Source organism: Bos indicus, chromosome 3, assembly GCF_029378745.1.
Source record: "Bos indicus isolate NIAB-ARS_2022 breed Sahiwal x Tharparkar chromosome 3, NIAB-ARS_B.indTharparkar_mat_pri_1.0, whole genome shotgun sequence".
Classification (NCBI taxonomy): domain Eukaryota; kingdom Metazoa; phylum Chordata; class Mammalia; order Artiodactyla; family Bovidae; genus Bos; species Bos indicus.
This window is the reverse complement of record NC_091762.1, coordinates 12,901,600-13,045,778: the sequence shown is the minus strand read 5'-3', so window position 1 is coordinate 13,045,778 and position 144,179 is coordinate 12,901,600. Positions and strand designations below refer to the sequence as shown.

The following is a 144,179-nucleotide window of genomic DNA, read 5'->3' as shown; positions in this document are numbered from 1 at the left end:
TTCTGATGTGGAAAAATGCAATAAGAAGGAATATCACTGAGGGGCCCATGCACAGATTAGCCCACCCTGGGGGGCACAATAATAAAACAGTGGTTTAAAAAATCACCTGGGCCATACATAAAGGAAATCCATTTACTAACTGTTGAACATCTGCCAAAAGGGAAAATGGAATTTTCTCCAGGGTTGGAGGCATGAGAGAGTACTATTATTGTTCTTCCCCTTGATAGCACGGGCGGGAATATGTCTAGACACTCTAGCTGGCCTGCCAAGGTCACCCCAGCACATCCAGGCACTTGACCCCAACCAACTACAGCTTCCCCTAAGTTGGCCCAGAACCATACACCTTGGTTTCCCCAACCTGTGCCTGCCCCAGCATCACCCATCCTTACAAAGTAGCCCCAATGTGGTGTGCCCCAGGACCACCCTTCCCCTCAGGCCTGCACTTACTCCAACTCTGGTGATGCTAGTGATAAGAACTCAGCTGCCAATACAGGTGACGTAAGAGATGCAGGTTCAAACCCTGGGTCAGGAAGATCCCCTGGAAAAGGGAACGGCAACCCACTCCAGTATTCTTGCCTGGAGAATCCTATGGACAGAGGGGCCTGGTGGGCTACAGTCCATGGGGTCACAAAGAGTTGGACATGAATGAGGCAACTCAGCATGCATGCATGTAGCAGCTCCACTGGAATGGCCCCAGCTCAGTGCATGCTGAGAACCCTGGCCTGTGCTTACCCCTGTTACAGCCCTCCTGCTCTGGTATATTCTGGGACCCCACCCCTCAATCCATGTCTGCTCCAACTCCAGCCATCCTGGAGAGCAATCCTGGCATGGCGCATTACAGGAACCACCTACCCTGTGCCCCCTCCAGCCCCGGCCATCCTGCGAAGACAGCCCCAGTATGGTGCAACCCAGGATATTCCACGCTGGCATCTACTTCAGCTCCAGACAACCTGCCAAAGCTTCTTAGCACAGTCTACAAATGGGACATACCTCCAAGACCAGGAGAGGTAGTGGTTTACCCTAATTCATAGACACAAACACAGAAAGTCAAACTAAATGAAGAGACAGAGATACATGTTTCATGTAGTAGTAAATAAAAGAACAAGATAAAATTCCAGCAATAAAAACCCTAATAAAATGGAGATAAGTGATTTACCTGATGAAGACTTCAAAATAATGGTCATAAGGAGACTAACTGAACTTGGTAGAAGAATGTAGGAACACAGTAAGAAGTTCACAAAGATTTAGGAAAAGTAAGAAAGAACCAGTCAGAGCTAAAGAATGCAACAACTGAAATTAAAATACACTAGAGGGAATCAATTGTAGATTAAATGATACAGAAATGGATGAGTGATCTGGAAGATAATCAAGCAGCAAAAACAAAAAAAATAATTTTTAAAAATGAAGATAGTTTGGCATCTGGGAAAATATCAAGTGTACCAACATTTGTATTACAGGGTTTCAGAAGGAAAAAAGAGACAGAGAAAGGGGTAAAAAAAAATATTTAAAGAAATAATGACTAAAAACTTCCCTAACCTGGGGAAGGAGACACATATCCAGGTCTAGGAATGACAGAGAGTTTCAAACAAGATGAACTGAAAGAGGTTCATAACAAGACATGATTATAATTAAAATGACAAATGTGAAAGATAAAGAGAGAATTTTAAAGGCTGCAAGAGAAAAATGACTAGTCACATAAAGAGGACCCCCACAAGACTATCAGATGATTTTCAGCAAAAATTCGGTAGGCCAGAGGGGAGTGGAATGATGTATTTAAAGTGCTGAATTAAAAAAAAAAAAAAAAAGATGACTTACAACCAGAATACTTTACTTGACAAGGTTATCAACCAGGATTGAAGGAGAGGACTTCCCTGGTGACTCAGTGGATAAGAATCCATCTGCCAGTGCGGGGGACATGGGTTCAATCCCTGGACTGGGGAGTTTCCACATTCCACGGAGCAACAAAGCCCATATACCACAACTACTGAGCCCACATGCTGCGCCTGCGGAAGCCCACACACCTAGAGCCTGTGCTCCACAACAAAAGATGCCACCACAATGAGAAGTCCACACACCGCAGCAAAGAGTGGCCCCCACTCACCACACCTGGACAAAGCCTGTGCACTGCAAGACCCAGAACAGCCAATAAATAAATAAAAATTATTTTAAAAAGAATTGAAGGAGAGAGAGAGTTTCTTAGGCAAGCAAAACTAAACAAGCTGACTCAATAAATTGGCTTTAAAGAAATGTTAAAGGGTCTTCTTTAAGCAGAAAAGAAAAGGCCACAACTAGAAATGAGAAAGAAGAATCTCACCAGTAAAGGCAAATATGTAGTTAAGGCAATGGATCAGCCACTTGAAAGCTAGAATGAAAGTTAAAAGACAAAAGTAGTAAAATTAACTGTAACTTCAATAAATATTTAATAAATACACTCAAAGTTAAAAGATGTAAAGTATTCCATCAAAGACATTAAATTTGGAGGAAGAGAAGAAAAAATGTAGTACTTTTAGAATGCACCTGGACTTTAAGTGACTGTCAGCTTAACAATTATGTACATCATTGTAACAACAAACAATGTGTACAGTAGATATAAAAAAAAAAAAAAGGAATCCAAACATAACACACACACCAAAAAAATCATCAAACTAGAAGGGAAAAGCCAAGGGAAGAAGAAAGGAACAGAAAACCAAATAAACAACCAGACAACAAAATGGCAATAATTACATATTTATCAATAATCATTTTGAATGTAAATAGACTAAATGTACCAATCAAAATACATAGGGTGGTTGAATGAATTTTTTTTAAAAAAGATCCATCTATACACGTGTTCCCCATCGTGTATAGATGGATCTTTTTTTTTAAAAATTCATTCAACCACCCTATGTCTTTTGATTGGTACATTTAGTCTATTTACATTCTGGCAGAGTCATGTTGATACATGGCAAAACCAATACAATATTGTAAAGTTAAAAAAAAAAAAAAGATCCATCTATATGCTGCCTACAAGAGACAAATGAAAATGAAAGCTTGGTTAGCAATACTTGTATCAGACAAAATAGACTGTTTAAAAAAGATCGTAATAAAAGACAAAGGAGAACATTCCTCTGAGATTAGAATCAAGACAAGGATACTCAATCTAGCCACTTTTATTCAACATAGTATTTGGAGTACTAGCCACAGCCATTGGATAAAGAAATTAAAAAATTGAAACCAGAAGGAAATAAAATGTCATTACTTGTAGATGACATGATACTATATATAGGAAATCATAAAGACTCCACCAAAAAATATTAGAACTAATAAATGAGTTCAGTAAAGTTCCAGGATAAAAAAATTTATATACAAGACATTTATTGCATTTCTACACACTACTAACAAACTATCAGAGAGAAAATAGAAATCAATTTTATTTAAAAATACATCAAAAAGAATAAAATACCTGAGAATAAATTTAACCAAGGAAGGAAAAGACCTATACACTGAAAACTATAGGACACTGATGAAATAAATTGATGATAAACAAATAAGTGGAAATAAAATTTTGTTTTCATGGATTTGAAGAAACAATATTGTTAAAATGTCCATACTACTCAAAACAATCTATAGATTTGTTGCAATCTCAACTGAAATTCCAGTGGTAATTTTCAAAGAAATAATCTAAAATTTGTATGGAATCACAAAAGAAAGAAAAAATATGCAAAGCAGTTTTGAGAAAGAAGAACAAAGCTGGAAACATCACACTCCTTGATTTCAAACTATACTAAAATGCTAAAATAATGAAAATAATATGGTACTGGCACAAAAATAGACATATAGATTAACAGAACAGAATAGAGAACCCAGAAATAAACTCATAATCATAAGATCAATTAGTCTACAACATAAGAGGCAAGAAAATACAATGGGGAAAGACAGTGTCTTCAATAAATGATTCTGAAAATAACTTAACAGCTGCATGCAAAAGAATGAAACTAAACCATTTCCTTTTACTATATACAAAAATAAACTCAGTATAGACTAAATCTAAGACCTGAAACCATAAAATTCCTGGAAGAAAACATAGGTAGTATGCTCTTTATCATGATTCTTAGCAATATTTTTTTGTATCTGTCTCCTCAGGTGATGGTAGCAGGAACAACCAAAACAAATGGCACCATTAATATGTTAAACTAAACAGCTTCTGCACAGTGAAGAAAACTGTCAACAAAATGAAAAGGCAACCTCCTGAATGAGAAAAGATATTTGCAAATGATACATTTGATAAGAGATTAATATCCAAAATTTATAAAAGAACTTGTATATGTTAATATCAAATGAAAAACTTAAACAGTGCAATTTAAAAATGGGCAGGACTTGAAATTTTTCTGAAGAAAACACAGAGATGGCCAACAGACACATGGCAAATGCTCAAATCACTAATCTTTGTTGTCATTTAGTTACTAAGTCATGTCTGACTCTTGGAGACCCCATGGACTGCAGCTCTCAAGGCTTCTCTGTCCAAGGCATTCTCCAGGCAAGAATACTAAAGTGGGTTGCCATTTGCTTCTCCAGGGGATGTTTCTGACCCAGGGATGGAACCTTTGTCTCCTGCATTGGCAGGCATTGGCAGGCAGATTCTTTACCACCGAGCAACCAGGGAAGCTCCCACTAATCATTAGGGAAGTCCAAATCAAAATCAAAATGAGATATTGCCTCACACCTGTCAGAAAGACAATTATCAGAAGACGAGAAATAGCAAGTACTGGCAAGTATGAGGAAAAAGGGAGCACTTTGGCACTGTTGGTGGAAATGTAAACTGGCACAGCCACTATGCAGAACAGAACGGAGTTTCATCAAAAACATAACAGTAGAACTGCCATAGGATCCAGCAATTCCATTTCTCTGCATTTATCTGAAGAATATGAAAACATTAATTTGAAAAGATACATGCACTATTTTACAGCATTATTTACAATAGCCAAGATAACAAAGCAACCTGAATGTCCACAGATAAATAAATGGATAAAGAAAATGTAGCTTATGCGTATAATGGAATATTACTCGGCATAGAAAAATAAAATCTTGGCATTTGCAATGAGATGAATGGGCCTAGAAGATATCATTTTAAGCTAAATAAATCAAAAAAATAAAGACAAATATGTCCTGATTTCCCTTATATGTAGCATCTAAAAAGCAAAACAAATGAAAAAACATAACTAAACAGATACAGACTCATGGATACCGAGAACAAATTGGTGGTTGCCAGAGGCAGGACTGGTGAGGCAATGGATGAAATAGGCAAAGGGAATTAAAAGATACAAAGTAATAGTTATAAATAATTAAGTCATAGGGATGTAATTATACACCATAGGGAATATAGTGAATAATATTGCAGTAACATTGCATGGTGACAGATGGTAACTAGAGTTATTGTGGTGATCAAACATATAAAATTTACTATAATGTAATGTATTAAATCACTATGCTGTATACCTGCAACAAATATGATATTGTAAGTCAATTATACTTAAATTAAAAAGAGAAAAGCAAACACTCTGAGATGTAGGGAAATGGAAGAAAACCTGCCAAAACATGGGATGCAGCGAGGCAGTAGCCAGAGGGTAATTTATGACAGTAAATGCATATATTTAAAAAGAAGAAAGATCTCAGGTTAATGATCTAACTTTACACCTTAAAGATGTAAATGAAGGGACTTTCTTGGTTGTCCAGTGGTTGAGAACCCACCTGCCAATGTAGATCAGTTGATCCCTGGCAACTGTAGATTTCCAGGCAATGTAGATCAGTTGCCAGGCAATGTAGATCAGTTGATCCCTGGCAACTGAGCCTATGAGCTGCAATCACTGAGCCCATGTGCAACAAATACTGAAGCCTGTGTACCCTAAAGCCTGTGCTCCACAACTGTAGATTGCCAGGCAATGTAGATTGCCAGGCAATGTAGATCAGTTGATCCCTTGCAACTACAATTGATCCCTGGCAACTACAGGGATCAGTTGATCCCTGGCAACTACAATTGCCTGGCAACTGTAGATTGCCAGGCAATGTAGATCAGATTGCCAGGCAATGTAGATCAGTTGATCCCTGGCAACTGAGCCCATGAGCTGCAATCACTGAGCCCATGTGCAACAAATACTGAAGCCTGTGTACCCTAAAGCCTGTGCTCCACAACGAGAGAAGCCACTGTAAGGAGAAGCCTGCGTGCTGCAACTAGAGAGTAGCCGCCATTCACCATAATTAGAGAAAGCCCAAGAACAGCAACAAAGAGCCCATGTGCTGCATCAAAAACCCAGCATAGACAAATATAAATAATAAAAAAAAAACTAAAAAGAAGTGTAACAAAACCCAAAATTAACAGATAGAAGGAAACAATACAGATTAGAGCTGAGATAAATGAAATATTCAATAGATAATAGAAAAACAATGAAAAGGATCAACATAACCAAAATTGTTTTTTTTTTTTAAAACTCAACAAAATTGGCAAACCATTAGTGAGACTGACAAAGGAAAATTAAATAGAAGACAAAAATCACTAATCATAGAAATGAAATTGAACATTCAAACACCAGCAAGCTATATAATGTAGATGAAATGGACAAATTTTTAGAAATACAAATGAGCAAAACTGACTCAAGAAGAAATAGAAAACCACAACAAACCTATAGCAAATAAAAGGATTGAGGGAGTAGCCAAAAGAACATTCCAACAAAGAGAAGTGCAGGACTAGGTCATTACACTGATGATTTTTACTCAAACGGTTAAAGAAGAATTAGCACCAATTCTTCTAAAATTAGAATTAACAGCAGATAGAGTATTTTCTAACTTGTTCTTGAGCATAATATTACACTGATACCAAAAGCAGATAAGGAAACCACAAGAAAATTATAGACCAATATATCTTACAAATGCAGACACAAAAATGATCAGCAAAATATCAGCAAACTGAACCTAATAACATTTAAAAGATTATAAATAACTGAAGAGAATCAAACATTAAAATTATTCTATACCTGTGGCAGATTCATTTTGATATATGGCAAAACCAATACAATATTATAAAATTAAATAAAATTAAATAAAAAAAATAAAAAATAAAATTATTCTAATGTTTAAATAAAAAATTCTTAGTATAACAGTGGGCAGTAGCCATAAGTGCCTCATTTAATCTAGGCTCCAGAAACATCCTTTTTTCCAAAAGGGGAAATGGAGCAGTTGGTCTGACTGAGGAACAATATTTTAGGCTCCAATGTTACCTTCCTAAGAGATTTTCACAGGTAATTCTGGCCAAAGCAATGTTTGTGTCATTCCCCACAATCATTAGCAAGAGAGTTCACCACCTGTGATCCACAAGAAAGTAGCTAAATTTTCTGCTAAACCAAGAGGAACTGAGAAACCTTGGGGAGAATTATTAGTTAGCTGCTTCTAAGTTCCTTGGTAGCTCAGATGGTAAAGCATCTGTCTAGAATGTGGGAGACCCGGGTTTGATCCCTGGGTTGGGAAGATCCCCTGGAGAAGGCAATGGCAACCCACTCCAGTACTCTTGCCTGGAAAATCCCATAGACCGAGGAGCCTGGTAGGCTACAGTCCATGGGGTCACAAAGAGTCGGATACGACTGAGCGACTTCACTTCACTTCTAAGGGGCCCAGCCTGTAGCATATTTTCTTGAGGGTGGTTTGTAGACCAAGTTTTCACACAGTGTGGGGTGGAGGTGATGTCCTTCAGCAGGTCGTCTGAGGACACTGGGTCCCGAGATCCCTCTCAGGAGCAGAGGCAGAGAAAATAGAGGGCCAGGCTGAATTCCCAAGGGGATGCTTAAAGAGGAGCACCCCTCTCTCCTTGAAAGCTGAGAAGTGACCACAGGATGGTCAGGGGTCTTCTCTTTGAAGGTGCTTCCCTAAACAGGTTCACCAGTTGTCAGTCCCTGTCAGGATACAAGAATAGAACAGGACAGGGTGAAGAGACAGAGCAGAGGCCTTGAAGTCCCCACAGAAGAGCCGGGTTGGGGAGAGGTGGCTAAATCCCAGGACATGACATGTCCTAAATCCCAGGACATGACAACTCTGAGGGGTCTTAGAGGGGACATTCCCAGCCCCCTCCTGTCACAGAGCAAGAGATGCCCCAGGGGGTGAACCTGTCCTGGGTCACACAGGGCAGAGCCACACCTGGCACCAGGGCTGCGGGCTCCCAGCCCAGAGCTTCTCCCCTGCAGGAGCTCCCACCAGCTCCCCACCCTGTTTCTGACCTCCCCAGGGGCTTCTCTTCCAGCACTGCTGTCTCATCACCAGGATCTGAGAAGCTCCTGGAGGCTCATCCTCCAACTTGCCTATCCTGGGAAAAGGGAAGGAAAGAACTTAGAGGGGTTTAGCAGAACAGGGGCTTCTGGCCAGCTGAGGGTTAAACAACAGTCCAGCCAGACTCCCCACTTGCTGAAAAGGAGGGAACCAGGGAGAGAGGCGGCTCGGTCCTCAGGCTTCAGGGAGACCCACCCAGGTGCTGACAGTGAGCACCAGCTGCGGTGAAGTTTAAAGAAGACTTAGAGAAGAAAGGCAAAGCGCTCAGATCTACAAAGATGCTAATCTTTAAAGAGGAAGAAAAAAAAGGTACTAGAGGAAGGTGTGGTAGTAAACAAGATTGAGTTTAACATGTATTTAAATAATATAAAACTAGAATCGTTCATATGTGTTAACACAAAATTTTATTGACTGTTCTTACCCTAATACCACATTGTGCAACCCACAGGAACCTCTGAACTCATGCATCAGATCCGGCCTCCATTTCTTTGTGTGTGGAGCCCATAAGGCAAACGGCTTTCTTACCTCCCTCCTTGCCAACAGACACAGAGACACTCCAGATTCTAGTGACTTCTCTGCTAATGCAACAAAATAGCTTCAACTACCTGGTAAATGGTACTCTCATTGCAGCCTTGTCACCACCATAAGGCCATTTTGCTTTTTCTGTTCATCCCAGAGCTCTAAACAAAATGCACATTCACAAATTACAAGACAGTGCTTTTTTCTCCTTTTGTATACCAAAGACATCAGAATCCAAGGAGCGCTCCTAGAAGTCAGCCATTCCTCTCCCTGGCTCTACACAATTCCCTCCCTTCCCAGGAGGCCAGGCCACTCACTAAGGAGGAGGCTGTTATATCCCAGGGTCAAAGAGGCCCAGTAGAGATGGGGGTCCCCTGAGCAGGGCCTCAGTGCAGGCTGCCTATGTTGGGGATTTTCTCCCCGGGACTTGGAAGCGACGAACCTGAAAGAAGGACACTCGGACAGTCTCTTGCAAGGACTGACAAGTTTATTTCTGCAGTCAAGCCTTTTTATAGAAGTAGGAACAAAGAGCTTAGAGTATACAGCCAGCAGAGCGCTGTATACTCTAATCAGTAAAAATATTTCAAGGACAGCGCACTCTAAGTGACCCATGAGCTTATCCCATAACCTGTTTTCTCAAGTAACATCCTTAATATTTGTTATTAAATCTTGGCGCCGGGCATAATCAAAGGCAGGAGATGTTTTTCTGCCTGGGTACATCAAGCCAGGGTATTTCTGGCCCTTCGCCATTTTCCCAAGGACTTCCTCCAACCGGCTATTTTGTACTGGGCTTCCCAACAGCCTGCCACCTGTGCAGCTACCGAGAAATCATCAGAATGGACAGAGGCAAGAGAAAAGTAAAAGCTCGAGCTCTAGGGGCATTTTACATGATTCTTCCAGGGTGGAGCTAGCAAATCAGTTCTTATTTGACCTCTGGCCAACAAATTTATTCCAAGGAGACAGCCTCACCACTGAAGAGAAAAGCCTTTCATCTCATCTCCAGTACCTACAGTGTGAACTCAGTAAATAATTATAGAATAAATGTGGAAATAGCCACCGTCTATGATTTGTCTGGTATTATGTTAGATACGCCTCATTCCCTGCAGTTATGACTACCTTGGTGTTTCCATACATCCCACCCTTATATCCACCTACTTACTATGCTTCGCTGTTTTCTTAGGTTAACAGCTCTGCCTCAGGCAGACCTGACCACCAGTGTCAACCTGTGGTCAGGCACTGAAGTCAAGCTTTACAGAAAGCCTGAACTAGGCTTGGGTTCTCTCTCAGCCGCAATCAATGAGCCAGTTTCCTTTCTGACCTTTCATAAACTTCAACTTGTTGATTGCTTACATAAGACGGTATGAGCAAAGCAATTTCTTATTCAGAGTGTGATCTCTTCACATCCCCAGTGCAAATATTGGCATTTAACTTTTTCTGGGAATCAGTATTATGACCCTATAGCCTCCAGGTTTGGCAATATTTACTAATATTATATGGCTTTACATGCATCATTTCAATTAATCTGTAATACATTGACTTGAACCCTCAGAATAACTGTATTATCTAAGAATTACACATAGTTTATGAATAAGCATCCCAGATGTCCAGAGGATTAAATAACTTGTCCACCTTACACGTTCATGCTGCTAAGTCACTTCAGTCATGTCCAACTCTTTTCAACCCCGTGGACTATAGCCTGCCAGGCTCCCCTGTCCATGGGATTCTCCAGGCAAGAATTCTGGAGGGGTTGCCATGCCCTTCTCCAGGGGCATCTTCCTGACCCAGGGATTGAACTTGCATATCTTTTGTCTCCTGCATTGGCAAGTGGGTTCTTTACCACTAGTGCTACCTGGGAAGCCCTGGCAAGATGTTCACAAGCTGTCAGCACCAGCTTAAACATGGACATGCCCAGGAAGGGAAGGAGAGTGTTGATTCTGAGAAACTCAAGTCAGGACTGTGAGAAGCCTGAGAAGAAAGAAGATATGGGGAGGATACTGCAACCCGGAAGGATAAGGGATAGGATAAGGGGAAGACGGAGTACATGCTCTGAGCATGTACTCTTTTTCATGACCACTGCGCCCAAGATAACCACACTGGGCTAGGTTATAGGGAGGAAAAAGCAGCTCTAGGAGCAGGCTCACAGGAGGATGATCTTTGAATATCTGTTTCTCTTTCCCTCATCCTTTAGACCTATTTACTATTAAAAATATTTTTAATTAAAAAGAACGAAATTTCATAAAATAATACCAGGATAACAGGTGGTTTCAATGGATCATTAAAGGGGGAGTATATAAACACTGAACAACTTTAGCTTTAAGAAGAGAAAAGAATATAATTCAACACACATGTTAAAGTGTAAAGTATAGAAAATGGTGGGGGTAAAAGCCTTCAAAATTCTCTTTTCCATAAAAGCACTGAGAAAACCTGTTATTTTTATTTGTTGGTATTTATATTTTTTAGTATGTAAGGTAAGGAACCTCTGGGATTACAATCAGATAAGAAAAAACAAAAGCATCTCATGAAAGAGATATAATTACAGCTGATACAAAAATAAGAAATGTAGCTCTTGATACAGACAAATTATTGTATTAAAAACACAAATTGCAGTTCTAGGGGTGGAGATAGGGAAGACATTTAATAGCTTCTTTTCAGTGTACCATGAGGATGAATTTTGAAAAGACAAAAGTGATTTATGAATCTATGGAAATATCACTAGGGAAGAAAAACTAGCAATAAATTTTGTAAGTTTAACTGGAAAATATCTAACTTGGAAAAAAATCTTGGTTTCAAATAAGGAAACCCTGTTAACATTAGAGTACTTTTCAGAACTCTGAAAATTAACCAATGGCTTGCAGCACCCCAAGGGGAATATATTAAAGAAAAACAGCTTAGTCTCAGTAAGAACAGAGAGCTTTGTGGTGTTTTAACTTGCCTCAGTCCCACCCTTTACTCTGTACCTCCCTTGTAGTTTTGAAAAATAACAGCTTGAATTCATGGTAAAACTAGCAGTCTAGCAGCCACTTGAAAGAGCAGAACAGGGCTGGAGCTCTTTTTAAAGGTTCTTGTGCAAAGAACTGTCATTATTGGCCTCTTTGGTGGCTCCCTGGAGGAGCCCATTTCCACCGATGTCCGTATTTCACCTAATTCAGTGCTCTCCTTTTACCTGGAGGTGGGTATTTATTGAAAGTGATACTGAGCAGGGCCCCATGCAGCTTCTGGGCACAAAGCCCTTCTGTGTCTCCTTTTCTTTGATTACAAGAAACAGCCTTCATTCAGCTTCCATGACCTTCCTGAGATTCCAGCAGTTGTTTATTAGAGAAAGAAAAGGATGTGAGACCAGGAGGAAACAAAACAGTAAGATAAACAATAGTGTAGCCTTGGGACAAGGTCCTAGTTCCCCATCTACAGATACACACAAAAATATTGTCTGACATTTTACAAATTTATTTTTAATTGAGAGATAATTGCTTTACACTGTTGTATTGGTTTTTGCCATACAACAATGTGAATCAGTCATAAGTACACATATGTCCCCTCCCTCCTAAACCTGCCTCCCACTTCCACCCCATCCCACTCCTCTCGGTTGTCACAAAGCACCCAATTGAGCTCCCTGTGTTATACAGCAAATTCCCACTATCTATTTTACATAATATTTTTTAGCTGTTTTGCAGATACTGAAACCCCCTCCAGATGGGAAAATTTAATGATTAATGACGTTATGCTGCCCACAAGCATGTAGACCCCAGTTGGAACCTGAAGGTTGATAATGGAGACTCCTACTTACCTCACCACCAATTCGTCTGAAGAAAGTCCAAGAGCTGATCACATGCTCTTTGAACCATTACTATAAAATTTCTCGCTGTCCTGTCCAAGTTGGGACACATAGTTTTTAGAGGCAAGAGTATGCTATATACCCCTTTTCCTGGCAAAGAAATAAAGCTATCCTCTTCCATTAAAAGAAGTCCCTTGCATGTACAGGCCTAAGCTCTCGTTTCTTCCTGATGTTGAGAATCTGCACAAGCACGCTTTCCTGGTTGACATGCTGTGTGTATTGTTACACATTGATGCTGGAAACAGTAATGCTATCCTGACTCCATGATGAGATGCTATGTTTTTCTGAACTTTGCCCTCTGTATTTTTCCCTAATTTTAATCTGTATTTTTCCTTGTAATAAACTGTAATCTTGGGGCTTCCTTGGTGGCTCAGATGGTAAAGAATCTGCCTGCAATGCAGGAGACCTGGGTTTGATCCCTGGGTTGAGAAGATCCCCTGGAGAAGGGAATGGCTTCTCACTCCAGTATTTTTGCCTGGAAAATTCCATGGACAGAGGAGGCTGGTGAGCTATAGTCTATGGGGTTGCAAAGAGCCAGACACAACTGAGCAACTAACCCAACACTTGAATATAATAGACTTCAGTGAGTCTGTGAGTCCTGAGTCCTGCTGATGAAAAAAAATCAGTCTAAGAAAGAAATAGATTTTTTTTTTATTTCATAGAAGTATAGTTGATTCACAATGATATGCCAATTTCTGCTGTATAGAAATGTATATATTCTTTTTCATATTCTTTTCCATTATGGTTTATCACAGGATATTGAATACAGTTCCCTGTGTAGAAAATTTTATTCAAGCCAAATTGAGAGTTATAACCTGGGAACAGTTTCTCATAAAGCTCCAAGAACTGTACTGCCCATTAGACATCAAAACACAGTTACACGGGCTTCTGAGACAGAGGGCTGTGCATTAAATGATATCAATTGATATCATTGCAGATACCAATCTTCAAAATCCAGATCTTTAAGTACAAAGTGATGGGTCATTGGGACCATTTATAGATCAAGAAGCAATGTTTCTTTTAAGGAGTTTTCTTGTTGGCACTAAGAGAATGTTGTTCTTTAAGATTGAAAAGGTATTTCTGCCCATGGGAAGGTTTCGCCAATGCACAATGCAAATACACAATACATGGAAGAGGAGACATGGCCAAAGGGTAGAGAACATTTTTTAAGTTTACATTTTTTGTCTTGCCATAAAATATGAAATTTTCACAGTCCTTGTAACAAAGGAGTTCTGTGACCACCACAACTAAAAATGTTTTTTAGAAAGGGAAAAAAGGAGTTCATGAGTCGTTCTAACAAAGCTATCAAAACTTGAGGGTGGCTGGACTTGCAGTTAGTGCCAGATGTGTAAGTGTTCTTGTGTGGACAGTGCCTCCTAACCTAACAGTGAGCCTGCCTCTCACAGTTGGTGCCGGAAGAGGGACTCCATGCAACAGTTTTGCTCACTGGAAAGACTGAGAAAACTAAGAATGGTTTGAGAAAACTAAGAATGAGAGGCCAAGGACGAGAAATCTTTGATTCCTATATGTCCTCAATGTCACCAGTAGTATGGAATTACAGCTGTGCTGCAATCCAGTTATTAGAGGTTGAAGTTGTCAATTAAATTTAGAAATGATGGATCCAACTCCTGAAGAGCTGGTTTATTGAATGCATGAGAAAATTCAAAGTAGCAAGAAAAAGGCTAGATATTCAATCCATTGGTAATTGTTATCTGTAATAGCTAAAATAAAAATTATAGAAAGATGGCGGAGGAGTAGGACGGGGAGAACACTTTCTCCCCCACAAATTCATCAAAAGAGCATTTAAACGTCGAGTAAATTCCACAAAACAACTTCTGAATGCCGGCAGAGGACATCAGGCACCCAGAAAAGCAACCCAACTCTTCGAAAGGAGGTAGGAGAAAATATTAAAAACAAAAAAAAAGAGACAAAAGAGGGAGGGACGGAGTTCCGTCCTGGGAAGGGAATCTTAAAAAGAGAGAAGTTTCCAAACATCAGGAAACCTTCTCACTGCCGAATCTGTGCCGAGCTTTGGAAGCACAGAGGGCAACATAACAGGGAGAAAAAATAAATAAACAATTTAAAACTCGCAGATTGCGAGCCCTACAGTAACTCCCCCAGCAGAGAAGCAGCGCAGACGCCTGCATCCGCCATTAGCAAACCGGGGCTGGGCAGGGAGGCGCGGCGTGGGCTGCATCGCTGAGAGTAAGAATCTGGCCTGAATACCCTGAGCGCTATCTGAGCGAAATAATTTGGGCTAGCAAACCAGACTGTGGGATACCTACCACGCGAAAAGCCAGCCCTAACCTAAGACCGCCAGGCCCGCGCACTGAACAAAGGACTGAACAGAGATAGCCGGCTGCAGACCTTCCCCCTCCGGTGACAGGCAGCCAGAGCCGGAAGGGGGCAATCGCAGCCCCAGAGAGACATTATCTATAAAATTGTAAGCAGGCTTCTTTGCTAACTAAAACTTCTTGGGGGTCTGGATGGTCAACATCTGCCTGAGAAGGTGCGCCGGTTTTACATCCAGATAACCGAGTGGCGGGGAGGCGATAAGTCGCAGCATTGGCGCTCGCCTGGGAAGAGCAAATTGGCACTCGGACCTGGGAAGAGCACAAAACGCAGGCCCAACTGAGTCTGCGCCTCTGAGGACTACCCGAGTGCCTGAACCTGAGCGGCTTGGACCTGGGAGGTGCATGCAGCCCAGGGCCAGCCTCGGATTGTTCCCGGCGGAACAACCTAGAGTCCGAGCAGTGTGGACAGGGAGGCTACACGCGCCGTGAGCAGGGGCAGACCCAGGGTGGCTGAGGCACTGCGAGCCCACGCCAGTGTTATTTGTTTGCAGCATCCCTCCCTCCCTCCCCACAGCACGACTGAACAAGTAAGCCTAAAAAAAAAAAAAAAAAAAAAAAGTGTCCTCCACCGTGCCCTTTGAGTCAGGGCGGAAACCAGATACTGAAGAGACTAGCAAACAGAAGAAGATATAACAGAGGGAAACGCCTTGGAAGCTACAGGCAATAGATCAAAACCCTGTGGTTACTACGGACTACATAGGAAGGGGCCTATAGATCTTGAGAAATATAAATCTGACCAAGGAACTAGCCAAAAATGAACTGAACCCACAACACCCAAAAAAAAAAAAAGAAACAAAAAACAAAAAAGTCCTAGATATATTTTTATTATTTTTACGATCATTCTTTCTTTTTTTTTTTTAATTAAAAAAAAAAATTTTAAGTCCTCTATTGTTCCTTTAATTTTCACTTTTATAACCTATTACTTTGCAAAAAAAAAAAAAAAAAGACCCTATTTTTTTTCTTCTTCAGCAAACTTCATATATATATATTTTATAATTTTTTGACCTTGTTTTTTTTGTTTGTTTGTTTTTGTTTTTTTCTTCTTTTCTTTAACATTGTATTTTTGAAATCCCAAACTCTACTCTAGATTTTTAATTTTCGCTTTTTGGTATATGTTATCAATTTTGTACCTATAGTTTTTTTTTATATAATTTCTGTGACTTTTTTTTTTTTTCTTTTTTCTTCTTCTCTGTTTCTTTCTCTTCTTCTTTTATATAACATTGTATATCTGAAATTCCAAACTTTACTCTAGATTTTTAATTTATGCTTTTTGGTATTTGATATCAATTTGGTACCTGTATTTTCTTTATAATTTTTGTGACATTGTTCGTATTTGTTTGTTTGTTTTCTCTCTTTATTTTTCTTCTTCTTCTTTTTTTTTTTTTAACATTGTATTTTTGAAATTCCAAACTCTACTCTAGATTTTTAATTTTTGCTTTCTGGTATTAGTTATCAATTTTGTACCTGTACTTTCTTTATAATTTTCGCGACCTTGTTTGTTTTTGTTTGTTCGTTTTTTCTCTCTTTCTTTTCCTTCTTCTTTTCTTTAACATCGTATTTTTGAAATTCCAAACTCTACTCTAGATTTTTAATTTTCGCTTTCTGGTATTAGTTATCAATTTTGTACCTGTACTTTCTTTATAATTTTCGCGACCTTGTTTGTTTTCGTTTGTTCGTTCTTTCTCTCTTTCTTTTCCTTCTTCTTTTCTTTAACATCGTATTTTTGAAATTCCAAACTCTACTCTAGATTTTTAATTTTTGCTTTTATGTATTTGTTACCAATTTTGTACCTTTAAGGACCCAATCTTCAGGACCCATTTTTCACTAGGGAGTGAGATTACTGGCTTGACTGCTCTCTCTCCCTTTGGACCCTCCTTTTTCTCCACCAGGTCGCCTGTGTCTCCTCCCTAACCCCTCTCTACTCTACCCAACTCTGTGAATTTCTGTGTGTTCCAGACGGTGGAGAACACTTAGGGAACTGATTACTGGCTGGATCTGTCTCCCTCCTTTTCATTCCCCCCTTTTATCCTTCTGGCCACCTCTGTTACCTTCCTCCTTCTTCTCTTCTCTGTATAACCCCGTGAACATCTCTGAGTGGTCCAGTTGTGGAGTGCACATAAGGAAGTGACTACTGGCTAGCCCACTCTCTCCACTATTGATTCCACCTCATCTCATTTGGGTCACCTCTAACTCCCTCCTCCCTCTTCTCTTCTCCATGTAACACTGTGAACCTCTCTGAGTGACCCTCACTGTAGAGAAACTTATCATCTTTAATGTAGATGTTTTATCAATGGTGCTGTATAGAAGGAGAAGTTTTGAAACTACTGTAAAAATAAGACCGATAATCGGAAGCAGGAGACTTAAGTCCAAACCCTGACTCCAGGGAACTCCTGACTCCAAGGAACATTCATTCACAGGAGCTCATCAAATGCCTCCATACCGACACTGAAACCAAGCACCACACAAGGGCCAATAAGTTCCAGGGCAAGACATACCAAGCAAATTCTCCAGCAACAAAGGAACACAGCCCTGAGCTTCAAGATACAGGCTGCCCAAAGTCACCCCAAAACTATAGACATCTCATAACTCATTACTGGACATTTCATTGCACTCCAGAGAGAAGAAATACAGCTCCACCCACCAGAACACCGACACAAGCTTCCCTAACCAGGAAACCTTGACAAGCCACCTGTACAAACCCACACACAGCGAGGAAACACCACAATAAAGAGAACTCCACAAACTGCCAGAATACAGAAAGGACACCCCAAACTCAGCAATTTAAACAAGATGAAGAGACAGAGGAATACTCAGCAGATAAAGGAACAGGATAAATGCCCACCAAACCAAACAAAAGAGGAAGAGATAGGGAATCTACCTGATAAAGAATTCCGAATAATGATAGTGAAATTGATCCAAAATCTTGAAACTAAAATGGAATCACAGATAAATAGCCTGGAGACAAGGATTGAGAAGATGCAAGAAAGGTTTAACAAGGACCTAGAAGAAATAAAAAAGAGTCAATATATAATGAATAATGCAATAAGTGAAATTAAAAACACTCTGGAGGCAACAAATAGTAGAATAACAGAGGCAGAAGACAGGATTAGTGAATTAGAAGATAGAATGGTAGAAATAAATGAATCAGAGAGGAAAAAAGAAAAACGAATTAAAAGAAATGAGGACAATCTCAGAGACCTCCAGGACAATATTAAACGCTACAACATTCGAATCATAGGGGTTCCAGAAGAAGAAGACAAAAAGAAAGACCATGAGAAAATACTTGAGGAGATAATAGTGGAAAACTTCCCTAAAATGGGGAAGGAAATAATCACCCAAGTCCAAGAAACCCAGAGACTACCAAACAGGATAAACCCAAGGCGAAACACCCCAAGACACATATTAATCAAATTAACAAAGATCAAACACAAAGAACAAATATTAAAAGCAGCAAGGGAAAAACAACAAATAACACACAAGGGAATTCCCATAAGGATAACAGCTGATCTTTCAATAGAAACTCTTCAAGCCAGGAGGGAATGGCAAGACATACTTAAAATGATGAAAGAAAATAACCTACAGCCCAGATTATTGTACCCAGCAAGGATCTCATTTAAGTATGAAGGAGAAATCAAAAGCTTTTCAGACAAGCAAAAGCTGAGAGAATTCTGCACCACCAAACCAGCTCTCCAACAAATACTAAAGGATATTCTCTAGACAGGAAACACAAAAACGGTGTATAAACCCGAACCCAAAACAATAAAGTAAATGGCAACGGGAACATACTTATCAGTAATTACCTTAAACGTAAATGGGTTGAATGCCCCAACCAAAAGACAAAGACTGGCTGAATGGATACAAAAACAAGACCCCTACATATGTTGTCTACAAGAGACCCACCTCAAAACAGGGGACACATACAGACTGAAAGTGAAGGGCTGGAAAAAGATTTTCCATGCAAATAGGGACCAAAAGAAAGCAGGAGTAGCAATACTCATATCAGATAAAATAGACTTTAAAACAAAGGCTGTGAAAAGAGACAAAGAAGGTCACTACATAATGATTAAAGGATCAATCCAAGAAGAAGATATAACAATTATAAATATATATGCACCCAACACGGGAGCACCACAGTACGTAAGACAACTGCTAACAAGTATGAAAGGAGAAATTAACAATAACACAATAATAGTGGGAGACCTTAATACCCCACTTACACCTATGGATAGATCAACTAAACAGAAAATTAACAAGGAAACACAAACTTTAAACGATACAATAGACCAGTTAGACCTAATTGATATCTATAGGACATTTCATCCCAAAACAATGAATTTCACCTTTTTCTCAAGCGCACATGGAACCTTCTCCAGAATAGATCACATCCTGGGCCATAAAGCTAGCCTTGGTAAATTCAAAAAGATAGAAATCATTCCAAGCATTTTTTCTGACCACAATGCAGTAAGATTAGATCTCAATTACAGGAGAAAAACTATTAAAAATTCCAACATATGGAGGCTGAACAACACGCTGCTGAATAACCAACAAATCACAGAAGAAATCAAAAAAGAAATCAAAATTTGCATAGAAACGAATGAAAATGAAAACACAACAACCCAAAACCTGTGGGACACGATAAAAGCAGTCCTAAGGGGAAAGTTCATAGCAATACAGGCACACCTCAAGAAACAAGAAAAAAGTCAAATAAATAACCTAACTCTACACCTAAAGCAACTAGAAAAGGAAGAAATGAAGAACCCCAGGGTTAGTAGAAGGAAAGAAATCTTAAAAATTAGAGCATAAATAAATGCAAAAGAAACAAAAGAGACCATAGCAAAAATCAACAAAACCAAAGCTGGTTCTTTGAAAGGATAAATAAAATTGACAAACCATTAGCCAGACTCATCAAGAAACAAAGGGAGAAAAATCAAATCAACAAAATTAGAAATGAAAATGGAGAGATCACAACAGACAACACAGAAATACAAAGGATCATAAGAGACTACTATCAGCAATTATATGCCAATAAAATGGACAACGTGGAAGAAATGGACAAATTCTTAGAAAAGTACAACTTTCCAAAACTGGACCAGGAAGAAATAGAAAATCTTAACAGACCCATCACAAGCATGGAAATTGAAACTGTAATCAAAAATCTTCCAGCAAACAAAAGCCCCGGTCCAGACGGCTTCACAGCTGAATTCTACCAAAAATTTAGAGAAGAGCTAACACCTATCCTGCTCAAACTCTTCCAGAAAATTGCAGAGGAAGGTAAACTTCCAAACTCATTCTATGAGGCCACCATCACCCTAATACCAAAACCTGACAAAGATCCCACAAAAAAAGAAAACTACAGGCCAATATCACTGATGAACATAGATGCAAAAATCCTTAACAAAATTCTAGCAATCAGAATCCAACAACACATTAAAAAGATCATACACCATGATCAAGTGGGCTTTATCCCAGGGATGCAAGGATTCTTCAATATCCGCAAATCAGTCAATGTAATACACCACATTAACAAATTGAAAAATAAAAACCATATGATTATCTCAATAGATGCAGAGAAAGCCTTTGACAAAATTCAACATCCATTTATGATAAAAACTCTCCAGAAAGCAGGAATAGAAGGAACATACCTCAACATAATAAAAGCTATATATGACAAACCCACTGCAAACATTATCCTCAATGGTGAAAAATTGAAAGCATTTCCTCTAAAGTCAGGAACAAGACAAGGGTGCCCACTTTCACCATTACTATTCAACATAGTTTTGGAAGTTTTGGCCACAGCAATCAGAGCAGAAAAAGAAATCAAAGGAATCCAAATTGGAAAAGAAGAAGTAAAACTCTCACTATTTGCAGATGACATGATCCTCTACATAGAAAACCCTAAAGAGTCCACCAGAAAATTACTAGAAATAATCAATGACTACAGTAAAGTTGCAGGATATAAAATCAACACACAGAAATCCCTTGCATTCCTATACACTAATAATGAGAAAACAGAAAGAGAAATTAAGGAAACAATTCCATTCACCATTGCAACGGAAAGAATAAAATACTTAGGAATATATCTACCTAAAGAAACTAAAGACCTATATATAGAAAACTATAAAACACTGGTGAAAGAAATCAAAGAGGACACTAATAGATGGAGAAATATACCATGTTCATGGATTGGAAGAATCAATATAGTGAAAATGAGTATACTACCCAAAGCAATTTATAGATTCAACGCAATCCCTATCAAGCTACCAACAGTATTCTTCACAGAGCTAGAACAAATAATTTCACAATTTGTATGGAAATACAAAAAACCTCGAATAGCCAAAGCGATCTTGAGAAAGAAGAATGGAACTGGAGGAATCAACCTACCTGACTTCAGGCTCTACTACAAAGCCACAGTTATCAAGACAGTATGGTACTGGCACAAAGACAGAAATATTGATCAATGGAATAAAATAGAAAGCCCAGAGATAAATCCACGCACATATGGACACCTTATCTTTGACAAAGGAGGCAAGAATATACAATGGATTAAAGACAATCTCTTTAACAAGTGGTGCTGGGAAATCTGGTCAACCACTTGTAAAAGAATGAAACTGGACCACTTTCTAACACCATACACAAAAATAAACTCAAAATGGATTAAAGATCTCAACGTAAGACCAGAAACTATAAAACTCCTAGAGGAGAACATAGGCAAAACACTCTCCGACATACATCACAGCAGGATCCTCTATGACCCACCTCACAGAATATTGGAAATAAAAACAAAAATAAACAAATGGGACCTAATTAACCTTAAAAGCTTCTGCACATCAAAGGAAACTATTAGCAAGGTGAAAAGACAGCCTTCAGAATGGGAGAAAATAATAGCAAATGAAGCAACCGACAAACAACTAATCTCAAAAATATACAAGCAACTCCTACAGCTCAACTCCAGAAAAATAAATGACCCAATCAAAAAATGGGCCAAAGAACTAAATAGACATTTCTCCAAAAAAGACATACAGATGGCTAACAAACACATGAAAAGATGCTCAACATCACTCATTATCAGAGAAATGCAAATCAAAACCACTATGAGGTACCATTTCACACCAGTCAGAATGGCTGCGATCCAAAAGTCTACAAATAATAAATGCTGGAGAGGGTGTGGAGAAAAGGGAACCCTCTTACACTGTTGGTGGGAATGCAAACTAGTACAGCCACTATGGAGAACAGTGTGGAGATTCCTTAAAAAACTGGAAATAGAACTGCCTTATGATCCAGCAACCCCACTGCTGGGCATACACACTGAGGAAACCAGAAGGGAAAGAGACACGTGTACCCCAATGTTCATCGCAGCACTGTTTATAATAGCCAAGACATGGAAGCAACCTAGATGTCCATCAGCAGATGAATGGATAAGAAAGCTGTGGTACATATACACAATGGAGTATTACTCAGCCATTAAAAAGAATACATTTGAATCAGTTCTAATGAGGTGGATGAAACTGGAGCCTATTATACAGAGTGAAGTAAGCCAGAAGGAAAAACATAAATACAGTATTCTAACGCATATATATGGAATTTAGAAAGATGGTAACAATAACCCTGTGTACGAGACAGCAAAAGAGACACTGATGTATAGAACAGTCTTATGGACTCTGTGGGAGAGGGAGAGGGTGGGAAGATTTGGGAGAATGACATTGTAACATGTAAAATATCATGTAAGAAACGAGTTGCCAGTCCAGGTTCGATCCACGATACTGGATGCTTGGGGCTAGTGCACTGGGACGATCCAGAGGGATGGTATGGGGAGGGAGGAGGGAGGAGGGTTCAGGATGGGGAACACATGTATACCTGTGGTGGATTCATTTTGATATTTGTCAAAACTAATACAATTATGTAAAGTTTAAAAATAAAATAAAATTAAAAAAAAAAATTATAGAGAATGCTAGGGTGTATCCTGGTGCTGGGCCAACGTTGAATTCCAAACACTTCAAGCCACAACTGCTAGCCTCAGGATTGCGATCCAAAAGAGAAATTATGCTGAAACAACAGATAATGAACAGAATTAGAGTAATTTACAAGTGAATGTGAAACTGAATGAGAAGAGTCAAGGGAACATCCTAGGAGGGTGGGAAATCTTTAAATGGTTTTTAAGAAGTGAGATGAATAAAGCAGATTTTAATAGTGTAAAAAATGTCAATGCAGCTCTCTTGGAAGTTAGATGGACTAATGGGAACCCCTGCTGGTCCCACAACAGTTAAGGAGCTCCAAAAATCTGCTTTATTCACTCTAGTTTTGAGAAATTTAAAAATCTAGAAAACAAAGTTGAGAATGAGAAATTTGACCTCAAAGCACCTGGGGCAATGATCCTACTGTCTATTCAAGAGAAGAACTGACCAAAGGAGACCCAGGGGCATATGGTTGGTAACATGGTCAGGGAGTAGAGAAATGCTATTTCTGAAACTCTGACTGGGATTCCCATTAACTGTCATTCCAAAACCGATTGACAAAATCCTAATAGGGGCTACAGTTCAATTGGGGGATATAGTAATATAACAGGTGATGAGATTATGGTGACAGTTTGGATGAAAATTAGAATGTTTGAATATATACAATGAAAAAATGTTTTGACTCTTTTGCTTTGATATATTATGGGGGTGAATATCATGTCTAAGTTGGAAATGATTCCCCTATGAATACTGTAAAATAGATGAGATATGTACATATACCATTCAGTCAATATTGATAGAACATGCTAAGTGAGAAACAATAAGATTGCCTGGGTCCACAAATCATTCATTTGAAATGGCATAGACTATCTGGTGGGCTAAAAGAGATTAGTACTTTAATACTCAATTGGTATCTAGCTGGTGACACCTTAAAAAAATGTACAAAGTGAAAGTTGTGAGTTGGGTTTTATTTGGGGCCAAATGAGGACTATAGCCAGGGAGATAGTATCTCACATAGGTTTGAGAAACTGCTCCAAAGATGGGGGTAGGGAGACGGGTGGGGAAGGGAGAAATCAGTATATATGTGATTTTGGTGAAGGGGTAGTACATGCAATCAAACACATATTTCTTTGTAAAAGGTCTCTGCTATCATTAGGAGCAATCATCACCTTAAAGGAATTTAGTGCTTTACTAGATATGAGGAAATACAAGAATTAGGCTCATAAAATCAGCTCCTGAAAATATCTAACTATATGAAGATTTGTTCTGCCAGTTTTTCCCAGAGCACAGAGTGCCTCATTTTTACTCTTCACTCTGAAATACCTTCAGTAGATGTTGAAAGTCATCAGCTACAGCAGCACATGATTTAATTCTTATAGAGGTAGATGGCAAATGCAAATTTGTAGCTGACACTGTAGTGATAACACAAACAAATTTTCTGTACAGTAGCCCCATGTTGAGGAAAGAGTAGGGGCTTAAGGAAATAGTCAGTGAATAATACATAAAAGTCACTGCTGGCTGGTAGGATTTTGGACCAGAAATTTGAGAGGCAACTATTTGGGAGACAACAAGCTTGCTATTGGATGCTAGTTAAAATTGCTCTTATGACTGAAAACTGTAAAATTATACTGAAATACTCAAAATGTCTTGAGCAATATCAGAAATATTCTAACAGAGAGGACAATGCCAAGAAGAGTTCCAAAATAAAATGGAAATGATTTATAGATGAATATGCTACTAGAGGAGAGAATGGAGAATTCATAAGTAGGTGTAGTCTTTCCCCCACGGCCTAACTTTGGAAACACCTGGGAATTGCTAAATCCTATGGCCACTTGGGCCACTTGACAAGTGGCTTATGAGCAACTATTGACCAACAAAAATCTGCTTGCTTTATGAATGGCAGTTCCACGATGAATAGCTGACATCTTGCTTGGAAAGACAACAGCTTGATTGAAGGAAATAAAAATAAAATGGTTCAAGTTTGACTTTTTATTGATTCAAGGGAAGTGGCTAGTGGTCTAGCCATTTAATCAAGTAGAAGTATAACGGAAAACTGTTCTAATATGATATCTGTATGGAATGTGGCCCCACAGGAATGACTATGGGAATATAAGGAACGAATTTTGAAGCACATCAAAAGAACCCCTTTCCAGTAAGAGTGACTGAAACTGACAAGTATATTTCTTGGTTCACTCACCTGAGGTAGCCACCTGGGTCCACGGAATTAGTGAATATGGGGGGAATTGAAGCAATGCAGAAATGACCTGAAACTAGGCATATTCTCTCATACCGTCCGGGGTACAAAATGCCAACAAGAACTTTTCCATCTACAAACAAGAAGGATATTCCTCAGGGAGCAGGCTCTTATTTTTCAGTTTGTACCTACCACTATATAGAGGTATGCTGTAACACAGGTGTATTAGTCTGCTAAGGCTACCATAACAAGATACTGCAGAATGTCATTTAAACAATAGGAATTTTGTCACAGTATTAGAAGCTGAAAGTCCAAGATCAAAGTGTTGGCAGGTTTGGCTTTTCCTGAGACCTCTATTCTTAGTTTTCAGAAGGCCACCTTCTTTCAATGTCTTCACGTGGTCTTTCTCCTGCACATGCACACATCATTACTGTCCCTGCCTGTTCTTATAAGGATGCCAATCATATTGTATCAGGACCCCACTTTTATGACCTCATTTAACCTTAAATTTGGAGAAGGCAATGGCACCCCACTCCAGTACTGTTGCCTGGAAAATCCCATGGATGGAGGAGCCTGGTAGGCTGCAGTCCATGGGGTCGATAAGAGTTGGACACAACTGAATGACTTCACTCTCATTTTCCACTTTCACGCATTGGAGAAGGAAATGGCAACCCACTCCAGTGTTCTTGCCTAGAGAATCCCAGGGACAGGAGAGCCTGGTGGGCTGCCATCTATGGGGTCACACAGAGTCGAACACGACTGAAGCGACTTAGAAGCAGCAGTGGCAGTAGCAGTAACCTTAAATTACCTCTTTAAAGGCTGTGTCTCCAAAGACAATCACACTGGGGTGGCTTCAACATATGAATTTTGGGAAGACATAGTTCAGTCCATAACAACTGGCATTGTAATATTATAATATTGATATTGATGGTGAAATATATTGACAATTTGAGTTAAAGCTTTCTCAGGATAATTCAGATGGAAAGTCATGAGGAAGAATTGTATTTATCTAAGTATTAGCTAATTTCCATGCTAAAACATTCTGCACAAATTTATCATAGGACATAAATAGTGATAGATCAAGGGAGAAATGAGCAAATAAATTGGAATAAAAATGTGTTCTCACCTACTTGGCAATCCTAGATTGATCCAACTCACCTCCACCTCTGTACTCAAGTTGCCTGGAAGAATCATCAACCTTCCTTGACAAAGTCATTATGAATTAACACTATCGACTGACCCAACTTAGCAGCAGCAGCAGCAGCCTCAACCAATCTTTAACACCACTCAGCACTCAGCTATGTGCTTAGTAGCTATTTAAAGATAATGTGCATTAGTAACAGCTAACATTAAAGCTCAACATTCAGAAAACGAAGATCATGGCATCCAGTCCCATTACTTCATGGGAAATAGATGGGGAAACAGTGGAAACAGTGTCAGATTTTATTTTGGGGGGCTCCAAAATCACTGCAGATGGTGACTGCAGCCATGAAATTAAAAGATGCTTACTCCTTGGGAGGAAAGTTATGACCAATGTAGATAGCATATTCAAAAGCAGAGACATTACTTTGCCAGCAAAGGTCCGTCTAGTCAAGGCTATGGTTTTTCCTGTGGTCATGTATGGATGTGAGAGTTGGACTATAAAGAAAGCTGAGTGCCGAAGAATTGATGCTTTTGAACTGTGGTGTTGGAGAAAACTCTTGAGAGTCCCTCAGACTGCAAGGAGATCCAACCAGTCAATTCTGAAGGAGATCAGCCCTGGGTGTTCTTTGGAAGGAATGATGCTAAAGCTGAAACTCCAGTACTTTGGCCATCTCATGCGAAGAGTTGATTCATTGGAAAAGACTCTGATGCTGGGAGGGATTGGGGGCAGGAGGAGAAGGGGATGCCAGAGGATGAAATGGCTGGATGGCCTCACTGACTCGATGGATATGAGTCTGAGTGAACTCCGGGAGTTGGTGATGGACAGGGAGGCCTGGCGTGCTGCGATTCATGGGGTTGCAAAGAGTCGGACACGACTGAGCGACTGAACTGAACTTAACTGAACCGAACATTTATTGAGTGCTTGCCATGTGCCATGTATTGTCCTAATTAGTCTACATGCTTTAGATTCATTGAATCCTCAAAAACACACTGTGAGATAGCTATCATTATCCTCATTTCACAGATTAGTAAAAGGAGACATAGAAAGACTAAATCATATAATCAAGTCCACACAGCTGGGAAGTATCAGAACCAAGATTCAAATCCAAGTAATTGAGTTCCACAGCTCATCTTTATTTTTTAACACACTACTAACTTTTTTTCATTATACTACTAACTTTTTTTCATATCCTTCCAATCCTCCATTCTACCTTGCCACTCTTGGGTAATGAAAGAGCCTCCTGTTTATCAGGAAACACAGATAGAAGTCAGAAAGTGATGCCTTGCACTTCTGAGGTTGTCCAGTGGTTAAGAGTCCACCTACTAATGCAGGGGACATGGGTTCAACCCCTGGTCAGGGAAGATCCCATATGCCTTGGGGTAACTAATCCCAGGTGCCACAACTACTGAGCCCACACTCTAAAGCCCACGAGCAGCAACTACTGAAGCCCATGTGCCCTAGAGCCCACGCTCTGCAATAAGAGACACTACGACAAGGAGAAGCCCCCTTACAGCAAGCAGAGAGAAGCCCCTGCTCACCACAACTAGAGAAAGCCCATTCGGAGCAACAAAGACAGTCCAGACAAAAATGAACAAAAGCATTTAAAAAGTGAGGCCTTCTGCAACCATGTGTTTGAAACAACAAAGGATGAAACTGTTCTGTTGGCTTAGAATTTGAAAGAGCTATGATTGATCTCTCTGGTGAGTGATAGAAGGACCAGATGAGGCGCTACTTCTCAAAACTTCAACCCAGAAGTTTCGGTTACCATGTTTTATACTCTTATAAATAACTTTCCCCCCAAATTTTAAACACAATAAAATACTTTCTTTGGGAAAAAGAAAAAGTGATGCCTTCAAATCCCTATCACTTAAATTTTAACTGACCCACATTTATTTACACCTGTTCTCTTCTGCCCCCACAAATGACACTGAGCTCCTAGAATCTAAAGTTGATACTTTCACCTGTGTTTTAAGCCCCTTCTTCTTGCCCCTTTTCAGGAACTTTACTGTCTAATGTACTTCCTCTTTCTATGGCATGCTTCACTGATGCCTCTAACTCCTTTCCAGTAGTCCTTAAACATTCTCTGCTACTGCTGCTAAGTCGCTTCAGTCGTGTCCAACTCTTTGCGACCCCATAGACGGCAGCCCACCAGGCTCCCCCGTCCCTGGGATTCTCCAGGCAAGGACACTGGAGTGGGCTGCCATTTCCTTCTCCAATGCATGAAAGTGAAAAGTTAAAGTGAAGTCGCTCAGTCGTGTCCGACCCTTCAAAACCCCATGGACTGCAGCCTACCAGGCTCCTCTATCGATGGGATTTTCCAGGCAAGAGCACTGGAGTGGGGTGCCTTTGCCTTGTCTGTACTCAGTACACTATTAAACACTCCCTTGAATTTGCACCTCTAACTATTGTCCTGTTTCTCCCTCTCCCACATGATAGCAACTTCTACAGTTCCTCCAAGGGACTCACTCCTCAGCATCCCTTCACCCTGACTCCTTTGAGCATCACGAGATAACCAGCAACTGTTCCAACATTTGACACTGTTGACTCTTCTTTCCTAATAGAAGTCAGAAAGTCTTTCCTAAAGTCTCTTTTCCTTTGGTTTCCTTGATATCATACACCCTAGGCCTCCTCATACCCCTCTACCATCCCCCTTAGGCTCCTTTGTTGGCTGCTCTTCCTCTATCTCAATGCTTTCTACAATATCAGTGCTCCCAGTGTTTTTGTCACAGTTCAGTTCAGTCACTCAGTCGTGTCCGACTCTTTGTGACCCCATAAATCGCAGCACGCCAGGCCTCCCTGTCAATCACCAGCCCCTGGAGTTCACTCAGACTCACGACCACCGAGTCAGTGATGCCATCCAACCATCTCATCCTCTATTGTCCCCTTCTCCTCCTGCCCCCAATCCCTCCCAGCATCAGAGTCTTCCAATGAGTCAACTCTTCGCATGAGGTGGCCAAACTACTGGAGTTTCAGCTTTAGCATCATTCCTTCCAAAGAAACCCCAGGGCTGATCTCCTTCAGAATGGACTAGTTGGATCTCCTTGCAGTCCAAGGGACTCTCAAGAGTTTTCTCCAACACCACAGTTCAAAAGCACCAATTCTTTGGTGCTCAGCTTGCTTCACAATCCAATTCTCACATCCATACATGACCACTGGAAAAACCATAGCCTTGACTAGACAGACCAGACCTTTGTTGGCAAAGTAGTGTCTCTGCTTTTCAATATGCTATCTAGGTTGGTCATAACTTTCCTTCCAAGGAGTAAGTGTCTTTTAATTTCATGGCTGAAGTCACCATCTGCAGTAATTTTGAAGCCCCCCAAAAATAAAGTCTGACACTGTTTCCCCATCTATTTCCCATGAGGTGATGGGACCAGATGCCATGATCTTTGTTTTCTGAGTTTTGAGCTTTAAGCCAATTTTTTCACTCTCCTCTTTCACTCTCATCAAGAGGCCTTATAGTTCTTCTTCACTTTCTGCCATAAGGGTAGTGTCATCTGCATATCTGAGGTTATTGATATTTCTCCCGGCAGTTTTGATTCCAGCTCATGCTTCTTGCAGCCCAGTGTTTCTCATGATGTACTCTGCATAGAAGTTAAACAAGCAGGGTGACAATACACAGCCTTGACGCACTCCTTTTCCTATTTGGAACCAGTCTGTTGTTCCATGTCCAGTTCTAACTGTTGCTTCCTGACCTGCATATAGGTTTCTCAAGAGGCAGGTCAGATGGTCTAGTATTCCCATCTCTTGAAGAATTTTCCACAGTTTCTTGTGATCCACACAGTCAAAGGCTTTGGCATAGTCAATAAAGCAAAAATAAATGTTTTTCTGGAACTCTCTTGCTTTTTCGATGATCCAGCAGATGTTGGCAATTTGATCTCTGGGTCCTCTGAGATTAAATGTTCCTCTGAGATCAATCCTCTGAGTTCCTTTTCTAAAACCAGCTTGAATATCTGGAAGTTCATGGTTCACATATTGCTGAAGCCTGGCTTGAAGAATTTTGAGCATTACTTTACTAGCATGTGAGATGAGTGCAATTGTGTGGTAGTTTGAGCATTCTTTGGCATTGCCTTTCTTTGGGATTGGAGTGAAAACTGATCTTTTCCAGTCCTGTGGCCACTGCTGAGTTTTCCAAATTTGCTGGCATATTGAGTGCAGCACTTTCACAGCATCATCTTTCAGGATTTGGAATAGCTCAACTGGAATTCCATCACCTCCATTAGCTTTGTTCGTAGTGATGCTTTCTAAGGCCCACTTGACTTCACATTCCAGGATGTCTGGCTCTAGGTGAGTGATCATACTATTGTGATTATCTTGGTCAATTGTTTTTGTCAGAGACTCCCTTTAATGCATTTTCACTCTCTCTAGGATAGCTACTCTATGGGCTCCAAATAGCATTCACATGCTGCTACTGTCCAAGTTTATATCTCCACCCTACACCCTCTGCTTAGCATCAGACCCTGCATCCAACTCTCTGCTAGGCATCTCCACTAGGGGTCATTTACAACATGGTCAATGCCCCATTCATTGTCTTCAATCTCCAAACCAATGTTAGGTTCCTACTCTCAGTCAATGACCTATTCCAGAAACCTGGGCCTTTGCCTTGACTTTTTCCTCTCCTACTCCCTAGGGTAGTTGACCCAGTGCTTATAAGATGTCAATTCCTATGCTAAGCACCTCACATTGCAGTAATTTCATTTTATTGTCATAACCTTCAGAGGTAAGAAAACAATAATTAAATATTCACTGTTTCTAATCCTTATTGTTAAGGAAACTGAAGAAGCGTTCTCCAAGTCATCATACTTTTTTCTCAGCTTCTTACCACACCCCCACCTTATTTTGATTGTCTGGAACAGTGCCCCATCCTCATGCCTCTCTCTGGCTTCACACCAGAGGACATGCTCCTTGTATATCCTCTAGAGCTCTCTTGCCACTCTATTAATATATTGCAACGTATCAAGTTCCTTTTTTTACAACATACAGCTTGATGGGAAAGGGATGAATCATTTTTTCCCATAGGAAATGAAAGCAGAAGCTATTACTACATCTGTAATCTGGCAATAAATGTGTTTTGTTTCATGGGAAAGACTGGAGTAATTTTGTCTAGTTTACCTGGGCCCATGGATAATATTGCAAGGTTATCTGTTATTGTACGATATTTTCTCTCTCCTTTTTTTCTGTTACCATCATTATCCCCATATAAACAAAGCAGCCTCCTATTTGCCTAAATTACTAATTCAAAAAGAACAAAAGTGTATCTCAGATCTCACTCACTTTAAATTTCCCCAGCTTGGCCAGAAAGCTCAACCTATAGCAGTTAGACTTCCAGAGATTAGAGGAAACTAACTTTACTAAAACCTTAGCCTCTGAAAAGAAACATACACACATGCATGCACATACACACACCCACACATACATACACCCGCACATACACACACCTGCACATACACACACCCACACATACACACACCCACACATACACACAAACACGTGTACAGCCCTGCCAGTGTGTGAGTTATAACTAAGTCTACTCCAACAATATGCAGATTGTAGTTCAAAGGAGGATTCTAAGGATCTGAGAACATTTTCTTCCAGATGAGTAGGAGAGCAGGGTTGTCTCTCTGAACTGTGCAGTTACTGATCTGAGCTAGTCTCCTTTCCCTATAGGGTAATGTAACATTGGTTCCTCCCTGTGTCTTCCCCCCTAATAGCCTTTGAATTTGAACTACAGCAACAGATCTCTGGTTCTCCAGCCTGGATCATTTACCCTGAAGTTTAGACTTACCAGCCTTTATAATAATGTAAGCCAATTCCTTAACATAAATCTTTCTATATACAGTCTTTTGATTCTATTTCTCTGGAGTATCCTGACTAATATACACAACATCTTTTTCTGTCTTTCTACTTTTCCCTTATCTATATCAAGCCAGGCAGAGAACTGTGATTACAGAGTGACCAGAGCACTTCAGTCCTGCGTCCATTTGCCTGTTCCTAAATTTAGCTGAGATGTCCTTTGACCGTGCTCTGCCGTCTTCCTGTTCCTCCTCTACCCTGTGTCTATGTTGAAAAGCTTCATGCACTTTTTAATCACCCTATTATCCATACAAGGACTTTGGTTTTTCCTGACTGACAATTTTCCTGAGATCCTCTCTTACAACTATCTTTTCTTTCTATCTTTTCTCTCATTCTCACTCTCTCAGTGAATATTATGTTTTTCTTGTTGTCACAGGGATCCACTTACTTCAGTCATTCTGCTCCAGTGGAACTCTGGCCAGTGTATGAAAATAAAAGTTCCAGAACTGGACCCAACAGGGTGGAGCAATGTGGGGAAGGAACCATGGAGTGATGATTGGACAGAGTGCCTTATCCCTCCAGCCCCTACTGAGGTTCTTGGGACAACAATAATGGTAACAAAAATATTAATGCTGCTCATCAGAGCTTATTTTCCTTTTATAATGTTTTTAAAATGCTATTTTAAAAAGTAAAATGAGTAGGGGTAGTAGTGAAAGCAGAAAAAGATCAACAAATATGGACAAGTATCTACCCAAAAGTCATGGTCCATAAATAGAAAGACTGTTCATTTGCCACACAGCCAAAAGCAGATGGGAAAGGCTTACAAACACTAGAGGTGCAAACTCTCTGAAAAGGCATTGAACATGTGGTCTGGAAGGGAAACTGAATGGTTCCATGATACAGAAGAGAAGATCTGATCTGGGTGGATGAGACCTGATGAGTTCCATAAATCTGTCTATTGATGGCATTCTCATCTACCACATACCCATCCAGGGTGAAATGGGGAGACCCAGGTGCCTCTGCCACCTCAACTCCCTCTGCCTCTCACAATGTTCCCTTCAGCTTCCACATTCACTGTCTTCCGAGGTACAGACCAGAGTCTGGGTCCTGGATGGCTCTCCTACAGAACTCATCAGTCTGTAAAACACCTGCTTTCCTTATTTCTTTTCTAAAAAGTGAACAGATTAAGCTTGTATGAAGGACCTTCTCTCTTCTTTTAACTTCCCTTTCATACCTGATCCTGTCCATAAATGCTAGTTGCGCCTACCAGCATCCTTAGTTTCAGCATTATTGCTCCCTCAATAGACTACAGGCAATTTGAGGGCAGAGGTGTTTGCTCTCTGTTCCATCACCTATATAACTAAGTCAAGAGTTGTTTCCTCACAGCTGTTCATTAATTTTTGTTGGAAGATATAAAACATTTGCTCAAAATAATTTGTTCCTTCCCTGATCTCTGGGCTGCTTTTGGAGCCCACTCAAGCACACAGATCCCTTAAAGTTGAATGTTATTGTCCCTGCAGATGATCTGCTCAGAGCTGCCCACTGAGTTCTGCTGAAGAAAAGCTTCCTGGGTGTCCTATGAATGGACTTGCTCAGTTTGCATCCAGCCACAGGAATTAAGTTGTTTTGCATCTAAGCTGTTCTGCTGATCATATCTCATTTTATCTGCCATTGTGCTCATCTACCATAGGTATTCCATCCTGCTGTTGTAGTGAGAAGGAAGTAGAAGTTACCTTAGATGCCTTCATACAACAGAAAACAAAAGAAAAATAGATTATAAATCTCATAAAAATTGATGATTCTGACAAAGTTTCCAGGAGTTTAATCATTCAGGGAATATCCATATATCCCCTCAAAGTTAAAAGCAATTTTGTCTTACCTTATGCCCTGTCATAAGGAAAGAGACACCACGATTTCTAAGTCTTTTTGTATTTGTAGGTAAATGCATCATAACTGGGTATAATATGTTTTAACATTTGTTGAACTTGGGACAAGATGCATACAGCATATATCTATGTATGATTAAATTTTAAATAAGATACATTTGATTCTCCCACATTGAAATATTGTCTTGTGAGCATAATTGAGTGAATAAATTCTAACAAATTACTCCTGAATCTGTAATCTGGAAGTTAGTGTTCATCCAATAGAACCACAATTCCTTAGAAACTGGAAACTTTCCTGGAAGGGAAAGGAGGCCTGTGACCAACACTGGGCTGACATGGGCTTCCTACCTGTTTCATCTAATGAAAAAGAGTTTCCTGAAGCTGATTTTTCAACTAAGGGAACAACCATCAGGTAGGCTGTTAACAGAAATAAGAAACATTAGCAAAAAATGTAGTGCCTGTGACTGAAGGCATTCCACAGTATGGCTTTGGAGACATAGAATTGACAGAGATTAAAGAAAGTCTGTAGTACCTAGCATTATAGACCATACCTGGGTTTAAAGCTGCAAATGCCTCTTTCTCTGTGAAGTCAATGTCTGAAAGGATTTTCACAGATGTTTGGTAATGTTGACAGTCAGAAAGACTTGCCTATTAGGTTTCTGACCACATATCGCTCAAGAGGAAGAAGAGGCCTCTACACGTGTGTTGAGATTAGAGAGATTTACTTAGTAAGATGATGAAAGTGATGAGGGCATTGCTCACTAGACCATGGCATAGCAGGAGAATTTATAATAAGATCTTACAGACCAGACGAGGCCTGGACTTCACCAGATGGACCACCAGATTATTGTTCTTGATGGAGCAATTTGAGGAGGAAGAAGAGATGGTAGCAATATTATAAAATATTGGGTTGGATGGGAGGCGGACGATATCAATTCAGCTGGAGACCAATGGAAGTATGTTGAACCTCTAAAGCTAGATTTCTACAAAGCAACCTTCCATGTAGTGGAAGAAAGAGCTCCCACCTCTAACCACAGAAGAGGCCTCAGACCAAATTTGTAAGAAGCATTGACATATACAGTATCCACTAATTAATTTTTGTGTTTGTGGGATGAAGGAGAGAAGTTGTCATAGGAATGACACCTGCCCTTAGTACCTAGAAGCCCTAATATATATGGTGTAGATTTGTGTAACCAAAGTACTGCCTGGATCCTGGGAGGCAAAAAAATCCTACTGACTTGTTTCACCTAAATCAGGAGAGGGTATTGTGCTTCAGACTGCACCAGAAGCAAACTCCACCTTGGGAGTCCAGAGATTAAGATAAAGAAATGAGGGGAGTCGGAGTGATGAGTAGTTTTAGATCTACAGTTAAGACACCTTGTAGGCAAACTACTCTGCTCTTCTTGTAAGAGAAAGCACACCCACCAAAGAACCACTCTCTTCTAGTGAGCAGGAGCATGATACCAGGCTGGTTCCTGACTCTGAACAGGCAGGATGAGTGGCATAAGATCTTCTCTAAACCTGAATGCTGCCAGATTCGATCAAACAACAGTTGCATATTTCCCAGTTTGAACCAAGCATTCTACTGATGCAGTGGGACTTGTACCTGGGTTGGATAGGGAAAGCCATATTTGATTAATTCATGTACTCAAGAAAAGGGCCAGAGACATAAAAGACCAAAAAGTTACAGAATTATTGAAAGTGTTCCCACAGAAGAGTTCTTCTCTAACCATTATAAAAAGCAGAGAGTGTGATATTACACAGGACAGAGGAGCCCAGTTCCACAAGTAAATACTGTGATTTGTTTTTTCTTTCTCAACTTGTAGGAGAAAATTTGCAAGGGGCTACAAATATTTTTCTAAGAAGTTGTAATTAGATGGAGAAAATCTTATTCACCAAAATTTCAAGGATTGAGAAAGGCATCTTGAAGACATGAGACAGGCAATCGGAGTGAAAAGACTGGTCACCTCACTTTAAGGGAAGAGTCACTTGTCAGGAGAACTTGACTTTGAAAGGAAATAGACAGCGAGGGGAGTGTCAACAAAATGGTAGAGGCTATGCAGTGTAATTCCTTGTATGACAACCTCCGGAAGTTCAGTGAAGTTATTAGTCCAATAAGATGGTTGGTTCAACTGGATCATTTCAGTGGAATGCAAATAGGGAGGATCTGAAATATCTGGAGGGATTTAGCAATGGAGAAAGCCCCAGGAAGGGACTATGAGGATGTAGAGGTCAAATATAGGTCAAATATATGAGGATATAGAGGTCAAATGAAGACCAAGCAGGGCTTTTGACCATTCTAGGATATACAAGTGAGTTTCAGAGCATGTTTAATAAGTTGTCAAATGAGTTATGCAAGCGTGAATTCCAAGAGGTGCCTGAACAGACAAATTTTTTATCTTTGAGTTATTCAGTGACAAGTGACGGGGTGTCATTAATTGGTAGAACATGTGGGGTTTTTATGTTGGGTAGAAAATCAAAAAAAAAAAAAAAAAGTATCTTTCTATTCAGGCTGGATGAGTCTGTAATACCATAAGTCAACCAAGCCTTTGGCAGGAACTGAGCTGATTTCTTCCTCTTCTCAGACATTTCTACTGCTATCAGGAGTAACTCCAGATAAAGACCCTCATTGTGAGCCAAGTATGGGAATTGAATCAACAACTTCCCAGAACATCCTAAACAATCACTTTTCTGTCTCTCTCTTCACCCAGATCTTATGACTCTGATTAACAAGCGTCTCCCTTGGCCTTTTCTTCCTCATTAGAATTTCACATGGTCCAGAATAAAACTCAATTTCCCTTTCAGACGCTATGTCATAGAACTTATCTTTATAGGCTCAATCAACTTTCTACACATCTCTAGCTCTGAATACTCTTTACAAACCTAGTCTTGGTTTGGTAGTTTGGATGAGGGGGTGAAGGGTGACTTAGTTGAAAGAGTATTTTGCCTAGACAAACCCCAATTTGTAAAAGTCAATAAGTTAACTTGTAAAAAGAAGCTCAAATTCACCAGTTATCAGGGAAATGAAAAGTGAAAAAGATACCGATTTTCATATATCAAATTGATAATCAAGCTAATAATGGCCAATATTGGCAAGGCTATGGAAAAATGGGAACTCTCATACACTGCTTGTGGGAATGTAAACATGCACAGTGTTTTGGGGAAGCACATTTTGATTTTGAAATTCTACTTCTAGGGAACTATCTTAACAGGAGTAAAGCCATATAAATGCTCAAAGAATCATGTTTAAGGGTGTTATGGCTGAAACTCCTAGTTGCCTACCTACTCTCTATCCTTTCTATCTATATATTTGGTGGTAGTGACGTGCTTAACTAAAAATGGACATTTCTCAGAACTCTTAATAATACAGGGCAAGGCAATGAGATACAAGCAGAAGTCATTGGGTGGGACTTGAGAAAAAGCCTCTTACCCATCCCTTCTTCTCTTTTTTGCAATGTCCAGAACTTGTACATGATGGTTAGGGCTCCAGCAGCCATCCTGTGACCTCAGGAATGGAAGTGAGTGAAGTGAAGTCATTCAGTCATGTCCGACTTTTTGCGACCCCATGGACTGTAGCTATCAGGCTCCTCCATCCGTGGGATTTTCCAGGCAAGAGTGCTGGAGTGGATTGCCATTTCCTTCTCCAGGGGATCCTCCCCACCCAGGAATCGAACCCAGGTCTCCTGCATTGCAGACGGATGCTTTACCATCTGAGCCACCAGGGAAGCCCCCAAGAATGGAAACCACACATCAATGAACAGAAAAATATAAGGACTCTGGGAACTTGGTGCTTCATAGAATTACCATGGCTTGGTTTGCATTGATTCTTATAGAGTTTATCTGAAAACAAGAGAAAAACAAGATTGCAATTTATTTAGGCCATCATGATTATATCTCTTACTAGCAGCTGAATGTATTTCTGACAGACCAAAGTTTGCTGTAACACTGCTTTAAAATAGGGGGAATGATGTAAACAGTAGAAATGGCTCTGGCTCCCACTTTCCTGAGATTTTCTAGATTAAATTCCAGTCTTAGTACATGAAATCCTGACATTGAACCCCCTTTTTTTCTTAAAACAACTTGATCTTGGCCCCGCTTCAGCACATTACTCTTAAACTGCTAGAGAAGCAAACTTGTAATGTAAATATTTTTAAATTTTTGGAAAACAGAAGACACAAAATAAACAAGATTCAGTAACTATATAAACTGTATGTGTGCTGTACTTACTAAGTCATTTTAGTCGTGTCCGGCTCTTTGAAACCCTATGGACTGTAGCCTGCCAGGCTCCTCTGTCCATGGGATTCTCCAGGCAAGAATACTGGAATGGGTTCCATACTGTCCTCCAAGGGATCTTCTCAACCCAGGGATCAAACCCACGTCTGTTATGTCTCCTGCATTGGCAGGCGGGTTCTTTACTACTAGTGCCATGTGGGAAACCCATATAAACTGTATATAAAACCTCAAATTATATCAACCAAAACTGAGAATTGGCAGAAAGAGAGGAAACATAGTCAGTTTTCATTGAATATGGGAAAGGAAATAGCATTCTATGCATAGCATTTATGATAAGAGGAAAAACAGGTTCAAATTCATTTTTATTTATTTATAGAAAACTACTAGCAAAACTGAAAATAGGATGGTTATCATCAAAACCATTAAAAGGTAGAGAAGGCAAAGAAATAGAGTCTATATGAGTAGTCTACAAACTTTTTATGGCAGGGTTGTGAAAGACAAAAGATTTTAAGCAGGCAGTACCACTATGTATGCTTATTAAATGTGAATTGCATTTTTAAAGTCATACACTAGGAGTTAAAATCTATTTTAAAATCTCTAAAAATATGAGATATCCATATCCATGAAATAAACAGTATTTTAATAGTTGCAGTTCAAGATGGCTCATACAACCTTAGCTTATACTTCAAGACTCAATATGGAGGAGGAGCCAAGATGGCGGAGGAGTAGGATGGGGAGAACACTTCCCCCCCACAAATTCATCAAAAGAGCATTTAAACGTCGAGTAAATTCCACAAAACAACTTCTGAATGCCGGCAGAGGACATCAGGCACCCAGAAAAGCAACCCAACTCTTCGAAAGGAGGCAGGAAAAAATATAAAAGACAAAAAAAAAAGAGACAAAAGAGGGAGGGATGGAGTTCCGTCCCGGGAAGGGAGTCTTAAAAAGAGAGAAGTTTCCAAACACCAGGAAACCTTCTCACTGCCGAATCTGTGCCGAGCTTTGGAAGCACAGAGGGCAACATAACAGGGAGAAAAAATAAACAATTAAAACTCACAGATTGCGAGCCCTACGGTAACTCCCCCAGCAGATAAGCAGCGCAGACGCCTGCATACGCCATTAGCAAGCGGGGGCTGGGCAGGGAGGCACGGGCGCGGGCTGCATCGCTCAGAGTAAGAATCTGGCCTGAATACCCTGAGCGCTATCTGAGCGAAATAATTTGGGCTAGCAAACCAGACTGTGGGATATCTACCACGCGAAAAGCCAGCCCCAACCTAAGACACCACCAGGCCCGCACACGGAACAAAGGACTGAATAGAGATAGTCAGCTGCGGACCTTCCCCCTCCGGTAACAGGCAGCCAGAGCCGGAAGGGGACAATCGCAGCCCCAGAGAGACATTATCTATAAAACTGTAAGCAGGCTTCTTTGCTAGCTAAAACTGCTTGGGGGTCTGGACGGTCAACATCTGCCTGAGAAGGTGCGTCGGTTTTACACCCAGATAACTGAGTGGCGGGGAGACGATAAGTCGCAGCATTGGCATTCACCAAACACCTCATCACCTGAGCTGCTCGGACCTGGGAAGAGCACAAAATGCAGGCCCAACAGAGTCTGCGCCTTTGAGGACTACCCAAGTGCCTGAACCTGAGCGGCTTGGACCTGGGAGGTACATGCAGCCCAGGGCCGGCCTCGGATTGTTCTTGGTGGAACAACCTAGAGCCCGAGCAGTGTGGGCAGGGAGGCTACACGCGCCGTGAGTGGGGGCAGACCCAGTGTGGCTGAGGCACTGCGAGCGCACGCCAGTGTTATTTGTTTGCAGCATCCCTCCCTCCCTCCCCACAGCGCGACTGAACAAGTGAGCCTAAAAAAAAAAAAAAAGTTTCCCCCACCGTCCACTTTGTGTCAGGGCTGAAGCCAGACACTGAAGAGACCAGCAAACAGAAGAAGTTATAACAGAGGGAAATGCCTTGGAAGCTACAGGCAATAGATTAAAACCCCGTGGTTACTACGGACTACATAGGAAGGGGCCTATAGATCTTGAGAAATATAAGTCGGACCAAGGAACTAGCCAAAAATGAACTGAACCCACCATACAACAAAACCAGAGAAAGTCCTAGATATATTTTTACTATTTTTACTATCATTCTTTCTTTCTTTCTTTTTTTTTAATTAAAAAAAAAATTTTTAAGTCCTCTATTGTTCCTTTAATTTTCACTTTTATAACCTATTACTTTGCAAAAAAAAAAAAAAAAAAAAAAAACCCTATTTTTTTCTTCTTCAGCAAACTTCATATATATATATTTTATAATTTTTTGACCTTGTTTTTTTTCTTCTTCTTCTTCTTTTCTTTAACATTGTATTTTTGAAATTCCAAACTCTACTCTAGTTTTTTAATTTTAGCTTTTTGGTATATGTTATCAATTTTGTACCTACAGTTTTTTTTTATAATTTCTGTGACTTTTTTTTTTTTTCTGTTTCATTCTCTTCTTCTTTTATATAACATTGTATATCTGAAATTCCAAACTCTACTCTAGATTTTTAATTTATGCTTTTTGGTATTTGATATCAAATTTGTACCTGTATTTTCTTTATAATTTTTGCGACATTGCTTTTGTTTGTTTGTTTTCTCTCTTTATGTTTCTTCTTCCTTTTTTTTAACATTGTATTTTTGAAATTCCAAACTCTACTCTAGATTTTTAATTTTTGCTTTTTGGTATTAGTTATCGATTTTGTACCTGTATTTTCTTTATAATTTTCGTGACCTTGCTTGTTTTTCTTTGTTCGTTTTTTCTCTCTTTCTTTTCCTTCTTCTTTTCTTTAACATCGTATTTTTGAAATTCCAAACTCTACTCTAGATTTTTAATTTTTGCTTTTATGTATTTGTTACCAATTTTGCACCTTTAAGAACCCAATGTTCAGGACCCATTTTTCACTACGGAGCGAGATTACTGGCTTGACTGCTCTCTCTCCCTTTGGACTCTCCTTTTTCTCCACCAGGTCACCTGTGTCTCCTCCCTAACCCCTCTCTATTCTACCCAACTCTGTGAGTTTATGTGTGTTCCAGATGGTGGAGAACACTTAGGGAACTGATTACTGGCTGGATCTGTCTCCCTCCTTTTCATTCCCCCCTTTTATCCCTCTGGCCACCTCTGTCTCCTTCCTCCTTCTTCTCTTCTCTGTGTAACTCCGTGAACATCTCTGAGTGGTCCAGTTGTGGAGTGCACGTAAGGAAGTGACTACTGGCTACCCCACTCTCTCCACTATTGATTCCACCTCATCTCATTTGGGTCACCTCTAACTCCCTCCTCCCTCTTCTCTTCTCCATGTAACACTGTGAACCTCTCTGAGTGACCCTCACAGTAGAGAAACTTTTCAGCTTTAACGTAGATGTTTTATCAATGGTGCTGTATAGAAGGAGAAGTTTTGAAACTACTGTAAAAATAAGACTGATAAATGGAAGCAGAAGGCTTAAGTCCAAAACCCTGACTCCAGGGAACTCCTGACTCCAAGGAACATTAATTGACAGGAGCTCATCAAACGCCTCCAAACCGACACTGAAACCAAGCACCACACAAGGGCCAACAAGTTCCAGGGCAAGATATACCAAGCAAATTCCCCAGCAACAAAGGAGCACAGCCCTGAGCTTCAAGATACAAGCTGCCCAAAGTCACCCCAAAACCATAGACATCTCATAACTCATTACTGGACATCCACCAGAACACCGACACAAGCTTCCCTAACCAGGAAACCTTGACAAGCCACCTGTACACACTCACACACAGCGAGGAAACGCCACAATAAAGAGAACTCCACAAACTGCCAGAATATAGAAAGGACACCCCAAACTCAGCAATTTAAACAAGATGAAGAGACAGAGGAATACCCAGCAGATAAAGGAACAGGATAAAAGCACACCAAACCAAACAAAAGAGGAAGAGATGGGGAATCTACCTGATAAAGAATTCCGAATAATGATAGTGAAATTGATCCAAAATCTTGAAATTAAAATGGAATCACAGATAAATAGCTTGGAGACTAAGATTGAGAAGATGCAAGAAAGGTTTAACAAGGACCTAGAAGAAATAAAAGAGAGTCAATATAAAATGAATAATGCAATAAATGAAATTAAAAACACTCTGGAGGCAACAAATAGTAGAATAACAGAGGCAGAAGATAGGATTAGTGAATTAGAAGATAGAATGGTAGAAATAAATGAATCAGAGAGGATAAAAGAAAAACGAATTAAAAGAAATGAGGACAATCTCAGAGACCTCCAGGACAATATTAAACGCTACAACATTCGAATCATAGGGGTCCCAGAAGAAAAAGACAAAAAGAAAGACCATGAGAAAATACTTGAGGAGACAATAGTTGAAAACTTCCCTAAAATGGGGAAGGAAATAATCACCCAAGTCCAAGAAACCCAGAGAGTCCCAAACAGGATAAACCCAAGGAGAAACACCCCAAAACACATATTAATCAAGTTAACAAAGATCAAACACAAAGAACAAATATTAAAAGCAGCAAGGGAAAAACAACAAATAACACACAAAGGAATTCCCATAAGGATAACAGCTGATCTTTCAATAGAAACTCTTCAAGCCAGGAGGGAATGGCAAGACATACTTAAAATGATGAAAGAAAATAACCTACAGCCCAGATTATTGTACCCAGCAAGGATTTCATTCAAGTATGAAGGAGAAATCAAAAGCTTTTCAGACAAGCAAAAGCTGAGAGAATTCTGCACCACCAAACCAGCTCTCCAACAAATACTAAAGGATATTCTCTAGACAGGAAACACAAAAACGGTGTATAAGTTCGAACCCAAAACAATAAAGTAAATGGCAACGGGATCATACTTATCAGTAATTACCTTAAACGTAAATGGGTTGAATGCCCCAACCAAAAGACAAAGACTGGCTGAATGGATACAAAAACAAGACCCCTACATATGTTGTCTACAAGAGACCCACCTCAAAACAGGGAACACATACAGACTGAAAGTGAAGGGCTGGAAAAAGATTTTCCATGCAAATAGGGACCAAAAGAAAGCAGGAGTAGCAACACTCATATCAGATAAAATAGACTTTAAAACAAAGGCTGTGAAGAGAGACAAAGAAGGTCACTACATAATGATCAAAGGATCAATCCAAGAAGAAGATATAACAATTATAAACATATATGCACCCAACACGGGAGTACCACAATATGTAAGACAAATGCTAACAAGTATGAAAGGAGAAATTAACAATAACACAATAATAGTGGGAGACTTTAATACCCCACTCACACCTATGGATAGATCAACTAAACAGAAAATTAACAAGGAAACACAAACTTTAAATAATACAATAGACCAGTTAGACCTAATTGATATCTATAGGACATTTCATCCCAAAACAATGAATTTCACCTTTTTCTCAAGCGCACATGGAACCTTCTCCAGGATAGATCACATCCTGGGCCATAAATCTAGCCTTGGTAAATTCAAAAAAATAGAAATCATTCCAAGCATCTTTTCTGACCACAATGCAGTAAGATTAGATCTCAATTACAGGAGAAAAACGATTAAAAATTCCAACATATGGAGGCTGAACAACACGCTGCTGAATAACCAACAAATCACAGAAGAAATCAAAAAAGAAATCAAAATTTGCATAGAAACGAATGAAAATGAAAACACAACAACCCAAAACCTGTGGGACATGGTAAAAGCAGTCCTAAGGGGAAAGTTCATAGCAATACAGGCACACCTCAAGAAACAAGAAAAAAGTCAAATAAATAACCTAACTCTACATCTAAAGCAACTAGAAAAGGAAGAAATTAAGAACCTCAGGGTTAGTAGAAGGAAAGAAATCTTTAAAATTAGGGCAGATATAAATGCAAAAGAAACAAAAGAGACCATAGCAAAAATCAACAAAACCAAAAGCTGGTTCTTTGAAAGGATAAATAAAATTGACAAACCATTAGCCAGACTCATCAAGAAACAAAGGGAGAAAAATCAAATCAATAAAATTAGAAATGAAAATGGAGAGATCACAACAGACAACACAGAAATACAAAGGATCATAAGACACTACTATCAACAATTATATGCCAATAAAATGGACAACGTGGAAGAAATGGACAAATTCTTAGAGAAGTACAACTTTCCAAAACTCGACCAGGAAGAAATAGAAAATCTTAACAGACCCATCACAAGCACAGAAATTGAAACTGTAATCAGACATCTTCCAGCCAACAAAAGCCCAGGTCCAGATGGCTTCACTGCTGAATTCTACCAAAAACTTATAGAAGAGCTAACACCTATCCTGCTCAAACTCTTCCAGAAAATTGCAGAGGAAGGTAAACTTCCAAACTCATTCTATGAGGCCACCATCACCCTAATACCAAAACCTGACAAAGATCCCACAAAAAAAAAGAAAACTACAGGCCAATATCACTGATGAACATAGATGCAAAAATCCTTAACAAAATTCTAGCAACCAGAATCCAGCAACACATTAAAAAGATCATACACCGTGACCAAGTGGGCTTTATCCCAGGGATGCAAGGATTCTTCAATATCCGCAAATCAATCAATGTAATACACCACATTAACAAATTGAAAAATAAAAACCATATGATTATCTCAATAGATGCAGAGAAAGCCTTTGACAAAATTCAACACCCATTTATGATAAAAACTCTCCAGAAAGCAGGGATAGAAGGAACATACCTCAACATAATAAAAGCTATATATGACAAACCCACAGCAAACATTATCCTCAATGGTGAAAAATTGAAAGCATTTCCTCTAAAGTCAGGAACAAGACAAGGGTGCCCACTTTCACCATTACTATTCAACATAGTTTTGGAAGTTTTGGCTACAGCAATCAGAGCAGAAAAAGAAATAAAAGGAATCCAAACTGGAAAAGAAGAAGTAAAACTCTCACTATTTGCAGATGACATGATCCTCTACATAGAAAACCCTAAAGACTCCACCAGAAAATTACTAGAACTAATCAATGACTATAGTAAAGTTGCAGGATATAAAATCAACACACAGAAATCCCTTGCATTCCTATACACTAATAATGAGAAAACAGAAAGAGAAATTAAGGAAACAATTCCATTCACCATTGCAACGGAAAGAATAAAATACTTAGGAATATATCTACCTAAAGAAACTAAAGACCTATATATAGAAAACTATAAAACACTGGTGAAAGAAATCAAAGAGGACACTAATAGATGGAGGAATATACCATGTTCATGGATTGGAAGAATCAATATAGTGAAAATGAGTATACTACCCAAAGCAATTTATAGATTCAATGCAATCCCTATCAAGCTACCAACAGTATTCTTCACAGAGCTAGAGCAAATAATTTCACAATTTGTATGGAAATACAAAAAACCTCGAATAGCCAAAGCAATCTTGAGAAAGAAGAATGGAACTGGAGGAATCAACCTACCAGACTTCAGGCTCTACTACAAAGCCACAGTTATCAAGACAGTATGGTACTGGCACAAAGACAGAAATATAGATCAATGGAACAAAATAGAAAGCCCAGAGATAAATCCACGCACATATGGACACCTTATCTTTGACAAAGAAGGCAAGAATATACAATGGATTAAAGACAATCTCTTTAACAAGTGGTGCTGGGAAAACTGGTCAACCACTTATAAAAGAATGAAACTAGAACACTTTCTAACACCATACACAAAAATAAACTCAAAATGGATTAAAGATCTAAACATAAGACCAGAAACTATAAAACTCCTAGAGGAGAACATAGGCAAAACACTCTCTGACATACATCACAGCAGGATCCTCTATGACCCACCTCCCAGAATATTGGAAATAAAAACAAAAATAAACAAATGGGACCTAATTAACCTTAAAAGCTTCTGCACATCAAAGGAAACTATCAGCAAGGTGAAAAGACAGCCTTCAGAATGGGAGAAAATAATAGCAAATGAAGCAACTGACAAACAACTAATCTCAAAAATATACAAGCAACTCCTACAGCTCAACTCCAGAAAAATAAATGACCCAATCAAAAAATGGGCCAAAGAACTAAATAGACATTTCTCCAGAGAAGACATACAGATGGCTAACAAACACATGAAAAGATGCTCAACATCACTCATTATCAGAGAAATGCAAATCAAGACCACTATGAGGTACCATTTCACACCAGTCATAATGGCTGCGATCCAAAAGTCTACAAATAATAAATGTTGGAGAGGGTGTGGAGGAAAGGGAACCCTCTTACACTGTTGGTGGGAATGCAAACTAGTACAGCCACTATGGAGAACAGTGTGCAGATTCCTTAAAAAACTGGAAATAGAACTGCCTTATGATCCAGCAATCCCACTGCTGGGCATACACACTGAGGAAACCAGAAGGGAAAGAGACACGTGTACCCCAATGTTCATCGCAGCACTGTTTATAATAGCCAGGACATGGAAACAACCTAGATGTCCATCAGCAGATGAATGGATAAGAAAGCTGTGGTACATATACACAATGGAGTATTACTCAGCCATTAAAAAGAATACATTTGAATCAGTTCTAATGAGGTGGATGAAACTGGAGCCTATTATACAGAGTGAAGTAAGCCAGAAGGAAAACACCAATACAGTATACTAACACATATATATGGAATTTAGAAAGATGGTAACAATAACCCTGTGTACGAGACAGCAAAAGTGACACTGATGTATAGAACAGTCTTATGGACTCTGTGGGAGAGGGAGAGGGTGGGAAGATTTGGGAGAATGGCATTGAAACATGTAAAATATCATGTATGAAACGAGATGCCAGTCCAGGTTCAATGCACGATACTGGATGCTTGGGGCTAGTGCACTGGGACGACCCAGAGGGATGGTATGGGGAGGGAGGAGGGAGGAGGGTTCAGGATGGGGAGCACATGTATACCTGTGATGGATTCATTTTGATATTTGGCAAAACTAATACAATTATGTAAAGTTTAAAAATAAAATAAAATAAAATAAAAAAGACTCAATATGGATTTATAGTAAGGTTATTATTAACGGTAGTGGAGACAAATCCATATTTCATAGGGTATTCTTGAATTTTTGTGAGTTTGAATTTCTTACTTCAAAAATTAAAGCAAGGACATTTAGACTATTTACATTATCCTTCTATTTTAAAGCAATATTACAACAAACACCTGTGTCTGTTAGAAATATACTTGGCAACTAGTAAGAGAGATCTCATCATAACCTAAACAACTTTGAATTTTTTTCCCAATATTTTCCCTCCATCTCCAAATGTCAAATTTTACCAATATATACACTATTTCTAATTTGATGCTAAGATGTAAATTTCCTCCTCCAAGATTCCTTTCTAGATTTATACTTGGAAATTTCTAAACATGTTATTTGTATTTCAGTTTTTGGTGAGTTTCTTGTCCAGCATAATTCAGTCACCAATTTTGCCTCATAATGTGCTGACAACTTAATCAGGTGTAGGAGAGGGTCAGCTGTCTTCTTCTTGTTCTTTCCCTTACATGTGTTTTCTCTAGTTCACACATGTCAGAGGAGCTTCTTACCTTAACCACTCTATTCTGGTTAATTCAGTGATGTTCATGCCTCCTCAAGAGCAATCATCTGAAACTGACCCAGCAAACGAGAGTGCCACTCTCAACCCTGGCATTTCTCTTGAGATAATTCACTCACCTGTGACTGCCAAACAGCCCAAGTCGGGGTGTCAAGGGAATTCTATTACGTACTATGAGTGGGTTCTTCTTTCTTGTTGTAAATAAAAATATAGATAGAAAATTCTTCTGTTTTATTCTTCTGTTTCAATGCATCATCTCAGGTAACACACTTTGGAGACTACTACTTTATCTAAAAAGTTAATCTATTTTTTCTCATTATATTTTAAAATGCACAGACAAACATATCCAAGGGGAGCTATAGAAGAGTGCTTATGATCAATTAAAAAAAATGGACAGAGGAACTGAATAGACATTTTATAAAGAAGACATACAAATGGCCAACAGGTACATGAAAGACATTCAACATCCCTAATCATCAGGGTAATGCAATCAAAATTACAATAAGAAACCATTTCACATATGTTAGAATGGCTATTGTCAAAAAGACAAGAGACAGTAAGTACTGGTGAGGCTCTGGAGAAAAGGAAACCCTTGTCCACTGGTGGTGTTGTTTAGTTGCTAAGTTTTGTCTGACTCTTTTGCAACCCCATACATAGACTGCCAGGCTCCTCTGTCTATGGGATTCCTCAGGCAAGAATACTGGAGTGGGTTTCCATTGCCTTCTCTAGACAGTCTTTCTGACCCACGGATCAAATCTGAGTCTTCTGCATTGCAGGTGGATTTTTTTTACCACTGAGCCACCAGGCAAGTTCTAGTCACTGTTCAGTCAGTTCAGTTCAGTTCAGTCACTCAGTCGTGTCCGACTCTTCGAAACCCCATGAATTGCAGCACACCAGGCCTCCCTGTCACTGTTAGTGGGGATGTAAATTGGTACAGTCTTTATGTAAAACAGTATAGAACTTTATCAAAAAATTTAAAATAGAACTGCTATATCATCCAGCAATTCCACTTCTGGGTATATATCTGAAGGAAATGAAATCAGGATCTCAAAGACATATTTGCCCCATCCCCCAACTCCATGTTCATTTCAGTCAAGACATGGAAACACCTAAATGCCCATTGGTGTATGAACAGATAAAGAAAATATTCTGCCATAAAAAGAAGGAATTTTTGCCTTTTGTGAGAACTTGGTAGACCTTGAAGGCTATATGATAGGGGAAATAAATCAGACAGAGAAAGCAAGTACTGTATGATCTCACTTATATGTAGGATCTAAAAAAAGCTGAACTCATAGAAATAGAGAGCAGAATGGTCATTGTCTGGGCTGGCAGATGGGGAGATGTTGGTCAAAAAGTACACATTTTAGATAATTAAGATGAATAAATTCTGGAGATCTACTGCATGGCAAGGTGACTGCAATGAACAATACTGCATAATATACTTGAAACTTATCAAAAGAATAAATAAATCCTAAATTTTATCATCACAGACACACAGTCATTATGTGAGGGGTGAGAGATATTAACTATCCTCATTGTGGTAATTACTTTGCAATCATACATGTATCTCATGATCATGTTGTGTACTTTTAAACTTACATATACTACATGTCAATAATATCGTGGTAACCTGGAAAAATAGAATGTTTATGATGGTTAGATTTATGAGGTGTGATAACAAGTGATTCTTTATTCTTCTGTACAATTTTCTATATTTTCCAAATTTTAAATAATCAGCATGGATGATTTTTATCAGAAAAAAAGCCTCTAATTTTTTACTTTCTGCTTTGACTCATCAGGCAAGGAGAGACTCTAGTGCAGAGAGGGTCAGAGAGGGGAGGGGCGGAGAGCAAGCAGAGGAGGAGCCAGAGGTCTAACACAGTCAGCAGGCAGTCATGGATTCCTTAGGCAGCAGCTGGCTCCCCACCCAGACACTGATTCTCCAAATCAGTCTCATTTTTGGTGAGTAACAGGACAGGTGGGGCTGCTCCTGGGACAGGGTGGTGAAAGGCTGAGTCAGATGTGAGGAGGACTGGTAGGCAGCTGAAGCTTGCCTGGTACCAACATTCTGTTTCTCAAGCTTCTTTGAGGGTTGAAGGGGAGGAAAGAGGGATGAGGGCCTTTCTGGAATGTCTGCAAGTTCCTCAGGATGGGAAAATCACCATCAAACCCTTACTTCAAAAGGCAATTATTAGCCCTGCTTTGTGGGGCTGCTGCTGCTGAAATGATTAGAGCAGTCTCATTATTCAGATTCTGGTTTGGCAAAATTATCTCCACAATCTCAGGCCCTTCTCTCCATCCCCTACCCCGACCCCCACCCCCCAGACTTCTTCCGTCTTCTCCTTACAGCCTGAGGGGGACATGTGGGGTGAGTGAGGGGCCGGGACAAGCTCCCATTGCCCCATATTCAGGGACATCTGAGCTGTGGGGACATCTGCAGAGGTGGAGGGTAGTGGGGTTGGGAGGTGGTGGAGGAAGTGGGATCCTGACCTCTCATATGATGACCTTTATGTGCGTTTACAGCTCATGACCTTAATGTATGGTTACAGTTGTTTTCAACTCCGCAGAGGCTGAGATAAGGCTGCAGATTCTGTCTTGTGTGTGGATTGTGAGCTGGCCCCCTGACTTTTTACCTCAACCTTTTTATGGTGCAAAGTAAGGTTGAACTCTGCAGTCAGACCCATTGGGTCACAAATTCTGGTCCTGCCCCATATTGGCCATAAAATCTTCAGCCAATGTATATACCTTGGGTCAAGTGGGCTTTACCTGTCTGAGCTTCAACTTCTTTACTTGTAAAATGGATAGAATAACACCCAACTTCATGTGTCATTTGGGAAATTAAATGAGACAGAGCACATTCTGACTAGTGTCTGACGTAGGGGCACAGAATACTCAAGTACATCATGTTATACTTTTCTATCTTGATGAAAGATTTGCAAAGAGACATTTAAAAGAAAAAAGTATTGTTTTACTGTTTCGTAATTGATGGTTTTATCATAATCCAACAGTTTAAAAAGAGAAAAGATTTTCCCTTTGGAATCAAAGGGGTTGTAGTCACACAGAGATTGCACACTTTCCTAAACTCCTCACCCACCTCCACCTCCAGGACCGTGTTTTGTCTCAGACTGCAGAGACGCTGCTGATGAGGGCTGCATGGCCCTCATTGTCCTAACCCTCCCCCCCCCCCCCCCACTCCCCACAGAGAACTCTGACCTCTTAATTCAGGGATAGGGGAACCTCTGATTTTTAAAAGAAACTACTCTCCTTTCCCTATTTCTGACCCTTTCTTCCCTCCCCAACCTCTAGGAAAATGATCCCATTTACATTTTTCAGCAAGGAAACAGCTGCTCCATTACTGCCCTCCACAATCTGAATTCTTTTTCCTTTTTTTAGTCAGCAAATGTTAAAATTACCTCATTAAGGTCATGGAGTTTGTGTGACCAGTGAGCAGTTTAGGTTGTCCTGATTTTTTTGGCGGTGGGGAGGGATGTAGTTACATCTAGGCTGGTCCCTCTGTGCATCCAGAGCTCTTCCCCTGTTCTGCCATTACAGCGCTTCACAGTGTTCTCAGAGAGCTGTGTAGGTGGGAGGGCAAGGGCAACACAGGAAGCCATCTGCCCATCTGCTCTCTGTCTGTGCACTTTAGTTGCCAAACAACCACTGAGGGCTGGAAGTCCCCCCAAAGAAAGTGCAGCTGTTCCTGCCTTGCCCAAACAGGCATCAGCCGAATTATAAGCAGACTGAGAGCAACAATAACAAAGCTGTGTGTACATAAGTCCCACTTGAGAGGGGAGGGCAGGTAGCTGGGTGGGTCCCAGTGGCTCTAGCCACAGTGTCCTTTACATTCCTAAAACAGTGACAAAACAAGAACTCTTTCCTTTAAATGCATCCGGGATTAAAGCTGATTCAGGCAGTACTGGTTTCATACTTTTAAGAATTGATGTTGATTGAACTAGTGAGTGCTTGTCCTTCATTTAAAATTATAATTTCAAGACATTTAAAGGATACGGCGTCATATCATCATATTTAATTTCAGTTCCTTGAAAATTTGCAAGAGAAAGTTTTATGGGTGTATTTTTTCATGTGCCCTTAAGGCAGGGCACACAGGATGTTTTCGTCTATGTGAGAGATGGAAATGACCTCATTTACATTCTTATCAGCCTTTCAGTCATTGTGGGATTTGATCCTTTTCTGTATGTTCTAATGGATTCCAGAAGCTGCACTAGAAAAAGAATTGGAAATCAGGAATTGGGATCTAGGGATAGTGGCACCGACTTTTCTCTAGTCATTTTTCTCAGTTTTATTGTTCCCTGATCATGTAAAGTATATTTTCTGTAGCCTGAAAGAAATAACTTATTAAATTTCTTTAAATATAAGAGAGAGAGAACAAACAAAAAGCCAAAAAAGTGAAACAAAAACAAAAAAGACTCGACAGTCAGGCAGCTTGCAACCACACAAATAAACAGATCTAAGATTGCCGGGAGAAATATCAATAACCTCAGATATGCAGATGATACCATCCTTATGGCAGAAAGTTAAGAGGAACTAAAATGCCTCTTAATGAAAGTGAAAGAGGTGACAGAAAAGGTTGGCTTAAAGCTCAACATTCAGAAAACTAAGATCATGGCATCTGATCCCACCACTTTATGGCAAATAGATGGGGAAACAGTGGAAACAGTGTCAGACTTTATTTTTTGGGCTCCAAAATCACTGCAGATGGTGACTGTAGCCATGAAATTAAAAGACGCTTACTTCTTGGAAGGAAAGTTATGACCAACCTGAATAGCATATTGAAAAGCAGAGACATTACTTTGCCAACAAAGGTCCGTCTAGTCAAGGCTATGGTTTTTCCTGTGGTCATGTATGGATGTGAGAGTTGGACTGTGAAGAAAGCTGATCGTCGAAGAATTAATGCTTTTGAACTGTGGTATCGGAGAAGACTCTTGAGAGTCCCTTGGACTGCAAGGAGATCCAACTAGTCCATTCTGAAGGAGATCAGCCCTGGGATTTCTTTGGAAGGAATGATGCTAAAGCTGAAACTCCAGTACTTTGGCCACCTCATGCGAAGAGTTGACTCATTGGAAAAGACTCTGATGCTGGGAAGGATTGGGGTCAGGAGGAGAAGGGGACAACAGAGGGTGAGGTGGCTGGATGGCATCACTGACTTGATGGACGTGAGTTTGAGTGAACTCTGGGAGTTGGTGATGGACAGGGAGGCCTGGCGTGCTGCAGTTCATGTGGTGGCAAAGAGGCAGACATGACTGAGCGACTGAACTGACTGACTGACTGAAGCTTTACAGCTGTGTGGAGCTCTTGCAAAGTCTCTTCATTAAATTGCTGCTGCTGCCGCCAAGTCACTTCAGTCGTGTCCGACTCTGTGTGATCCCATAGACGGCAGCCCACCAGGCTCCCCCATCCCTGCGATTCTCCAGGCAAGAACATTGGAGTGGGTTGCCATTTCCTTCTCCAACGCATGAAAGTGAAAAGTGAAAATGAAGTCACTCAGTCGTGTCCAACTCTTAGTGACCCCATGGACTTTAGCCCACCAGGGTCCTCTGTCCATGGGATTTTCCAGGCAAGAGTACTGGAGTGGGATGCCATTGCCTTCTCCACATTAAATTGCTAGTCTCTGGAAATTCCCTCATTCCTATCTTTTCCTGAACTCTGACTATTTGCTTACTCTTTAGTGATTTACTTCCCTCTTCAAAAACACCAAACATTGCTTTGCAGTGTTTTGTCTGAAAGAAAATGAAACCGATGAATCACCGCCACCAGCACACCAGCAAGATCTTGTGTCTCCAGTCTTTTAAAACACTTCCTTGAAAACCTAAATACCCAAAAGAAGAAATTAAAAACAGGAAATAACCATGTATACAAATAAATAAAACTCTATTCTGCTTAACTTTATGCAAATATATTGAAAACTGAGATGCAGTGACTCTAGAAAAATATAATTTACCAATACTGAATCCAGAAGAGGAAAATAATCTAAGCAGATAAATTACCTGCTATGGAAACACAGTCCTGTGTTTCTCCTCTATTCTCTACTGCTAGCACACTACTTCTGATGCTAGATGTAAGAGTTCTTTTCCCCACACCAAGCAATTTTGTCATTTACCAGTTACCACTTGGGCTTCCTACAATTTGCCTCAGTTATAACACTATCTCCTGTCAGATCAGCTTGTCAGATCCCACAGACTAAAGGTTCAATCCCTTATTCTCTCCCAACTTCAGACACTGGTAACAAGTCCAGGTTAGCTGTGCTGTTGACACACTGGCTATAGATTAGAGGTTCCCATGATCTTCTTGTCAGGTTTGATTAATTTGCTAGAGCAGTTCACAGAACAACAGGAGATCAGTCTACTTACTAGATCACTGGTTTATTATATAAAAACATAATTTCTGAACAGCCAGATGAGCAAGATGGATCAGGCCAAGTATGTGGGAAGAGGTGCTGAGCTTGCATGCCCTCTCCTGTGTGTGCCACCCTCCAAGCACCTACCTGGGTCCACCAACCCAGAAGCTCTCCTAGCCCCATCCTTTTGGGTTTTTATGGGAACTTCATTACATAGGCAGAATTGATTGAATCACTGGTCACTGATGATTAAACTCAGTTGCTAGGCCTTCTCCCCTGTCAGCATAAAAGAGCATGGGACTGAAAGTTTCAACTTGCTAATAGGCTTGGTTCCCTCCCATCCCAAGGAGCTTTCCAAAGTCACCTAATGAATATAAATTTCAGTTGTGGTATGAAAGGGGTTTGTTAGGAATAACAAAAGATACCCATTTCACCTTGTTGCTCTGGAGCTAATTCAGGAACTGGGAAAAATATTCAGTTCAGTCATTCAGTCATGTCCAACTGTTTGTGACACCATAGACTGCAGCATGTCAGGCCTCCCTGTCCATCACCAACTCCTGGAGCTTACTCAAACTCATGTCCATCGAACTTGTGATGCCATCCAACCTGCTCATCCTCTGTTGTCCCCTTTTCCTCCTGTCTTTAATCTTTCCCAGCATCAGGGTCTTTTCAAATGAATCAGTTCTTCACATCAGGTGGCCAAAGTATTGGAGTTTCAGCTTCAGCATCAGTCCTTCCAATGATCATTCAGGACTGCTTTCCTTTAGGATGGACTGGTTGGATCTCCTTGCAGTCCAAGGGACTTTCAAGAGTCTTCTCCAACACCATAGTTCAAAAGCATCAATTCTTCAGCGCTCAGCTTCCTTTATAGTCCAACTTTCATATCCATACGTGACTACTGGAAAAATCATAGCTTTGACTAGACGGACCTTTGTTGGCAAAGTAATATCTCTGCTTTTCAATATGCTGTGTAGGTTGGTCATAACTTACCCCTGGAATGCTTACGTAGGAAGCTGCGAAGACTTTAGGAGCTATGTCCCAGGAGTAATAGACAAAGAGCCAAATACATATGTTTTTCAAATAAATCATAAAAACACATTACCTTATTTTAAAAATAGGCTAAATTGTCTAAGACCTACTCTTTAAAAGGTAACAGGCACAGCAGTTTCATAGATTAATTATAACCAAAGTTTACACAACAGATGATTCTACCTTCACCACTATAATTTAATAGTATTATACTAGTTAATACAGTTAGATCTGTGTTAAATATGATTAACAAAAGCAACTTAGGTGATCAACTTTATTTAATGCTTCATGAAGTGGCCATTCTCCATTTCCAAGGGTCCAGAAAACTGCAAAATAGGATGAGTGGCAGAAAGCTTTTATAGGATAAAGAATAATGAATAAGGAAGAGAAAAATAGAAAATAAACAAGGAACAAGAAAATAAGTGCAGAGCCCACAGTTGGTCTGGTGTTTAGGGATTGGCTGACAGGATATTTCATTTTCTTGTCAAGCGGAACATTTATAAGAATATGAAAGTTACTTAAGTTTGGGTTTGAGCCATACCCCAGACAGGAGTGGCTCAATCGTGAGCCTAGAAATATATTTCAACAGACCAGAGAAAGAAGTGAGATATAAAATTTCAAAGAAGAGCATTCTATTATCATAATATATAGATGATTTAATTTTGTACTTGAAAAATCCAACAGAATCCATAGAAAAATTCATACAAATAATAGAATTCAGAGGGATGGTATGGGGAGGGAGGTAGGAGGTGGGGTTCAGGATTGGGAACACGTGTACACCTGTGGGGGATGGATGTTGATGTATGGCAAAACCAATACAATATTGTAAAGTAAAAAAAAAAAAAATAATTAAAAAAAAAGAATTCAGGAAAAAGGTTGTACACAAAATTAAATAAAGAAATAAATGAACATATTCAGTTCAGTTCAGTTCCTTTCAGTTGCTCAGTTGTGTCCGACTCTTTGTGACCCCATGAATCACAGCATGCCAGGCCTCCCTGTCCATCACCAACTCTCAGAGTTCACTCACACTCACGTCCATCGAGTCAGTGATGCCATCCAGCCATCTCATCCTCTGTCGTCCCCTTCTCCTCCTGACCCCAATCCTTCCCAGCATCAGAGTCTTTTCCAATGAGTCAACTCTTCGCATGAGGTGGCCAAAGTACTGGAGTTTCAGCTTCAGCATCATTCCCTCCAAAGAAATCCCAGGGCTGATCTCCTTCAGAATGGACTGGTTGGATCTCCTTAGGTTACATAATACTAATAACCAGAAAGACATGATGTCAGGAAAACAAAATGCCTAACGTGTAAACATACGGAGAAATGTGTCGAAGATACATGACAAAAATATAAAGTGCTATAGAAGCACACAGAATAATTATTGAACACATATTAAAAAGTGGAAGTGAAAGTGTTAGTCACTCAGTCGTGTCCCACTTTTTTGTGACCCTATGGACTGTAGCTTGCCAGGCTCCTCTGTCCATGGAATTCTCCAGGCAAGAATACTGGAGCAGATTCCCTTTTCCAGGGGATCTTCCTGACCCAGGGATCAAACCCAAACAGGCAGATTCCTTACCCTCTGAGCCACCAGGGAAGCCTGAACAAATAGAAAAACATATCATATGACCCAATCGGAAGATTAAATTATAAAAAATTGGTTATCCTGAAATTAATCTGTAGATTAAATGTGATCCGACTGAAGCAACTTAGCAGCAGCAGTGAAAAATTACCAATGAAATTTTTGTTTTTAAATCCAGATTGTTTATATGGGAAGTTATGAGGCAAGAACACTCAGAAACATTCTGAAAAATAAGCATAATTGAGGGAATAGGTCTACCAGATGTTATAACATCATAAAACTACAGATGTTAAAGCAGCAGAATGTCAGCACGTGAATAGACACAGTAAGTTCAGAAAAGACACAATAAATTATTTTGAGACAATTGGCTAGCCATAAGGGAATAAAACATTATATTCATACCACGTATCTTGTATCAAAATAAATTCTACACGGACCAAAGATTTGAATATATCTGGAAATTTCCTCTGGAAATGGATAATAGTGATAGTTACATGATATTGTAAGACACTTAAGACACTGATGTGTACACTTCAAATGTTTAAATGGTAAATTTTATGTTATGTATATTTTTAAAATTTTTAAATGGAAGAATAATTGCTTTACAGAATTCTGTTGTTTTCTGTCAAACTTCAACATGAATCAGCCATAGGTATTCATATATCCCCTCCCTTTTGAACCTCCCTCCATCTCCCTCCCCACCCCATCCCTCTAGGTTGATGCAGAGCCCCTGTTTGAATTTCCATAGCCATACAGCAAATTCCTGTTGGCTATCTATTTTACATATGGTGATGTAAGTTTTCATACTACTCTTTCCATACATCTCACCCTCTCCTCCCCTCTCGCCATGTCCATAAATCTATTCTCTGTCTGTTTCTCTCTCCTTTGCAGCCCTGTAAGTAAATTCTTCAGTGCCATTTATCTAGATTCCATATATATGCATTAGAGTATATTTATCTTTCTGACTTACTTCACTCCGTATAATAGGTTCTAGGTTCACCCACCTCATTAGAACTGACTCAAAGGTATTCCTTTTTATGGCTGAGTAATATTTTTTGTGTATATACACCACAACTTCTTTATCCATTCATCTGTCAATGAACACCTAGGTTGCTTCCATGTTCTAGCTATTGTAAATACTGCTGCAACGAACAATGGGATACATGTGTCTTTTTCAATTTTGGTTTCCTCAGGGTATATGCCTAGGAGTGGGATTGCTGGGTCATATGGTGGTTTTATTCCCAGTTTTTTAAGGAATCTCCATATCATCTTCCATAGTGGCTGTATCAATTTACATTCCCACCATCAGTGCAAGAGCATTCCTTTTCTCAGCACCCTCTCCAGCATTTATTGTTTGTAGACTTTTGGATGATGGTCATTCTGCCCGGTGTGAGGTGATGTCTCACTGTAGTTTTGATTTGCATTTCTCTAATAATGAGCAATGTGGTTTTTTTAATGTGTTTGTTAGCCATCTGTATGTCTTCTTTATTTTTTTTTAGACCAGTGAGCCTATTTTATTTTATTTATTTTTTTAATTCTATTTTTTTCTAATTTTATTTTTAAACTTTACAATATTATGTTAGTTTTGACAAATATCGAAATGAATCCACCACAGGTATACACGTGTTCCCCATCCTGAACCCTCCTCCCTCCTCCCTTCCCATACCATCCCTCTGGGTCGTCCCAGTGCACTAGCCCCAAGCATCCAGTATTGTTCATCGAACCTGGAGTGGCGACTCGTTTCATACATGATATTATACATGCTTCAGTGCCATTCTCCCAAATCTTCCCACCCTCTCCCTCTCCCACAGAGTCCATAAGACTGTTCTATACATCAGTGTCTCTTTTGCTGTCTCGTACACAGGGTTATTGTTACCATCTTTCTAAATTCCATATATATGCGTTAGTATACTGTATTGGTGTTTTTATTTCTGGCTTACTTCACTCTGTATAATAGGCTCCAGTTTCATCCACTTCATCAGAACTGATTCAAATGTATTCTTTTTAATGGCTGAGTAATACTCCATTGTGTATTCTTTAGAGAAATGTCTGTTTAGGTCTTTTCCCCACTTTTTGATTGGGTTGGGTGTTTTTCTGGCATTGAGTTGTAGGAGCTGCTTATACATTTTGGAAATTAATCCTTTGTAAGCTGTTTCATTTGCTATTATTTTCTCCCATTTTGAGGGTTATCTTTTCACCTTGCTTGTAGTTTCCTTTGCTGTGCAAAACTTTTAAGTTTTATCAGGTCCCACTTGTTTACTTTTGTTTTTATTTCCATTACTCAAGGAGGTGGGTCATAGAGGATCTTGGTTTGATTTATGTCAAGTGTTCTGCCTATGTTTTCCTCTAAGAGTTTTATAGTTTCTGGCCTTACATTTAGGTCTTTAATCCATTTTGAGTTTATCTTTGTATATGGTGTTAGGAAGTGTTCTAATTTCATTCTTTTACATGTTTCTTTCCAGTTTCCCCAGCACCATTTATTGAAGAGGCTGTCTTTGCCCCATTGTATATTCTTGTCTTGTTTGTTAAAAATAAGGCACCTATAGGTGCATGGGTTTATCTCTGCGCTTTCTATCTCATTCCCTTGTTCTATATTTCTGTTTTTGTGCCAATACCACACTGTCTTGAACTGTAGCTTTGTAGTATAATCTGAAGTCAGGAAGGTTGATTCCTCCAGCTCCATTCTTCTTTTTCAAGACTGCTTTGGCCATTTGGGGTATTTGTGTTTCCATATGAATTGTGAAATTTTTTGTCCTAGTTCTAGTTCTGTGAAAAATGCCTTTGGTAATTTGATAGAGATCACACTGAATCTGTAGATTGCATTTGGTAGTATAATCATTTTCACAACATTGATTCTTCCTACCCAGGAACATGGAATATCTCTCCATATGTTTATGTCATCTTTGATTTCTTTTGTTAGTGTCCTATAATTTTCTGTGTACAGTTCTTTTGTCTCCTTCAGTTCAGTTCAGTTCAGTTCAGTCACTCAGTTCTGTCCGACTCTTCGTGACCCCATGAATTGCAGCACGCCAGGCCTCCCTGTCAATCACCACCTCCTGGAGTACACTCAAACTCATGTCCATTGAGTCGGTGATACCATCCAGCCAACTCATCCTCTGTCGTCCCCTTCTCCTCCTGCCCTCAATTCCTCCCAGCACCAGAGTCTTTTCCAATGAGTCAACTCTTCACGTGAGGTGGACGAAGTAGGGGAGTTTCAGCTTCAGCATCATTCCTTCCAAAGAACACCCAGGACTGATCTCCTTTAGAATGGACTGGTTGGATCTCCTTGCAGTCCAAGGGACTCTCAAGAGTCTTCTCCAACACCACAGTTCAAAAGCATCAATTCTTCGGTGCTCAGCCTTCTTCACAGTCCAACTCTCACATCCATACATGACCACAGGAAAAACCATAGCCTTGACTTGATGAACCTTTGTTGGCAAAGTAATGTCTCTCCTTTTGAATATGCTATCTAGGTTGGTCATAACTTTCCTTCCAAGGAGTAAGCATCTTTTAATTTCATGGCTGCAATCACCATCTGCAGTGATTTTGGAGCCCAAAAAATAAAGTCTGACACTGTTTCCCCATCTATTTCCCATGAAGTGATGGGACCAGATGCCATGATCTTAGTTTTCTGAATGTTGAGCTTTAAGCCATTTTTTCCACTCTCCTCTTTCACTTTCATCAAGAGGCTTTTTAGTTTCTCTTCACTTTCTGCCATAAGGGTGGTGTCATTTGTCTCCTTAGGTAAGTTTATTCCTGCATATTTAATTCTTTTTGTTGCAATGGTGAATGGGATTGATTCCTTACTTTCTGTTTCTGATTTTTCATTTTTAGTATATAGAAATGGAAGTGATTTCTATGTATTGATTTTGTATCCTGCAACTTGCCTAAGTTCACTGATTAGTTCTAGTAATTTTCTGATACTATCTTTAGGGTTTTTTTTTAATGTACAACATCATGTCATCTGCAAACAGTGAGAGCTTTACTTTTTCTTTTCTGATCTGGATTCCTTTTATTTCTTTTTCTTCTCTGATTGCTGTAGCTAGGAGTTCCAGATATTATTATTAATTATATAATTAATAAATTAAGTGTAATAATATTAATTAAATAATTAAGTGGAATAATATTATTCCACTATGAATAATAGTGGTGAAAGTGAACACCCTTGTCTTGCTTCTGATCCTAGGGGGAATGCTTTCAGTTTTTCACCATTGAGATAACATTTGCTGTAGGCTTATTATATATGGCCATTACTGAGGTAGGTTTCTTTCTTTTTTTTTTTTTAAACTTTACAATATTTTATTGATTTTGCCATACATCAACATGCATCCACCATGGGTGTACAAGTGTTCCCAATCCTGAACCACCCTCCCACCTCCCTTCCCATACCATACCTCTGGGTCATCCCAGTGCACCAGCTCCAAGCATCTTGTATCCTGCATCGAACCTGGACTGGTGATTCATTTCTTATATGATATTATACATGTTTCAATGCCATTCTCCCAAATCATCCCACCCTCTCCCTCTCCCACAGAGTCCAAAAGACTGTTCTATACATCTGTGTCTTTTTTGGTGTCTCGCATACAGGGTTATCATTACCATCTTTCTAAATTCCATATATATGCATTAGTATACTGTATTGGTGTTTTTCTTTCTGGCTTACTTCACTCTGTATAATAGGCTCCAGTTTCATCCATGTCATTAGGCTGATTCAAATGTATTCTTTTTAATGGCTGAGTAATACTCCATTATGTATATGTACTACAGCTCTCTTATCCATTTATCAGCTGATGGACATCTAGGTTGCTTCCATGTCCTGGCTATTATAAACAGTGCTGTGAGGAACTTTGGGGTACACGTGTCTCTTTCAATTCTGGTTTCCTTAGTGTGTATGCCCAGCAGTGGGATTGCTGGGTCATAAGGCAGTTCTATTTCCACTTGTTTAAGGAATCTCCACACTGTTCTCCATAGTGGCTATACTAGTTTGCAGTCCCAACAACCATGTAACAGGGTTCCCTTTTCTCCACACCCTCTCCAGTTTTTATTGCTTGTAGACTTTTGGGTCACGGCCATTCTGACTGGAGTGAAATGGTACCTCCTTGTGGTTTTGACTTGCATTTCTTTGATAATGAGTGATGTTGAGCATCTTTTCATGTGTTTGTTAGCCATCTGTATGTCTTCTTTGGAGAAATGTCTACTTAGTTCTTTGGCCCATTTTTTGATTGGGTCGTTTATTTTTCTGGAATTGAGCTGCAGGTGTTGCTTGTATATTTTTGAGATTAGTTGTTTGTCAGTTGCTTCATTTGCTATTATTTTCTCCCATTCTGAAGGCTATCTTTTCACCTTGCTTATAGTTTCCTTTGTTGTGCAGAAGCTTTTAATTTTGATTAGGTCCCATTTGCTTATTTTTGCTTTTATTTCCAATATTCTGGGAGGTGGGTCATAGAGGATCCTGCTGTGATGTATGTCGGAGAGTGTTTTGCCTATGTTCTCCTCTAGGAGTTTTATAGTTTCTGGTCTTACGTTTAGATCTTTAATCCATTTTGAGTTTATTTTTGTGTATGGTGTTAGAAAGTGTTCTAGTTTCATTCTTTTACAAGTGGTTGACCAGTTTTCTCAGCACCACTTGTTAGAGAGATTGTCTTTTCTCCATTGTATATTCTTGCCTCCTTCGTCAAAAATAAGGTGTCCATAGGTGCGTGGATTTATCTCTGGGCTTTCTATTTTGTTCCATTGATCTATATTTCTGTCTTTGTGCCAGTACCATACTGTCTTGATGATTGTGGCTTTGTAGTAGAGCCTGAAGTCAGGCAAGTTGATTCCTCCAGTTCCATTCTTCTTTCTCAAGATTGCTTTGGCTATTCGAGGTTTTTTGTATTTCCATACAAATTGTGAAATTATTTGCTCTAGCTCTGTGAAGAATACCGTTGGTAGCTTGATAGGGATTGCATTGAATCTATACATTGCTTTGGGTAGTACACTCATTTTCACTATATTGATTCTTCCGATCCGTGAACATGGTATATTTCTCCATCTGTTAGTGTCCTCTTTGATTTCTTTCACCAGTGTTTTATAGTTTTCTATATATAGGTCTTTAGTTTCTTTAGGTAGATATATTCCTAAGTATTTTATTCTTTTTTTTTGCAATGGTGAATGGAACTGTTTCCTTAATTTCTCTTTCTATTTTCTCATTATTAGTATATAGGAATGCAAGGGATTTCTGTGTGTTGATTTTATATCCTGCAACTTTACTATATTCATTGATTAGCACTAGTAATTTTCTGGTGGAATCTTTAGGGTTTTCTATGTAGAGGATCATGTGATCTGCCAACAGTGAGAGTTTTACTTCTTCTTTTCCAATTTGGATTCTTTTTATTTCTTTTTCTGCTCTGATTGCTGTGGCCAAAACTTCCAAAACTATGTTGAATAGTAGTGGTGAAAGTGGGCACCCTTGTCTTGTTCCTGACTTTAGGGGAAGTGCTTTCAATGTTTCATCATTGAGAATAAGGTTTGCTGTGGGTTTGCAATATATAGCTTTTATTATGTTGAGGTATGTTCCTTCTATCCCTGCTTTCTGGAGGGTTTTTATCATAAATGGATGCTGAATTTTGTCAAAGGCTTTCTCTGCATCTATTGAGATAATCATATAGTTTTTATTTTTCAATTTGTTAATGTGGTGTATTACATTGATTGATTTGCAGATATTGAAGAATACTTGCACCCCTGGGATAAAGCCCACTTGGTCATGGTGTATGATCTTTTTAATGTGTTGTTGGATTCTGATTGCTAGAATTTTGTTAAGGATTTTTGCATCTATGTTCATCAGTGATATTGGCCTGTAGTTTTCTTTTTTTGTGGGATCTTTGTCAGGTTTTGGTATTAGGGTGATGGTGGCCTCATAGAATGAGTTTAGAAGTTTACCTTCCTCTGCAATTATCTGGAAGAGTTTGAGTAGGATAGGTGTTAGCTCTTCTCTAAATTTTTGGTAGAATTCAGCTGTGAAGCCGTCCTGACCTGGGCTTTGTTTGCTGGAAGATTTCTGATTACAGTTTCAATTTCCATGCTTGTGATGAGTCTGTTAAGATTTTCTATTTCTTCCTAGTTCAGTTTGAAAAGTTGTATTTTTCTAAGATTTTGTCCATTTCTTCCAAGTTGTCCATTTTATTGACATATAATTGCTGATAGTAGTCTCTTATGATCCTTTGTATTTGTGTGTTGTCTGTTGTGATCTCTCCATTTTCATTTCTAATTTTATTGATTTGATTTTTCTCCCTTTGTTTCTTGATGAGTCTGGCTAATGGTTTGTCAATTTTATTTATCCTTTCAAAGAACCAGCTTTTGGCTTTGTTGATTTTTGCTATGGTCTCTTTTGTTTCTTTTGCATTTATATCTGCCCTAATTTTAAAGATTTCTTTCCTTCTAGTAACCCTGAGGTTCTTAATTTCTTCCTTTTCTAGTTGCTTTAGGTGTAGAGTTAGCTTATTTATTTGACTTTTTTCTTGTTTCTTGGGGTATGCCTGTATTGCTATGAACTTTCCCCTTAGGACTGCTTTTACAGTGTCCCACAGGTTTTGGGTTGTTGCGTTTTCATTTTCACTCATTTCTATTCATATTTTGATTTGTTTTTTGATTTCTTCTGTGATTTGTTGGTTATTCAGCAGCGTGTTGTTCAGCCTCCATATGTTGGAATTTTTAATCGTTTTTCTCCTGTAATTGATACCTAACCTTACTGCATTGTGGTCAGAAAAGATGCTTGGAATGATTTCAATTTTTTAAAATTTACCAAGGCTAAATTTATGGCCCAGGATGTGATCTATCCTGGAGAAGTTTCCGTGTGCAGTTGAGAAAAAGTTGAAATTCAGTGTTTTGGGGTGAAATGTCCTATAGATATCAATTAGGTCTAACTGGTCTATTGTATCATTTAATGTTTGTGTTTCTTTGTTAATTTTATGTTTAGTTGATCTATCCATAGGTATGAGTGGGGTATTAAAGTCTCCTACTATTGTTGTGTTATTGTTAACTTCCCCTTTCATACTTGTTAGCATTTGTCTTACATATTGCGGTGCTCCTATGTTGGGTGCATATATACTTATAATTGTTATATCTTCTTCTTGGATTGATCCTTTGATCATTGTGTAGTGTTCTTCTTTGTCTCTTTTCACAGCCTTTGTTTTAAAGTCTATTTTATCTCATATGAGTATTGCTACTCCTGCTTTTTTTTTGGTCTCTATTTGTATGGAATATATTTTTCCAGCCCTTCACTTTCAGTCGGTATGTGTCCTCTGTTTTGAGGTGGGTCTCTTGTAGAGAACATATATAGGGGTCTTGTTTTTGTATCCATTCAGCCAGTCTTTGTCTTTTGGTTGGGGCATTCAACCCATTTACGTTTATGGTAATTATTGATAAGTATGATCCCATTGCCATTTTCTTTGCTGTTTTGGGTTCGAGTTTATACACCGTTTTTGTGTTTCCTGTCTAGAGAATATCCTTTAGTATTTGTTGGAGAGCTGGTTTGGTGGTGCTGAATTCTCTCAGCTTTTGCTTGTCTGTAAAGCTTTTGATTTCTCCTTCATATTTGAATGAGATCCTTGCTGGGTGCAGTAATCTAGGCTGTAGGTTATTTTCTTTCATCATTTTAAGTATGTCCTGCCATTCCCTCCTGGCTTGAAGAGTTTCTATTGAAAGATCAGCTGTTATCCTTATGGGAATCCCCTTGTGGGTTATTTGTTGTTTTTCCCTTGCTGCTTTTAATATTTGTTCTTTGTGTTTGACCTTTGTTAATTTGATTAATATGTGTCTTGGAGTGTTTTGCTTTGGGTTTATCCTGTTTGGGACTCTTTGGGTTTCTTGGACTTGGGTGATTATTTCCTTCCTCATTTTAGAGAAGTGTTCAACTATTATCTCCTCAAGTATTTTCTCATGGTCTTTCTTTTTATCTTCTTCTTCTGGGAATCCTATGATTCGAATGTTGGAGCATTTAATATTGTCCTGGAGGTCTCTGAGATTGTCCTCATTTCTTTTAATTCGTTTTTCTTTTTCCTCTCTGATTCATTTATTTCTACCATTCTATCTTCTACTTCACTAATCCTATCTTCTGCCTCCTTTATTCTACTATTTGTTGCCTCCAGAGTGTTCTTGATCTCATATATTGCATTATTCATTATATATTGACTCTTTTTTATTTCTTCTAGGTCCTTGTTAAACCTTTCTTGTATCTTCTCAATCCTTGTTTCCAGGCTATTTATCTGTGATTCCATTTTGATTGCAAGATTTTGGATCATTTTCATTATCATTATTTGGAATTGTTTATCAGGCAGTTTCCCTATCTCTTCCTCTTTTGTTTGGTTTAGTGGACATTTATCCTGTTCCTTTACCTGCTGGGTATTCCTCTGTCTCTTCATTTTGCTTATATTGCTGTGTTTGGGGTGGGCTTTCTGTATTCTGGCAGTTTGTGGAGTTCTCTTTATTGTGGAGTTTCCTCACTGTGGGTGGGGTTGCATCAGTGGCTTGTCAAGTTTTCTTGGCTAGGGAAGCTTTTGTCGGTGTTCTGGTGGGTGGAGTTGGATTTCTTCCCTCTGGAGTGCAATAAAGTGTCCAGTAATTAATTATGAGATGTCAGTGGTTTTGGAGTAACTTTGGGCAGCCTGTATATTGAAGCTCAGGGCTGTGTTCCTGTGTTGCTGGAGAATTTGTGTGGTATGTCTTGCTCTGAAACTTATTGGCCCTTGGGTGGTGCTTGGTTTCAGTGTAGGTATGGAAGCATTTGATGAGCTCCTATCTTTTAATGTTCCCTGGAGTCAGGAGTTCTCTGATGTTCTCAGTATTTGGACTTAAGTCTCCTGCTTCTGGTTTTCAGTCTTATTTTTACAGTAGTCTCAAGACTTATCCTTCTATTCAGTACCGTTGATAAAACATGTAGGTTAAAGATGAAAAGTTTCTCCACAGTGAGGGACACCCAGAGAGGTTCACAGAGTTACATGGAGAAGAGAAGAGGGAGGAGGGAGTTAGAGGTGACCCGAATGAGATGAGGTGAAATCAAAAGAGGAGAGAGCAAGCTAGCCAGTAATCACTTCCTTATGTGTGCTCTATAGTCTGGACCACTCAGAGATGTTCATGGAGTTATACAGAGCAGAGAAGAGGGAGGAAGGAGACAGAGGTGGCCAGGAGGATAAAAAGTGGGCAATTAAAAGGAGAGAGGCAGATCCAGCCAGGAATCAGTTCCCTATGTGTTCCCCACCGTCCGGAACATGCTGGTGATTCACAGAGTTGGGTAGAGAAGAGAAGGGGGAGGGAGGAGACAGAGGCGACCTGGTGGAGAAAAAGGAGAGTCCAAAGGAGGAGAGAGCAGTCAAGCCAGTAATCTCGCTCCCAAGTAAAAATGGGTACAGAAGATTGGGTTCTTAAAGGTTCAAAATTGATAACAAATACCAAAAAGCAAAGATTAAAAATCTAGAGTAGAGTTGGATTTTCAAAAATACAATATTAAAGAAAAGAAGAAGAAGAAAAAAAACAAAGTCACAAAAATTATATATGAAGTAATAGTAGGTTATAAAAATGAAAATTAAAGGAGTAATAGAGGACTTAAAACTTTAAAAAAGTTTAAAAAAAAAAAAGAATGATCATAAAAATAGTAAAAATATATCTAAGAATTTCTTTGGTGTCATTGTGGGCAGTGTGGGGTCAGTTCATTTTCGGATAGTTCCTTGGTCCGGCTTATATTTCTCAAGATTAATAGACCCCTTCCTATGTAGTTGGTACTAACTACAGGGTTTTAATCTATTGCACCTGTCTCTTCCAAGGCGGTTCCCTCTGTTTTAGCTTCTTCTGTTTCCTGGTCTCTTCAGTGTCTGATTTCTGCTCTAACACAAGGAGGGGCGGTGGTGGACACTTTTTTTAGGCTCACTTGTTCAGTCGCACTGTGGGGAGCGAGGGACACTGCAAACAAATAACACTGGCGTGTGCTCACAGTGTCTCAGCCACACTAGGCCTGCCCTTGCTCATGGCGTGTGTGCCCTCCCTGCCCACAAAGCTCAGGCTTTAGGTTGCTCCACCGGGAACCATCAGAGGCCGGCCCTGGGCTGCATGCACCTCCCAGGTCTAAGATGCTCAGGTTCAGGGACTCAGGTAGTCCTCAGAGGCGCAGCTCGGTTGGGCCTGCATTTTGTGCCCTTCCCAGGTCTGAGCAGCTCAGGTGATGAGGTGTTTGGCGAGCGCGGTCACTGTGACTTATCACATCTCCCATCTCTGCTGCTCGGTTTTCTGGGTGTACAACTGGCGCACCTTCTCAGGCAGATGATGACTGTCTAGAACCCCGAGAAGTCTTAGTTAGCAATGAAGCCTGCTTGCAGTTTGGTATATAATGTCTCTCTGGGGCTGTGATTGCCTCCTTCCAGCTCTGGCTGCCTGTCACCGGAGGGGGATGGTCTGCAGCCGGCTAATTCTGTTCAGTCCTTTGTTCCGTGCGCGGTCCTGGTGGTGTCTTAGGGCTTTTCTCATGGTAGCTATCCCACAGTCTGGTTTGCTATCCCAAGTTAGTTCGCTCTGATTACCCTCAGCGCATTCAGGCCCAATCCTTACTCTAAGCAATGCAGCCCACACCTCCCTGCCCAGCCCCCGCTTGCTAGTGGCAGATGCAGGCATCTGCAATGCTTCTCCACTGGGGGAGTTACCGTTGGGCTCATAATCTGTGGGTTTTAATTATTTATTTATTTTTCCTCCCTGTTATGTTGCCCTCTGTGCTTCCAAGGCTCACCACAGACTCAGCAGTGAGATTGGAAACTTCTCTCTTTTTAAGACTCCATTCCCAGGACGGAGCTCCGTCCCTACCTCTTTCGTCTCTTTTTTTGTCTGTTATATTTTTTCCTACCTCTTTTCCAAGACAGTGGGCTGCTTTTCTGGGTGCCTGATGTCCTCAACCGGCATTCAGAGGTTGTTTTGTGGAATTTACTCAGCATTTAAATGTTCTTTTGATGAATTTGTGGGGGAGAAGGTGGTCTCCCCATCCTATTCTTCTGCCATCTTAGGACTTCCTCCGAGGTAGGTTTCTTCTATGCCCATTTTTTGAAGAATTTTAATCATAAATGGATGCTAAATTTTGTCAAAGGCTTTTTCTGCATCTATTGAGATTATCATATGGATTTTAATCTTTCAGTTTGTTAATATGATGTATCACACTGATTTCCATATATTGAAGAATCCTTGCACCCCTGGAATAAACCCAACTTAGTCATGGTGTATGAGTTTTTTGATGTGTTGCAGCATTCTGTTTGCTAAAATTCTGTTGAGGATTTTTGCATCTATATTCATCAGTGATATTGGCCTGCAGTTTTCTTTTTTGTGTGTTATTTTTCTCTGGCTTTGGTATCATGTTGTCTTGTAGAATAAGTTTGAAAGTGTTCCTACCTCCACAATTTTTTGAAAGAGTTTTAGAAGGATAGGCATTAGCTCTTCTGTAAATGTTTGATATAATTCTGCTGTGAAGCCATCGGTCCTGGGCTTTTATTTGGGAAATTTTTGATCACAGCTTCAGTTTTAGTGCTTGTAATTGAGTTGTCATAATTTCTATTTTTTCCTTCTTCAGTCTTGGCAGGTTGAACTTTTCTAAGAATCTGTCAATTTCTTCCAGGTTATCCATTTTATTGCCATATAGCTGTTCATAATAGTCTTTTATAATCCTTTGCATTTCTGAATTGTCTGTTGTAACCTCTCCTTTTTCATTTCTAATTTTGTTTATTTTATTCTTCTCTCTTTTTTCTTGATGAGTCTGGCAAAGATTTGTTAATTTTGTCTATCTTCTCAAAGAACCAGCTTTTAGTTTTATTAATCTTTACTATTGTTTCTTTCATTTCTTTTTCATTTATTTCTGCTCTGATCTTTATGATTTTTTTACTTCTACAAATTTTGGGGTCTTTTTTTTTTTCTAGTAGTTTTAGGTGTAAAGTTAGGTTATTTTTTCGATGTTTTTTCTTGTTTCTTGAGGTAGGATTGTATTGCTATAAACTTCCATCTTAGAACTGCTTTTCCTGCATCCCATAGGTTTTGAGTTGCTGTGTTTTCACTGTCATTTTTTTCCCTAGAATTTTTATTTCCCTTGATTTCTTCAGTAACCTCTTGGTTATTTTTAAAATGTATTGTTTAATCTCCATATGTTCGTGTTTCTTACAGTTTTTTCTTCTAGTTGAGATCTAGTCTCATGGCATTGTGGTCGGAGAAGATGCTTGACATGATTTAAATTTTCTTAAATTTACTGAGGTTTGATTTATGACCCAAGATGTGGTCTATCCTGGAGAATGTTTCATGTGCACTTGAGAAGAAGGTGTATTCTTCTGCATTTGGATGGAATGTCCTGAAGATATCAATGAGACCCATCTCATCTAATGTATCATTTAAGACTTGTGCTTTCTTATTAATTTTCTGTTTTGATGATCTGTTCATTGGTGTAAGTGGCGTGTTAAAGTCTCCTACTATTATTGTGTTACTGTCAGTTTCTCCTTTTATGTCTGTTGGTGTTTGTCTTATGTATTGAGGTTCTCCTATGTTGGGTACATAGATATGTACAATTGTTATGTCTTCCTCTTGGATTGATTCCTTGATCATTATGTAGTGCCCTTCCTTATCTCTTGTAGTATTTTTTATCTTAAGGTCTCTTTTGTCTGATATGAGGATTGCTACTCCAGCTTTCTTTTGCTTCCCATCTGCATGGAATATATTTTTTCCATCCTCTCACTTTCAGTCTGTATGTGTCTTGAGGTCTGAAGTGGGTTTCTTGTTGACAGAATATATATGGGTCTTGTTTTTGTATCCATTCAGCCAGTGTGTGTCTTTAGATTGGAACATTTAATCCATTTACATTGAAAGTAATTATTAATATATTTATGTCCCTATTGTCATTTTCTTAATTGTTTGGGGTTTATTTTGTAAATTTTTTTTCTTCTGTTGTATTTCTTGTCTATATAAGTCCCTTTAACATTTGTTGTAAAGTTGGTTCAGTGGTACTGAATTCTCTTAACTTTTGCTTGTCTGAAAAGCTTTTTATTTCTCCATCAATTTTGGGTGAGATCCTTTCTGGGTACAGTAATCTTAGTTGTAGATTTTTCCCTTTCAGTACTTTAAATATTTCCTGCCATTCCCTTTTGGCCTGCAGAGTTTCTGCTGAAAGGTCAGCTATTAAACATATGGAGTTTCCCTTGTATGTTACTTGTTGCTTTTCCTTTGCTGCTTTTAATATTCTTTCTTTGTGTTTAGTCTTTGTTAGTTTGATTAGTATATATCTTGGCATGTTTCTCCTTGGGTTTATCCTGTATGGAAATTTTTGTGCCTCTTGGACTTGATTGACTATTTTCTTTTCCATGTTGGGGAAATTTTCAACTATAATCTCTTCAAACATTTTTTCATACCCTTTCTTTTTCTCTTCTTCTTCTCCCCTATAATTTGAATATTGGTGCGTGTGATATTGTCCCAGAGGTCTCTGAGAGTATCCTCAGTTCTTTTCACTCTTTTTACTTTATTCTGCTCTTCAGAAGTTATTTCCATCTTACAGCTCACTGATTCATTCTTCTGTTTCAGATATTCTCCTATTGATTCCTTCCAGAGTATTTTTAATTTCAGCAATTGTGTTGTTTGTTTCTGTATGCTTATTCTTTAATTCTTCTAGGTCTTTGTTACTTGATTCTTGCATTTTCTCCGTTTTGTTTTCAAGATTTTTGATCATCTTTACTTTCATTATTCCGAATTCTTTTTAAGGTAGTTTGCCTATTTCCTCTTAATTTATTTGGACTTCTGTGTTTCTAATTTATTCCTTCACTTGTGTAGTATGTGTCTGCCTTTTCATTAATTTTTAAAACTTATTGTGTTTGAGGTCTTTTTTTCCCAGGCTTCAGTGTTGAATTCTTTCTTCCTCTTGGTTTCTGAGAGGAAATCAAAGGAAAGTGGAAAGAGAGGAAAGAAAGTAAAGAAAGAAAGAACAGATATGCAAAGTTAAATTGAGATAGATAAAGAAGATTTATATTCATTAGAGATTAACTGCAAGGGAATTAGAACAGTAGGAAAGGCAAAGAAAGGACAAATGTAGAAAAAATAATAATAGGTTTAAAATTAAACATTAAAATTAAATAAAGAGAAAAGAGAAAAAAATAAAAGGAAAATTCCACAGAACTGCAAAAGTCCAACATAGAGGCAGAGGTTTATAACAACAATAAAAAGTGTGACTGAATATACACATATACATATACACCCATAAGCAAAATCAAAGCAGTCCAACAAAAATATTGTACAATAGATTGACCTGGTGAACAAAGGAAACCAAAAATTATATCTACCATTTAAGAACAAAACTAACTAAAGCACAAACTGGAAAACAAACTAAAGCAAAGTGCCAATTGGGGAATAAAGCAATGAAAATAAAACTAACAAATACGTTGAAAGTAAAGGAAAGAAAGAAAAGAAGGGAAGAATAGATATGCCAAGTTAAATGGAAGTAGATAAAGAAGATTTATATACATTAAAGTTTAACTGCAAGGGGGAAAGAACAGTAGGAAAAGCAAATGAATAAATGTAGAAAAATAATAATAGTTTTAAAAAATTAAAAATATAAATTCAAAAAGGAGAAAACAGAAAAGAAAAACTCCACAGAACTGCAAAATGCCAATGTAGAGTCAGAGGTTTATAACAACAATAAAAAATGTTACTGAGGAAAAAAAAGCTCAAAAGCTTAATTAGATTTCATAGTGCCAATAAAATCGACAACTACAACAGAGGGGGGGAAAAGGAAAAAAAATCCGAAAGAATCTACAGAACAAGTCAAAACACAAAAATAATTAATGTTTTTCTTGAGTCACTGGTGTCAGAGTCCTTTCCCTCACTGGAAGTCACAGTCCACCTCACCTCCCTAGGATGCCCTCCAACACTGTGTTGACCTCTTAACCTGTTGTGGGCGCAGCTCAGATTCTAATCTGGCCTTTGTCCTATGTGTTCATGCCTCCAAAGTCCACAGCTATCAGAACTAGTGGATTTTCTTTTGTGGGAGCTCTCAATGTCCTTTTATATATTCCATAGACATAGAATCTGTCTAGCTGATCATGTGGATTTAATCTGCAGCTTATACAGGTGATGGGATGGTTTTGGGTCTTCTTCCTTATCCACCCTGCCCCTGGGTGGATAAGGTTTCACTTGTGGTTTTATTTCCACCTCTGCATATGGGTCATCCACTGGGGTTTGCTCCTGAGGCTGTCCTGGAGGACTTGAGCCTACCCCAGTGAGGGCCAGGTGTGGTGGTGGTGCAGCTGCTTGGGTCGCAGGGGTTCTGGCAGCACCAGGTATTCAGGGGAATTGGTGGCTAGGGCAGCAGGAAATACAATACTCTAGAAGGGAATGGCAACCAGTATTGGCCAATATACTCCAGTATTCTTGCCTGGAGAACCCTCCAACAGAGAAGCCTGGCAGGCCATAGTCTACAGGGTCGCAAAGAGCTGGACATGACCAAAGTGACCCTGCATGCATAGACACAAAACATTTTTGCCTGTGGCAGCTCTGCCCCAGTGAGAGTTGAGTGTGAAGGTGGTGCATCTGCTTGGCTTGTAGGGACTTTGGTGGCGCCAAGTGTGCAGGGACACTGACTGCCTCCACCGCAGGAGTTATGGCCCTATCGGAGTCTTTTTTGAGCCTCCTGTAGCTGGAGATCAGAAGACCTCCTTGGCCAGTCTTTCTCCGCAGCTTTGCCCCTTCAAGCACTTAGAGGGCTCCCTTGCCTGGGGTCCTTCTCTGTTGTTTGGAGTGTCAGACACATAGAGCGGGGGCCCCCCTGGCTGGGGTCCTACTCTGTAGTTCTGTGCATCAGTCTCTTAACGGAGCACCTTGAGTGGGGTCCTACTCTGTAGTTCAGTGACTCAAGCATTTGATGATCCAGCCTCTTTATTGTTCAGCTGCCAATGCTGGTGGGTGGGGTGAGAGAAGCTATGGTGGTGTCTCCACCCCTTACGTGTGACTCAGCAGTATTGCCTTGCTTCCATGGCTACCTGGCTTTCCTTCACAAGCATTTCCCACCACAATCTCCTCCCTCACGACCCCTCAGTCCATCTCTCTGCACTCAACAGAAGCCCTCGCCCTGGAATTGCTCCACGTTCCCCAAACTTCAGCTTCCAGCCGCTGCACCTTCCAGGGCACCTGTGTCCCTGTCCAGGACATGTATGGCTGCAGCAAAGACTGTCTGATTCTCATTCCATTTAGGCTGCCACATTTCAGTTGTTTCCCTCTTAGCCTTAAATGTTTCTCCTGTGATTCAGACAATTGCTCTGATGTGAGAATCGGATCCCTGCTTCAGTTCCCCACCCCATCCCCCACCCCCCCACCGAGGGCAGGTCCAGTCCTACTAACACCCTGCTTTACCCCCTTGTCCTTCATCCTCCTGAGTTTTGCGTGGGTCTATATATACTTTTCCACTGGTCAGGTACTCCTATCTGCTCTCAGCTGTGTTCTACATGCACTTCTGTGTCTGAAGGGGTGTTCCTGATGTAGAGAGAGATGTACTCCACGTCCACCTACTCCTCTGCCATCTTGTTCTCTATGTTAAGTATATTTTTATCACAATAAAAAACACATCATCAGTGTCTCTTTTGCTGTCTCGTACACAGGGTTATTGTTACCATCTTTCTAAATTCCATATATATGTGTTAGTATACTGTATTGGTGTTTTTCCTTCTGGCTTACTTCACTCTGTATAATAGGTTCCAGTTTCATCCACCTCATTAGAACTGATTCAAATGTATTCTTTTTAATGGCTGAGTAATACTCCATTGTGTATATGTACCACTGCTTTCTTATCCATTCATCTGCTGATGGACATCTAGGTTGCTTCCATGTCCTGGCTATTATAAACAGTGCTGCGATGAACATTGGGGTACACGTGTCTCTTTCCCTTCTGGTTTCCTCAGTGTGTATGCCCAGCAGTGGGATTGCTGGATCATAAGGCAGTTCTATTTCCAGTTTTTTAAGGAATCTGCACACTGTTCTCCATAGTGGCTGTACTAGTTTGCATTCCCACCAACAGTGTAAGAGGGTTCCCTTTTCTCCACACCCTCTCCAGCATTTATTACTTGTAGATGGTATGGGGAGGGAGGAGGGAGGAAGGTTCAGGATGAGGAACACATGTATACCTGTGGCAGATTCATTTTGATATTTGGCAAAACTAATACAATTATGTAAAGTTTAAAAATAAAATAAAATAAAAAAACACATCAGAGATTTAAATTAAAAATGTAAATATTATTCACTTAATACCATTGTATCATGATTAGTCAACAGAAAAATAAGAGAATTCTATATCACCAAAACTACCATTTAAGAGAAAAAACCTGTAATCACTTTTTAAAATCCAGATGCATATCAGAATTATCTTTGAAGTTTTTGAAAAATACAAATTCCAAAGTATTGCTTTTATCTCCAGAGCTCCAGATATATTTCTAATGAGCAGCCATTTTTAAAACAACTGGACTAGATGATGATCTTTTACTTTTATCTAGTTTGTTTCAATTTTTCCATTTCATATTCAGTGCCCCCATTTCATTTAGTTTATGTTTTCCAATTTTTCCATCTCTTCTTTATTTGATGTTCTGTCTCAAGTCTTTATCAAGCATAGTAGAAAAGCTTTTGTATGCATGTATATAAATGGCATATATAATATATGAATTTTTGCCTAACTATAAAATTTATGACATTTTGATTCCACTTGTTTGACTTAGTATGAACAGAATACTAGATTTCTAATTTTAAAAACTAGATATGCAAAAAGCAACAAAGGTTTATTGTATAGCACAGGGAACTCTAGTCAATATCTTGTAGTAATCTATAATGGAAAGTAATCTGACAAATAATAAGTGTGTATAGTGAAAGTCACTCAGTCGTGTCTGACTTCTTGTGACCCCATGGACTGTAGCCTGCCATGCTCCTCCTTGGGATTCCAAGCAAGAATACTGGAGTGCATTGCCATTCCCCTTCTCCAGGGGTTCTTCCCAACCCAGGGTTCGAACTCGGATTTCCAGCATTGCAGGAAGACTCTACCAACTGAACCACCAGGGAAGCTAATATATATGTGTATATGTATAACTGAATTATCTTGCTGTGCACCTGAAATGTTATAAGTCCACTATGCTTCAATAAATAAATAAATAAATAAATAAATATATATATATAAAGAAAAAAAATGAATTTTAAAAAAGAATCTGCTACCAATGAAGGACATGCAAGAGGTGACAATTCAATCTCTGGGTTGGGAAGATATGCTAGAGTAGGAAATGGCAACCTTGTCCAGTATTCTTGCCTAGAAAATTCCATGGGCAGAGGAGCTTGGCAGGCTACATACAGTCCATGGGGCCACAGAGAATTGGACACGACTGAGTGACTGAGCATACATTATGCAGACTGAGAATTTCTATTGTTTTAATAGAAATCTATAAGAATTTTTAGAATTTTTTCTATGTTGCTCATCAGGGTTGACAAGTTTAAAAAGGGTGCAATAACTTAGGGGATAAATCTCCCTAGAAATAAAGGTCACATTTAGGGCTCTCCTGGTAGCTCAGACGGTAAAGCATCTGCCTACAATGCGGGAGACCCGGGTTCGATCCCTGGGTCAGAAAGATCCCCTGGAGAAGGAAAATGGCAACCCACTCCAGTATTCTTGCCTAGAAAATCCCATGGACTGAGGAGCCTGGTAGGCTACAGTCCATGTAGTCGCAAAAAGTCGGACAGGACTAAGCGATTTCACTTTCACTTTCACTTTAGGTGAAATAACCTTGTCTTGCATTCTTTGGAACATGAATATAGTATGTGGGTAAAAATAATCTCATTGAAATTACTATTATAATTACTGATAGGAAGATATAGAATAGCAACATAATATCTTAAGTCTGTATCATTGTACTCAGACCTAGAGAGTTTCTTCACTTGTCTGCCTCCAGGATTCTCTCCAATCAAACTGATGCCCAGCACTAGGATTAGACCAGTTTTAGAGGTTACCTTCTTGAGAAATCTCAATTGCTTCCATTACTTAATTTTTTCAAAACTCCTTTGATTTTTGACCATGTTTGTACTTAATAATTTTCAATAAATCCAAATTAATTTCCCACAACATGCTAGTACATGACATTTACTTACACTATGAAAGTGAAAGTCACTGAATGGTGTCTGACTTTTTGCGACCCCATGAACTATACAGTCCATGGAATTCTCCAGGCCAGAATACTGGAGTGGGTAACCATTCCCTTCTCCAGAGGATCTTCCCAACCCAGGGACTAAACCCAGGTCTCCTGCATTGCAGGAGGATTCTTTACCACCTGAGCCACCATTTGAGTGAGACTAATTACAACTATCTTGCTAGATTCTGCATTCAAGCCTCCACTTCTATTATTTATTTCCTTATTGTAAATATTCTCTGTCCTCCTCATTCTGAACTCTCACCTACCCAGTGATAGTCTAATTAACTTCCACTCGTCATTTAAATAATTTCTCCATCTACACCAGTCTAATTCTTTCTTCTGAGAAGCTCTATCCAGATCCAGATGATTGACACAAAATAATTCTCAATGTGTTAGAAAAACTTCCCAAAGACATGGAAGTTTTGTGTCTCTCCCATTTTTTTCTAGGTATTTATGAAATACTTTCTAATGATAGACAATTAACAGAATTCATAATAACCCATTAAAATCAATTGCTATTATTATTGGTAATTGGCTGGAAAGAGAAAAAGATTCTTATGTAAGACTAATGTTTATTAAAAAACAAAAACAAACAAACAAAAAACACACACCCTTTCTCTAAAGCTAAAATCTCTATTTATGAGGCAAGGAAGAAATATGTTTAGTTGCCCCATCACTACCTCAGTCATGTTAATAGAGAATACTTTAAGGATATTTTTGCTCAAAACTAAATTTTTACCATTCCAAGAAAAATGAAACAATCATGGGATGATTTATTTAATGGCCAAGAGTAAGAAAGGCTTGAGTATGACAAAGACAAGGGCACAATCAAAAACTTCTGAAAAACAAAAAAAGTTGATAGATTTGACCCCATGCTCAGCTGGTTCAGTCGTGTCTGACTTTTTGTGACCCTATGGACTTTAGCTCTCCAGCCTTCTCTGCCCATGGGATTCTCCAGGCAAGAATAATGAAGTGGGTTGCCATGCCCTCCTCCAGGGAATTTTCCCAACCCAGGGATCGAACCTATGTCTCTTGCTTCTCCTGAATTTCAGGCAGATTCTTTATCCATTGAGCCAACTGGGAAGCCCACGTGGTTAGAAAAAATGTCACAAATAAGAGAAAATAGTATAACTCATATATTAAAAGTCAAAAAAGGGGGAAATATTTAAATATTCTTCCTTTGGAAAATAAGAGGATCAATAACAATTCAGGAGAATTCTATGTGACTATGCAAAAGACTAACTCAGTTATTTATGTGCTGTTATAAAATAATTACTAACCTACATCATCAAGGGGGAAAAAGCACTGTTCAGAGCAGATTACATAACTTGTTATTCGTGTAAAAAAGAAGGGGAATTATGTATATGTTTTCTATACATACAGATAGAATATCTTTGAAAAGTTATAGGGTAAAGGAAAAAGGCATGAGTCTTTTCATAGTTTATCATTCTATACCATTTACATTTTTAGCTATATGACTTTATTGGCTATTTAAAAGCTTAATAAAGTTGAAAAAATTAAACTGCCCTGACTCGCTATAGACAACAAGACATACATAGGATGAAAGGGAAAGAATGGGGGCAGGGGGATCTACATAAGTCATAGTGAAAAGAGAGCTAGGGTAACTTCTGATATTAGAAAAATAGATTTTAAGTAAAAAATAAAGTTATGAGACAAAAATGGGACATTTTATACCTATAAAGGGTCAATTCATCAAGAAAATATAACAAGTATGCAATATGCATGCCAAACAACAGTCTGCAAATTATGAAACAAATATTGACAGAACTAAAAGGAAAAATATTTTTACAAAAATAATTGGAAACTTCAGTGCCTTATTTACAGATAAAACATCTAGAAAAAGATCAGTAAATCATGGAGAACTTGGGCAATATTATAAACCAACTAAATTTATAAAATACATGTATAGAACACTCTACCCAACAACAGAATGCACATTTTTCTTAATTGCACTTGGACATTCTATAAGGTAAATCATGTTAGACCATGAATAAAAATTCATGAATTTTAAAAGTTCAAAATTATAGAAACTATCTTCTCAGATCATACTGTGTCCAAGGTAGATATCAATACCCAAAGGTAGAAATTAATAACCAAAAGAAAGCTGGAAAATTTGTAATTACATGAAAATTTAACAAAATACTCTTATTCAACCAATAGGCCAAAGAAGAAATCAAAAGAGAAATGAAAAAATACTTTGTGATGAATGAAAATGAAGCAAAACATACAAAAATTTATAAATGTATTAAAAGTACTGCTCATTACATTACATTATGGTTATAAATCCCTACATTAAAAAATTAAAAAGGATCTCAAATCAACAATGTAAATATATATCTTATGGAACTATCAAAAGAACAAACTAAACCCAAAACCAGCAGAATAAAAGGAAATAATAATAGAGATTAGTGCAGACATAAATGAAATAGAATGTAGAAAAGTAATTGAATCAGTGAAATCAATGAAACCACAAGTTAGTTTTTTGAAAAGATCAACAAAATTGAGAGAGATAATAGTTGAACAACATTGGGAATACACAAAATGCCACTGAATCATACTCTTTATAGTGTTAATTGTATGAGAATTTGACCTCAAAAAAAGACAAGTACCTAAGAGTGAGTGCATGTGTACTAAGTTGTCTCAGTCATGTCTGACTCTTTGTCACCCTATGGACCGTAGCACACCAGGCATACTGGAGTGGTTGCCATGCTCTCCTCCAGGGGATCTTCCAGACCCAGGGATTGAACCCAGGTCTCCTGAATTTCCTGCATCGACAGGCAGGTTCCTTATTGCCAGCACCACCTGGGAAACCTGTACCTAAGGATATGCTGGTACAATTCTTGAAATATAACGAAAAGAGCAAGAAGTTTCCAAAGGGAAAATATTTTTAAAGAAAAAAAAAATTCAGACTTTTCATCTGCAAACTGGAAGTTTGATGACAGTGAAAAGGCATCTGTGTGCTACTCAGAGAATAGGAGAGCAATCTTTGCCATTCAGCCTCAATGCCATCCTGGATGGCTCAGCAGTAAAGAATTTGCCTGGAATGCAGGAGACTCAGGTTCAATCCCTGGGTTGAGAAGATTCCCTTGGAGAAGGAAATGGCAACCCACTCCAGTATTCTTGCTTGAGAAATTCCATGGAGAGAGGAGCCTGTTGGGCTACAGTCCACAGGGTCACAAAAGAGTTGTGTATGACTTAGTGACTAAACAAGAGAAGACATTAGCACTTAAGTAAGGATTCAGAAAAGCCTCTTGATGAAAGTGAAAGTGGAGAGTGAAAAAAGTTGGCTTAAAGCTCAACATTCAAAAAACAAAGATCATGGCATCCGGTCCCATCACTTCATGGGAAATAGATGGGGAAACAGTGGAAACAGTGTCAGACTTTACTTTTGGGGGGCTCCAAAATTACTGCAGATGGTGACTGCAGCCATGAAGTTAAAAGATACTTACTCCTTGGAAGGAACGTTATGACCAACCTAGATAGCATATTCAAAAGCAGAGACATTACTTTGCCAACAAAGGTCCGTCTAGTCAAGGCTATGGTTTTTCCAGTGGTCATGTATGGATGTGAGAGTTGGACTGTGAAGAAGGCTGAGCGCCGAAGAATTGATGCTTTTGAACTGTGGTGTTGGAGAAGACTCTTGAGAGTCCCTTGGACTACAAGGAGATCCAACCAGTCCATTCTGAAGGAGATCAGCCCTGGGATTTCTTTGGAAGAAATGATGCTAAAGCTGAAACTCCAGTACTTTGGCCACCTGATGTGAAGAGTTAACTCATTGGAAAAGACCCTGATGCTGGGAGGGATTGGGGGCAGGGGGAGAAGGGGACGACAGAGGATAAGATGGCTGGATGGCATCACCGACTCGATGGACGTGAGTCTGAGTGAACTCCGGGAGTTGGTGATGGACAGGGAGGCCTGGAGTGCAGCGATTCATGGGGTCGCAAAGAGTCGGACACGACTGAGCAACTGAACTCAACTGAACTGAAGGATTCAGAGAGTATATCACTCACAGAGCCTATTTGAGAAAAATCCTCAAAAAAGTTGTCCATCAAATAAGAAGCTAATCTTAACAGTAGGTGGGCTTCTCAGGCGGTGCTAGCAGTAAAGAACCCACCTGCCAATGCAGGAGACATAAGAGACATGAGTTTAATCCCTGCGTTGAGAAGATTCCTTGGAGGAGGAAGAATAATGGCAACCCACTCCAGTATTCTTGCCTGGAGAATCCCATGGACAGAGAAGTCCAGCGGGCTACAGTCCATAGGGTTGCAAAAAGTTGGACACAACTGAAGCAACTTAGAACCCACATGGAACAGTAGAGAAAGATAAAGAATAAACAGTAGTGAGCAAAAAACCACACAACAATTGTAATTAAACTGCATAGATGATGATAATGTAAGATCAAGAAGAGATAGAAAGAATACACAGAAAAAATGTACAAAAAAGATCTTAATAACCCAAATAACCATAATGGTGTGGTCATGTACCCAGAGCCAGACATTCTGGGGTGTGAAGTCAAGTGGGCCTTGTAAAGCACTGCTGTCAATAAAGCTATAGTAGAGGTGATGGAATTCCAGCAGAGCTATTTAAAATCCTAGAAGTTGATGCTATCAAAGGACTTCATTAAATATGTCAGCAAATTTGGAAAACCCAGCAGTGGCCACAGGACTGGAAAAGGTGAATCCTCATCCCAATTCCCAAGAAGGGCAATACTAAAGAATGTTCAAAGCACTGGACAATTGCACTCATCTTCCACATTAGTAAGGTTATGCTCAAAATCCTCCAAGTTAGGCTTCAGCATTATGCCAACCAAGAAATTTCAGATGTTCAGGTTGGATTTAGAAAAGGCAGAGGAATCAGAGATCAAATTGCCAACATTCACTTTCTTGCTTTCATAAAGAAAGCAAGAGAATTTCAGAAAAACATCTACCTCTGTTTCATTGACTACACTAAAACCTTTAACTGTGTGGATCATAACAAATTGTGGAAAGCTCTTAAAGAGATAGGAATACCAGACCATCTTATCTGTCTCCTGTGAAACCTATATGCATTTCAAGAATCAACAGTTAGAACCTTGTATGGAACAACTGACTGGTTCAGGATTGAGAAAGGACTATGACAAGGCTGTTTATTGTCACCCTGTTTATTTAACTTACACGCGTAGCATGTTATGTGAAATGCCAGGCTGGATGAGTTACAAGCTGGAATCAATATTGCCGGGAAAAATATCAACAATCTCAGATATGCAGATGATATCACTCTAATGGGAGAAAGTGAATAGGAACTAAAGAGCTTCTTGATGAGGGTGAAGGAGGAGAGTGAAAAAGCCGACTTAAAACTCAGTATTAAAAAACTAAGATCATGGCATCTGGTCCCATCACTTCATGGCAAATAGAAGAGGAAACGGCAGAAGCAGTGACAGATTTCCTATTCTTGGGCTCTAAAATCACTGCAGATGGTGACTGCAGCCATAAAATTAGAAGACAATTGCTTCTTGGCAGAAAAGCTATGAAAAACCTAGGCAGTGTACTAAAAAGTAAAGACATCACTTTGCCAACAAATGTCCGTATAGTCAAGGCTATGTTCTTTCCAGTAGTCATGTACATGTGAGAGAGTTGGACCATAAAGAAGGCAGAGCACCAAAGAATTGATGCTTTCCAACTGTGGTGCTGGAGAAGACTTTTGAGAGTCCCTTGGACAGCAAGGAGATCAAACCAGTCAATCTTAAAGGAAATCAACACTGAATACTCATTGGAAGGACTGATGCTGAAGCTAATACTTTGGCCACCTGATGTGAAGAGATGACTCATTGCAAAAGACCCTGATGCTGGGAAAGATTGAAGGCAGGAGGAGAAGGGGACGACAGAGGATGAGATGGTTGAGTGGCATCACTGATTCAATGGACATTAACTTGGGCAAACTCTGGGAGATGGTGAGGGACAGGGAACCCTGGTGTGTTGCAGTCCATGGGGTCTCAAAAAGTCAGAAACGACTTGACTACTGAACAACAACAGCGACAAAGAATCTTAAAATCAAGGAGTCATATTTTCAGAGAAAATATAATAAATGTCTGGACACAGAACACTTGACTAAGTCAGTGAAACCTTCAAATTGGAAGAATGTTGCAGGGGGAGGTGTAAGAATAGTACAAGGCTGAGCAGGGAATGTGGGCTAGTGAATGTTCTACATTTTCATTCTAGTTGTGATGGTGGTGAGCAACAGAGAATAAAGAGCAGGATGGGTATTATTTAACTATTTTAATATAATAGTGAAGAAGTATATGTATTAAGGAGATGAGTAATAATGGAATGAGAAGTACAAAGGCATTTTGGAAGTACTAAGAAATAGACAAAGAAAAGAATGAAAGGAAATCTGACCTCAGCTCTCAGTAGCGCTGCCCTAGTTGTCCACCCCTCCTTCATGAAACACTTTCCTTCTTTGGCTTTTCTGACCCTGCCCTTACCTGGTCTTCCCCACTGGCTGTTCCTTCTCCACCTCTCCCAATGGACCTGAATCCTCTGGTGGTCAGTGCTATGCCCTCTTTCCTTCCCTAGCTATAGTCACCTAATCCCTAGGTGATTTTAGCTAATCCCATGGCTGTAAGTAGCATGACTGCACTAAGGGCCACATTTCCAGCCTGGACATCTGCCCCCCAGGCTTAACCCATCTATGTGGCCCATTTAACATCTGTTCTTGGAAGCCAAAGTTGACAGTATAAAGCTGAATTCTTGTGTTATGCCTACCTTCACCACAAACCTGCTCCTCCCCAGACTTTAATGATATTTATAGCTCAATAAATGTCACTCCATCTACCCAATTGTTTAAGCCAAAAACCTAGAAATCATCTTTGATTCTTCTTTTCCTTCTCTCTGACATCCAGTCCATCAGCAGTCTCTATAACTCTACCTCCAAAATTTCCTGAATCTCCCCATTTCTCCTGATTCCCTACCACCATCCTTCTCTCACTTAACCTACTGCAAAAGCCTCTGAACTGGAATCCCTTTTCCTCTTCTTGCCTTCCTATAAATCATTATGCACACAGTATGTATTCTAAAGTGATCAATAAAAATGTAAAGCACATATTACCCCGCTGAAAACCATTTGGCAGCTTCCTGTGGCAATCAGAATCTATCCAAACCACCTACAAACCCTACAAGGCCTTTCCTGCCTTAGTCTTTCTTCAGATCTCTTCTTCACTCAGTCCACTCCAGGCACAGTCCTCCATTCATCCCACATGGAGACCATGATCTTTTGTACACTGGAAAATTTGTATGCCTGGAAGAATTCATTCTGTCCTCTAATCATTCAGAACTCACTTTAGCTGTCACATCTTTTTAGGGTACTTTCTTAATAAACCATCCATGCCTCACACATCCATTAAACCACCAATATCTTATCACATTATCTCTAATTGTCAATCAGCATTTTGGTTACAAGCAACAGATATCAACTGACTGTGGATGAACATAGAGCCTGCCAAACAGTGAAGTAAACCAGAAAGAGAAAAGTAAATGTTGATATATAGAAATATATATATGCATATAAATGGAATCTAAGAAAATTGGTACTGATGAACTTATTTGCAGGGTGGGTAAAGATACAGAAGTAGAGAACAGATGTAGAGAACACAGTGGGGGAAGGAGAGGGTGGGACAAATTGAGAGAGTAGCATTGACATATATACACTGCTGCTGCTGCTGCTGCTGCTGCTGCTAAGTCGCTTCAGTCGTGTCTGACTCTGTGCGACCCCATAGGCAGCAGCCCACCAGGCTCCCCCGTCTCTGGGATTCTCCAGGCAAGAATACTGGAGTGGGTTGCCATTTCCTTCTCCAGTGCATGAAAGTGAAAAGTGAAAGTGAAGTCGCTCAGTCGTGTCTGACTCTTAGTGACCCCATGGACTGCAGCCTACCAGGCTCCTCCGCCCATGGGATTTTCCAGGCAAGAGTACTGGAGTGAGGTGCCATTGCCTTACCCTGTGTAAAATAGCAAGTGGGAAGCAGCTGTATAGCACAGGGAACTCAGCTCAGTGCTTTGTGATGACCTAGAGGGCTGGGGTGGGGGGTGGGGTGGGAGGAGGCTCAAGAGGAAGGGAATATGTGTATACCAATGGCTGGTTCACGTTGTTATATGGCAATAACCAACACAATATTGTAAAGCATTATCCTCCAATTAAAAATAAATTTAAAAAACATTTAATCCAGTTACATTTAAAGTAATTATTGATATGTATATTCCTATTTCCATTTTCTTAATTGTTTGGGGTTGATTTTGTAGATCTTTTTCTTCTCTTGTATTTCTTGACTATATAAGTCCAAGAAATCAACTGATAGTTAAATATTCATATTAAAGGAGAGCAGGTGGTCCACAGACCTTTGAGGGATCCGGTGACCAGGCTCTGAGATGACTCATCCAGGAGCCACAACAGAACTGGTCCAGTAGAAACTGGTCTGTTACTTCTGACACAGACACCACAGCTTACATCCCACTGACAGGATACTTGACTTGCCTCACAACCGCTGTCACCCTTGCATCAATAGCACGTATACTGTGGTCCCCCTCTCACCATGCAGTAGCTTCTGTTTGGAAGTCTGAGTAGGTGCATCTGACTGGAGGAGCCCAGGTTATGTGCTGTCTCTGCTATAAAGGTGGCTGGGAAAGTATCAGGCATTTTCACACTGGGCTGTGTTTCATAAGACAGAAAATTCCATAAATATGAGAAAGGAGTTCAGATGAGAAGGGAGTTCAGATGTTCAACCTAACAGAGATGGCTTTCTTGAGCATCAGGAATCTCACCATGGAAATGAGTGGACTACATCACTGACTCGATGGACATGAGTCTGAGTGAACTTCAGGAGTTGGTGATGGACAGGGAGGCCTGGCGTGCTGCGATTCATGGGGTCGCAAAGAGTTGGACATGACTGAGTGACTGATCTGATCTGATCTGATATACAGCAAAAATCAAATTCCACTCAGGAATATTGAATGAGGAAGAATTTAGACTCTGTTTATATGGTAAGGTGTGGAACCATGCCCCATGAAATCTGTGCCACATCCTTTTTTAACAGCACTTACAAGTATCTGAAATCTTGTACTTTCTCCTGATTTTTTCAGCAGTCTCCTTGACTACAATGGTAGTTCCATGAAAGCAGGGATCTGGTCCACCTGTTCACCACTATCTCTAGCAATCTCAGTTACGCCTAGCTCATTAAACATTTATTGAAAGAAAGTGGACTGAGGGCCCAATGAGTAAAAATTTGTATCAAATAAGTAGAGTTTCAAGAAAGAGTAGTCATATGTCAAGTGCCGCAAGATAGTCCCATAAGGTTAGGACTGACAGATTGACTAATGACATGCGGATTTGTTAATTTTAAGTAGTCATCAATATCTCAATCAAGAGCAATTTCAGAGGAGTGGTGGCCAGAAACCAAAAAACAATGGGTTGAGGTGGAAAAAAAGATAGCATAGGAGAGAGCTGAAATAATTTTCTTCTAGTGTATAGAAACAATGGAGAAATTGTATTATTACTCATCAACTTCAATATTTTTCGTTTCTATTTCCTAGAATTAAATCATGGAGAAGGCAATGGCACCCCACTCCAGTACTCTTGCCTGGAAAATCCCAGGGACAGAGGAACCTGGTGGGCTGCAGTCCATGGGGTCACTAAGAGTCGGACACGACTGAGCGACTTCACTTTCACTTTTCACTTTCATGCATTGGAGAAGGAAATGGCAACCCACTCCAGTGTTCTTGCCTGGAGAAACCCAGAGACAGGGGAGCCTGGTGGGCTGCCGTCTATGGGATTGCACAGAGTCGGACATGACTGTATCGACTTAGCAGCAGCAGCAGTAGCAGAATTAAACCAAAGGCCATATTGGGTGCAAGCTGCAAGAAAAGGAAAGAGCATGAGTCTGGAAGGGTGATAGATGTGTGCTTGAATCAAAACTATCAACTTCTAGGCAGGACCAATGCCTAAGCAAGTTTACCTCTTCAGTTTTGTTTCCTTGTCTGTAAAAACGGAGATAATCTTTTTATAAGTGTAAAATTAGTGTGATGTGAAGACAGCAGATATAGCAAAACATTTGCTCTGCTTCTTTCTTCCTCCAGGCTTATCTAGTCCTTCACCAGATTCTCAAGCTGTCAAATACCCCAGCTCTTCCTGCACGTTGAAAAGGACTGTTGGGACATCTGTCCAGCTGACACTGACCTCCCCTTTGCATCCTAACGTCCGAGAGATTGAATGGAATTGGAAATCTGAGGATGATGAGAAAACACGGCTTCTAGTGTCCTGGAAGCCTCAGACCCCTAATCCTGACTGGTATGAACTTGAAGAAATATACAAGCACAGACTCAACCTAACAGAGATGGCTTTCTTGAGCATCAGGAATCTCACCATGGAAATGAGTGGACTATATACAGCAAAAATCAAATTCAACTCAGGAAAATCGAATGAGGAAGAATTTAGACTCTGTTTATATGGTAAGGTGTGGGACCATGCCCCAAGCATGCATTCCAACAACCACTTTATTTAAAGTAAGTTAGCCTAAACTCAGGGTATTTTTTTAAAAGTCATTTCTTTTTTAAGAAAATTTTACATCTCTTCTGATGCCTTAAAGGTAAAACTAAATTTTAAAAATTACATCTTAGGAAAAATCTAGCTACAATTTCTTTTTGTTTGTTTAAAAGTATTTATTTAGAACAAGAACAAAAAATCGCTTAAGCTTTGTCACCTTCCAGTTAATCCACCTCTAGCAGAACCAAGGTAAGTCCTGACCACCTGACCTCCCCTCCCTGGCTTGACCCTTATCCGAACTCCACCCCCCCCATCCCCCACTCTAGGGACCTACACACAGCTGGTGGAGGGAAGGTACAGGATACAGGATGGGGTCTAATGCTACATATCTCATGAGAAACAACCAATGAAAGTTTTAACAGAATGATCACTTGAGAAGCTCCCCAGGAGTGTGAAAGTAAAAGTGTTAATCATTCAGTTGTGACTCTTTGGGACCCCACCAGGCCCCTCTCTCCATGGAGTTCTCTAGGCAAGAATGCTACAGTGGGTTGCCATAGAGGCCCACTCAAGAGTATACAAAAAAAAAAAAAAAAAGCTTTCAATTGTAAAATACTGCAAAAATTGATTATTAGAAATATACAGTTGTATCAGAAATGTCTTTATTGGCTGCTTCAAAAACTGACTAAAAAAAATTTTTTTTAATTGGAGGCTAATTACTTTACAAATTGTAGTGGCTTTGTCATACATTGACATGAATCCTCCATGGGTGTACATGTATTCCCCATTCTGAACCTCCCTCCCACCTCCATCCCCATCCCATCCCTCTGGGTCACCCCAGTGCACCAGCCCCGAGCACCCTGTATCATGCATCGAACCTGGACTGGCAATTAGTTTCACATATGATAATATACATATTTCAATGCCATTCTCCCAATCATCCCACCCTCACCCTCTCCCACAGAGTCCAAAACACTGTTCTATACATCTGTGTCTGTTTCGCTGTCTCACATACAGGGTTATCATTGCCATCTTTCTAAATTCCATATATGTGCGTTAGTATACTGTATTGGTGTTTTTCTTTCTGGCCTACTTCACTCTGTATAATAGGCTCCAGTTTCATCCACCTCAGTAGAACTGATTCAAATGTACTCTTTTTAATGGCTGAGTAATATTTCATTGTGTATATGTACCACAGCTTTCTTATCCATTCATCTGCTGATGGACATCTAGGTTGCTTCCATGTCCTCTCTATTATAAACAGTGCTGTGATGAACATTGGAGTACCCGTGTCTCTTTCAATTCTGGTTGTGTATGCCCAGTAGTGGGATTGCTGGGTTATATGGCAGTTCTATTTTGGTTTTTTAAGGAATCTCCACACTGTTCTCCATAGTGGCTGTCCTAGTTTGCATTCCCACCAAAAGTGTAAGAGGATTCCCTTTTCTCCACGTCCTCTCCAGCATTTATTCTTGTAGACTTTTGGATAGCAGCCATTCTGACTGGTGTGAAATGGTACCTCATTGTGGTTTTGATTTGCATTTCTCTGAAAATGAGAGATGTTGAGCATCTTTTCATGTGTTTGTTAGCCATCTGTATGTCTGCTTTGAAGAAATGTCTGTTTAGTTCTTTAGCCCATTTTTTGATTGGGTCATTTATTTTTCTGGAATTGAGCTGCAGGAGTTGCTTGTATATTTTTGAGATTACTTCTTTGTCAGTTGCTTCATTTCGGGAGACCTGGGTTCGATCCCTGGGTTGGGAAGTTCCCTGGAGAAGGAAAAGGCAACCCACTCCAGTACTCTTGCCTAGAAAATCCCATGGACGGAGGAGCCTGGTGTCCATGGGGTTGCAAAGAGTCAGACACGACTGAGTGACTTCACTTTCACTTTCATTTGCTATTATTGTCTCCCATTCTGAAGGCTGTCTTTTCACCTTGCTTATAGTTTCTTTTGTTGTGCAAAAGGTTTTAAGTTTAATTAGGTCCCATTTGTTTATTTTTGCTTTTATTTCCAATATTCTGGGAGGTGGGTCATAGAGGATCCTGCTGTGATTTATGCCAGAGAGTGTTTTGCCTATCTTTTCCTCTAAGAGTTTTATAGTTTCTGGTCTTATGTTTAGATCTTTAATCCATTTTGAGTTCATTTTCGTGTATGGCGTTAGAAAGTGTTCTAGTTTCATTCTTTTACAAGCGGTTGACCAGTTTTCTCAGCACCACTTGTTAGAGAGATTGTCTTTTCTCCATTGTATATTCTTGCCTCCTTTGTCAAAGATAAGGTGTCCGTAGGTGTGTGCATTTATCTCTGGGCTTTCTATTTTGTTCCATTGATCTGTATGTGTGTTTTTGTGCCAGTACCATACTGTCTTGATGATTGTGGCTTTGTAGTAGAGCCTGAAGTCAGGCAAGTTGATTCCTCCAGTTCCATTCTTCTTTCTCAAGATTGCTTTGGCTATTCGAGGTTTTTTGTATTTCCATACAAATTGTGAAATTATTTGTTCTAGTTGTGTGAAAAATACCATTGGTAGCTTGATAGGGATTGCATTGAATCTATAGATTGCTTTGGGTAGTACACTCATTTTCACTATATTGATTCTCCCAGTCCACGAACATGGTGTATTTCTCCATCTATTTGTGTCCTCTTTGACTTCTTTCATCAGTGTTTTATAGTTTTCTATATATAGGTCTTTAGTTTCTTTAGGTAGATATAATCCTAAGTATTTTATTCTTTTCGTTGCAATGGTGAATGGAATTGTTTCCTTAATTTCTCTTTCTGTTTTCTCATTATTAGTGTATAGAATGCAAGGGATTTCTGTGTGTTGATTTTATATCCTTCAACTTTACTATATTCATTGATTCAGATCAGATCAGTCGCTCAGTCATGTCTGACTCTTCGCGACCCCATGAATTGCAGCATGCCAGGCCTCCCTGTCCAACACCAACTCCCGCAGTTCACTCAGACTCACATCCATCGAGTCAGTGATGCCATCCAGCCATCTCATCCTCTGTCGTCCCCTTCTCCTCTTGCCCCCAATCCCTCCCAGCATCAGAGTCTTTTCCAATGAGTCAACTCTTCGCCTGAGGTGGCCAAAGTATTGGAGTTTCAGCTTTAGTATCATTCCTTCCAAAGAAATCCCAGGGCTGATCTCCTTCAGAATGGACTGGTTGGATCTCCTTGCAGTCCAAGGGACTCTCAAGAGTCTTCTCCAACACCACAGTTCAAAAGCATCAATTTTTCTGGTGAAGTCCTTAGGGTGTTCTATGTGGAGGATCATGTCATCTGCAAACAGTGAGAGTTTTACTTCTTCTTTTCCAATTTGGATTCTTTTTATTTCTTTTTCTGCTCTGATTGCTGTGGCCAAAACTTCCACCACATGTTGAATAGTAGTGGTGAGAGTGAGCACCCTTGTCTTGTTCCTGACTTTAGGGGAAATGCTTTCAATTTTTCACCATTGAGGATAATGTTTGCTGTGGGTTTGTCTTATACAGCTTTTATTATGTTGAAGTATGTTCCTTCTATTCCTGCTTTCTGGAGGGTTTTCATCATAAGTGGATGTTGGATTTTGTCAAAGGCTTTCTCTACATCTATTGAGACAATCATATAGTTTTTATCTTTCAAGTTGTTAATGTGGTGTATTACATTGATTGATTTATGGATATTGAAGAATCCTTGCATCCCTGGGGCAAAGCCCATTTGGTCATGATGTATGATCTTTTTAATATGTTGTTGGATTCTGATTGCTAGAATTTTGTTCTGGGTTTTTGCATCTATGTTCATCAGTGATATTGACCTGTAGTTTTCTTTTTTCGTGGCATCTTTGTCTGGTTTTGGTATTAGGGTGATGGTGGCCTCATAGAATGAGTTTGGAAGTTTACCTTCCTCAGCAATTTTCTGGAAGAGTTTGAGTAGGATAAGTGTTAGCTCTTCTATAAGTTTTTGGTAGAATTCAGCAGTGAAGCCATCTGGACCTGGGCTTTTGTTGGCTGGAAGATTTCTGATTACAGTTTCAATTTCTGTGCTTGTGATGGGTCTGTTAAGATTTTCTATTTCTTGCTGGTTCAGTTTTGGAAAGTTGTACTTTTCTAAAAATTTGTCCATTTCTTCCAAGTTGTCCATTTTATTGGCCTATAGCTGCTGATAGTAGTCTCTTATGATCCTTTGTATTTCTGTGTTGTCTGTTATGATATCTCCATTTCCATTTCTTTCTTTTTTTTAATTTATTTATTTTAATTAGAGGCTAATTACTTTATAATATTGTATTGGTTTTGCCCCATTTTCAATTTTGTTGATTTGATTTTTCTCCCTTTGTTTTTTGATAAGTCTGGCTAATGGTTTGTCAATTTTATTTATCTTCTCAAAGAACCAGCTTTTGGCTTTGTTGATTTTTGCTATGGTCTCTTTTGCATTTATTTCTCCCCTAATTTTTAAGATTTCTTTCCTTCTACTAACCCTGGGGTTCTTCATTTCTTTCTTTTCTGGTTGCTTTAGGTGTAAAGTTAGGTTATTTATTTGACCTTTTTCTCATTTCTTTAGGTAAGCCTGTATTGCTAAGAACCTTCCACTTAGCACTGCTTTTACAGTGTCCCATAGGTTTTGGGTTGTTGTGCTTTCATTTTCATTCATTTCTATTCACATTTTTATTTCTTCTGTGATTTGTTGGTTATTCAGCAGCATGTTGTTCAGCCTCCATATGTTGGAATTTTTAATAGTTTTTCTCTTGTAATTGATACCTAACCTTACTGCATTGTGGTCAGAAAAGATGCTTGGAATGATTTCAGTTTTTTTGAATTTACCAAGGCTAGATTTATGGCCCAAGATGTGATCTATCCTGAAGAAGGTTCCATGTGCACTTGAGAAAAAGGTGAAATTCATTGTTTTGGGGTGAAATGTCCTATAGATATCAATTAGGTCTAACTGGTCTATTGTATCATTTAAAGTTCGTGTTTCCTTGTTAATTTTCTGTTTAGTTGATCTATCCATAGGTGTGAGTAGGGTTATTGTGTTATTGTTAATTTCCCCTTTCATACTTGTTAGCATTTGTCTTACATATTGCGGTGCTCCTATGTTGGGTGCATATATATTTATAATTGTTATATCTTCTTCTTGGCTTGATCCTTTGATCATTATGTAGTGTCCTTCTTTTCTCTTTTCATACCCTTTATTTTAAAGTCTATTTTATCTGATATGAGTATTGCTACTCCTCCTTTCTTTTGGTCTCTATTTGCATGGAGTATCTTTCTCCAGCCCTTCTCTTTCAGTCTGTATGTGACCCTTGTTTCAAGGTGGTTCTCTTGTAGACCGCATATATAGGGGTCTTGTTTTTGTATCCATTCAGCCAGTCTTTGTCTTTTGGTTGGGGCATTCAACCCATTTATGTTTAAGGTAATTATTGATAAGTATGATCCTATTGCCATTTACTTTATTGTTTTGGGTTCGAGTTTATACACCCTCTCTGTATTTTCTGTCTAGAGAAGATCCTTTAGTATTTGTTGGAGAGCTGGTTTGGTGGTGCTGAATTCTCTGAGCTTTTGCTTGTCTGTAAAGCTTTTGATTTCTCCTTCATATTTGAATGAGATCCTTGCTGGGTACAGTAATCTGGGCTGTAGGTTATTTTCTTTCATCACTTTAAGAATGTCCTGCCATTCCCTTCTGGTCTGTAGAGTTTCTATTGAAAGATCAGCTGTTATCCTTATTGGAATCCCCTGTGTGTTATTTGTTGTTTTTTCCCTTGCTGCTTTTAATATTTGTTCTTTGTGTTTGATCTTTGTTAATTTGATTAATATGTGTCTTGGGGTGTTTCTCCTTGGGTTTATCCTGTTTGGGACTCTCCAGGTTTCTTGGACGTGGGTGGCTATTTTCTTCCCCATTTTAGGTAAGTTTTCAACTATTATCGCCTCAAGTATTTTTCTCATTGTCTTTCTTTTTGTCTTCTTTTTCTGAGACTCCTATGATTCGAATGTTGGGGCACTTAACATTGTCCCAGAGGTCTCTGAAGTTGTCCTCATATCTTTTAATTCATTTTTCTTTTTTTCTCTCTACTTCATTTATTTCTACCATTCTATCTTCTACCTGATTTATCCTATCCTCTGCCTCCGTTATTCTACTGTTGGTTCCCTCCAGAGTGTTTTTGATCTCATTTATTGCATTATTCATTATATATTGACTCTTTTTTATTTCTTCTAGGTGCTTGTTAAACATTTCTTGCATCTTCTCAATCCTTTTCTCCAGGCTATTTTTCTGTATCTCCATTTTAATTTCAAGATTTTGGATCATTTTCACTATCGTTATTCGGAATTCTTTATCAGGTAGATTCCCTATCTCTTCCTCTTTTGTTTGGTTTGGTGGGCATTTATCCTGTTCCTTTACCTGCTGAGTATTTCTCTGCCTTTTCATGTTGTTTATATTGCTATGTTTGGGGTGGCCTTTCCATATTCTGGCAGTTTGTGGTTCCTCTTTATTGTGGAGGTTCCTCGCTGTGGGTGGAGTTGGATGGGTGGCTTGTCAAGGTTTCCTGGTTAAAGAAACTTGTGTGGGTGTTCTTGTAGGTCGAGCTGGATTTCTTCTCTCTGTTCTTGAGAATTCCCAGTGGTTGGGACTCTGTGCTTTCATTGTCAAAGGTGCTAAGAACACAGGTTCAATCCCTGGTTGGGGAAAAAGATCCTGCAAGCTGCCAAAAAGAAAAAAAAAAAACAAACCTGTTCCTGAAAACAAAATATTACTCATGCTTTGGGAAAAGTTGATTTAAAAGTTCTTAAGTGACAAAAAGATGTTGGCAAAACTTAAACAACAGAACTTGGTGGAAAAAAAAAACACCAAGTAGGAGTTTTGATCACGTAAAATGCTTTTAAACTAGTTGATCTGAAGTCCAGTTAGAGAGATTTCAGGACGAAGCTTTGTCCTAGACGCAAGTCAGAGATACCAGAGAAGACCCAATGCCTGCTCCCTGGAGCTCCCAGGCTAGTAAGGAGTCCAAGTACAGTACAGGAGGTACTGTACCTCCTGGGCAGACAGTACAATGGAGAAATACAGGAAAGAGTGAGAAGAAGGTCCAGATAAGGAGTATCGAACCTGCCAGAGCAATCTCCCATCTGTCGTCTTTGCCTCCATCCTCCACCACCTCTGCTTGGGTTATCACATCAGCGTCCTGACTGGCTTCTCTTCTGCTTTCTAAATCACCCTCCATGCAGCTGATATTTTGATCTTCTTTAAAATGTAGTGCTCTTCCTGTTGTTTACCTGTTTAACACCAAACAGTCCCCATTCCCATTCTGCACAGAATAAATGGCACTCAGAAAAAGAAGTGCAACTCTGCACAGGATCTGGTCCCTGGCTGCCTCTTCAGCCTGGCTTCCCAACACTTTCCTCCATGTGCCATGCTCTGAATTTTCTACCCTTCTCCTTGCCACCTGGTCCTTTCCTTCTTGACATACACTAGTGGCTCTCCCAGGGATATCCATCTCAAAAACATTCCCTGCACACCTCACCTAGTGGGAGCCGGGGAGGAGTGGGGGGATTGGAAATCTTATGAGAAGAGGCTAGGTTGACTGGGTTGACTATCCAAGCTGGGTTTTTCTGTTGATAAGAGACGGAGAGCATATTAGCTGCCCCCTGGCCTCCAGCTTCTGATTCCTGAATTTGTCTTTCTCTCCTCCTTGGCTGATAAATTCCTGGCATAGCTTTCTCAGTGACATCATACCAATAGAGTTTTATCCTATCTCTCTTAGCATCAAGTAGCATTTAAGGAAGCCTACTTAAATTAGTCAGTAAGAGTGTTTTTGTGATAAAAATGCTTAGATCTCTAGGAGCAAGATCAGTAAAGGAGTTCCTCTGGCCCTCATGCTCACAGGAACTGAAAAACTGACAGGGGCTCACTTCTGTATTCAGAAACCACGTACTCTCTCATCTTCTTTTTCAGTGTCTCTCTCTCTCTCTCCTCCTTTCCTATCAGCTTTCTTCTCCTGGACCTCTCCAAGTGGTTGGGAGTATGGCTTTGTGCAGCTATGCATCCCACTCAACCAGAGAGCAAAGGGAGTTTCCTGGCTCACTTCACATGGGAAATTCTAGGGAGAGGCTCTTACTAGCTGGGCTAGGTTCTCAAGATTACCCCTAGATGGGTCACTGACCAGGGAAATAACATATTCTGATTGTCAAGGCCTGGAGCTTGTGCTGTCGCATGTAACCAGGGTCAGAATGCTTTGACTAACAAGTCATATGAAAACCACAATGGTGGAGCAAAAGAAGAGTTGCTTGAAAAAGTAGAAGTGCTACTAGCTGGTTTCCTTTTGTCTTGCTTCCAACTTACCTGATAATTTACCAGCTCCCTTATTGAATTTTACAATAATACTTGCTTACTTACCATTGCTGTGGAACTAAGTACTCATCACAGCATGAGAGATCCACCATCAGTTAATGCCAGTGTTCTAGCCTTGTTTCTAGCCAAACACATTGTTCTTCAAGTACAGCCTTTCTTTCTTGCTCTCTCCTACCTCATGGGCTTTCAGAATTGTCATATCCTATAAAGGCTTTTCTCACCCCTGTTAAATGAATATGCCCATTTTGAAGTCTGCAAGTCCTTTTTCCTAATTCTTTTATGGCTCATATTTCTCTCTGCCTTGCACTAAAGTTATTTGTGTGTGGTGTGCTGTCCACGTGGGAGCAGGAGCCATGCCCTACTCTTCTTGCATCTGTCTGATGTTTTATAGAGGCCCCAGGAGGCATTAAAGAAGTATTCCTTTAAACAAATAGATTAAGGCAATTTTTAAGGAAAATGATAGAAATGCACCTAATTTTTCTAAGATTTTTGTGTTATTCAATCTTGATTAATATTCCTTTACCTATTAAAAAGAGCTTAACAAAAGTTCATAAAAACCACATGCCCAGTGAACACTTTAAATGCCTAAGAACATACTCTGCCTTAACACCTATCTATGCTTCATGACACTTTGTAATAGACATTCCATTTGATTTTACATTTAAATTGTTATCTGTTCATTAAATCAGATCTTTTAAAGTGATGTAAAAATATCGTTTTTCCCAGATGCATGTTCAGTGAGTCTTGGGAAGAGCCCATAAATTTGTATTTTTAACAATTACCCCAGATCAAGGGTTGGCAAACTATAGCCATTGGTAAATCTAGCCCAATCAGATCAGATCAGATCAGTCGCTCAGTTGTGTCTGACTCTTTGCGACCCCATGAATCGCAGCATGCCAGGCCTCCCTGTCCATCACCAAAGCCCAATACCTGACTTTATAAATAAAGTTTTATTGGAACACAGCCACACACCCATTTGTTTAGATGTTGTATTTGGTTGCTTTCTCCCTATAATGGCAAAGTTGACTAGTTGTTTCAAGAGACCATCAGATCAGATCAGATCAGTCACTCAGTCATGTCCGACTCTTTGCGACCTCATGAATCGCAGCACGCCAGGCCTCCCTGTCCATCACCAACTCCCAGAGTTCACTCAGACTCATGACCATCGAGTCAGTGATGCCATCCAGCCATCTCATCCTCTGTCGTCCCCTTCTCCTCTTGCCCCCAATCCCTCCCAGCATCAGAGTCTTTTCCAATGAGTCAACTCTTCGCATGAGGTGGCCAAAGTATTGGAGTTTCAGCTTTAGTATCATTCCTTCCAAAGAAATCCCAGGGATGACCTCCTTTAGATGGACTGGTTGGATCTCCTTGCAGTCCAAGGGACTCTCAAGAGTCTTCTCCAACACCACAGTTCAAAAGCATCAATTCTACGGCCCTCAGCCTTCTTCACAGTCCAACTCTCACATCCATACATGACCACAGGAAAAACCATAGCCTTGACTAGATGAGTCTTTGTTGGCAAAGTCATGTCTCTGCTTTTGAATATGCTATCTAGGTTGGTCATAACTTTGCTTCCAAGGAGTAAGCGTCTTTTAATTTCATGGCTGCAGTCACCATCTCCAGTGATTTTGGAGCCCCCCAAAATAAAGTCTGACACTGTTTCCCCATCTATTTCCCATGAAGTGGTGGGACCAGATGCCATGATCTTCGTTTTCTGAATGTTGAGCTTTAAGCCAACTTTTTCACTCTCCACTTTCACTTTCATTAAGAGGCTTTTTAGTTCCTCTTCACTTTCTGCCATAAGGGTGGTGTCATCTGCATATCTGAGGTGATTGATATTTCTCCCAGCAATCTTGATTCCAGTTTGTGTTTCTTCCAGCCCAGCGTTTCTCATGATGTACTCTGCATATAAGTTAAATAAGCACGGTGACAATATACAGCCTTGATGTACTCCTTTTCCTATTTGGAACCAGTCTGTTGTTCCATGCCTAGTTCTAACTGTTGTTTCCTGACCTTCATACAGATTTCTCAAGAGGCAGGTCAGGTGGTCTGGTATTCCCATCTCTTGAAGAATTTTCCACAGTTTATTGTGATCCACACAAAGGCTTTGGCATAGTCAATAAAGCAGAAATAGATGTTTTCTGGAACTCTCTTGCTTTTTTGATGATCCAGCGGATGTTGGCAATTTGATCTCTGGTTCTTCTGCCTTTTCTAAAACCAGCTTGAACATTTGGAAGTTCACGGTTCACGTATTGCTGAAGCCTGGCTTGGAGAATTTTGAGCATTACTTTACTAGCGTGTGAGATGAGTGCAATTGTGTGGTTGAGCATTCTTTGGCATTGCGTTTCTTTGGGATTGGAATGAAAACTGACCTTTTCCAGTCCTGTGGCCACTGCTGAGTTTTCCAAATTTCCTGGCATATTAAGTGCAGCACTTTCACAACATCATCTTTCAGGATTTGGAATAACTCAAATGGAATTCTATCACCTCCACTAGCTTTGTTCATAGTGATGCTTTCTAAGGCCCATTTGACTTCACATTCCAGGATGTCTGGCTCTAGGTGAGTGATCACACCATCGTGATTATCTGGGTCGTGAGGATCTTTTTTGTACAGTTCTTCCTTGTATTCTTGCCATCTCTTCTTAATATCTTCTGCTTCTGTTAGGTCCATACCATTTCTGTCCTTTATAGAGCCCATCTTTGCATGAAATGTTCCTTTAGCACCTCTGATTTTCTTGAAGAGCTCTCTAGTCTTTCCCATTCTATTGTTTTCCTCTATTTCTTTGCATTGATTGCTGAGGAAGGCTTTCTTATCTCTTCTTGCTATTCTTTGGAACTCTGCATTCAGATGTTTATATCTTTCCTTTTCTCCTTTGCTTTTCGCTTCTCTTCTTTTCACAGCTATTTGTAAGGCCTCCCCAGACAGCCATTTTGCTTTTTTGCAAGAGACCATACAGCCTATGAAACCTAAAATATTTACTGTCCAGTCTTTTACCCTTTGCTTACCCCTGCCCTAGATGACTCCACTGACACAGCTAATCCATGTAACTTTATAGGGTTATTATGAGGTTAGATGAGCTCATGTGAAGCCTTTGGAACTAAGTCTAGAAATACATACCTGCTCAGTAAATGTTAGGTGTTGTGTTTTCTTTTCATCTGCTAATGGCATAAACTGCATTAGTAAATTTCCTAATTATACTGTCTTTGCATTCCTATAATAAATCCAACTTGATCATAGTGTATTGTGTGATTTTATTTGCTAATATTTAATTTAGGAATTTTAAATTCTCTGTTTGAAACTGACATTAATCCGTGGATTTGTGTGTTTTGTCTTGTTTTGGTTTTGGTATTCTTGTCTGATGTGAGTGTTAAACTGTACTTTCAGAATGACCCAGAGGTCATTTTGCCATTTCAAGCTCTGAGACAAAGTATATAATGCAAGAGTTTTCTTTCTTTGGTCATTTGGTCACACTCACTCCTGAAACCAAATACTCTTCATGACCTTTATAAGGACAGATCTTTGGCCATGTTTCTAAGACAATGGGTGTATTCAGGTTTGCTGCTGCTTCTTAATAAGATTTTGATCATTAACACTTTCTTAGAAAAGCATTATTTCACTTATATTTTAAAATCTATTGATATTTAGTTGTACACAGTGTTTCCTTATAATTTTTCATCTTCTCTTATCTCTAGTGGTAGTAGTGTTAGTCGGTCAGTTGTGTCTGATTCTTTGCGATTCATGGACTGTAGCCCACCAGTCTCCTCTGTCAATGGAATTCTCCAGGCAAGAATACTGCAGTGGGTAGCCATTCCCATCTCCAGGGGATCTTCCTGATCCAGGGATCAAACCTGCATTTCCTGCATTGCAGGCAGATTCTTTACCATTTGAGCCACCAGGGAAGCCCTTCTCTTATCTGTAGTTATGTCCAATTCTCATTCTATGTGACATTTACTTATAACTTTAAGTGTTTGGTTAGCAATATTTATTCTTTTGATTGATCTCTTTTTTAAACTGCTTTGATTTTGCTGATCAAATCTTTTTATTGTTATCTATGCATGTAAGTTAGTTATATATTTGACTTCAATTAGCATTAAGCTTGATTTTTAAAGGCTTGAGAAAATGGGGGTTTACTTTTCTCATGTAACCAGAAGTCAAGAGGTAACTTTCTCTGGCATCCATGTGTCTGTTCATCATTGACCCCTGAGGTGGAGGCTCACTCTATTTTTCTGTTCTGCCATCATTGGCACATGGGTTTTGTTCTCGTGCTTATTGCTTTGAAACAGGATGACTGTCTCTCTAGATATCATTCTAGAAAAAAAAATAGCAAAAAAAGAAAGACAGCGGGAATAATCTTTCTTGTGTTGAAGCTTTCTCTTTTCAGGAGTGAAGACTTTTCCTCTCATGCAGCAAATTGCCCCTACTTCACTGCTCAGAATAAGTGCAAGTATAAGAAAGACTGAAATGGAGAATTTTGCTTTCTAGATTCTTCAATAGACAAAGTCAAGGACAGTGAGAAAAGAGGGACTGAGCATAGAGTGAGTTACCTACCAGATTGGCCACCTGGCCATTAACATCTGTGTTTACCTATGTTATATCCTGTCCTCTAATCCATTTATATCTGCCATAGTAAAACCATATATTGTAGTATTAGTGGATTTGATTTATGCATTTCCAAATCATGTTGCTAGGTACATAGTAATCCAAAATATCTCTGGCCTGCTTAATGTTTTTCATCTCAGATGAAAGCAGTCTATAGTGACTGTTGCCACACTGACAATCATTTGGTTGACATTTTCCTCATTTATTATTTTTCATCTGTCTTTTTGATCTTTCTGTATCATTAATATAAATAACACACAGCTAGTTTTACCTAATTTGGGTCTTGGTTTTTTAATAGGGGGATATAATGCATTCAGATGTATTTTAATTTTTTACATGTATGGACCTACTCCAGACATCTTCTTTAATGTTTCTTATCAGTTTTTTCTTGCCTTTTGTTTTATTAATACAGTTTTCTTTTATCCAAACTTCTCTAGCAGTTTGGAAATTATACAAAATTGTACTTTTATTTCACTGGTTACTAAACTTACATTTTTACTTTAACATTTGAAGATAATCAATATTTTTTAATTCTCTAAACAAAACAAGACTGTAAACATGTCTTTACAGTGTATTTTAAGTGTTTCTCATGTTTTATTTATTGTATATACAATAATATATAAGGTTACCATATATTGACATATCATGTATTTACTTATAATTATATAATTATCAGATTGTTGCTGTTGTTCAGTCACTAAGTCATATCCAACTCTTTGTGACTCCATGTACTGCAGCACTCCAGGCATCCATGATAATTTAGCTGTCTAGACATAACTGAACATGGAAGGTTAAGCTGTCAGTGGGCTGGGAATCAGAACTTCCTAGGCTAGGGAGAGTAGGTTCCTTCCCCAGGCCTACAGTTAGAAATCTCATGCAGATGTATCACGTGCTGAGAAAGGTGATGCGTTCAAATTGGCCTCCAGTCCTGAAGCTCAGCTTCTCTCTTGTCCCCTCTCACCCCAGATCCCATCCCCCACCCCCAGATCCAGATTCTTTCATCATCTAACAAATCAGGCTGGTGCAACATCAGTCTAGAATGTGAGATCCCAGGAAACGCAGGGAACCTGACAGTGACCTGGCTAAGCCAGGGCCTCCCCAGGCACCTGAAGCAGAGAGGGATACTCCCCAACTCCAGGAACCTAAGCCTGAGCCTGCCTATCAGCCACATCAACAGTCACCTCACCTGCGTGGTTAGCAACCCTGCAGAAGAGAAGAATGCAACTTTACACCTGGAGGACATCTGTCCCTGGAGGGGTGAGTGTGATCAGCTAGGAAGGTGATGAAAATGAGCCAGCAGAGACTAGGGGAGGGCAAGGCTGGTAAATCTCAAAGAAAATGGGGAGAACTGAGGAACATTTTAAGGCAGTGTATGTGAATGCAACCAAAACATCCCCACCTCAGTGAATGGCCACAGCCTCATTACAGTCTTGAAACCTACAAATCCAGAAACTGGACCAATTACAGAGACTAATGCTTCACCCAGAACATAAATGTGAGACTGGCATGTGTGCACTCCCTTTCCCGAAATCAATGAGCCTGGGAGGCTGAATTAGACATCAGATCCGAGCAGAGGAGGAGAAAGATCTGAGGAGTAAACACTAAGGAACTCAGGGCACCCTGCCCCCAACCATGGAATACTCCTGTCACGCAGACTCTGGCCCTTACCCTGGGTGGGTGGGACTCGCATAGCACATTCAGGCTGATAGATGCCCAATTTTTGCTGCATTCCAGACTTGTCCTTTCAAAGGATGGTTACCACCTCTGAGTACATAAACCACAGTTCAACCCTCCTCTGAGCAGTGTGAGAACCTGTGGTCACTACAACCCATTACTATACTTTCCCCATCAGCCTAGAGCAACACCTTGGTTACATAAAGGGACTAAGTGGGGTGGGTTATGGGGTGTGAACCCTTACAAAAGAGCCTCAGACTGTGGCATTGTAAAATGCCTAGGGAAAGAAGTCCCCTACTTTCCCTAGGAATATAAAGCAGGAACAACTGATGTTAAAAAGGAGGTATAATTACTAGTTCAGTTGCCTTATCCCACCAATGCCCTCCTGACCCCTACTTGCTCATGTGGGGCTCTTGTCTGAATGGTCTCTTTCATCTCGTTTCCTCACTCACTCAGATTTCAACCCTCACAACTGAGTGCCTACTGGGTGCTGATGATGGGGGGAAAGGCTCAGTGAAAAATAAGATAAATCCCTGTCCTCAAGGAACTTACAGTGTAGTGGGGGCTTCACCACACACTGGCTGTGAGACTTGAACAGGTTACTTAATTTTTATAGCTTTTCCATAATGTGGATAATAATTGTATGTACTTCACAAGGCTCTTGTGAGAATGAAAAGAAGTGATCTGCAAGAAGATATCAGCACAGTATCATATATCAGTAATATCAAATATCAGATATCAGTTATGTGTGTGACACAGAACATGTCAGTAATTATCAGAAGATAGTTCAAAGGAGGGGAAGAATAAATTTCTAAATATAAAAACAGAAAACAGAAAAATTCTGTAAAGCAAGCATCCTTCAATTAAAAAATAAATTAATTTTTAAAAACCAGATGTTAAACAATAAAGTTGGAGAAAATACAAAGTATATGATTTTGGTATGAAAGAAAGGAAGGAAGAGAGGAAGGGAGGGAAGGAGGGAGGAAAGAAGGAAAGAAGGAAAAGAAAGAGGGAGGGAGAAATGGAAAGAGGGAGGAAGGGAGGAAGAAAAAGTTGAGCAACTGCTGCCTGAGTTGGGAAAGGCATCACAGATATGGGAACACTTGAGATGGGCCTTGAAGGATGAATAGGAGTTTTCTTGTGGGGTTATAGAAAAGACATCCCAAACAGAGAAAAGAACAAGCCTAAGGTCTATCCCAGTGTCCTTTATCCCTTCCTTCTCTTAGAATGTATTTTTCTTGTGGGAGTCTGAGAAAAGAGGCAGGTGAAGGGGATGAACAATGTCACACACAACTAATGGAAGCCTCTGAGGGTCCTGTTCAGAGATTGGACAGAAAGTCTGGTGATGAAACATTATAGTAATAGTGGTTAGTGTGTAGAGAGACTGGAAAGGAAGAAACTTGTCAGAGCTACATCAAGGATGTACACTCAAGATACAGGCTCTGAGCCAGGGGCAGGGGGGCCCACCTGCTCCCCATTGCCTACCCAACAGGCCTGACTGAGCAGATCTGACACCAGCCTTTGACTCCAGGTTCTCTTCAGAGCAAATGGTTTTGGCTTGGCATCCTTCTCATGGTCCTGATGGTGAGCCTAGGAGCTGGAGTGTGGATCTGGATGAGAAAGAAGATGCAGACCAGGAGAGGCAGGTGCTGGGTAGACCCTGAGGGGAGGGCTGGGGTGAGGGGGATCTGGAGGAAGGGCATGGATCAAGACCCCAGGGAGGAGGGCAGGGCAGTGGGCAGGTAGAGGCTCATTGACCTCGTCCATGAATCATCTTGATAGAAGCCTAGGGTAGAGCAATGCTGGGGGCAGAAGCCACGTGCATGTCCAGAAAGGAAGAACAGAGGAGGGCAGGGACAAGACAGGAGTCTGGGACCTGATCCATGACCCAGAGAGCAATGACTGCTCTCACTCAAGGGCTTACAAGGGGTCACCTCCAATTCCATTCATTCTCATTGAGCGTCTGCTGTACATAGGTGGGTCCACTCTCCTGCCAGAGGCTTCAGGCTTGAAAGCTACTCCCCAGGCCCTTCCCACAGAGGAATCTACTAACCTTCAGACTGATGTGACCAACAGCCTAGACTCCCCCTATGAAGAGATCAGCTTCCACAGACACCTTAAGGTGGGTTCAAGGGAATCAAATCATACCAGGTCTGCTATGTTCTCAGAGGCAGTAAGTCTGGGGAAATCCAGAGTATTCTATTCCCTATCACATTCTGGGTCCAACCCTTGCTTTGGGCAATATGGTTGCTGTGCTTGGCTACCCACAGCATGCTGGGAGCTGAGGTGCCAAGTTAGGAAACCACTGATGGGGAGCATACTCCACTTGTATGTCCATAGCCTCATCACATCCTCTCCAATACCCAAGGAGGAGGGTTGGCAGAGCAGAAAAGTGTAAATGACCAGGTGTCTCATAGACCCCATCACCTATATAAGACCCAAGGGAGTAAAAGGAGGGCACACTAGCAGGTCCAGGGTTGAGAGCAGACCTAAGGAGCTGAGGAGGGCCAGGAAAAGCTCATTTCCTCTTCTTCCTCAAGTCTTTCTCTGTCCTACCTACCTGGGATCCTACCAATAATACCACATCTTTGGGTACATGTTTTGATGCCCTCCCATTGGTGAGGTGTTCCTAGGAGGGCATCTCATGTTGGCTACTGACCCTTGGTTGGAAATTGGTGCTACAGTCACAGATGGAATGATTTCACCAGCGGGGAAGAACTGAAGACAGCAATTACAGGAGGAAAAGAGGACATCTAAGGGACTTCCCAGAGCAATGATTCTCAAATAGAGCTTGCATCAGGAACACCTGGAGGGCTTGGTTAAAAATGAAGTTTTCTGGGCCCACTCCAGGAGTTTTTGATTCAGTAGGTCTAAGGCAGCCCTGAGAACTTGTATTTCTAACAAATTCCCAAGTGATACTGATCCCAAGTGATCCTGGCCCCCCATTGAGAACCACTGGACTAAAAGGGTGAGCAGAAGAGAAGCAGGGATGCCCAGGTTCTCTCCTCTCTCATCCTTTGACTTCCCCAAAGAGGGGACAATGCTAGATGATTGAGTCACAAAGCATCAGGATCTGGTCCAGTCCCAGCAGGTTATAGTAGGGGAAAGTGAGACATAAAGGGAATACTTGGACTTATCAGAGAACCATGCAAACGAGGCAGAATAGGGGTGTCTTCGTTCACAGCCTAGTCTTCCACACACTGTCCCCAACTGCCTCAATGCCTTCCACATTGTGACTTCCCGTGTCAGTCCCTCTGGGTTACATCCTTACCTAACCTGGGCCTCGGGGAACTTAGGAAATTATTCATTGTGACCCAAACCCTAATACCCCTGCAGAGAAGCACAGGAGGGGAACAATGAGTGACTTTGGGATAGAGAAACAGATGAGGCAACATCTGACCCAGACATGCAGCCCCATGCTGAAGCCCCTGACACCTCAGTTTCTGCCCTTGGGGAGCTCCCAGTCTGGTGGAGAAAATAAACTCCCTTCAAGGAGACAGGAAGCTAAGTGCAAAAACGATGAGGGTGGCATAAAGAAGAGTCTGGAGAAATGGATATGAGGCTCTGACACAGATTTCTTTTTCTTTTTTAATGAAGTATAGTTGACTTACAATGTTGGGTTAGTTTCTGGTGTACAGCAAAGTTATTCAGTTTTAGATAGATAGACATATACTTTTCCATATTCTCTTCCATTATGGTTTGTTACAGGGTATTGAACATAGTTCCCTATACTGTACAGTAGAACCTTCTTATTTATCCCATTCTATATATAGTATTTTGTGTCTACTAATCCCAAACTCCTAATTTATCTCTCCTCACCCCCTCTTCCCCCTTAGTAACCATACATTCATTTTCTATGTTTGTGAGTCTGTTTTTGTTTCATAAAATGAGTTTGTGACACAGACTTCTTGATCAACTCTAGAAAATCACTTCCCTCCTTCTGCCTCAGTTTATTCTTTTATAAAATGAGGATTATAGTAATAATAGCTTACATTTACTTGACACTTTTAAGCTTTCCACAGCAACTTTGAGAGCAAAGTGATTTACAAATTAAAGTTCATCAAATATCTGTTGAGCACCTACTGTGTTCCCTGAATTGTTTTTAATCTGAGCTATGAAAGTCTACAAAGCAAGAAAAGTCCTTGGTCTCATAGAATATTCTAGGGTGAGGGGATGGAGAGTGACAAGTCAATAAGCAAGCCATCAAGTTCTGGGTGATAATAAGTGTTAGGAGAAAATAAAGCAGAAAAGAGAGATGGGGTAGGTAGTGTGTGATTTTTAACTAAGGCTGTCAGGGGAAAACTCACCAAGAAGAGAGACCATGAAAGAAATGAGGGGGTGAGCAAAATGGAGGTCTTGGAGTGGGGAGAGAGGTAGTATCTTGGGTAGAAGATAGAGCAAATGCAAAGATCCTACAATGTTCAAGAGAGAGTCTGTGCTGAAGCTGTATTTGGGGGAGTTATCAGGCTTGAGAGCCAGAACTACCTGTTGAAGACAAGAAGCTCATAAAGAGATGTAGCTTGACTTATCCTTCACTTGATGCTTAGAAATTGATCAAGACCACTCCTAAACTCTGCTTGAATTGTAGAAAGACTTGGAAAAGGGCAACTGCCACACAGATAACCCTGAGTGTACTTTGGCCATCCATACTGTCTACGAGAAGATCCGGACAAGTCCAGAACCCCAGGGTGATGCTTAGACCATGATAAAACCAGAGCATGAGGGGGACCTTGGCAAGGTCTGCCCCATCCCTTTACCCCTTTACCCTTGGGCCCCCAAAGATCCCTCCTTAAGGTGGATCTAGGACTAGAGCCTAGGTCTTCCTGACCAATCTCACTGAGCTGCTCCCCCAAATTCCCACAAAAATTTTCTCACATCATAGATGGTAGGTGGTGGCTCTGCCAGTTAAATAACCAAATATGAGAAGCAAAGCCTTCAGCCTTCAGCCACACTTTGGACCTGTGAACCTATTAATCCTATTAGGGTATACTCATGGTCAGGCAAGACCTGCACAGGGATAGTGGGGGGAAAGAGATGATTTATCTGAATAGGGAGGAACTTGGGGCCCCTGAAAAGGATGGGCCGTGTGGGGAGGACCTTCAGGGTTTCACAGTCAGCTCACCACTATGAATAGTGAAAAGAATGCCCCTTGACTATTATAAAAAAGAGGCCTGTAGATACAAGATTCAAGGTCAGCTGTGTTGTAGAGGGGAGTGGTGGAAAGAAAAGTAAACTGTTTTTGTTTTGGTTTTTTTGAGCTCTGTTATATACTAGAATTAATTATAGACACAGGAAATGTACTATCTAGGTTCTCAAAGTTCAATTCACATATTCTTATATTTTCATTAAATTATACATGCTTGCACAAAAGTCAGAAGGCATATCTTATTGAAATAATAATTCTTCATCATTTTGTTGTTATTAAAAATAGGATCTTGTTCCCCCTGTGTATTCTAATTTTATTAAGATAACACATATGAACCATATATTAAGCCATGTTACTCAATGTCTCTACTGTTTGTAACAGTTTTTCATTTGATCCCTTTGAATTTAGGAATAAATAAAAATGTTAACAAGTGATTATAACTTTTGCTTCCTTCTTTCCAATGTTTATGCTTCATTCCCTTTTCTTATCTAATTGAATTGGCTAATATTTCCAAAATCATGTTAAATAATCATGATGATAAAGCATATCATTATATTGTTCCTAACTCTAATATAAATGCTTCTAGTGTTTCTCCATTAAGCATGATGTTGTGTTTTGGGTAAGGCATATCTGCTGTATCATGTTAAGGAAGTATGTATTTAGTTTTATTTTATCTCACATATTAGAATTTTACCAAGAATAAAGTATTAAATTGTATTGTTTCCCACTTATCACCTGTGAAGATAGCATATGGTTTTCTTTTTTAATACTTAATAATAAATTAATATATGTCTTAGGATTGAACTATTTCAATATTAGATAAATCTCAGTTAATGTATATTATTTTTTAATGTGATGGTGTTTGACAATATCTTTAGGATTTTTGCATCCTTATTTATAAAAGAACTTCTCTTGTACTTTCTTTAGTGCTTTACTTGGTCAGTTTGGTATTTGTGTCATGCTTATTAGAGACCCCTTTATCCTCATTTTGTGTAATAACTTAAAATTTGCTTTATAGTTAAAAAAAGATTTTTTTTAAGAAAATGGTTCTCATTACTCAGTGTTAATTTAATTTTTATTATGTTACATGAAGATGTATAAATATGAAACTCTATATCAATGTCTTGTGCTTATATTTTTCATATTATAAACCAAAACAATGTATATAAAATAAATTAGAACCAAGCAGCAAAACAGTGGGGCAAAGATTATTCAAACATATTCAGACTGAAACATGCAACTTTAATGTAACATGATGGGTGTTTTGGTTTTGCTGAAATTAAACCATTGGTTTGGTATTAAGAGGGAAAAAAAAACTGCAGGCTCACAGCAGGTTCTATATTTAATATATTTTTAACTTTAATACAAAAAATGCTAATTCACATACATTTATTATACCAACACTTGATTAAAGTCTTTGTTTACCAGAACCTCATCTTAACCAAAACTCTGCCTGGTAACAAATGATAGACCTGCAAAATTGGTTTATTTACCTGAAAAAAAAAATATTAGCATGGCATTATTGAAGTCTTCATTCAACATATATGTATTTACTTGCCACTGGAATTACAGGATAAGAATGTTCTTTATTGGGTATTTGCACCCATAATGGGTATTTACAACATTACTGCTAATGAACTTTTATGAATTTGTACCACAAAGATGAACCCCATAACTCTTCTCACAAGTCAGACATGTCCCTGACAGCTACCTAGCAGGAACTTTTGAATTTGATGTGCCTGTTGGAGAGGTGCTGAGGGGAAGAAGGGAGCCAATTTGTCAAATGCCAATTTAGTGAATGATCAAGTCATCAACAAGTCATCAAAGTGATCAAATATATTCATTTACCAGAAACTTATTTTTTTAGCTAGGTGTAAAACTTAAAGCAATTTATATTGGATAAAAAATGGTTTAACAGTTTTTGAAGATTTCTGTTATTTTAGCTGGCAGGTTTTCATTATTTCTTCCTAGGAGCACTTAAAGCAATGTTCCATGTCTCTCTACCCAGCTCCGTGCTGGAGACACAGAGAGAAGTCAGTTCACAAGACAGCCTGAGAGGAGAGACTGGAGGGCAGAGAGATGAGACTGACAGGCAGAGGGACTGGCAGGCTGAGGCCAGGGAGGCTGAAGCCAGATCCCTGGGGTCTTTTATCCCCAAAATTCTCATGGGCTCTGGTAATCCATCTGATTCAAATAACAAATTTTTATTAACAATTAATAGAAACAAATATTTTATAAATGTATCAAATTCATCAACTTGTTCATCCTGTGATTTGCCCACTTAGAAAATGGATTTTTCTATAAACTATCTTTCAGCAAACTGGTTTTAGCTGAATTAACCTTTGGGCAAATGTACGTGAGCCTTACAGCTTAATGGATAAGAAATTAAGCTTTGGGGCCCAGGTACCTGCATCATATCCTCACACCACTTACCAGCTGCATGCATATGCTTGAGCAAGGCTTTGACCTCCCAGTGCCCTCATGTCCTGAGCTGTGAGAGGGGTGTTGTCAGGCCTTCCTTCATAGAGCTGTTGGCAGTCACTGAGTTACCAGACACACAGCACTCGGAGTGGTGCCAGCATCAATAGTAAGGATATTACGGTCACTCTGCCCCACCTCAGGACCGGTCCTCCCACCTGTCTCCTCCATGTGAACCATCCACCAGGTGGTCTGTGCCATTATCTGGTCCCCCCATGAAGATGCCTTAACACAAAAGAAAATGCAGCCGTGAAAATGCCTTTGTTATAAGGTGGGCACCTGCAAGATCCAAATATATACATACTAATTATCAGATTATTAAACTCTCAGATTATTGTTGAAATGAAAGCAAGAAATATAAACATTCTAACAGGGCACTTGCCGCAGCCCGAGACTATAAAACACACTAGTTTGAGAAACACCATTCCAGGAGCAAGAGACCCAGATGGTAAAGGCAGCAGACACAGGGCAGTGGGGTGAGGGGACGGAAAGCCTATGACCCACAAGGAGGCCACATCACAGCTGGCCCAGGCTGACAGGGAGGAGGGGAAAGGGAGCAGAACCACACAGGCACTCCTAGTGAAACAGGAAGACCCACCCAGAGGAGACTGTTTCTCTGTGGTTTTCATAGAACTGGAGCAAGTGGAGCAGGCAGGGTTCTCCAACTTCCATTGCCCAGAGCCCATGCTCTCCTCCCACCCTCACCAGGCAGCTGTGAGACCACACAAAGAACACAAGCCGTTACATGTAGGTCTCTAACTCATGCGCTCAGACTTCAGGGTCCTGACAGAAGGCAGGGTCAAAGGAATGCAAATGCACAGGTTTGCCGAATCAAACAGCAGAACAAACAGAAAGACTCCAATCAAAGATGAAAAAGCAGAAAACAAAACAAAACAAAAACTAACAAGAGACCTACACAAATATTTGGTCCTCCAAAATAAAGGAAAGAAACAACAGGTTGCAAAACAGATTGATGAAACCACAGGTAAAAGATGAACTCATAGAATATGAAGGGAGTTGGGGTGAGGCAGCTAAGAAAATAATTGAGGAGAAAATTCTTTTGAAGAATTCAAAAACACAAAGAATAGCATCAACATGACAGAAAATCCCATCAGTGATGTGAAACACAGAATGAGAAAATAATGTAGAAAACAAGAGGGGAGCAATTAGAGCAAAATGGACTGACCATGGGAATCAAACATGTAGATAACTCATTCCCCAAGGAAGACACAGAAGGAATGGAGAAATAAAATACTTTCACTTTCTCCCCCAGAGCCTTCCCTTTTCTTACTAACAGAGCCCTGACTGATCCTACTGCAAGATGAGATATCTGGTATGTGGAGTGTAGGTGGGGAAATCCCCATGTTCTCGTGGCAGGTGAAAGTGAAAGTCACTCAGTCATGTCTGACTCTTTGCAACCCCATGGACTATACAGTTCAAGGCTACTGGAGTGGGTAGCTTTTCCCTTCTCCAGGGGATCTTTCTGACCCAGGGATCGAACCCAGGTCTCCTACATTGCAGGCGAATTCTTTACTGCCTGAGCTACCAGGGAAGCCTCATGGTGGGTAGGTGACCCTATTCTGGCCAATGATAGGTAAGAAAAGTTTTCTGGGAGCTTCTGAAAATGACTTCCATCCTGACTAGAAGAAGGCGGGAGAGGAGAAATTCCTACTCCAAGTTGCCCACTGGTGTTTGCCTCTGACTATGGCTGTGTGACAGTGAGGAGCTTGAAACTGTTGGAGCCATTTCAGAGCAGAAGGAAGGTCGGGAGATGCAGAGGCTGAGCCATAGCTCTTCTCTGGGCTTAGGAGTTACCAAGGGAGCAGCAACAGTGATGCCACAGATGTAGGGAAAGAGCTGTGTGAAGATGGGTGAAAGGAAAGAGTTTTGGAGTTTGTATTTGCCAAATTACAGAGTGTAAAGTTGTGGTTGAATATGGGCGTTGGACATGTAGACTGAAATTAGGTTTTGGACTTCTTATTTGGACTCTGTGGGAGAGGGAGAGGGTGGGAAGATTTGGGAGAATGGCATTGAAATATGTATAATATCATATATGAAACGAGTCACCAGTCCAGGTTCGATGCATGATACTGGATGCTTGGGGCTGGTGCACTGGGATAACCCAGAGGGATAGTATGGGGAGGGAGGAGGGAGGAGGGTTCAGGATGAGGAACACATGTATACCTGTGGCGGATTCATTTTGATATATGGCAAAACCAATACAATATTGTAAAGTTAAAAAATAAACTAAAATTAAAAAAAAAAAAAGATGTTCATGAACCAGATAAATGCATGTGTGTTCTCTTCTTCCCTGGAACTATAAAACTATAGTAAAAGTATTGTGCTTAAGTGTATCAGTCACATCAAAGAGAAACAGAGAGGCAACCATTCAGCAGACCAGAGATGCCTGGAATTTCAGAGACAAGGAGAATGGTTGCCTAGTAAGGCAGAATCAGACCTGGGGCCAATTACATCAGAATCTCTGGGGTTGTGCCCAGGGGGTGGGCACACGTTTTTTAATGACTCAGATAAACCCAGTGTGCAGCCAAATTTGAGAACTACTGACCTAGAACATGCAGGCAGGGACACAGCAAAGGATGGGTCATCTGTCCAGAGAAACCACAAGGACTCAAGCTCAGAGGGCCAGGTAGGAAGGAGAGTGGGGTGAGAATGGGGCTGAAACAGGGAACCAACCTACTGGGAGGTCTGGGCATGAAACAGTCAACACTTGAACCCTCCCCCAGCCCAGGCGTGACCATCCAATGACCATGACGCCAGGCATTTCTTTCTCAGACATTAACAAAGGAAAGCTCTTCTAAAACAAAAACAAAACTTCAAAATCCTGAATGCAGTCTGGAGAGAACTCAGCAGTTTGTGTGGGTATTGGGCCTCAGGAAATCCTTCTCATTCTGACATCCCTGCCCCCCAACCCTAAGGTGGCACCTGACTGCACAGAGCTGCCAGGCTGTATTTCAAAGATAAGTTGAAAACCTCTCTGGTGGGTGAGGGGCCCCCAAAGGTGGGCGATGGGAGGTCCTCTGCTTAAGTAATTGAGACGGGACCCTGTGCCTGTGACCATGAGGTGGGAGCCCAGCCCTGGGCTGAATTCTAAAGGATTAAGGATGGGAGTGGATGTGAGAGTTGGACTGTGAAGAAAGCTGAGTGTTGAAGAATTGATGCTTTTGAACTGTGGTGTTGGAGAAGACTCTTGAGAGTCCCTTGGACTGCAAGGAGATCAGCCCTGGGTGTTCTTTGGAAGGAATGATGCTAAAACTGAAACTCCAGTACTTTGGCCACCTGATGTGAAGAGTTGACTCATTGGAAAAGACTCTGATACTGGGAGGGATTGGGGGCAGGAGGAGAAGGGGACGACAGAGGATGAGATGGCTGGATGGCATCACTGACTCGATGGATGTGAGTCTGAGGGAACTCTGGGAGTTGGTGATGGACAGGGAGGCCTGGCGTGCTGAGATTCATGGGGTTGCAAAGAGTCAACACGACTGAGTGACTGAACTGAACTGAACTGAAGGATGGGATAAATCTGACTCCTGGATACACGGGGCACCACTTCACCTCTTCCTGCTGAATCTACACGACAGACATTCCCCCCAGTGTCCAGCCCATCAGGGGCACCCAGGAGCTAAACCACCATCAATGCCTCCCGCCTATCTAGTTACTTTCCAGTGCAAAAGCACTTTTACCTTTGAGAGGCAGATAAGTACTGTTGTGATTACCTTCCCATTTTTCAGATGAGAAAACAGAGGCTCCAGAGAGCTTAACTGGTGAACCCCAAGGTGTTGAAAGTCAGTCCATGGCAGAGTCTGGCCTAAGACCAGGTCCTGCTCTTTCAGACCACTGGTCTTTCCAAATCCAAGTTCCTCTTGGTGCAGTGAATCTCCCACTCGAGATGGTTTCAAACCTTGAGAAGCCACATGAGAGGGAGGGAGGCCAGGACTGTCCCAGGGCGGCCTCTCACCATCCTCACACACCGCAGATAGAGTAACTAAGGCCCATGGCTGCATCTCAACCATCTCTGAGATCAAGATAATCTCAACCACAACCACGTCCCCAGCATTTAGTGAGTCACAAATAGGCCTTAATCTCCCACCACAACCCAGGCCTGCAGAGCCTGCTGGCCTGAGAAGCCTCAGCTGGTTGGTCTCCCAGCAGGGCCCAGGAACCCTCGCTGTCTGTGAGCTGCAGGCTGGTGGACCTGCCCTACTCCCTGGGGCAGTGAACTGTCCTCCTAGAGAGTCTCATGGTCCAGTTTTCACAGGGTCTTTCCTGCTTAATCTGAACATCCATCCCATCAGACATACAACTACATTGCCGTTTAAACCTGAAGAATTCCCCCGGTAGATGGACTGCTCCCACCCCAGTCTTGTGCCCAGCTCCTGGGAGGGCTCCAGCCCAACCTCAGTTTGTAGGTGACTCTCACTTGAACCACATCAGTTGGGCCTCTTTCTTCTGGGCTTCATATATCACAAGGTTTCCCTTCTTGTTCCTGGCTGGACAAGTTCTTAGCATCTGTCTTCCACCCAGCAGGATTTGGACCAAGCACAAGGTTCTACCCACACCAAGGGCTCAGGACGACTGCCCCACAGGGAAGAGGCAGATCCCTACTCACAACCCTGAAAATGTGCTCACCCAGAGGGGAGGGAGAGCCCCAGCAGGAGCAGGTAACTGGGAAAAAACCTTCCCATTTTAGGGGTCAATCCACAAGGGCCCCCTCACGTGGCCCCCTGAGACCCTGCCCCGTCCTACCCCAGCAGGTGTCCTGTTGACTCACCCTGGTCCCATCCCTCCTGAGAGAATGCTGGGATATCACACATGTTAAACAAGGCAGACAGCTTTCAGCAAAGCTGCACCCATGACCGATTTCAAGTCAGCAAATATTTACTGAGCACACTTGTAAGGAGCACGTCGCCAGGCCCCTCCTTTCCTGTCCAGTCACCATCTGCTGCAGTCACTGAGTCTTGAGATGGGCATTACGCATGCTCCATCCCCCCACAGTTCATCCCACAGCCACCCAGTCCCCTGCGGGCGCCCCACCTCTTTAGGACCCAGGCAGTGTCCATCACGGGTTGGGCCCAAAGACACAGTCCGCGTCCACCATCTTGCTTCCAGTGGAGACACAGCTTATGCATGTTTCATACTCAATTATTTGCTCTCAGCAACAATAAGGAAGAGAGAAGAAAAGAGCAATTTCAATTGTGCAGCAACTCCACTCTAGGAGAATCTATTCTCTTCTCTAACTGAAGGCCTGGAGTGAGATTGAGATGGAAGCTGTAAATCCACGGGTTCCCTCAGGCCCTTGGTCCATCTCTCTGCTCCCACCCACTTTCCCTGGGGGAGAGTGGTGCTGGGAACTGTTTAACAGCTGCCTCTTCAGGAGGAGAAAGCTCTGGTCTGTAGAATTTGTCAGTCTCAGTGGTGTGGATACCCCCTCCATGGCTCATTTCAAACCACCAACATGCTGACACGGAGCACAGACTCAGGAAAAGACGCATAAAGCCAGCTTTCACAAGCCAGCTCCAGGTGTTTCTAGCACATCACTGTCTGGGGTGAATCTAACATTTCAATCTGCAGACACATATTCAGGTAGCGTTGCCCAGAAACACAGACAACTGTTACCAGGAGGAAAAGGCAGCCTCCCCCAAGGCAGTAGGATGACTTCCCCAGGGTGGTCCATGGGTCTGCAACGCAGCAGCATCCTAGGGGTCCACAGGAGTGGTCTTCACTGTACTTATAGTTCAGTTCAGTTCATTTCAGTTACTCAGTCATGTCTGACTTTTTGCGACCCCATGAATTGCAGCACGCCAGGCCTCCCTGTCCATCACCAACTCCTGGAGTTCACTCAAACTCACGTCCATTGAGTCGGTGATGCCATCCAATCATCTCATCCTCTGTCATCCCCTTCTCCTCCTGCCCCCAATCCCTCCTAGCATCAGAGCCTTTTCCAATGAGAACTCTTCATATGAGGTGGCCAAAGTATTGGAGTTTCAGCTTTAGCATCAGTCCTTCCAAAGAACACCCAGGGCTGATCTGCTTTAGAATGGACTGGTTGGATCTCCTTGCAGTCCAAGGGACTCTCAAGAGTCTTCTCCAACACCACAGTTCAAAAGCATCAATTCTTTGACACTCAGCTTTCTTCACAGTCCAACTCTCACATCCATACCTGACCACTGGAAAAACCATAGCCTTGACTAGATGAGCCTTTGTTGGCAAAGTAATGTCTCTGCTTTTGAATATGCTATCTAGGTTGGTCATAACTTTCCTTCCAAGGAGTCAGTGTCTTTTAATTTCATGGCTGCTGTACTTTATTCCACCCTAAAACCTATCTCTCCCCTGCAGTAACCAAAGCGAAGGCCTAGACAATCCTCACCCAGCTTTCTCCTTCACTAGACACCCCACCCCAGGCTCATCACCCTGCCCACCAGTCTGTGTATCCTGAGAGGACATAACAACTTTGTATTTGGGAGATCAGCCTGCTGGGAGGCAAGACTTTTACAGACAGACACACACTGATTCCATTCCTGCTGATACCACAGGCTGGATAATCATGGGCAGGTCCTCAAAGTCCTCCTCTATAAAATGAGATAATACCTGTTTCCCAGAGTTGTTGGGAGAACTAAGTAAATACGGTGAAAACCATCCAGCACCCGGCAACTTCCACAGACATCCCTCCACCTATCCTCCCAAGGGAGGCGGCCTGAACCATAGCCCAGCAATGTCGTCACCTGGTGGCTAGTCTCAGAATTGCTCAAAAGGTCCACAGCTGTTCTGTATTTGAGGGCAAGTTTATACATTGGAAGTGAGAAATAGATTTAAGGGACTAGATCTGATGGATAGAGTGCCTGATGAACTATGGACTGAGGTTCATGACATTGTACAGGAGACAGGGATCAAGACCATCCCCATGGAAAAGAAATGCAAAAAAGCAAAATGGCTGTCTGGAGAGGCCTTACAAATAGCTGTGAAAAGAAGAGAAGCAAAAAGCAAAGGAGAAAAGGAAAGATATAAGCATCTGAATGAAGAGTTTCAAAGAATAGCAAGAAGAGATAAGAAAGCCTTCCACAGTGATCAGTGCAAAGAAATAGAGGAAAACAACAGAATGGGAAAGACTAGAGATCTCTTCAAGAAAATTAGAGATATCAAGGGAACATTTCATGCAAAGATGGGCTCAGTAAAGGGCAGAAATGGTATGGACCTAACAGAAGCAGAAGATATTAAGAAGAGGTGGCAAGAATACACAGAAGAACTATACAAAAAAGAACTTCATGACCCAGATAGTCACAATGGTGTGATCATTCACCTAGAGCCAGACATCCTGGAATGTGAAGTCAAGTGGGCCTTAGAAAGCATCACTACGAACAAAGCTAGTGGAGGTGATGGAATTCCAGTTGAGCTATTTCGAATCATGGAAGATGATGCTGTGAAAGTGCTGCACTCAATATCCCAGCAAATTTGGAAAACTCAGCAGTGGCCACAGGACTGGAAAAGGTCAATTTTCATTCCAATCCCAAAGAAACACAATGCCAAAGAATGCTCAACCGCACAATTGCACTGATATCACACTATAGTAAAGTAATGCTCAAAATTCTCCAAGCCAGGCTTCAGCAATATGTGAACCGTGAACTTCCAAATGTTCAAGCTGGTTTTAGAAAAGGCAGAGGAACCAGAGATCAAATTTCCAACATCCGCTGGATCATCAAAAAAGCAAGAAAGTTCCAGGAAACATCTATTTCTGCTTTATTGACTATGCCAAAGCCTTTGTGTGGATCACAATAAACTGTGGAAAATTCTGAAAGAGATGGGAATACCAGACCACCTGACCTGCCTCTTGAGAAATCTGTATGAAGGTCAGGAAACAACAGTTAGAACTAGGCATGGAACAACAGACTGGTTCCAAATAGGAAAAGGAGTACATCAAGGCTGTATATTGTCACTGTGCTTATTTAACTTATATGCAGAGTACATCATGAGAAACGCTGGACTGGAAGAAGCACAAGCTGGAATCAAGATTGCTGGGAGAAATATCAATAACCTCAGATATGCAGATGACACCACCCTTATGGCAGAAAGTGAAGAGGAACTAAAAAGCCTCTTGATGAAGGTGAAAGAGAAGAGTGAATAAGTTGGCTTAACTCAACATTCAGAAAACGAAGATCATGGCATCTGGTCCCATCACTTCATGGGAAATAGATGGGGAAACAGTGAAAACAGTGTCAGACTTTATTTTGGGGGGCTCCAAAATCACTGGAGATGGTGACTGCAGCCATGAAATTAAAAGACGCTTACTCCTTGGAAGGAAAGTTATGACCAACCTAGATAGCATATTCAAAAGCAGAGACATTACTTTGCCAACAAAGTTCCATCTAGTCAAGGTTATGGTTTTTCCAGTGGTCACGTATGGATGTGAGAGTTGGACTGTGAAGAAAGCTGAGTGTCAAAGAATTGATGCTTTTGAACTATGGTGTTGGAGAAGACTCTTGAGAGTCCCTTGGACTGCAAGGAGATCCAACCAGTCCATTCTGAAGGAGATCATCCCTGGGATTTCTTTGGAAGGAATGATGCTAAAGCTGAAACTCCAGAACTTTGGCCACCTCATGCGAAGAGTTAACTCATTGGAAAAGGCTCTGATGCTAGGAGGGATTGGGGGCAGGAGGAGAAGGGGACAACAGAGCATGAGATGGCTGGATGGCATCACTGACTCAGTGGTTGTGAGTCTGAGTGAACCCCGGGAGATGGTGATGGACAGGGAGGCCTGGCGTGCTGCAATTCATGGGGTCGCAAAGAGTCGGACAGGACTGAGCGACTGAACTTAACTGAACTTAGAGAAGGGACCTTCGCCTGGTGGCTCAGATAGTAAAGCATCTGTCTACAATGCAGGAGACCTGGGTTCGATCCCTGGGTCAGGAAGATCCTCTGGAGAAGGAAATGGCAACCCACTCCAGTACTCTTGCATGGAGAATCCTATGGAAGGAGGATCCTGGTAGGCTACAGTCCATGGGGTCACAAAGAGTCAGACACGACTGAGCGACTTCAGTTTCTTTCTTTCTTAGAGAAGATAAGGGCTGGTAAGGGTCTGGGGAGGATCAAGACCACCGTTTCTGAGAGGGCACCTGGTATCATGAAAGGATGTGGGGCACTAGCATTAGGTTCAGGTAACAGTTCTGCCAGATATTAGCTGTTTGACCTTCAGTAAGTTATTTAAATTCTGAAGCCTCAGTTTCCTTGACTGAAAATGGACATGATTTCTTTATCATTAGATAAACACTCAATAAGTGTCTGTTGCTCTCATCCTTGCTCTTGACCCCTCTTCCTGCTCTCCTTTTCAAATCCTAATACACATCATCTCACTGCCTGTTATAACTCCTCGGTGATTCCACCAAGTACATTTCATCAGTGCTGTTTTCAGGGGTGTTGGCTAATTTCTCTAAAGATACTCACTCCTCAATAAGAAAATCTCAAAGTCCACAGACTTATCTTCAGCACTTCATGCCCCCAAACTCTAAATTTTTAGAACATTTCATTTGTATTTGTACATGTGTATATGTATATATATATATGTGTGTGTGTGTGTGTGTGTGTGTGTATAATTTTTATTGAAGTAGAAGAGGAACTAAAGAGCCTCTTGATGAAAGTGAAAGAGGAGAGTGAAAAAGCTGACTTAAAACTCAACCTTCAAAACACTAAGGTTATGGCATCTGGTCCCATCACTTCATGGCATGTAGATGGGGAAACAATGGAAACAGTGAAAGATTTTTTATTTTCTTGAGCTCAAAACTGCAGATGATGATTGCAGCCATGAAATTAAAGGACGTTTTCTCCTTGGAAGAAAAGATATGACCAACCTAGAAAGCATATTAAAAAGCAGAGATATTACTTTGCCGACAAAGGTCCATCTTGTCAAAGCTATGGTTTTTCCAGTAGTCATATATAGATGTGAGAGTTGGACCATAAAGAAAGCTGAGCACTGAAGCATCGATGCTTTTGAACTGTGGTGTTTGAGAAGACTCTTGCGAGTCCCTTGGACTGCAAGGAGATCCAACAGTCCATTCTAAAGGAGATCAGTCCTGAATATTCATTGGAAAGACTGATGCTGAAACTCCAGTACTTTGGCTACCTGATGCAAAGAGCTGACTCATTTGAAAAGACCCTGATTCTGGGAAAGATAGAAGGCAAGAGGAGAAAGGGACGACAGAGGACAAGATGGTTGGATGGTATCACCAACTCAATGGACTTGAGTTTGAGCAAACTCCTGGAGATGGTGAAGAACAGGAAGCCTGGCGTGCTGCAGTCCATGGTGCTGCAAAGAGTCAGACATGACTGAGCCACCTAACAACAATAGTTGATTTATAATTTTGTGTTAGTTTCAAGTGTACAGCAAAATGAATCTCTCTCTCTCTTTATATATATATATGTGTGTGTGTGTGTGTGTGTGTGTGTGTGTGTGTGTGTGATTTCCCTGGTAGCTCAAAGGTTAGAGCATCTGCCCACAATGCGGGAGACCCGGGTTCAATCCCTGGGTTGGGAATATCCCCTGGAGAAGGAAATGGCAACCCACTCCAGTATTCTTGCTTGGAGAATCCCATGGACGGAGGAGCCTGGTGGGCTACAGTACACAGGGTCATAAAGAGTCGGACACGACTGGGCGACTTCACTTTCACTTTCATATATATATATATATGCTTCCTGGGTAGCTCAGCTGGTAAAGAATCTGCTTGCAATGCAGGAGACCCCCGATTGATCCCTGGGTTGGGAAGTTCCCTGGAGAAGGGATAGGCTACACACTCCAGTATTCTTGGGCTTACCTGGTGGCTCAGATTAAAGAATCCACCGGCAATGTGAAAGACCTGGGTTTGATCCCTGGGTTGGAAAGATCCCCTGGAGGAGGGCAACCCACTCCAGTATTCTTGCCTGGAGAATCCCCACGGACTGAGGAGCCTGGCGGGCTATTTTCCATGGGATTGCAAAGAGTCAGACATGACTGAGTGACTAAGCACAGAGTGTGTGCACGTGCACACACACACACACACATACTAAATGTATATATACATATAGTGTAGCTCCCTGTGCTATACAATAGGTACTTATTGTTGCCGAAACTCGGCCTCTGTTCATTGGTGCCAAATAGAAACATGGAGACAGAGTTTTGGGTGAAGTGGAAAAGGATAGCTTTAATTACTTTTGCAGGCAAAAGGGGCCACAGGAGCTAATACCTGGAAGACCATGTGATCCACCTTGGAAAGAGTAGTGAGGAGTTTTATAGTGTTCAAGGAGCAGGGCATGATCAGCTCCCAGACAGTTCTTGGATTGGTTGGCATTAAGATGATATTTCAAGCATCATTAACATTCTGGTTCATGGAGTCAGCAGTTTTCATCTGGAGGAAGTCTGCTCCCTGTGAAAAACGACTTAGAAATGTGTGTCAGGCCTTTATCTATATCTTTCGGGGAACTGGGAGTTCAGTGATTCTGTTATTTGGAAGTTCAGTTCAGTTCAGTCACTCAGTCATGTCCAACTATTTGTGACCCCATGGACTGCAGCATGCCAGGCCTCCTTGTCCATCACCAACTCCCAGAGCTTACTCAAACTCATGTCCATTGAGTTGGTGATGCCATCCAACCATCTCATCCTCTGTCATCCCCTTCTCCTCATGCCTTCAATCTTTCCCAGCATCAGGGTCTTTTCAAATGAGTCACTTCTTTGCATCAGGTAGCCAAAGTATTCAGCTTCAGCTGAAGTTTCAGCTTCAGCATCAATCCTTCCAATGAATATTCAGGACTGATTTCCTTTAGGATGTACTGGTTGGATCTCCTTGCAGTCCAAGGGACTCTCAAGAGTCTCCTCCAACACCACAGTTCAAAAGCATCAATTCTTCAGCCCTCAGCTTTCTTTATAGTCCAACTCTCACATCTGTACATGACCACTGGAAAAACCATAGCCTTCACTAGATGGACCTTTGTTGGCAAAGTAATCTCTGCTTTTTAATATGCTATCTAAGTTGGTCATAACTTTTCTTCCAAGGAGTAAGCGTCTTTTAATTTCATGGCTGCAGTCATCATCTGCAGTGATTGTGGAGCCCCCAAAATGAAGTCAGCCACTGTTTCCATTGTTTCCCCATCTATTTCCCATGAAGTGATGGGACCAGATGCCATGATCTTAGTTTTTTGAATGTTGAGTTTTAAGCCAACTTTTTCACTCTCCTCTTTCACTTTCATCAAGAGGCTTTTTATTTCTCCTTTGCTTTCTGCCATAAGGGTGGTGTCATCTGCATATCTAAAGTTGTTGATATTTCTCCCGACAATCTTGATTCCAGCTTGTGCTTCATCCAGCCCAGCGTTTCTAATGATGTACTCTCCATATAAGTTAAATAAGAAGAAGAGTTGTAATCTAAGTTCTCACCAGTTCCTTAGCCCAACTATTCTTTGTTTTTGTGACTGAATACCACATCTTCACATTTCCCAATCATTAATTCTCATCAGCATTTTACTTTAAAAGACAGGAACACATTGGCCTGTACACAGTTTCATTATTAGTTATCTATTTCATATATAGTAATGTGTATATATTAATCCCAACCTCCTAATTTATCCCCTGTTTCCCCTTTGGTAATCATAGTTTGTTTTTTATATCTGTTTTGTAAATAGTACATTTGTATTTTATTTTTTAGATTCCACCTGCAAACAATATCATATTTGTCTTTGGCTTACTTCACTCAGTATGATAATCTCTAAGTCCAATCATGTTGCTGCAAATGGCATTATTTCATACTTTTTAATGACTGAGTAGTACTCCATTGTATACACATATACTACACCTTCTTTATCCATTCCTTTGTTGATTGACATTTAGGTTGCTTTCTTGTCTTGACTAATGCTGCATTGAAGATTGGAATGCATGTATCTTTTCAAATTATAGTTTTTGCCAGATATATACCCAAGAGTGGGGTTGCATATGATAGCTCTATTTTTAGTTTTGTAAGGACCCTCCTTACTGTTCTCTATAGTGGCAGTAGCATTTCACAATTCCCACCAACAAAGTAGGAGGGTTCCCTCTTCTCCACACCTTCTCCGGCATTTATTGTTTGTAGACTTTTAAATGATGGCCATTCTAACTGACGTGAGGTGATAACTCATTGTAGTTTTGATTTGCATTTCTCTAATAATTAGCAATGTTGAGCATCTTTTCATGTGTATCTTGGCCATCTGTATGTCTTCTTTGGGGAAATATCTGTTTAGATCTTCTGACCCTTTTTTTTGTTCTTGTTGCATTGTTTGTGTTTTTGATATTAGGCTATATAAGCTGTTTGTATATTTTGGAGATTAATTCCTTGTTAGTTGTATCATTTGCAACAATATTTCAATAATACTTGGGATTTTTTTGACATATACTCATGCTGACAAAATTATGTCAAAGATGATATACAGAATAAAATGACAAGTTTTTTATTTGTTATAAAAGACTCCTCAGCCTGGGGACAGGTGTCAGACCAGGGACCTTAGACATCCCTGTCCCATTAACAAGGTCTTTCCCCAACAGCAAGGAGGCTTGCTGGGCACTGATCCTGTGATGGTCAGTGTGGGAACTCTTTCTCCCACATTCAGAATCTTCCTGAAACTTCCTGACCCAACTAGAAACATGTTGCTGAGGGCAGATTGTTGTGACCCTGATTCTGAGGACACACAGTGACCAGCATTTTTTAAGTGCTGACCAGTGTCCTTGAGGTTATAAATCCTCCCTGAGTGCCTCCTCCCAATGCCACATCTTATTTACTTATGATATCTGAAAATCATCTCATTTACTTATTACCTGAGTGCTCTGGACAAATATCTGAACTTATCTGAGCCTGTGAGCTGTCACAGGACCGGAGATGTGTTCCTGCTTCAGGAGTCTCTGGGTTTAGTAAGTGAAGCCCTTTGGATGTCCCCAGTGAGGCCACAAATGCTCCACAAACACATCTGTTCTCCAGAACCCATTCTTCAGGTGATGCTTCTGTTATGAATACTTGGCTCTACCACTGGCCCAGGCTTCTAGGAGTGCCCCTTCATGGCACCAGATTTTCCTAATTTTCTTTTTTAAAAGGAAGACTGTTCTTGGGGATAGAAAATAATTGAGGCTAGATACTAAGTTTTCTACAAGCTCATTTCTACATTTTAAATTTGAGCCACAGAAACTTGTTTACAATGAAATAAAAATGCATCAGTAGATAAGCATCAGTAACTCACCTGCTCTCACAAACACTGGATTTTTCATTCACCAGAAAGAAAAGCCATTAAATCAAAGCAAATGGATAAGGAAAATAAATTATACGGCAAACCTTGGAGATGTTGTGGGCTGGGTTCCAGATCACTGCAACAAAGCAAACATCACTATAAAGCAAGTCACACAGTATTTTTTTTGTTTCCCAGCGCATATAAAAGTTATACTTAAACTATACTATAGCTTAAGTATACTTAAACCTTTAATGCTATTAAAGGTTCAATAGCATTATATCTTTAAAATCCATGTACATACATTAATTTAAAAATAACAACTCTGATAGATTTTCTTAATGCAGGATTGCCACAAATCTTCAATTTGTAAACAAACATGCTGCTAAGTCACTTCAGTCATGTCTGACTCTGCAGCCCACCAGGCTGCAGCCCACCAGGCTCCCCCATCCCTGGGATCCTCCAGGCAAGAGCACTGGAGTGGGTTGCCATTATTTTCTTAATGCAGAATTGACACAAATCTTCAATTTGTAAAAAAACATAGTATTTGTAAAATGCAATGAAGTGAAATGCAATAAATAAAATGAGACACATCTATATATTTGTGGTCATAAGACTGGAACAAGCAGGTAACAAAACAAGAAATGCAATTATTTCACATATGCATTAGAAAAAAATGAGGTAACTGAATAACTGTTCACCTCTAGTGTTGCAATCTCTGGTATGGAGTTTTAAATGCATGCATACTTCCCACTGGCCTCACCATCTGAAAGAACAATTAGAGAAAAAAACAGACTAATAATGAGGCAGAGGCCCCTGCATCCCACTCAGGGATTTGTTTAGAGAGAAATGTCTTGTTCTTACCGCCACCATTATATGAGATGCCAACCCCATTAAAAAGTGAATGCTTTCTTCCCCACTGGCCTTCAGAGTCCATGGGACCCCACAAATGATCTTGATATATACTGCCAGACTCATCAAAGTCTGTCCACAAGGATGAAGGAAGAACCTTTCTTGCCAGGATGACTCTCCCATGGGCTAACTCCATCCATCTGCTTTTATCTTCCTCTGATTCTCTGGACAGCTAGCCTCTGCATATTTCATTAATGTAAAAATTCCGGTGTCCTGTCCACTCTTTCTTTCCCTTGAGCCTTCTGCTTAGCAACATGTGGGGGAGAGGGGCTGCTCACTTACCTTCCTTCTCTACAGGGCTGGCAAATCTAAGAGGCTCCTTTTCAGAATCTGAGCAATAGAGCAGCCCCCACCTCCTGCCAACTTGGGAAAAATATTTACCACTAATTTCTCTGCCTGAGTGTCATTTTGGGCCTTGAAATATTTTTGACTGATTTGCTATTGCTGTCCACACCTAAAGGCTAAAATCTGCTGTTCTAACAAAGTTCCTTTTCAGCTGGCTAAAAAGGCTTTGTGTGCCTCAGACATTTGCTCTGTGTATTTTCCTTCCTATGTACAGGGCTCTGAGGCTAAGCTCTTGATATGCAATACCTTATTAATTCTCAAAGTCTATGAGGAAAGTGTGACCATTATATCCACTTTACAGATGAAAAGTGAGGCTGAGAGGAGTAGAATGACAAACCCAGATCAGCCTCTTTCCAAAGCACATGTTCTTATTCTACACTTCAAATACAATCACGTTTTAAAAGCTGAGATATACATTTTACACTTAAAAAGCACAATTCAATGATATTTGAGTATATTTTTAGATAAGTACAGCCATTGAGAGTCAATTTTAGAATACTTTCATCACCTTAAAAAGAAACTTCATACCCTTTAGCTATCATTTGTTTTCCCTGCCCTCTCCAAACCCTAAGCAACTGCTCATCTACCTTCTGTCTCTGTTGAGTTCTCCACTCTGGACTTTCATATCACAGGAATCCTACAGTATATGGTCTTTGGTAATCTGGCTTTTTTCACATAATGTAATGTTTCAGGTTCTTCCATGTCATCTCATGTGTCAGTATTTCATTCTTTTTATGACTAATATTCCATGGTACAGATATACAACATTTTGGATTTGTTTCATTTTGTCTGAGCAAAAACTAAACTTTTATTATGTGTAAGCCACTATCATTGAGGTATTTTGGTTATACACAGCCAAAATAATGTTTAATAGATACATTCATACCATCTGCTGTTTCATTTGAGACCATGGCTAAGAACATAACAAGGCAATTAAAAGTGGAAGATGTTTTATGGGACTCTCTTGGTTGACAGCAGTAAATTAAACAAGACAGTGTGAAGGAAGGTTGTTGTGGGTCTGAGAACCACGTTTAGTCACAAGGCTGCCCCACGGCCCTTGGCAGAGGGCTGGGTAAGGTGGATCAGAGATTGTGGCACTCAGTCTCCAAAGCCCCTTCTCTGTGTTTCCTGTCTTCGCAAATGTACTTAGGAAACCCTGCAACTGGTCACCACCACGAAGTAAAGGACACAGATTCTAGGGCCATGGGAAAGGGGGATAGAGGGCCAAGAAAAGCCCTTTCTTCCTGAGCACAAGCCTAAGGAGGATTTAGGGGAAAGTATAGCAAAACACCCCTTGTGATGTCAAACCCACTTTCTGCACCTAAAGGAAGAGACTCTTACCTGCTATAGAAAGTGCAAACAATTCCCCTTTTAATAGAAGATGCACTAGTTGGATTGAACTTCCTTCACTTCCAATGCTGAAACCCAGAATTTCTGAAATTGAATTTTCTGCTAGAATTTAAACCTGGTTTTTGTTGACTACTCAGTGGAAGTGAAGCAGAAATTTTCCTGTATATGTTTGTAACTATAAAGCACATTTAAAATGTACATTATAAATCATAACTCTCTTGAGAATGATATGGCAAATTTACTTTCTCTTAAGACCCATCTTAAAACTTGTCTTATCAGCACATTCTTCTTCGGTTTAGATTTTCTTTCCTTCCATTATGTTACTGTGAGTCCCTGACTCTTCTGTTTACCACTATATCTCCAGCAACGATTAATATAATATTTTGCTGGGAAAGGGCTGGAAATGTCTTCTTATAGTCAGTTTGACATCGGCGAAAGGAGTCCATATGCTTCCTCAAGAAATAAATTTTTTGAGATCTTTTGATAAGACTAATGGCAAATTATTTGAAGAGAGTATTTAAAGTGTATACTGGCAGGAATTACACATTCAAGAGTAGTAAGCTTAATTGATCAAGAGATTTCTTTTTCAGATGAAGTGGTAACTTTAAGAAAATGTATTCAGTGAGAATGTGCTTTTAAAAATATATCTGAATGATTGATTTCCTCTATAACTCCTCCATAAAGAGGCTGCTTTGTTCCAGCTGAAATGAAGCCATCACTCAAGGACTATGAAAGGCATCATGGATGTGTCTGTAAAGAACTCAGCCAGAGAGACTGGTCCTTGTCCAAGCAGTATGCAACTCCCCTCCTAGGGTATGCAGAGCCACAAACAGAGGGCTCCACCTCCTCATTCTTCAATTGTTGATGTTTAGTCAGTCATGTCCGACTCTTTGCAACCCTATGGATTGTAGCCCACCAGGCTCCTCTGTTCATAGGATTTCCCAGACAAGAATATTGGAGTGGATTGTCACTTCCTTCTCCAGGTAATCTTCCTGGTCTGAGGATTGAACTCACATCTCCTGCTTGGCAGGCAGATTCTTTATTACTGAGCCACCTGGGAAGCCCCATTCTTCATTTTGGGTGGTTATATTTGCTGTGCTGAATTGTTTAGGTTGCCTTGCACTCCCCCACAAGAGGCCTCCAGAGTTTCTAGGACTTAGAGATGGTGGGTAACAGTGACAAGGTATGTGTGTATGTGTCTGTGTTGTGAGAGAGAGAGAGTGTGTGTGTGACATTTTGTTTATCCATGTACCCACTGTTTGATATTTGAGTTGTTTCTACCTTTTAGTTATTATGAATAATGTTGCTATAAACATTCGTGTGGGCTTCCCTGGTGGCCCAGTCAGTAAAGAATCTGCTTGTAATGCGGGAGACCTGGGTTTGATCCCAGGATTGGGAGGATCCCCTGAAGGAGGGAATGACAACCCACTCCAGTATTCTTGCCTGGAGAATCCCCATGAGCAGAGGAGCCAGGCAGGTTGCAGTCCATGGGGTTGCAAAGAATCGGACACGACTGAGTGACTAAGCACAAACATTCGTGTACAAGTTTCTGAGAACATATCTTTTCAGTTCTATTAGGCACATACCAAGAAGTAGAATTACTGGATTATAGGGTAATTCTATTTTGATCATAGAAATCATCTAAGGATCAGCTAGACTGCATTTTGGGCTTCCCTGATGGCTCAGCAGGTAAAGAATCTGCCTGCAGTGCTGGAGACACAGGAGATGTGGGTTTGATTATTGGTTCGGGAAGATCCCCTGGAGTTAGAAAATGGCAACCCACTCCAGTATTCTTGCCTGAAAAAATCCCATGGACAGAGGAGCCTGGCGGGCTATTGTCCAAAGGGTTGCAAAGAGTCTGACATGACTGAGCAGCTAAGCACAGCTTGGTGTGAGGTAAGGGTCTAACATCATTATTTGGCACCAAACTATCCAATGTTTTGAGCACTATTTGTTGGAAAGATTTTTCATTTTTCATTGAATAGCCGTGGCACCCTTGTTGAAATTAGTTGATCGTGTTGGCTTTTTCCTGGACTCTCAGTTTATTCCATTGATCTATACGTCTGTCCTTGTGCCAGTACCATATTATCTATGTTATTGTTGTTTTTTAATAACTTTTGAAATCTGGAAGTGTGAGTTCTCCTACTCCTCTTTTTCAGGATTATTTTGGCTATCTTACATTCCTTAGAAAACTGTATTAAACTTGCCTGCTCTGACCTTGCTGAACTCATTTATTAGTTATAATAGTTTTTAAGTGGATTCTTTAAGATTTTCTATGTAGAAAATCATGTTATCAGCAGATTGTGATAGTTTTACTTCATTATTTATGATGGTTTATATTCCCTTTTCTTGCTTAATTGCCCTCACTAGAACCTCTAGGACAATGTTGAATAGAGGTCGTGAGAGTAGATATCCTTGTCTTGTTCTCGGCCTTAGGGGGAAATCATCCAGTCTTTCAACATTAAGTGTGATGTTAGATGTAGATTTTTCATTGATGTGCTTCATTAGATTGAGGGATTTCTATCTATTCTTTGTTTTTCAGCTGTATTTACTATAAAAGGCTATTGGATTTTGTAAAATACTTTTTCTGAATTTATTGACATAACCACTCTAGAGTCCAGTGATTTTTGTGCTTCAGACAGATACTAGTTTCAGTCAGTTATATTCATGTATTACTATGATATTATGATTTATAATAAGAAGTACATATTTAATCTTCATCCGCATTCCAGTCACAAAGCTCCTAAAACCCTTGGAATTTCCTAAGTTTGGAGAGCTTAGAAGGTGTCTTATGTTGATGGGATGCCTTTTAGAAAGCACGTAAGCCTGGGGCTGGTTTCCAGGGGAAGAGACCATGTGATTAGAACAGTGAGACTTTCAGTCCCACCTCCCAGCACTGGGGGAGGGGAGAGGGGCTGGAGGTTGAATCAGTTGCCAACTACCAATTATTTAACCAATTATAACTGTGTGATGAAGCTTCCAGTAAAAACAAAATGAAATAAAACTTGTTCAGAGAGTCCTGGGTTGATGAACACAGAAATCAGGGTAAGTGGCATGCCCAGCAAGATCATGGAAACTCCATGCATCTTTCCCACATACTTCGTCCTATGTGTCTCCTCCATCTGGCTGATCCTGAATTATGGCTTTTTGTAGTGAACTGGTAACCTACTAAGTAAAATGTTTCTCTGCATTTTGTGAGATACTCTAGCAAATTAATTTAACCTAAGGAGGGGATCATGGGATCTTTTGATTTAAGCCAGTTGGTCAGAAGCACAGTGACAACGCGAACTTGCATTTGGAGAGTCTGCACCCACAGTCAATGTCCCATGAGGTCCTGAGCTCTATCCATTGGACAGAGGGCTTACAAATGTCCCACATCCCCCAAGACACTGGTGCTAGGCTGCTTGCAACCCCAGAAAACTCTTATAAATTTCTGGCACTTAATGCAGGCTTTTACTTCCTATCCCCTTACTGTCAAGCCCGCTTTCACCCCTCGCCTTGTAAGAAGGGGGAATGACCTGGGATCTAAGTCCTTCCTCTAGAGCACAGTTCCCATCTGTGTGTCGAGCAAATTGTTGAGCTCTGGCCACTCCTTTCCAAGTGATGATAAGACAGCCAGGGTCACTTCCTCTTTTTTCCTTGGCCAACTTCCCTAAGTTTCCACGATAAAGCCTGCTCCCTATCCTATAGGAATTTTCAAGGACTTTTCCCCTGAAACCTGATATACAATAGTGGCAATCACAAAAGATCCACTTTGCAAAAGGGCACAAGACCCTGGAAACTGAGCAGTGGGTTCACAACAGTGATTTTCTTAAAGGACAGAAAACCAAAGGCACCAGGGCTATTTCTTCAGGTTCCACGCTGCCCATCACTGCCCCTCTCCAACAGGCATCCCTATGCTTCAACCCTGAACAATCATCTGTTTCCATTTTCCAGATTTTTTCTCTTGCCTCCACTTCTTCGAAAAAGATGTCCAAAAAGTCTGAGTATTTTCTTCTTTTTTCCTCTGCAATACAGATTAAACCATTACTACTTAATGATTAATTAAATCATGTAAATTTAATTACTACATTAAATCACTACAACTATTGCTGAAATTAAGGATATAGTGAAGAATGAGGAGTGGGAGACAGAGGGGTGGGTTCTGCCTGGGTTGGCTTTGTCCTGTTCCTAGAACATCCTAAGGAATTCTCAGAGGGTGGGAGCTGTGTGAACAGCAGAAGATAAAATGCTGAGACTGCTCTGTTGCTGGTGACCAGAGCGACAGAACTCAGTTTCAGAATGCTGGTAAGAATTAGTGGTAGCAGGAGAGGAAGCAGATCAGTACTGAGGGTAGGAGCAGGCAGAATCCTGTTTCGATATGCAGTTAGACCCAAGTCATAGCGGGAAGGTAAGAATGAAACTGTATTAAGTCCACACCACGTACAGGGCATTGTGCTAAGAGCTTGTACACATTCTTTCATGTACTCCTATAACCTGGAAAAGTGTTATAGTTTGGTAATGTAATGTTTAATTTAATGTTTGGTTCTGTTCATAACTACCTGGTTTGCACAGATGCATGCACCTGGCTTCAAGGGACATGAGGAAAAGGCTCTTTTAGTGTTGGGTGAAACCAGAGAGGAGAGAACACAAACTCTGTGCATTCACTTTTGTGAACCCTCCAAACAGGGGAAGTAATTCATCATGTTCATGGATGCCTAACTCTGGAGTAAAGCAAGGAAGTGCTTATCTCTAGGGATGGGAACCTTGTGATTTGTAGGGGACACAGGGATTCCTGGGGTGCAGGGGTGTTCTATCTAGTGACCTGTGGTGCTTATGTGGATGTTTCTTTATAATTCATTAAGCTATACATTAATTGTTATGTTCTTCCAGTATTGTTTTTCACAACTAAAAAGGTCTTTAACAGAGAATACTGTAAACGGCTTTGGAGCATAAAATGTTCCCAGTGTTTGGGGTTTTCCCTAGGATTTATTCCCAGATATGGGCAATAGAACAGATGGCGTGAACATTTTATGATTCCTGATACACATTACATTTGCATTTCTACCACTACAAGTACGTTTAAACATGTGCCCAAATGACCATTAAGTGCTTGTATTTTTCTTTGTTGAACTATTTATACATATCTTTGAAAATTATTCACTAGAGAAATCCAGTCATGTTTAGGATGCTGACTACTAGCAGTTTGAAGGCAGAGAGGTGTCCATGGAGATGAAGCTACTAAAGACACCAAGCGGGGAGGGTGTAACTGGCAGGAGCAGCTGGTGTCCTTTCCCCAGGCCGCAGGTGCAGAGCTGTCAGAATCCTTTCTGTTTGGCTCCACCCATGGGAGAAATCTTGTTCACGCTTCAGAAGCAGGAGACCAGGCCTCTAACTTGTTTCTGACCTGCCTGGACACTGCCTGGATTCTGTGCCTGCCTGCAAACACAGCAAGTCAGGTGGAACTTTAGATAAGAAAGGGAGTGGTCTTGGAATTCTTTAGCCCCTGGAGGTCTGAACAATCCCGTGGAGTCTAACAAAATCCTATGGTTCACAATGTGAAACAAACAGCATTGTAAAAAGATTAAGGTAAAACCAGAGCTACATTTTTGCAGGCAAACTGATAATGGTATCAGTTTGCAGCCTGGGATTACAAGCTGAGCCCCCGAAACTGCAATTTGTAGTCTTGCCCATTGGATGGATGCATCCCCTGGGATCTTTTCCCAATTAGGACTCCAGATTGTTGCTAATGAGGGACTTCCCAGAGCTAAGTCTGCATGTTGGTTGGCCCAATTTTGTGATGTATGTGCTGTTACTTTTCTCTATTGTTCCTATTTCTCTTCTTTCATTGACTGCATATTGCAATTAAGTCCATTAATTCTCTATGATATATTGAAATTGTTTATGGTGTGTGACAAGCAGTTTGTTTTGTTAATGAATCCTTCAAACCTAAAACAAAACTAAAACTTTTGGTAAAACACCAGTGTTCACTGAAGCAGCTCATGGGACAAGACTTGGGATGCAGAGTGAACATACTTCATATCTGCCTGAGAGGAGCAGGTCCAGAGGGGCTCAGACAAAATGAAACAAAGCAACTGAGACACAGAGCTGGATGAACACACACAATGGCGAAGGGTGGACAACACACACAGGCAGAAGGTGGAAAGGAGCGCTTGAGCTGGGCCAGATTATTATTATTGGCAAATTCAGACTTAAATTGAAGAAAGTGGGGAAAACCACTAGACCAATATAGGTATGACCTAAATTGAATCCCTAACGATTATACAGTGGAAGTGAGAAATAAATTTAAGGGACTAGATTTGATAGACAGAGAACCTGATGAACTATGGACAGAGGTTCGTGACACTGTACAGGAGACAGGGATCAAGACCATCCCCATGGAAAAGAAATGCAAAAAAGCAAAATGGCTGTCTGGAGAGGCCTTACAAATAGCTGTGAAAAGAAGAGAAACCAAAAGCAAAGGAGAAAAGGAAAGATATAGCCATTTGAATGCAGAGTTCCAAAGAATAGCAAGAAGAGATAAGAAAGCCTTCCACAGTGATCAGTGCAAAGAAATAGTGCAAAGAAAACAATAGAATGGGAAAGATTAGAGATCTCTTAAAGAAAATTAGAGATACCAAAGGAACATTTCAGGCAAAGAGGGAATCAATAAAGGACAGAAATGGTATGGACCTAACAGAAGCAGAAGATACTAAGAAGAGGTGGCAAGAATACACAGAAGAACTGTACAAAAAAGATCTTCATGACTCAGATAATCACGATGGTGTGATCACTCACCTAGAGCCAGACATCCTGGCATGTGAAGTCAAGTGGGCCTTAGAAAGCATCACTATGAACAAAGCTGGTGGAGGTGATGGAATTCCAGTTGAGCTATTTCAAATCCTGAAAGATGATGCTGTGAAAGTGCTGCACTCAATATGCCAGCAAATTTGGAAAACTCAGCAATGACCACAGGTCTAGCAAAGGTCAGTTTTCATTCCAATCCCTAAGAAAGACAATGCCAAAGAATGCTCAAACTACTGCACAATTGCACTCATCTCACACGCTGGTAAAGTAAAGCTCAAAATTCTCCAAGCCAGGCTTCAACCATACATGAACCATAAACTTCCAGAAGTTCAAGCTGATTTTAGAAAAGGCAAAGGAACCAAAGATCAAATTGCCAACATCTGCTGGATCATGGAGAAAGCAAGAGAGTTCCAGAAAAACATCTATTTCTGCTTTATTGACCATGCCAAAGCCTTTGACTGTGTGGATCACAAGAAACTGTGGAAAATTCTTCAAGAGATGGGAATACCAGACCACCTGACCTGCCTCTTGAGAAATCTGTATGCAGGTCAGGAAACAACAGTTAGAACTAGACATGGAACAACAGACTGGTTCCAAATAGGAAAAAGAGTGCATCAAGGCTGTATATTGTCACCGTGCTTATTTAACTTATATACAGAGTACATCATGAGAAATGCTGGGCTGGATGAAGCACAAGCTGGAATTAAGATTGCTGGGAGATACATCAATAACCTCGGATATGCAGATGACACCACCCTTATGGCAAAAAGTGAAGAACTAAAGAGCCTCTCAATGAAAGTGAAAGAGAAGAGTGAAAAAGTTAGCTTAAAGCTCTACATTCAGAAAACTAAGATCATGGCATCTGGTCCCATAACTTCATGGCAAATAAATGGAGAAACAGTGGAAACAGTGACAGACTTTATTTTTTGGGGCTCTAAAATCACTGCAGATGGTGACTGCAACCATGAAATTAAAAGATGCTTACCCCTTGGAAGAAAAGTTATGACCAACCTAGACAGCATATTCAAAAGCAGAGACGTTACTTTGCCAACAAAGGTCCATTTAGTCAAGGCGATGATTTTTCCAGTAGTCATTTATTGATGTGAGAGTTGGACTATAAAGAAAGCTGAGCGCCGAAGAATTGATGCTTTTGAACTGTGGTGTCGGAAAAGGCTAGGATTGCAAGATCTATCCAGTCCATTGTAAAGGAAATCAGTCCTGAATATTCATTGGGAGAACTGATGTTGAAGCTGAAACTCCAATATTTTGGCCACCTGATGTGAAGAGCTGATTCATTTGAAAAGACCCTGATGCTGGAAAAGATTGAAGGCAGGAGGAGAAGGGGATGACAGAGGGTGAGACTGTTGGACGTCATCACCGATTCAATGGACATGAGTTTGATGGACTGGGAGGCCTGGCATGCTACAGTCCATGGGATTGCAAAGAGTTGGACATGACTGAGAGACTGAACTGAATTGAACTGTAAGATACTGGCTCCTTGGAAGAAAAGGTATGACAAATCTAGACTGTGTATTAAAAAGCAGAGACATCACTTTGCAAACACAGGTCTGTATAGATGAAGCTATGGCTTTTCCAGTAGTCATGTATGGATATGAGAGTTGGATCATAAAGCAGGTTGAGTGCTGAAGAACTATGGTGGTGAAGAAGATTTTTGAGAGTTCCTTAGACAGCAAGGAGATCAAACCAGTCAATCCTAAGGAAATCAACTCTGAATATTGGTTGGAAGGACTGATGCTGAAGCTGAAGGTCCAATACTTTGGCCACCTGATGAGAAGAGCCGACTCACTGGAAAAGACCTTTATGCTGGGAAAGATGGAGAGCAGGAGGAGAAAGGGATGACAGAGGATAAGATGGTTGGATGGCATCACTGATTCGGTGGACATGAGTTTGAGCAAACTCCGGAAGATAGTGAAGGACAGGTAAGCCTGACGTGCTGGAGTCTGTGGAGTTGCAAAGAGTCGGCCATGACTGAGTGACTGAATCACAACAGCAATAAGAAGTTTAGACATGGGGAGTAGGGTGGGAGGAGAAGCTAAAGAGCTGTGAGCAAATAGGGAACTGCATGGAATGGGTGAAATGTCAGGCATGTTTGAGATTAGTCTTGGATGTCATGCTCAGAGTTAAACTTTACCTTGTAAGTTGGCATTTTCCAAAGTATGTTATAACTTGACTCAGACACTAATTTAGTAAAGCTCAGGAAGGATTTGCTTGAAAAAATAAGAAGGAACATGGAATCCCAAGGTTATGTATGTTGTGACATACCAGATTAAAGAATTTAAACTGATGTTCCCACAGCAGTAGGGATTGTGACTATCTCAGAAGGGACCAGTCTATACATTTCCCAGAGTTTTCTGAATTTGTGCCCCATCTCCTTTCTTGGGAAGTATTTCTCAGAACTGCTGGTCTGGAGCACGCTGATGGAGCACAGTGGGAATTGCTGATGTAGGTGAACTGGATGCCAGCTGTGGTACAGTGCGTGCAGGAGATAAGCTATGTTCTGTTCTTCCCATGAGCCCTCACCTTCCTCTCCACTTTCCCCCTTCAGTAGCTCATCAGAAATGTGATCCTTTCAATGAAACCCTACTATATTGTCAGTAGCACAACCACATCTCTGCATGAAACGTGAGCTGTTTGAGGTAGACCTGTCTGCCCCCACCACAGACCCTCTTCCATGGTACACTGGTTCCTTCTACATGTATTAATGAGCCCCTGTGTGCTGTGCTGTGCTTTACTCAGTCGCTCAGTGATGTCAGACTCTGTGACCCCGTGGACTGTAGCCCACCAGGCTCCTCTGTCCACGGGATTTTCAGGCAAGAATACAGAGTGGGTTGCCATTTCCTCCTCCAGGGGTTCTTCCTGACTCAGGGGTTGAACTCGCATTTCCTGCATCTTCTGCATTATAGGCAGATTCTTTACAACTGAGCCATAGTGGGGAGTCCTAATGAGCCTCTACGGTATACCAGTGCCCCAAGTGCTTAGGGTACAACCACGAATGAATCCAAAAAATACTCTATCTCCATCATTCCAATAGAAGGACAGGGACACTACACAACAGTCATGATAAATAAGGAAATGGTATAGTGTGTTAGGGGATAAGGCTCAGGAGAGTGGTTTCAGTTTTACATCAGGAGGTCAGAACAGGCTTCATCAAAGAGAAGACCTCTGAGGAAAGACTGGGAGGAGATGATGGAGTAGATATCTTAAGGAATAGTTTTCCTGGCAGAGGCAACAACTCTTGTAATGGCCCTTGAGGGGACTGTATGTTCCAGGAACAGGAGGCCAGTGTGGCTGAGGCAAGAGCCATAAGAGAGTCTGAGATCAGAGCAGAAACAGGGAGCCAGGTCAGGTCCATCTAGACCTGGAACCTCACAATGCCCATGCCAGAAGGGGCCTCGAAGATTTGCATGATGATCCACCACTTGCTGGTCAGATGAGAAAATGAGGTGGACAGGGTTGACAGGCACTGAAATAGACCCTGGTTCCTGTGCAGTTTCTCAAACCCAGCTCTTGCTAGTGAGGACCCTGCCTGGGTCCTGTGCAGGGCTGTGCCCTCCACTCTGTCCAGACGTCCAGGAAAGACCAACCAGGTGGCCACAACCGCGGGTCAGAGACTGGGTGGCTGCCGTTGCAGCACTGCCACCAGGGGGCGCCGGGCCAGCGCGCAGCTTCTCCCTTCATCCCTGGAAACTCCCCGATCGGCTCCTCAGGACTGCCCCCACCTGACCCCAGCTCCGGCCCCCGCGGTGGTTCCTTCCCACCCAGGCTTGTCCGCTTTTGTCTCAACTAACCTCCGGCTCACTCCTCTCTCTCTCCGCCTTCCCCCGCCCCTCTTACCTCTGCCCGAGCTGTGGGGTGAGACAGCCCGGCCTGAAGAAGAGCTCTGAAAAGGGGACCCCCCAACCCGGGTTTTGAGGGGCGGAGGAGTGGGAGATGCGGAGGGGCGGCTGCGGGCGGGGGCGGGGGCGGGGCGGGGTGGAGTGTGCGCATCACCCGAGTTGTCTACCCTGCTCCCCCGGGGCGGGCTCTTGCTCCTTCCCTGTTGTTTGCTGCTGAGGGGTCTCCGGGGGCTCGTTTGGAGCCAGGGAACAGGGCAACCTGGGAGTAAGGGCCGAAGAGAGATTCAGAGAGGAGGTGGGGGGACTCTGCCCGCCAGAGCCCCTGGGAAAGGAGGCTGCCTCTCCCCCTACCCTCACTCGCAGGGTTTATCGCCTTTCATCAGCCACAGCCCCGGGAGGGGACTGAGGCACCAGAGGAAGGCTTCCAGGCACCTCCTTTCCTGCCTCTGGTTCCTGGAAGTGTCAGGACCAGGACAAGCAGGGGGTGGACACACCGCTCTGCTCCGGGCCGCCCAGGAGCCCACAGGGCTGAGGCGGCGCTGCTGCAGCCCCTTATCAAGGCTCTGTGCCCAGGCCACACCCGCCTGGCACACACAACCAGCCCGGAGAGGAGAGACGTCCAGAGAGCCCCCTCCCCACTGCTCCACAGCCTGGGGGGCCGAATCCAGCTTGGGGTGATGCAGGTCTCCCCCCACCGCCCTCCAGTGCCTCCGACTGGTCCCCACCCTGACCTGGGGTTGCTTTCTGGGCCTCTGAGGCCTGAACCCCGAACCTGAAGAGTAGAGATCAGCGGGAGTCCCCAGGCGCCTCCCCTGAACTTTGGTCTGGCTGAATGGAGCAAGGTTCCCCTCTCCAAGGGCAGACTTCCTGCTGGCCAGAGGCCGGGGAAATCCCAGAAGCCAGCTTCCCCTGCCCCACAGGGACTCCCAGCGGCCAGGCCAGGGCAGGGAGCTTCTGGGCCCTCCCACAGCAGAGGGAGTGCCAGGCAGGGGGAGAGTCCAGAGCACTGGGGGCAGGGCTGGGGCTGGGGCCTGCCAAGGACAGAGGACTGGGCGAGAGAGGAGCTGGGGAGACCAAGGAGCAGGGCCAGAAGCCCAGGAGGGAGGGAGAGGGGACTCCCTTCACCCTTCACTTCTGGGTATCAGGCTGTATCACTGTTATCCTGCTCAGGGGAGAGGGTGAGGGCACAGTGGAGGTGGGCAGCCAGGAGACACAGAGAGGTGGGTGCCGGGTTTGCCTGTCAGGCCTAGGAGGAGGGGATCTGATAGTGATGGGCTGAGGTGGAGAGGAGACAGCTGGCAAGACCCACTTTCTCCCATGGGCTGGAACGTGGTGGTCCCGCCTGCCCCCACCCCTACCCCCACCACACACAGTCTGCTGGGGGGAGGAAAATAGGACAGGGGGGAAGGACAGAGTGAGAGGGAGGGTGTCCTCGTGGCAGAAGGCAAAGTCCCACCCCAACCTCCCATCCCCTACCCAGGCACCCTCCCACCCACCCCCAAACCCCCCGCAGGAGAGAAGGCAGCACACAGGGGCTGGTGCTGGGCATTTCGGTGGTTATTCTTGTCCTGTTTCCCTAGAGATCTTGCCCCCTCACAACAGCTGTGGTGGGTTCCTCCTCCAGCTCATCCCTGCATTCCAAGGCTCCTCATCCCCTCCACAATGGCCAGAAACCCTTTTCTGGGCTCTGTTAGGTGGCTGCATAAGTGTTCTAAACACTGTGGTTTCCTGGGTGTGCCTCAGGTCTTCCATTAGTAACAAGTCCAGGGCAGGGACCTTGACCTCAGGTCACAAGCCAGTCCATGTGGAGAGGGGATGGGGGAGCCACCAATGGATTTTTACAGCTCCAGATCCTAATGAAAGATTCCCTGTCTCTCCATCACAACCTGCCCAAACCTAACCTTACATCTCTCCTTTCTCCACTTTCTTCTCAAATCCAGGCCATCAGCTTCTCTCAACTTCCTGGTCTTCACCAACTGGTCTACCCTTCTCCCACTCACTGAGGCTGGAAACCTGGAGTCATCTTCATTCCTTCCTCCAACAGCACAGATACAGGCTCACATCCAGCCCTGCCTTTTTCAGGGCTCCAACCCAGGGCACAAAAGATAAGTAAGGCAGTGACCTTGCCCTCAAGGGCGTCACCACAGTGTTCCTGCTGCTGCTGCTAAGTTGATTCAGTTGTGTCCGACTCTGTGCGACCCCAGAAATGGCAGCCCACCAGGCTCACCACCCCTGGGATTCTCCAGGCAAGAACACTGGAGTGGGTTGCCATTTCCTTCTCCAATGCATGAAAGTGAAAAGTGAAAGTTAAGTTTCTCAGTCGTGTCCAACTCTTCACGACCCCATGAACTGCAGCCTACCAGGCTCCCTCATCCATGAGATTTTCCAGGCAAGAGTACTGGAGTGGGTTGCTATTGCCTTCTCCCACTGTGGTGTTAGTCGCACTGTAATAAGTTCTATACTGGAAGGCCTGAGAGCTTTGGAGTCAGAGAGCTGCATTTCCACTGGGGGCGTGAGGAAGGCAGCCTGGACTGTTTCTGTGCTTCCTTCATGGAAAGGACGAAGTTCTGCTCACCAGTGACTGGCTGGGGGACTTGGACAAGTTACCTCGCCTCTGAGCTTTTGTTTCCACAACAATATGGGGATGGTAAACTCTTGCAGGATTTGGGAGGATTAGCTGTGATGATAGCTAACATTTATAACCCTTATTAGGTACCGAGCCCTCTCCTAAGAGTTCTATAGGGACTTTTCCCTCTTTGTTGACAGCTGCCTAACCTGGGGTCTGAAAGCTTCGAACTTTTCAGAGCCTCAGACCAAGACTCTGGGGCTGGGCTGATAGATGCAGAAACTGTGAAAGAGTTGTTAACCAAAACTTTAGAAATGGAGATCTGATTGAAATAAAAAGGTAATTATTGGAGACTTGTTAGGACGGCAGCCCAGGAGATACAGATTCAAGAAGTACTTGAAACTGTTGTGCCCTTAACCTCTAGCCCAGAAAGGAGGACTTGGAGGAGGAAAGGGCAAGGAATGGATGAGGGGGAGGAAGAGGTGGAAAGATAGGGAAAATAAGAGGAAGTAGCAAGTGAAACAGAAAAAAGGAAGTGGGTATTATAGCTGCATACCTGCACACACCCTTATGTCCACAGCAGCACTACCCACAAAAGCCAAAACTCAAAAACAACCTAAATGCCCATCAACAGATGAGTGGAAAAAAAAATCTGGGGTATATATACCACTTAGCCATAATAAAGGATGAAATAATGCCACTTCTAGATTATCATACTCAGTGAAGTAAGTCAGAAAGATAAAGATAAATACTATATGATATCTCTTATATATGGAATCTAAAACATGACACAAACTTATCTGCAAACCAAAACAAGCAAACACAGAGAACAAATTTGTGGTTGCCAAAGGGGAGGGGCTGAGGGGAGGGATGGATTGGGAGTTTGGGACCAGCAGGAGCAAATTATTATATAGAAAATGGATAAACAACAAGATCCTATCACAGGGAACTATATCCAATACCCTGTAATAAACCATAATGCTAAAGAAACTAGTTATTTAAAGAAATACACACAAAAAAAGAAGTACTTGAATTTTGTTCCATGGGACAACTAATGGGGGAGGTTTATGAAGTCAAAACCTCCAAGGTTATAGTTAGTTACAAGAGTTCTCAAGAGTTATAAGCAAAGTTGGCAAGAAGTAAGGGTGCTGGTTAGGGAAGGATTGGTTGAGGTCTGAAAAGTTTGTACAGTTACAAGGGGAGATCTTAAGATCTTGTAGCTGGCAGATATTCAAAATGCCCTGGTGATGTCCTTAGGTCTGGTACAGTTCAAAAAAAGTTCAGGTTCTTAGTTGTGCAGAAACATGTCTGAGACCAGATCCTCAAATGCCAACTAACTCCATTTTTGTGTTAATTATGATTCAGTTCAGTTCAGTTGCTCAGTCGTGTCTGACTCTTTGCCACCCCATGAATTGCAGCACGCCAGGCCTCCCTGTCCACCACCAACTCCCAGAGTTCACTCAAACTCACGTCCATCGAGTCGGTGATGCCATCCAGCCATCTTATCCTCTGTTGTCCCCTTTTCCTCCTGCCCCCAATCTCTCCCAGCATCAGAGTCTTTTCCAATGAGTCAACTCTTCGCATGAGGTGGCCAAAGTACTGGAGTTTCAGCTTTAGCATCATTCCTTCCAAAGAACACCCAGGGCTGATCTCCTTCAGAATGGACTGGTTGGATTACTTTATTGTAATTTCAACTTGTCATCAGAGTGGGGAGAAGTGCCCCCACGGGCACTGCCACACAACCCCCCAGCCCCATTGCCCAGTTATGGTTATGGAACAAAACACTGAGAAACCACAGTCCTTCCAGCTAAAGGTACACAGATCAGAGTTCAGGGCTGTCAGCACCTGGAAGTTTAAAGGGGAAAAAATCTGAAAGCATGACAATCTAAAAGGCATGAGATCCAAGTTACAAAGTAAATTGTCTAAATCCCTGGGTGGAAGCTAGACATATAAGAGGGAGACCATATAAAAGTAGGGATATAGCAGAGAAAAATCTGTTACTGACAGATAAAGATACAAAAAAAAAAATCAGACCTGTGAATCTTTTTTAAAAAAACTGAATTCATACCCCATTGTTGTACAGCTTGTTGGTAAAAAGCTGAAGCCAGATAGGCTTGAAGAACAGAGTCCAAATCTGGCAGAACAACTCACAAAAATGAGAGATTACTGACAAGTAAGGAAGCTAGTGATGAACAACTTCTGAAAATGAATGAATAATTTGAAAGACACTTCACTGAAGGGCAAATTGCAAAGAAGCACATGAAAGGTGGAAAAAGGGCTTACATCATTAATTATTAGAGAAATGCAAATTAAAATCACACATTACACAACCCTATCATGGCTAATACAAGAAGACCAAAAATGCCAATTGTTGGAGAGGATTTGGAGCAACTAGAATTTTCACGCATTGCTGGAGGTACTGAAGATGGCCCATCCACTCTGGGAATTTGGCAATTTCTTATCATTTTAAATGTACACTTATCATATAACTCACTGTTCTACTCAAATATGGACTCAACAGTCCTAAAAAAATGAAAAGCAAGGATGAGATTAGGTAACACAATACAGGTACCCAGAAAGCAAAATTTAATTCCCAGGGTTGACTTGGGTGACCTGAGAGTTGGTATCTCCTTAAATTTTGTACCTTACATGTCTTCCTTGCCTCACCCTAGTCCTAGTTTTGAGAAAACACGTCTACACAAAGACAGGCATCTTCTTAGTGTCTTTATTGTGTTAGTTGTGTTAGCTGCTCAGTCATGTCTGACTCTTTGTGACCCTATGGACTGCAGCCCGCTAGGCTCCTCTGCCCATGGAATTTCCCAATCAAGAATACTGGAGTGGGTTGCCATTTCCTCCTCCAGGCAATCTTCCAGACCTAGGGATTGAATCTGGGTCTCCTCCATTGCAGGCAGGCGCTTTACCCTCTGACCCACCAGGGAAGCCATAGTGTCTTTATTGCTAACAGTCAAACTCTGGAAGCAACCCACGTGTCTACCAACTGGTAAACTGATAATCACACTGTGGTACATTCATACAGTGGAATAATACACAGCAACAAAAAGAAATGAGAAATGAACAACCAATACACACAAAAACATGGTGGACTCTCCAGTGCTTATGCCAAATGAAAGAAGTCAGACACAAAAGACTACACACGGTAAGATTCCATTCACATAAACTCTAAGGAAGGACAAAATTAGAGTGTCAGAAAGTAGATCAGCGTGGCCTGGATCAAACGGGATCCAGAGGAAGGGGACTGGTCACAAAGGGATACAGGAAGTTTTGAAGTGATTGAAACAGCTTTATTGATTGTGGTAGTGGCTACCTCATTGTATACATTTGAGTAAATGTGTGAATGAATAAATACATCCTTTAAAGGCAAACCGAATTTGTTGAATTCCCAAAAAAAGGCTTAGAAGCCCTGAGTCTCAAGGACAAATACAGACTGTACTGGGAACTGACCCAAATGCCAGACAAGTATTTATTCAGAATCCTCTTCTTTTCACCAAATAAGGACAGAGTGAGAGGTAGTGTCCTGGGCTCATCAGTGATGAACAAGGAATCATCCATGGAGCATACACCTGAAGGGACAACCTCGTGGTAAAGAAAGACACACACCCATCCTTAATTACAAATAGCACATGCTTCAGAGGCAAAGTAAAGGATGCCAGTGACCAGATCTAGTAAGATGAAGCTGGGATTTGGAAGAAAATGTAGGCTTAGGGGTAAGAGGGAGCAAGGTTCATTTTTCAGGACTGACCCATTCTTTATTGAGACCTGACCTGCCTCTTGAGAAACCTGTATGCAGGTCAAGAAGCAACAGTTAGAACTGGACATGGAACAACAGACTGGTTCCAAATAGGAAAAGGAGTACATCAAGGCTGTATATTGTCACTCTGCTTATTTAATTTATATGCAGAATACATCATGAGAAATGCTGGGCTGGAGGAAGCACAAGCTGGAATTAAGATTACCAGGAGAAATATCAAAAACCTCAGATATGCAGATGACACCACCCTTATGGCAGAAAGTGAAGAGAAACTAAAAAGCCTCTAAATGAAAGTGGAAGAGGAGAGTGAAAAAGTTGGATTAAAGCTCAACATTCAGAAAACTAAGATTATGGCATCTGGTCCCATCACTTCATGGCAAATAGATGGGAAAACAGTGGAAACAGTGGCTGACTTTATTTTTCTGGGCTCCAAAATCACTACAGGTGGTGATTGCAGCCATGAAATTAAAAGACCCTTATTGGACTTCCCTGGTGGCTCAGATGGTAAAGCATCTGTCTACAATGGGGTAGACCTGGGTTTGATCCCTGGGTTGGGAAGATGCCCTGGAGAAGGAAATGGCAATCCACTCCAGGACTATTGCCTGGAAAATCCCATGAACAGAGGAGCCTGGTAGGTTACAGTCCACGGAGTCACAAAGAGTCAGACACGACCCTCACTTTCACTTTCATTTACTCCTTGGAAGGAAAGTTATGACCAACCTAGACAGCATATTAAAAAGC

General features: G+C 40.9%; 1 protein-coding gene and 1 long non-coding RNA gene across 9 annotated transcripts; both read left to right on the top strand.

Moving 5' to 3' along the window:
* The first annotated feature begins 30,004 nt into the window (after window positions 1-30,004).
* Window positions 30,005-39,267, top strand: LOC139181282 (uncharacterized). The gene is made up of 3 exons (XR_011565284.1): window positions 30,005-32,082; window positions 32,511-32,688; window positions 37,423-39,267. It is a non-coding gene; the product is annotated as an uncharacterized lncRNA (long non-coding RNA).
* Window positions 39,268-49,612: 10,345 nt separating this feature from the next.
* On the top strand, window positions 49,613-140,018 carry LOC109579134 (CD48 antigen-like). Of its 8 annotated transcripts, XR_011565282.1 has the most exons (7): window positions 49,613-49,727; window positions 87,033-87,404; window positions 100,222-100,274; window positions 101,305-101,595; window positions 103,544-103,654; window positions 103,989-104,134; window positions 106,601-108,272. XR_011565282.1 is itself a non-coding variant. In XM_070784190.1 (6 exons), the coding sequence occupies exons 1-6, from the start codon at window positions 49,661-49,663 to the stop codon at window positions 139,104-139,106; spliced, it is 1,050 nt and encodes a 349-aa protein (XP_070640291.1). In that variant the 5' UTR covers window positions 49,613-49,660; the 3' UTR covers window positions 139,107-140,018. The 8 variants fall into 8 exon arrangements, 5 of the variants coding, with proteins under 5 accessions (XP_070640291.1, XP_019844212.2, XP_070640283.1 ...); XR_011565281.1 differs by lacking the exons at window positions 100,222-100,274; window positions 106,601-108,272 and adding an exon at window positions 139,044-140,018 and having other exon boundaries at window positions 103,544-103,658; XR_002183781.2 differs by lacking the exon at window positions 100,222-100,274 and having other exon boundaries at window positions 103,544-103,658.
* The last annotated feature ends 4,161 nt before the right edge of the window (window positions 140,019-144,179 follow it).

What these genes read in the sequence shown, in the direction of transcription:
- LOC109579134 (XM_070784182.1), top strand. Translation starts at nt 49,661, where the DNA reads ATGGATTCCTTAGGCAGCAGCTGGCTCCCCACCCAGACACTGATTCTC. An exon ending in CCAAATCAGTCTCATTTTTG is followed by an intron (nt 49,728 to 87,032) that starts GTGAGTAACAGG and finishes TTCTTCCTCCAG; the next exon opens with GCTTATCTAGTCCTTCACCA. An exon ending in GAAGATGCAGACCAGGAGAG is followed by an intron (nt 103,655 to 103,988) that starts GCAGGTGCTGGG and finishes TGCTGTACATAG; the next exon opens with GTGGGTCCACTCTCCTGCCA.